This window comes from Carassius gibelio, chromosome B5 (genome assembly GCF_023724105.1).
Source record: "Carassius gibelio isolate Cgi1373 ecotype wild population from Czech Republic chromosome B5, carGib1.2-hapl.c, whole genome shotgun sequence".
NCBI lineage: Eukaryota > Metazoa > Chordata > Actinopteri > Cypriniformes > Cyprinidae > Carassius > Carassius gibelio.
The window spans coordinates 31,531,180-31,636,659 of record NC_068400.1 but is presented as its reverse complement, the minus strand read 5'-3'; the positions used below and the strand labels follow the sequence as shown (position 1 = coordinate 31,636,659).

The following is a 105,480-nucleotide window of genomic DNA, read 5'->3' as shown; positions in this document are numbered from 1 at the left end:
ATCAACAAAAGAGCAATGATATACAAGTGCTATTACAAGTCTCAGTTAGCTTAACGCAGTACTCATAGCAAGTTTATTTTTATTTTTTTTATTATATTATAAAAAAAAACCAGAATAGAAAACGAATACAGCAAGCTAGTGTTGAGGCCTTTTTTGCTTTTGTTAATTGCATAATAAAAAATAAAAAAATAAAACGAAATACTTTTTTTTAAGAAAACAATCAGTAAATTAATAAAGTGTAATCTGAAATTGACTTTTTTAAAAGAATAGAATTAGATTAGAGAGTGCTAGAGTTAGAGGGTCAAAAAAGATGGAAGAGATGTGTTTTTAGCCGATTCTAGAAGGTGGTTGAGGATTTAGCTGCTCGGACTGAGTTGGGCGGGTCATTCCATCAGGAGGGAACATTTAATTTAAAGTCTGTGAAAGTGATTTTGTGCCTCTTTTGGGATGGCACAATAAAGTGACATTCACTTGCAGAATGCAAGCTTCTAAGAGGGCACATAAGTATGAAGTAATGCATTTAGGTAAAGGAGTGCAGAGCCAGTGCTGGTTTTGTAGGCAAACATTAATTAATGGAATGAGAGGTAGAGTTGAGTGTCATCAGCACAGCAGGGATATGAAAAGCCATGTTTCTGAATGACAGAATCTAGTGATGCCATGTAGACAGAGAAGAGAAGTGGTCCAAGAACTGAGCCCTGAGGCACCCCAGTAGTTAGATTTTGCGACTTGGACACCTTATATATCTCCAAGATTCCTTGAAGGACCTGTCTGAGAGGTAAGACTCAAACCACTGGAGTGTGGTTCCTGAGATGCCCTTTGCCAATAGGGTTGACAGGAGGATCTAGTGGTTAACCATGTCAAAAGCAGCATACAGGTCCAGCAAGATAAGTATTGAAGATTTGGAATGGTCTAAGTGCTTCAACAACTTCAACAACAGCAAGGCAGTCTTGGTTGAATTTCCACTTCTGAAAACAGACTGATTGCTGTCGAGGAGGTTGTTCTGTGTGAGAAAGGCAGAGATTTGGTTGAAAACAGCTCGTTCAAGTGTTTTTGCAATGAATGGCAAAACCGGTCTGTAGTTCTCTAAAAGAGATGGGTTAAGGGTAGGTTTCTTAAGTAATGGGGTTATACGATGCTGTCTAAATGCTTAGGGGAAAACACCAGTGTGAAGGGATGAGTTAATGATGTGAGTGAAGGTACAACTGCAGGAGAAATGGCTTGAAGGAGATGAGATGGAATAGGATCAAGCAGACAAGTAGTAGGATGATTTTGAATGGATGAGTTTGGAGACTTCTGCCTTAGAGAGTGAAGAGAAGGATAAGAACCGGTGTATTGTACTTGTTCAAATAATATAGAAATACTCGCTACTAATAATAATAATCCTCGTCAAGGGTCAGTGGAGAGTTGATACCCTTCCTAATTGAAGCTTAAAACCCATCGCTGGATGCCAAAATAAAATGTTGGGTGTCTTAAAAAGTATGCACACTAGGAAGCTATAAATAATAGGTATTTTATATATATATCAGTTGGTTAACAATAAATACTGAGCTACTGTTCAAACTGAGTATTTCTAGTTGTGTTTATGTTTTAGAGTATTGTATGAATGGAAAAACTCTAATGAACTTTTTAATAAAACATAAAACTGAAGAAAAGCCATTGTTTTTTTTAACCCTCAGGCCTCAAGCATCCTTCGCAGCTCTTTGTTTCTCATTCGAGGTCAAATTTGTGCGTGATGGTCTCAGTTTTGATCCTTTGTTTTTGTTTTGTTTTTAATAAATGTCATATCAGTCTTCGATAAAGTAAAAACTATTTCACTATTTTATTAATTTATGTAGTTTTTTTGTGATTTTTGGTGTTTTTTATTTATTTTTGTGTGCATGAGAGAGAGAGAGAGAGAGAGTTTTATGTGTGTTTGATCTGCATTGTGCTGGATTTATTGGACAAATAAAAAAATTTAAAAAGCTTTGTATGTTAGTATTTCCCATTTATTTCCTATGGGAGAAATTAAGGAGTTAAAAAAAGATCAACCACTTAACTTTGTTTGTCCTCTGTTTTATACATTTTAAATATAGTGTGTTCAGGTGGCAAACTTAAGGAAAAATTAAGGAAACAATAAAAAAAGAAAGAGTTTGTCCAAATTTGTCCAGAAGGATTTTTATGTAGCCTAAAATATGCTTTGTTTTATGTTATATTTAAAATTCATTTTACTTCAGTAAAAATATAATTGCAATAAGTTCAGACAGCCAAAACCTAAAAATATGGTGACTTTGGTGCCATCTGGTGCCATCTGATGGAATAAAAATATAAAAATGTCAAACATTTTAATGTCATAGTAGTACTCAATGGCTTTTTTGTGGGTTTGTGTGGGGGGTTGTTTTACACATTCAGAATGTTGTATAGGCTCAAACCTTTATTTATGTGTGTTTGATCTGCATTGGACAAACAATAATAATAATAATTCTTTCAAGTATTCACCATTCATTTTTTATGACAAATTAAGGAGGTTTTTTTTTTTTCAACCACTTAACTTTGTTGAATCGAGTCCTCTTTTTGTGTGTGTACAGGTTGCAAACTTACAAAACTTACGTAAAGAACCGCTCAGGAAACCATTTGAAAAAAAAAAAAAAAGATTTTGCCCAAATTTGTCCCGAATGATGATTGAGGGTTAAATTGGAACATTTGTGGTGAGAAATGAAATTTTTAATAACTGTAGTAACTGAAGAATAAAACATGTTTTGTGATTATGATAAACAGAATAAATGAGGGAGGAACAGTGAAGAATTGAATTCCTGCCGCTGGCTATGTTTGTAATGACCAGCCTACAGGATCAGACACACACACAGCGCTATTTTGGGGCTCTTGTCACATTGGTTTGGTCTTCAGATTCCTAGCGCTGCTGGGCTCGGTCACGCTGCTAGGACTCACCACTCACTTTATCGACACAAATGAACACCAAGAAGGAGCCTTGAAACCGAGTCAATTAAAAAAAGTTTCATAGTTCGTCTCGTCATTAGCGTTTCTGCTTTGACATACCTTTGGAAGTTATCGAGTGTAAATACTTGGGTGTTTTCGAGACACGACGCTTCTGAAACTCTGCGTGCGTAAAGACGTTGGAAGACGAAATGGGGGAGAATGATATTCAAATGGAGAGTACAGAGCAAATGCAGGAGCCTCACGCTTCAAGCTCGGACAAAATCGACTTGTCATTAGGTTAGTAATTGCGAGGGGAGACATCAACTTAAAGTCATTGAGATTTGGATGAGTTGGCAGGAACTGTCGGTTTCGCTTCTGTGTTGACGTGTAGAGAAACAGCGGTCAGCTGTCACATACATCCAACAGCTGTCGACCGACCTGCTCGTGCACACACACCATTTACCTTGAGTTTAGCATTATAATAAATGACTGAAATAATATATGACTGTGAATGGGGGAAAAAAATGAAGCAACAGTTAAAGTATAATAAAACCTTCATCCATCTGTACTGTAGCCACATTGTGACTAGCAGCAGTCATCCAGCCACATTAATAACACAGACCTTCATTGTTAAGTCAACAAATGTAAAAAAAAAAAAAAAAAAAGGTTGATACTTTTCATGTATTTTTGTTGTTGTTGTTGTGGTTGTTTTGTCAGTTTGTCATGCATATCTGGTATATTGAGGGGGGTTCTGAACAGAAAACCCACCCACCCATCAGATAAACAAAATACATTTATGGCATAAGGAGCCTTAATATGCTGCAAATGACTATTGAAGCCTTTCCCTATTTAGCCTTTCCCTTTCCCTATTTACTCGAACAAGTATATCCAAATATTATCTAATATATCAATCATATCATTAATCGTTAAAATGAATGATTGCTCTTTTATTGGCCATTTTAAAATAAACCAGAGGTATAAAACTTTGTTCCTTATGTTTTCACAGACGACATTATAAAGCTGAATAAGAAGGAACAGAAGGCAAACAGAGCTGCCAACAGAGCTAAAACTAAACGTGCTGTTAACAGGAACAACGTCTTGAAGAAACTCGACCAGGTTCCACCGCAGCAGAGAGGACTCCGACGAGGAGCGCAGCAGTACCAAGGCAAGCATTTGATACTTAACCCTCTCTTATCTCCTGCATTTATACAGCTGATACATTTGGACTTTTTGGCTTATGACTTCTTCCTGATCTGTTTTAAAAGGTAAAAATGCTTCATAAAGACTTGAGTTCCTCATAGAGGTTTGTCTCACAGGGCCTGGCAGGGTGAGAGGTTTAAGAAGACAAAGAGGATCCGAAAGGGGCATGATGTCGAGAAGGGATTCACTAAATGCCGCTTCCACGGTATCAATCATTGTTTTGTTTCTGGTTCTGAAATAAGGTTAAGTAATTGAAGCACAGATTACTTTTTAATTTCATTCTTAATTTAACACTTTGCATAATGAGATTTTTATTTTTCAACAATGTTTCTACTGTTCATCATAGACTAGTGAACAGTCTGATCAGACCACATTCACATCGAGGGGCACATTCAGAGGACGTGGAAGAGGTAGAGGAAGAGGAGGCGGACTGAGCAGGTTCTACCGTCTTTTTTAAAATATGCTATAATACTAGTAATAATCAACAGAAGTAGTGAAGTTGGACACAGGGACTCATGAGAACTGGTTTTCAAGGGAAATAGTCTTCCAATTTATAGCCCAGTCTCTTTGTAGAGATTCTATTTGTAGCCATAATATCTGCATAAATATAAAACTGAAAGTCACAGATGCAGAAGATAGAAGTAATAGAAAACATTTCCATGCAGCTGCAGCTATATTAAAATAGAAAACTGATATTTTCAATAGTAATTGCAGTAATATTATTATTTTAGATAATAATATTTGACAATATTAAATTTTTTCTGTATTTTTGATCAATTGAATACAGCCTTGGTGAGGATAAGAGACTGGATGATTTCAAAATCATAAAAAAATGAATATATAAAATACAACAGAATGATAAATGGGGAAAAAAGATGTGTTGGGTGACGTCTCTGTTGCTCATTTTTGTCAGACTACAGAAAATAGGTTCCTGTTGACCCATTACATTATGGGTTGTGAAATAAAATAAAAAAATCTTCTTATAAATAACATTAAACCTTTTAGAAATAGAGCCATAATCCCTTCATAGCACAGTCTGCAGTTCAAAATAATAGTTTGTTTGCTGTTGTTGTAGGGGTGCATTTTCAGCAAGAGGACAAAGGGGTGGAAGACCATTTGTATCAGACAGAGGGGTAAGAAGGACAATCTTTATTAATAAATATAAAACACATTCACATTATACAAAACATATACACAGATTGGCCTTCCTGTTAATATATTTCAGACCTTCACTTCTGTGTCCTTTGTTTGTTACTATAGTTTTCCGCTACAAAAAGGGCTGAGAAACTACAAAAGTATCAGACAATAAGAAAGTGAGTTTTAGTTACATAAGAAGATGACTCTTTATTCCAAAACATAATCTTGAGGTGTGTAAAATAATAGTCTTTGCTCGTGTTCTCTCTCTGTGTTTGACACAAATACACACACACACACACACATACACACACACTGAAGTCGAAGAACAGCACCATCTGGCTCTACGCTCACAGTTTCCCTGCCAAATGCAAAATCTGCACCTGTCGCTGTGTGAGTAAATGAACCTTCTCACTTCCCTCTCATCCACTGGTTATACATTTCTCTTCGTTTATCTTTTCTTTGTCTCTCTCTCGCTCTTTTCAATCCATCAGGAAGACATCTAATCAGACTAGGAGGGGTGGGGCAGTGTTAAGAGGCAGATCATCTAGAGCCAGTGCTTCTTCACTTCAGGGGATTCCTCTGCAATTTAACTACAAAGCAACTACTAACCAGGTGAGGTGGGGGAATCAATTATGGGGGGGGGGGGGGTTATTGCATTTTATTAGCCTTCAGTGTGACATCAAAATTGTATTTTTTTTTTTGTAATCTTGGATGATTAAACATAACTCTACAGCTTTTAGAGGCTCTGTTTTTATTTTGTTCTGTAGACTGCCGTATACCTTAATGACCGTTTCACTGACCTGAGGTTAAGAGGGCAAGGACGAGGCCAGGGAAGAGGTGGTGGAAGAGGAAGAGGAGCTGTTGGAGGAGGTGGAAGAGGTGGAGGAAGAGGAAACATTGTTGGGGGTGGACGAAGTAGAGGACAAGGAAACATAGGAGGTGAAAGAGGAAGAGGAAGAGGAAACTTTATGGAGGGTGGCAGAGGAAGAGGAAACATGGGGGGTGGCAGAGGAAGAGGAAGAGGAAACATTATGGGGGGTGGCAGAGGAAGAGGAAGAGGAAACATTATGGGGGGTGGCAGAGGAAGAGGAAACATTATGGAGGGTGGCAGAGGAAGAGAAAATATTATGGGGGGTGGCAGAGGCAGAGGAAGAGGTGGGGTTGGTGTGGCAAGAGGAGGAAGAGGCTTGAGAAGAGGGAGGGGAGGATCAAGAGGAGCCGATCGAACAGTAACTCTTCAGTAATTAGAATTACAACCATACAGTTTTATGAAGTAATAGTGTTTACTGGAAAATGCATAATTTTTGGCACAATTTTTCCATTTTGTTTCATCACTGTTAACTGTAATGTTGTCATTCAACTAAATATTTGTAACATTTCTGGCTGTGGGATAAGGGGGTTTTATTGCAGTGTATGCACACAAAAAAAATTCCTTTTTAAAAGAAAATGTAAATTATTGATTGTTATATGATTTTAATAATTTTTAGGGAAAAAATGTAAAAGTACCTCATACAGTGTAAATACTGTACTGACATTAGAAGGTAAACTCAGTGATAACAACGGAATCCTATACTTTAAACAAAATGTAAAAAAAAAAAAATATATATATATATATATATATATATATATATATATATATATATATATATATATATATATATATTTATCAGAAGTTGTTTACATTTGATATCATCATATCAATAAACACCAAAGATTTAATTTTTTTGAAGAATTATCTTGTGATGTCTGTCTGGTCTGTTTATTTGGACATGCTGCTTAAAGAGATAGTTTACTCTAAAATTCATAAAATCTATGCTTTTACACAAAAATTGGAGTCTTTGGCTACTTTAGTGGATATTGAGACATTGTTATGCCATGTCTAAGTGCTATTCACCAATTTCCAATATAAAAACTGGCTATTTATTAACACATTTACATGTATGCATTTAGCAGATGCTTCTATCCAAAGTGACTTACAGTGCATTCAGGCTATACTGTTTTCTTTTTTTAATCAGTATCTAATTTAACACATAAAGTGTATTCCAGATGTTTCATTATTCCTGATGTTTCTTTTTAAGATGTTTCCTTTTTATCTAATTAAAAAAGATCAACAAATTTTTAATGAAAAATGATAACTGTTCTCATGTTGTTAGTCACTTTGATCAATTTAGTGAGAAAATAAGAGCACAAACATGATCAAGTGTTAACAATGGATGTATTCTATGATGTTATGTCATAGCAGTTGTTTTGTCCTATGATGTTATCAAAATTAACATCAGGTTGAAGGCCTCATATAAGCTAACAGTAAATTCTTCACTTTGCTATGACTAACCTTGAAGACTATTCATTTTGTTGCCATAGTTACTATAGTTAAACAATGGTAACCACAAATTAACCATGTTTTTGCTACACTAACCATAGTTTAACCATGGTATTTGTAGTAAAACTGGTAATCAGTATGCAAAAAAAAAAAACTTTTGCTTCAATAACACCATGGTTTATTTTCGTAAGGGTCATTAAACGGTTGCTCCACCCCAAAATGAAAATTTTGTCATTAATCAGCTTACAAAAAGTGTTCCCGTTGCTTCATATAACCCAGATTGCACATCTGATGGCAGATGGAGTATTCTGACCGACTTTTCTTACCTTTTATGGACCTTGACAATGTTATTTAATTGGCAGTCTATGGGACAGTCTCAGCTTCCAGGTTTTCAAAGACGAACAGAGCTTTTACGTGTTTAGAACGAAATGGGGGTAAGTGATTAATGACAAAATTTTCATTTAAGGGTGGAGTATCCCTTTAATACAAGCTCCAGTTAAATCATCCCAACACTCCTCCAGACCAAACTAACCCATCTCTCTGTTCCCAGCTCTATCTGCTCTCTGACAGATAGACAACAGCTAGTGAGAAATGGTGAATGCACTTCCAATACCTGCACCATCAGCACTGGCGCTCCTCAGGGGTGTGTGCTCTCCCCACTGCTCTTCTCCCTGAACACCAACAACTGCACCTTTAAAGACCCCTAAGTCAAACTGCTGAACTTTGCGGATGACACAACAGTCAAGTCAAGTCAAGTCACCTTTATTTATATAGCGCTTTAAACAAAAAAGATTGCGTCAAAGCAACTGAACAACATTAATTAGGAAAACAGTGTGTCAATAATGCAAAATGACAGTTAAAGGCAGTTGATCAATGAATTCAGTGATGTCATCATCTCAGTTCAGTTTAAATAGTATTTGTGCAATCATTTGCAATCAAGACAACGATATCGCTGTAAATTAAGTGTCCCCAACTAAACAAGCCCAAGGCGACAGCGGCATGGAACCAAAACTCCATCGGTGACAGAATGGAGAAAAAACTGGATCCGGGTGACTGCAGTGACCCTCTGATCTGGATACAGACTGGATCTGGTGCCTACGGTGAATTTGGAATAAGAGAGAAACAGACTAATATTAGCGTAGATGCCATTCCTTCTAATGATGTAGCAAGTACATCGAGTGTTATGGGCAGTGTTCCCGGTTCCGGTTTACCTAATTAACGCAGCATAAAAATCCTTTAACTGATTTGGATATTAGAAGCATATTAGTGTGTTATGTGTAAGCCAGGTTAAAGAGATGGGTCTTTAATCTAAATTTAAATTGCAAGAATGTATCTACCTCCCAAACAATGTTAGGTAGATTTTTCCAGAGTTTAGGCACTAAATAGGAGCTGCTGAAACAGTCCGCCACTGAATCCATCCTCTGCACTTCTATAACTGTCTGGTTCAGCTCAGCTACCAAATTTGACCATAATAGATTGCACAGTATAGTCCGGACTGCTGAGCAAATCACTGGTACAAATCCCTACTTGAACTGCACTATTCCAGATTAAGTAAAAGAGATGGTAAAATCATTCTGGACCCCTCAGATCCAGCACACTCTGTTGCTGTCTGGTCAATGCTACAGAGCATTGAGCACCAAAACATCCATCCAGTTTCTTCCCTCAGGCAATCCATGTCATGAACAGTTAAAAGTTCTCCCCAATGTGCAATACCCAACTATCTATACTAATATGTATTACATGTATGTTAGTGACTTAATATATCTTACAATCTACCCACATTTCCTTGCATAATGTGTCTAAAAGCACTGTACATACAGTTTAATGTATTTTGTCTATTGTTTTTTTTTTTTACATATTTTTTTTTTTTTACTAATTTTTATTTATGTTATCTGTATCTTGTCACTTGTCAACCTGTCTGGAAGCTTCTGTCACCAAGAAAAATACCTTGTGTGTAAGCAAACTCGGCAGTAAAGCCCTTTCTGATTCTGGTCTTTTATATCAATGCTTTATTAATTTAGCCAGGCAAACATACAACTATTGGACAAGTGACTGGAGTGGAGACTCTCCTCTCAAGCATCGAGGAATCCGCAGCAGTCGCAGAATGAGCCGTTTTGAGCTCTGATTGGTGTTTATCACGCGACGTCACTTTTCCGCTATTTCCATTTCTAGTATTTTCAAAATGGCGGATTAACAACATACGAACGGTTTCGTTTTTGCAACGCAAGAGCTGTGTAAGTCGCTATATAGATTGTTTACAGATGTGCAACTGGTTGCACCATCAGATATGTCTTCATTGCGTCCTCCAGCGGCGTTAACACAGTTGACAGCAAAAGGCTGTCTGAGGTTTGAACGAGGTCAGGAGGACCAGAGACGTTAGCCCCGCACGCTAACCTAACGCAACGTACACACACAGGCGGTCTGTTTCAGCATGAGCTGCACACATAGACACAGCCCTTTCGGGGGTCTGTCGGCGCCCCTGATGCTCACGAATGCAGTCTAGGCAGTTAACTAGGTTTGGAGACAGTCGTAGACATAGTTCTGGAGACATTACCACCAGCAGGTCTATGAGTATTAAAATATATCGTTATAACTTTATACAGTAGTGGCCAAAAGTTTTGGCAGTGACATACATTTTGTGTTTTTTGCAAAGTTTGCTGCTTAAGCTGTTGTGGTGTCCATTCACATTGTTTCTAGATTATTGTGTAGAGTGATCAGATGCATTTTAAATAATTGTTAAAAGCTTAATTTACCAAAAAAAAATTTTTTGTTGTTGGTCCTGACAGAAAGTGACCAGTATACATTAATTGACTAATCATATCAGCAGTACATGTGAAAGTGTGAATGAGTACTAGTCAGGTGAAATCACTATCATACTAAATAGATTGTAAGAGCAGACTGATGGTGGGAAGAAGACTTTCCAATCATTGTGTTCTTGTTAGAAATGGTTTCCTCCAAAGAAACCGGTGCAGCCATCAGGGCTTTGCATCAGAATGGCCTCATATGCGAGGACATTGTTACAAAGAATATTGTCTGTATCATCAAGAATTCAAGGAGAGAGGTTTTCAGGACATCCCAGAGTGTCCAGCAATCTCCAGCAGTGAAGAGCTTGCTCAGGAATGGCAGCAGGTTGGTGTGAGAGCATCTGCACGCACAACGAGGCCAAGACATTTGGACAACGAAAATCGATTGTTCAGAGAAGAAGAGGTGAACTTTACCATGAGTTCTGTGTTGTGCCAACAGTAAAGCATCCTGATACCATCCATGTGTAGGGTTGCTTTTCAACCAAGGGAGTGGGCTCTCATAATTCTGCCCAAAAACACTGCCATGAATAAAGAATGATAAAGAATCAAAACATCCTGCAAGATTGACTTCTTCCAGCGATCCATGAGCAATCTGGTGATGATCCGTGCATCTTCCAGCGTGATGGAGCACCATTTCACAAAGCAAGAGTGAAAAAGAAGTGGCTCAAAGATCATTATTTTGAAAGTTTGTATCTGTGGCCAGGCAACTCCCTGGATTTCAATCCTAGAGAGAACCTGTGGTCATTCCTCTAAAGACGAGTGGACAAGCAGAAGACCACAAATGTGATCAACTCTGAGAACTAATAAGAAGCTAATATCCAGCATGCCAGAGTGAATTGCATGGCTTATGAAGAACAAGGGTCAACACTGTAAATATTGACTCAATATATTTTTGTGCCAATAAAAGCCTTTATAACTTATGATACGCTTATAATTGTTTTTTTTTTCTTCAGTATACCATAGAAACGTAGAAAAATAATCTACAAATCCTGAAGCAGTATACTTTGCAAAACCCCAAATGTATGTCACTGTCAAAACATTTGGCCATGATTGTACAGCCAGTACATGTAGTCGTGCTGTGAATTTGATACAAACAAGGTGTTTACAGGATATGTGGACCACTGTCTTATTGTGCAGTCAGATGTGGACATAACAGGGCTGATGTTGTAAATACAGTATCTTTCAAAGCTGCTTTGCATCTTCAAAGTCCTGCATCCTGCTGTCCTCAGTCTTGGTCTAGATCAAGACATGCAAAAAGGGCTTTTTACGAGTGTTAGATTGTTCTTATTCTCAGAGCTCTTGTCATTAAGTGAAGTACTTTGTGATATGTGTCAGGTATGCATGGTCCTGTCCCACAGACTAGATGTTTTTGAGTAGCTGCTTCTTAAATGTATTATATGTAGTCCCCCAATCATGAAAATATGATTACATGATCGTATAAACCACACTGCTGCAGTGATCTAAGGGCAGTACATTTCTGCTGTGTTTTAGAAAGTTGACATGGCAGACAAAAAAGGGAAATCTGTGGGGGTGAAGAAGACGCTGACAAAAAGAGAGCAAGAGGAAATGAAGAGAAAGGTAAGCACTTTGAGATGCCCAAGATTATTTTGTGTTCTTGTCTTATACAACATTTCTCTGTCTCACCGTTTCCAGGAGGAAGAGAAAGCTGCTGAAGTCTTTGAGGAATTTATAGCTGCTTTTGACACTAATGACAAAAGTGTAGTGAAGACATTTGTACGAGGAGGCATTGTAAATGCAACTAAAGGTAAGTTTTTGTGCTTTTCTTATAGTATATATTCATATTTTTAATTAGCCTTTATTATATTCAGTTTTATATTGGCTTTGCACTTTTTATCTAGTATTAATATTTTATTTCAGCTCTTTTTCAACTAGTTTTAGTTACAGTAACAAAACTGATCTGGTCTTTGTGTGGTGTTTAAGCACTTGTGTTTCCAGATCTCTGTAGTTTGACACAATAAACCAGTCTGGTTACTGATTTGCTGTAGCACTAAAGCTGACTTTATTGAAAAGTGCAATGCTTATGTTGCTTGCAGGAAACAGTTTAGAATTTGAATTGTGGGCTGCTATACTGTAAACTATAAATATAAGCTGTTAGATGATAAATAGAGGAAGGAGCGAGTTATGATTGCATTTTTTTTGTTGTTGTTCATCTCTCAGAGGAAGAAGCTGCAGAGGTGAAGAAGAGCAAACTCTACAGACCCGCCTCTAAATTCACTTCTCCACCTCAGAATACCTCACCTGTTCAACCTGCAGAAGGCAAAAAAACTGTAAGTGACCTTCCTTCTTCTGTAGTCAGATGAGCTTAATATCTTTTGAAGAGGTTAGACTGGGTTAGAAAGAACATGATGAGAAGACCGGCATAGATGAATCCCAAAATACATTAATTAGTCTTAACTCTTTTCTTGTTTTTTCATTCTAGACTGTTAAAAAGAAAGTGGAGGAGAAGAGGAAGAAGAGTAATCTGGAGCTCTTTAAAGAGGAATTAAAACAGTCAGTGTTTCCCTCAAAATTCACTTCATTTGTTTTCTGAATGCATGTTATTGATTTTATTGTGACGGAATCATCCTTGTATATTTTCAGCAATCAAAAACTGATGGATAGAGTTTCGGCAAATATATATATATAATAATAATTTTTCTGTTTCACTCAGACATATGTAACAATACGGAAAAAAAAAGAACTGCCCTCCATTTCACAGTGAGAAAATGTGTTCGAAAAAAAGTGTTCTGTCTTTGTTCAATCTGTCATTCAGAATACAGGAGGAAAGAGAGGAGCGATATAAAAAGAAGAAAGGTGACTCTGGAGGAGTGTACCCAGATCTGGATTTACCTCTGACTCGACGATCAAGTAAGTCTGACAAACTCACACCGAACATTTCACTTTGGAAACCCAGTGGAAGCCTAAAAAATCTTTTTACATATTGTGTTTGTAGTATTTGATGATGATCCTGTAGTACCAAACACAACAAACCTGTACATCGGCTGCATCAACCCCAAGGTGAGAAGAGGCCACAGTGTTATGACCTGCTGATTGCTGTATAATCCATGGAAAAATCTGGCCAACAGACTGCTTAACATTGACTATATGGCACTCTTGTAATTACAGTATGTTTAGACTCTGATCTATTAAAGTTTGATTGTCTCAATAGATGACAGAGGAGATGCTCTGTAAGGAGTTTGGGAAATACGGTCCTCTGGCCAGTGTGAAGATCATGTGGCCTCGCACTGAAGAAGAGAGAACAAGAGTCACCAACCGAGGTTTTGTTGCTTTTATGACACGGAAAGATGCAGAGCGTGCTTTGGCCGCACTGGATGGTGAGGCGTCCTCAATCCGCAAACCAGTGTAAATGAAATATTTCACTGCCGTCTGTTCAAAGACACACTTAGTTGGACTCTATTGACATTTGAGCTCTGGTGTTTTGCAGGTAAAACAGTAATGGGTTTTGAAATGAAGCTAGGTTGGGGGAAGGCAGTACGTATTCCTCCACAGCCTCTGTACACCCCCATCGGGGTGCTGAAGACCACTGCCCCCCCTCCACCATCTGGACTGCCGTTCAACGCCCAACCCAGAGACCGCTTTAGAAATGACTTCACCAAACCACACAGCCGCTCGCAGGAAGACTTCTACAAGGTAACCACATGCACTGCCTCCTGGTGTAGTAGAGTATGGTTTGTCAAGGTATTTATAAAAGGAACATTTTCTGCTGGCAAGGTATTTGGAGAACATGAAGCACTACAAACGTTCACTTTAGCAAATAAAAATAGAAGGAAAATGAAAGGAATGATTACTGATCACTAATTTTAGGTTGAAATAAAAAAAAAGAGAATTAAAATTTAATAAAGACACAAATTTTGGAATCTGAATCAAATGTTTTGTTGATTTTCTCTACGCATCAGAAGTTTGGGGATGGCTTTTTAATGTTTTTAAATGTTTTTAGGCTGCATTCCTTTGATCGAAAACACACTATAACAGTAATATTGTGAAATATTATTACTATTAAAAACATTTTCTATTTGTAATTGATGCTTAATATATTTGCAGAAACTTGATAATTTTTTTCAGTCAGGATTCTTCAATAAATAGAAAGTTCAAAAAGTCAATTTATTTAAAATAGAAATCTTCTTAATTGTAATATTATCTAATGCATCCTTACTGAACTTAATTAGTTTGTCTTTAAAAAAAATGTACTGACCCCAAACTTTTGAATAATAGTGTATATTCAATTTATAGAAATGTGATTGAGTCAACCTTTAGCTGACTCTGAGAAATTTGGTTGTTTCATTGTTTGATGAATGTTTAAAGGTCAAGTCGTGGAAACACTTTAAAATAATTTGAGTAGGTTGATTTGATGCGAGATGGGAGTCAAAAGCAGGTGAAACCACAAAACTGTACAGAAACACAATGGGATAATTGGTCAGTTTGAAGTTGTGTAATGTTCATTAGCCTGGGTGGGGGCATCCTGTGTAACGAGACATTTCATTCCTACCAACCTCTTTGTTTATTTAACACTTTCAGATTCTGTTAAGATTAATTGGCTGGTCTCTCCATATCACTTTTTGATTAGTATGTCAGAAGTGAATGCCCAAACATGTCAAATCCAATCCCTCCAAGTCTTAAAGCTATAGCAATAATTCAATACAATATTTAATTCAAATAAGATTATTTGGATTTAATACAAAATTGTTACCCAAATATTAAATTACATAGTACTTTCACATCACAGATAATTTGGGAATTGTATCTTTATAAGGACTTTTATTTTAGATTTATTTATTTATCTGGTTTAGATTTATAAGCTTTAAGCTGGAATAAAATATGAAGCCAGAGAGTTTAGAGCAAGAAAAGTTTCTATATACACAGAATGTCCCTCAGACAGAGCAAGAAGCCGCGGTGAGATGAACTCGTCTGTTTGCGGAGCATGTTTCCAGAGGTGTAACTGCTGCTGCTGATATTAATCATGAATATTCTGCAGTTTGTTTAAATATAAACTCACTGTATTTTTGTATCTTCATCATTTGGTTTGACGTCATGAACAGACTCTGTCCGAGGCCGTAGTGACAGTGGTAATCCCCACAGAAAGGTACACATTCTCTGTCCATTTATTAAAACACCATTGCTACTGAAACACACACACATACACACCCACCTGTAGTCTGACACCTAATCACAACTGTTAATTCATAATATTGGTCCTGGGGACCCCCCCTTCCCCAGACTATGCACATTTTCAATGTCTTTGTTATCTGACACACTCGGTTCAGTTCATGAAACCTGCTCCTAAGGAGCCGATGATCTGATTCAGGTGTGTTAAATGAAGGAGACATGTAAAATGTGAAGAGCGGGGGATCTCCAGGACCAGGATTAAGGACCCCACTGGGTTAGTTCATCAGAAAGATACTGTAAGACATCATTGATCTTAGATCGTACCCAAGGAACCAGATACATATAATATACATAGCTTGAGGTTACCCACCTTTAGCAACATCAGCAAGTTCTATAGTCTGTTAATACAGTTGCGGTAAATAATTTTATACGCAGTGATTGCTACTGTGAAAACACGTAGAACACCACACAGTAGCCTTTTTCTAACAATAGGAGCTAACATTGTACTAAAACACACTCCCTTAACGGTCTCATAGGGCCATGGTAACATCAGAAAAGCAATCTTATTTGGAGTGGACAGAAAATACAGAGCAAAATACAAGTTTCAATCTGCCAGACAGTGAAAATGAAAGAAGAAAAAGATAGAAATGACATGGTAAGGCTTTAGGGATTATTATGGAGTTGTGGAGAAAAGAAAAGAGTGCCCTTGTTCATTCTCTCATCCATCTCTTTTGTGGCTGATAGGAACCTGCTGGGCTTGATACACAGAATGATTGAGTTTGTGGTAAGAGAGGGACCCATGTTTGAGGCCATCATCATGAGCAGAGAAAAGAACAACCCTGACTTCAGGTATGTGAACTGTATTCTGCTCGTGACAGAATATTGGAACCATTAAAATTCATAGCTTGCTCAACATGAAATAGAAATGTTGTTGGTAACATTGTAAATAATTCATGTCAGACCTCAACCTTCAGTTTTACAGAATTTTCACACAGTACTGTACATCACAATATGGAAGATTTATTGCTACTTGTTACATTGTGATTTCTGGTAGAAAATAAATATGAGAAAATAAACATTCCCAAATTAATCATTTGCAATATGATAAAGGGTGGATTTTAATTTCACACCTCCACACCTTAAAATTACATTTCTGTAATTTACTCGCCTGCTTCTCCTTAACCAGAAAAACTTTATTTTTACTTCATAAAAAGAGACATTATGTGGTATGTTCGCATTTCTATTTGTTTCATACAACGTGAATGTAACCTGCATAACACCTAAGTCTAAGCCAAATTTTATTAAGGCTCAGACATGTTTTCTCTCAATTGTACAATTTAAATATTATGAACATATTTAACTTTTAAGAGAACCAATTACATTTGTGGTGTAGTCCCCCACCATTCACTTTTGCGGCATGGGAAAGAGCAAAGTCACCATTCTGTTAAAAGTCTCTTTTGTCAATTATCCAGGTTTAGAATATGAGGGTGAGCAAATATGTAGTAAAATATTTTAAGACTTTTGAATGTCATATGTAACTGTCCGGCTATTGTTGCAGGTTTTTATTTGATAATAAGAGTCAGGAGCATGTGTACTACAGATGGAAACTCTACTCCATTCTACAGGTAAACGATCCACAGCCTTTCATGGCTAGACACAGTCTTATTCTCAAAAAGAAATGTAATTTTCACATCTATATGAAACCTGTTAAACATTTCTCTGTGTCTCTTCTCTCAGGGAGAGAACCCAAATAAATGGAGAACGTCATCTTTCAGAATGTTCCGGGGCGGCTCTCTGTGGAAGCCACCTCTGCTTAACCCGTATCTCCATGGTGATGAGGAACCAGAAGAGAGCTCCTTCCCTTCTCAAGAGGAAGAGCCAAAGAAAGGGCACCTGAAGGCAGAGTAAACATGTGTTCCTCTCCGACAGAAATAGATGTTGTAGGACGTTGATGAAATGCACATAGACCTGTGATGTTTGGGTGCCCACATATGTTTGGTTCTGTGATGTATGCACATATTGACTGTGTTTGTTGTGTCTCAGGCACAGAGAGAGGTTGGAGGCCTTGCTAAGAGGGCTGACTCCTCGCAGGGATGAGATCGCTGATGCCATGCTATTCTGCCTGGAGAGAGCGGAGGCTGCTGAGGAGGTCGTCTCCTGCATCACTGAAGCTCTGTCTATAGAACACACACCACTGCAGAAGAAGGTACATGTACCATTACAGTTACAGTAGAAAGTAGGAGTTCACAAATCACAACTAGAGTTTGTTGCATAGCTCTTCTTTTGTCTCCTGTATATTGCAGATTGCCAGACTCTACCTAATATCTGACATCCTCTACAACTCATGTGCCAAAGTTGCAAATGCGTCATACTACCGCAAATTGTGAGTGGGTTGTGCAACATTTTTATTTGATGTTTTTCTTGATTGTATTTGTACTTTTATTTGTGTCTTTGAAATTGTTTTCCATTAATTTTTTTTAAACCTGCAGCAATGACATGATCGTCACGTGAATTGTATATATACATATATATATATATATATATATATATATATATATATATATATATAGTAAAAAATTATTTTCTAAATGCGTTTTATTGATCTTATCATGAATTCATCCATACATGTTCAATTTAAAAAATGTTTTTGGACTTTGAATAATCTGGTAAATCTGGTGAAATGACTCCCAATTCTCCAATCTCATGATCTTTTATAAGATCTACTGCAATCTCATGTTCAGATCTGTCTCTATTCAATCAATAAAAACTAAATTTAGTCCCCACCCTACAATTTTTCTTTTTGATAGCCTGTGCCACAATACAGAAAAAGATCTGTCGCCACTGCAGAAAAATTGAAAACCTTCGATGTTGCCTCTGATGAACTCTCTTTCTGTTTTGTCCTGCTGTGTAATAGTTTTGAGACAAAGCTGCCACAGATATTTGGAGACATCAGTGAAGCGTATCGGAACATCCAGGCCCGGCTCCAGGCAGAGCAGTTTAAGGTGGGCACAGTCTGTTCTAGCATGTCATCTGTCTTGAGCTCCTCCCCTGCAGAGATCTTTGATCACACTCCCCGTCTAAATTTCTCTCTTTCAATTCTCTCTATCTGCAGCAAAGAGTCATGGGATGTTTTCGTGCGTGGGAAGACTGGGCAGTTTATCCAGACTCTTTCCTGATCCAACTGCAGAATATATTCCTGGGGCTTATTAAACCTGGAGAGGAAGTCATTGACAGAGCAGAGGTGAGCTGTGGCAAAGAGATAAAAAAAAAACTATAAATTATATATGCTCTGTAAAGTAGTACTAAATTAATTTACCTACCTGTTCTCTAGCCCAAATCTCCTGATTTAGATGGGGTGCCATTGGATGGTATTCCTCTAGAGAGAGGGGAAATTGATGGTGCACCCCTTGATGACCTCGATGGATCACCTTTGACCTGGGATCCATCCTCTATAGATGGCGTCCCGGTTGACGATATAGACGGTGTTCCCCTAGGAAACCAAATAGATGATATTGATGGTGTGCCATGTAGGTAGAAGGGCATTGAGGTTGTAGGGAGTTTCTTGTTTTTATTATAACGTTAATGCTATTTGTAGTCTTTTTCCTAAACTGAACACAGTGGAAGTGTTAAAAAACACATTCAATATGGATTTTGTTATATTGGTTTTATTGATTACACATATTTCCTCTTTGTGCTTGTTTTTGTCTGATCCAGTTGATGATGGCTCAGATAAGACTTTACCTACTGTTGCACTGTCTAAATGGGAGAAGGTGGAAGATTCCGAATCCTCAGGTACAATCACAACATGAGTAGTAATACATGACTCTTTTGTAGAGATGAGTTGAGCAACAGTCCAGGGCATTTAAGAGAGAGAGAGAGATTTAAGGAGTTAAACAGGACAGATTGTCAAGAAGGAAATATCTAGTACTAGAATACTCTATTTCTGCAATCCTTCATTTAAACAAAATTGGCTAATTTACTTCTTTTACAGATATCAATGACATCTATTTCTCTGTTTTTAAGTATAGGTTGAATACATTTCATTTTTGCCATCTTTCCGTGAGTTGTATTAGTGATCGTTGTGAAAATACATCTTTTGTATGTATTCAGAGGGACACTGTGTATATTCCTTTCAACTGCTGCGTCCTGCCGTAAACTTTAAACTGTTCTTATCATCCTTTCAGCCAAGAATGACTCGGACACAGAGGTGAACTCAAGGTAAGACTGCTGGATGTTGTTGATTTTATTCATTGTTCTCTGTGATGAGCTGGTGATTTAGTTTTATCACATGATACATGACTGGAGCATTTCAACAGCCTCATCAAATCACATGCTTTCTTTTACTATTTTATTTATAAGGACTATCACCTAAAAATAATATTTACGTGGACATGTGTACGTTGGCTAAGTTTTTTTTTTTTTTGGTGAATCCAAGCTATAAACATGAATTGTAAACAGGAAATATTAAAAAATAGAAAATTCTTTCCTCAATGTTTCCCTTTGGCATGCAGTGGCCCGAAGGAAAACAATGGTAACTCAGATCAGAGCAGCGATGAGGCTGACAGCCCCAGCAGGTATGAAGGGGTGGAGTTTAAGAGTTCTCTGAAAAACTTTGAACTGTCTGAAAGCAAAAGGACACGCCTCCGAGAACTTGAGGTTAGTCATCACTCTTGCTCTCTCTCCCACACACTTACAGACAGACATGGCACTAAAACTAACTGTGTTGCCTGGTAATATAAAAGTGCGGTTATGCATATTGCAGGTGAAGGTGATGAATTTCCAGGATGAGTTGGAGTCGGGTAAGAGACAGAGGAAGTCCAGTATGACTCTCCAACAGCAAGTTCAACACTACAGAAACAGACTGCTACAGAAGGTACTATACACAGCAACTCAACAAAGAATTACACAATATGCAGATTGTGGCTGATTGGTCAGTATGCATTCCAGTTGTGCTAAATGATACAAAACAACTGGTCACCACCAAGACATGCTTTTGGCTGGTAAATATTCTAAATTGACCTGTATATCAGCAAAAGTGTATGTGTGTTATTTATGCCTGCTGTCTCATAAGCACAGAATTCTGGTAGAAAATGTTTCACTTCTGGTAAACGGTAAACTCACTTATTTATGTCTTTTGTTTTTCTTTTGGTCACTGTTTCCTTAGGAGTTTGACAAGGACGACCAGGAAAAGACAGACAAATATTCACAAAAAACGAAAGACCGGTCCAAAAAAGACGAGAGGAGAGATAAAGGGGAGGAGAGGAGTAAAGCAAGGGATAAAGAAAAAAGTAGAAAGAGTGAGGACAGAGAAAGGAGTAGAGGACGGAGTCGAGACAAAGAAGAGAGGAGAGAGAGGTATGCACTCATGTCACACACACACACACACACACACACACACAGTTTATTACATCCCATTATCATTCAAAAACAGTTATTCCCAATACCTTGACCAAGCACAATGCATCAAGTTTTCAGCGACAAGTCATTTGTCTTTTCACTAAAATCCCACAACACTTAGCAGCCAATCAGAACAGAGAATACAGTTCAAATGTTTGGGGTTTGTAAGATTTGTATTTGTATTTTTTCTTAAAATCCCACATCCTCTCTTCAGGTCATTTTGACCTGAAACTGACTTTCAATTGAAAAAAGAAAAATCAAGTGTTATGGTATTATAGTATATTTAAATGTTGCTGTCACGTGATCCTTCAGAAATAATTATAATATGCTTATTAGACTGATAATTTTGCTCAGCAAAATGTATTAATGTTGAAAACAGTTGTGCTGCTTGATATTTTTGTGGAAACCGTGGTTTTTCAGAATTCTTTGATGAATAGAAAGTTAAAAACAACATTTTGTTAAAATCAAACATTAGTAATGTCTTTTCCATCATTTTTGTTCAATTTAATGAAACCTTGCTGAATAAAAGTATAGCTCTCTTTAAAACCTTCCTGCCTTCAGACTTTTGAACGGTGTTATGATTGACATACAATATAGACCATATGTAGCTCCCCCTTTTCAGCGTACATGAATGTACTGTATAGTTTCCCAGTCTACTGACATTTGACATCTGCTTTGAGCATTAAATTCAACAGCTGTGCTAGAGTTCGAGGACCAACTTCGAAGTGTGAACTGACATAAAGCCACGTATGGTGACTCATACTCCAAATTCGTGCTCTGCATTTGTCCCGTCCAAACACACACACCATGAACACAAATCTGGAGCAGTGGGCAGCCATTTATGCTGCAGCACCCGGGGAGCAGTTGGGGGTTTGGTGCCTTGTTCAAGGGGCACCTCAGTCATGGGATTGCCGGCCTGAGACTCGAACCCACAACCTTAGGGCTAGGAGTCAGACTCTCTAACCATTAGGCCATGACTTCCTCATGGCTGCATACTTGTCTCTCTAGCACATAAGGTCTATACAAGCGGTTACCCAGCACAGCGCTACAGAAAGAGAAGCCAGCTGACTCTAGAAATATCCTGATGCTTGTGGTCACAGCTACTTGAATTATGACTGACTTGCTTGTCACTTTGTGTTGTTCTTGGTCATGTTGCCATAATAAGGGTAGCTGTGTGTAGATTTTACCACTCAGTTTATCCTCTGTCACTCTTTGTCTTCCATGAAGAACAAGATCCCGATCCCCACGCAAGTCAAAACGCTCTCGATCACCATCACCACAGCACAAATCTTGGAGGTCATCGTCCCGATCACCACATCACTCGCACAAAAAGAGCAAGAAGAGCAAACACTGAACTCTGACCCTTCAAACCCTGTGACCTCTGCAGTCATCTCGTAACAGCCTGATAGAGCCTACGGATGGACTGCTTTCGTCATGCACATCGACATGTTTTTATTCCACAGGTCTGGCTGATTTACAGCTGTTCAGTTGTTTCCAGAACGGTCCTCAGTTTGGCTGCTGCGATCACAACCCTGGGCTTGGCTGAGTTTTTCTAAGAAGTGTGAACTTGTACAGATCTTCTTTTTGTTTTGTAAACCGTTTTATTTGTGTTTTACTCTTGGTTTAAATCCGGTGTTTAAAGAAAAATGCTGCAAGATTGCCCCCTCCACCTCCAGACTTTCCAATAAAAACTGTTGTGGAAGGAAAAATGTGTCTTTTGAATATAATCGAAGGAGTTAAAAGTTTTCACAAAGCAGCTGTTAAACACTGATGAATATTTAAATGCTTTACAGTAACTTCTAATTATTTTGTTCATAGGAGGCTCAGAATAAAACTGCTAAAACTAGTTAATTTGTAAGATCTTTTTCAAATTATTGCTCTGCCGTGAGGTTCTCACTTGGAAGAAAATGGGTTTTAAAAGACTTTTATTTTCTCTATAACCACCCATTGATAATGCTGAGAATGCAACTCCTACCTTACAAACATCTCACAAGGAAAGAACAATTATTGGATTTGCTTTAAATAATTATGTAAGAATCTCAGGTGTCTTGTTGATTATAAAGCATTGGGATTTAACTAGCAATTCTAATATGACAAAAGAGGTGATACCATATGAAAACGTTTTTTTATGAATTACATTTTTTTGAGATTGTTCCCCTGTCGTCAGTGCTGCAGGACGAAGGCATGTTCACACAGGTGAGCAGGAACCCTGGACATCTTTCTTCTGATCAGTAGAAACGGCCTTATAATGTTAAAGTGTTATTTGTAACAGTTTACAAAAATGTGATTGTCTATCACATGTAAAGTGTTCTCTGATCTAAAGTAATCTTTAAATATAGTATTCTGAAGAAGGGACTTTTTTAATTCAATTGCCATTGCTCTAAAAGAAAAACATTTAATATTACATGAAAAATATTTCCTTTGCTCAGACATAGCAGTGAAAATACATGCAAAAAAAAAAAAAACATAGATGGAAAATCTTAATATATATATTTTTTATTTATTTCTGGAATCATACACCTAAAAAAAATCATGTTCAATTATTTTTACAACATAAAATAACACTGACAAAGATTCTTAAATTGAAATTAGTTGAGTTCGTGCTCATGTTGGAAATGTGAGATTTTGTGTTTTCCAGAAACATTGACTTTGGGGTTAGAGTGTGTGGGAGGGAATTCAAGTCTGTGTGTGTGTGTTTAAAGGGCTCCCATATCCATTCTGTCTCCATACAGGCTTGCCGTTTCACTCATTCTTTAAAATGGCATCATTGCTCTGCAAATAAAAGCCCTTTTTGAACATACAGTAAAAATACAACAAAACCTCTTCAGATGATATCAAATTAAAAAGAAAGGAAGGTAAAGACGGAGGCGTATAGCTGTAATGACGTTTGTCCCTGCTTCTCAACCGTCCCCACCTTCCAACTTCCTGGGTCTCTATTCTCTGCATATAAGGCGGGGCTTATAATCTCCACCTCCCAGAACACTCTCCAGCAGCTGATTGGTCAATGAATGGGGGCTCAGTTAGGAGTAAAGTGTCACTGATTTTTTTTTTTTTTTTTTTAGCTCTGTCCAAAAGCTCAGAGGAGCTTTTAAAATCAATTCTATATACTTCCTGTGTGTCATATTCAGCACAAGCACTCAGTATTTCTTAACATTGACAAAAACTTTAATGGCTCCAGTGAAATCCGCAGACAGCAAAACTTCAGAGTGGTCTGTTTTTAGGGCCCCTGAGGAAAAGATGAAGAAGAATGGGTTACTTTTGTACATTATAGTTGTGTGATCTCACAATGCTATTTCCAGTCAGTACCTGATGGGATGGTCTCAGAGTCATCTGTGCTGTCACTCTTACAGTCCGAGTCTGGTTTCTCTGTCCCAGCCTCCTGAGGCACGATGAGATCCGGATGTGGAGCAAAAATAGCTGAAGTAACCACAGCATTATGAGCTGCAAAGCAGAAAGCACAGTCATTTAAGACCCTATAAGTACATGTAGTCATTTTTGTTAGAACCTCACTACTGGGGAAAACATTTAATTTTGATAATTTTTTTTTAAAGAAAACACCAACACTCTCACTCCAGGTTTGATGTGCTTGTTTGAAGGGCCAACAAATTGATCAATATGACTAAAATAATAATAATACAAATAATACTAATAATAATTAAATCAAATGAAAGCAATTTCAAATTAACAAATAAATCAATATTAATGTCCTTAAGTTTTAAATTATTGTATCGTTGAATATTAAAAATAAATAAACTCGTACAGGTTTGGCATGACCCAAGGGTGAGTAAAACTTTCATTTTCGGGTGAACTATCCCTTCAAAGCTTGTTTTTTTGTTGACAACTGCTGGTTTTTAGGTGTGTATCATTTCAAGTTTATGAAGATGATTGGTATGCGATGCGTTGCCAGATGCAAAGATGAATAAAGGTCGAACAGCATTTGCTCCAAACCATGTTTCACAGAGATGGAAAGCAACAGATCATGAGTTGCTCATTTGTAAAAGATGTGCTTTGCCCTGCACGTATATTTAAATAAATTGCAGTCTTTTGATTTGTCAATCTCACTTAGCCACATCACATTTACCTTTTGTTTTGGACTAATCATGCAGTCCTAATGATCACGAGCACGTTTTGAACATGGTGGCTGTACGACCTTCAGTCAGTCAAACACTCCAGAAGTCTACTATTTGACAGACTGCCAAAACAAATACTAACTGGAATATTTGTATCTGTTTAACTGCCGCTGCTCTCAGTGTATGATTCATTTTTGTTCCATCATTACCTTTGATCCCTTCCCAGAAGTCATTGCGGTCTCTCCGTACAGAGGTGAATTTGCTCAGGTCGTGGTATGTGCTCCAGATGTACACATACTTGTCCTCCGAGCCGCTCACAATGAAAGAGTAATCGTGACTGCAAGAACAAGATGAGATCCTTGAGATTCACTCATATTTTCCAGCGTTCAGAAGAAGTGTGAGATCAGAGATGGACATATCTGGGCTGTGAGTCTTTCAGACTTGTTCTTCTCACCTGAAGCTGGCTTTGATCTGACTGCTGCTGTTCACATAGCCTTTGTACTTCATAGACAGAGACAAATCTCTGAGGTCATACAGGCGAATGCGAGAGTCGTTTGACGTCACCAAGATCTGCAGAGAAAACGGAAGTTGGCATTAACTGAGACTAAAAGATGGTGTCAAGTTTGATCACCTTGACTTGAGTAAAAACATCATTCAAGTTATATTTCAGTAAATAAATAGGGGTTTAAGTCTATCTGCAGTCGTTTTCTGTTTCCTCTTACCTTGTTCTCTCCTGGCAGCGGCTCAATACCGGTGATTTTGCGGCCCACACGATTCCTGCCTCTCGTGGAGCGGACATGGATTTGGGTGTGATATTTAAGGCGCTAAGCAGAGCATGATGAAAGGAGGAGTAAGTGATTATAATCGACTATTTAGGGTTGGATTGGAAGCAGAAATGCTCACCTCTGTGTCATAGAAAATGCAGCGTCCATCGTAGGTGCCAATAACTGCATATTTTCCATTCTGGCAGAAGTTAGCTGCTGTTATCAGACGCGTCTGTCCGTCCACCTCATTCCACAGTGCCACTTTCTTATCTGGAATATTCCATAACCGCAACTTTCCGTCCAAAGAACCACTCAAAAAATACCTGTCATCCTGCGGGTTTTTAGAAAAAGCACAAACTTTCAAATCATAGTGGACACATACACTACCATTCCAATGAACGGGGAAGAAATCAATTGTTTATTTAGCAAGAACAAATTAAACTGATTATAACTGACAGTAAAATACATTTATAATTTGATTTTAAAATAAAAGGTATTTATTTGAACTGTCTATTTATCAAAGGATTCTGAAGAAATTCCTCATGTTTCCACATAAATATTAAGCAGCACAACATTCTTCAACATTGCTAAGAAATGTTTCTTAAGGCATAAAATCGGCATATTAGAATGATCTTTGGAGGATCATTTGACACTGAAGACTGGTTAGCTGCTGAAAATTCAGCTTTGCCATCAAAGGAATAAATTAAATTTTAAAAACCTTTTATAATAATATTGCACTAGGGGACAGATTTAATAAAAAGGGCAAATTGGCATTAGAGTGTTATTCCATTAAAGCGCTGATGGGAGGGGAAAATTCTGCGGCTGATTTACTGATAATGTGCACATAAAAGAACCCAGATGCAGCCAGAGCATTTCCAGAATGACCAGCGCAATCTATCAAAAGCAGAGCAAATTACCGCCTAATTTAAGACATGCTTATATAATGGCAAAAAAAAACAGTTTTCACTAGCGCAAACATTAGTACCGTATTTTTTGGATTATAAGTCGCACCTGAGTATAAGTCGCATCAGTGCAAAAATACGTCATGACGAAGAAAAAAAAACATAAGTTGCACCGGACTATAAGTCGCATTTATTTAGACCCAAGAACCAAGAGAAAAGATTACCGTCTATAGCCGCGAGAGGGCGCTCTATGCTGCTTAGTGTAGACTACAGAAGCAGTGAGCAGCATAGAGTGCCCTCTCGCGGCTGGAGACGGTAATGTTTTCTTTTAGTTCATTTCTCTTGGTTCATGTCAAATTCATTTTGATAAATAAGTCGCACCTGACTATAAGTCGCAGGACCAGCCAAACTATGAAAAAAAAGTGTGACTTATAGTCCGGAAAATATGGTAAATCGCACTGCTTGGTCCAGTTTAATACTCTCCTCCCATAAATTTTGCGTCTGAAAGGGAAACTCCTACAAATGTATATTCAATGAGTTCATGTGCAAAAATAACTGTGCTCATGCCTTTTCAGAGCTAATTCTTCACTGCGCAGCTTCAGTAAATACTGGCAGTACTATTTTAACGTCAAAAGACATTTTGCACTAGCACAAGCTGTTAGTAAATCTGGACTTATATCTGCTTTTTCCAACCCCGAAAAGTAGTGTATACCAGAGTACACGAGAAGCACACTTACCCTGGGATGAAATGCAATGGCTGTCACAAAGTCTATGTGCTGAAAACAGCAGAGACACTCCCTCCTAGAGATGTGCCACAAACGAACCGTCTTATCCATTGAGGATGACAGCAAGAAGTAGTTCTAATCAGAAAAGAAGCGATATAATTATGTCCGGTTCCTCTATCTTATGCTGTGAACTTCAAATGTTTTCCAAACTCAAGTGGTCCAGTAGAGCACTGATGACCGTAAGCACTCACCTTGGACCAGGACAGATCCAGCAGGTCAGCTGTGTGACCCTTGTACTTGCAGAACGGAACTTGCCGGAATGGCACATTTCTGTCCTCAGTGTCTGCATCTTCCACTGCAGCAACAAACTGAGCGAGAGAAAGCAGGAGAGACCAATATCATACAGCTTTAAATCATCACTTATAAGCATGAAATACAAAATAAAGAACAACTTCAGAATAAGCAAATTTCAGAAATTTTCCTTACCCCTCCTTCAGTATCTGATTTTGAGGAACAAAGACTCTCCTGTGAGGGAGATGGTGACACACGTCCTATGAGATATAGGAGACACCAAAGAGATTATTTTTTTTTCTTTTTTAAAAGGAAACCAAGCTCAAAAAAGTAGATCTAGCTAGGTTTTAAAGCAGAGCTGGTTGATTTGCACACGTTCAACATCGGCAGCAAAACAACAGCGCTGTGCTTTGAAAGTCATTCGCTTTTATTGATTTTCAGTGTTTGTTTCCTAGACAAAGATCAAGCTTAACCTTGGGCTAAACTACACAGTAAGTGGCGATTCATCTTTTAAATGTAAATCTAGCTCTAGTAATTCATTTCATTATGAACAGGTCCATTCAACACATCTGACAACCACAGACTGTTCAAATACTTTTTGCGGCCACAGTTTAAGAACTTTGTGAAAGCTACAGGATGTTAGGAATAGACAGAAGTCTCTATATACACAAGAGTGTGTTTGTGTTACCTTCTGTGTTATATTTTATTCTCATATTGTTGAAGTAGTCAAAGGCATTTTTTAGGACCCAGATCCGAACCACATTATCCTGCCCTGCTGTAGCCAACAGCCGCCCACAATGAGAGAATTTCATTGTCCAGACAGCACCCTGAGAGAGACAGAGGGGAAGGAGAAGTGGTCAAATCACGGAAGACAGAACTAACTACATCACAGATCACAAAACATGCTAAAGTTCACATTAAAGGTCACACGCGCTCTCCTCACCATGTGTTCTCCACTCAGGTCCTGCACTACTTTGATTTGGTCAAAGTCAAAGGGCCCTTTGAAGCTGTGAGCAGCTTTAAACTTGACCGGTCGGGTGTACGGCATCCCCTCATCATCACTGGAGGATGGGTCATCCTGGTCTGTGTGGAACACTTCATCCCGAACGCTTTTGACTTTATTTACGGCTTTCTCTCCATATTCCTCCGCCAAGTGCTTCGCCCTCTTCACAGACTTGCCCAGAAACTTTTTCAGCTGTGTACTGAGTGAATAGAGAAGAACAGACTATGTCTTAAAAAATAACCCTCAGAGGTCCTTCAAGATATATGCTTTTTATTCGGTCAGTTACACTACCATTCAAAAGTAATATTTTTAAAGAAATCAAAGCATCTGTAACGGCATATTATAATGATTTCTGAAGGATCGTGTGTCAAAATACAAGTTTGCCATTAGAGGAATAAATTGCATTTTAAAATAGAAAAAAATTGTTATTTTAAATTCTAAAAATAATTTCACAATATTACTGTTTTACTGAATTTTTTATCAAATACATGTAGCCTTGGTGAGCATAAGAGACTTCTTTAAAAGAACACAAAAATGTAACTTTTGAACAGTTAAGTACAATTTATTTTCTATGAATACTGTTATAAATAAACATCCATCTCTTACGTTTTCTGTTTCAGTTTCCCTCCATCTGTGTCTATGAGTGCAGGCTGAGACTTTTCATCATCATCAGACTGCGCCGCATCATTTCTGCCAAGAAAAAAAAGAACGTGTGAGATCCCACCCTAAAGCGTTCAGAGCTGCTGGCTTTCGAAATTAGGTTGCATTTAATCCTGATGTAAAACGAGAAATGAGAAACACTGTTCCAGGACCTGATCCAGCTACCCAAATGTTTCAGATTAACCACACGAACAGAAACTACAAAACTGTTATCAGCTCAGCATTATGAAGCACTTCTTGCCAAAATGTTCCACTTGTGTTCAAGTGGTTTCAAATCAGAAGAGAGCGGAAAAGGAGAAGGGATTACATGCCTTCGCCCTTCTAAAGAGAAAAACAGTCTGTAGGTTTCATTCTGGCTGATAAAATGAGGGCAGATGAGAGTGTAGCGAATCGGATTACTGAAAGGATTCGAATCTGCTGCCTGAGGGCACCACCACATCAGCACAAGCAGAGTGTCAGAAAAGAAAAATGATCCTTGATATTACACATGAAAGATAAAATCAGTTTAGAAAAGCTCCAAAACTCTATGATGGATTGTGGATTATAGGATACAGTAGTACATCTTAGCTGTTATGACATCTTGAAAATTTGTCCATGTTTTCATGGAGCCAACTTGTGTATCTACATCTTCGATTCAAGTGAACAGTTGGTGGTTCTTACGAGATATACTCCTTGGTTCTCCTCATGATGTGCAGTGTGAGCGGGTTGATTCCAGTCGGGAGCTTCTCTTCTGCCTGGATCAAAGGGATCTCCTCACCAGTGTCCAGATTCTTGATCATCACCATTGCAAGAATCTCCTGCATAACAAAACACAAAGATTACTGCCTTGAGTAATAATCAATGTAGGAGATTCATTATATCACAAAGACATAAAACTGCAGAAGGCCATGTAAAATACAACCAAGCAAATGAATGAATGAATGAAGGAACAGTCGCCCTCCTAATATGGTTATTACCCACATACCTGCTTTTCAGCTAATCTGTTACAACTATTAGGAAACCTAACCATATTAATATAGTCTTGCTAAAGTTTAGATTGTGTCCCTCCAACTTTTTAGTTCACAGAGTGCGGCAGGAATGCATCCTAAAACCCAGAAGCAAGTAAAGTTCCATCATCCCATGAAATGCCAAGTTTTATTCTAAAACATAAAATATATCAGACAGTAACAATCCCACTTGTGAGTCTTTATAAACGTATGCATTTTATTTTTACTTTAACTGCATGTTGTCTGTGATGTTAAATGTCCTTAAGCCAAACTGTCCAACTTTTAGATTTCTAATAAAGACTGAAAGGGTTTTTGGAAGCTTAGTGGTGGTGTTGTTGACAGTCGAGTAGTTCATTTATAAGAGTCTTAAACCCACATCTTTTTTCGGCAATAATCCTAAAGCTAATAGAAAAGTCCTTTTTATTGAGGGAAAGAGTGTGAACTTCTAGGTTGGCCTACAAAGCTACATAATTCCTGCAGCACTCTATTCTTATGATCATCTTGCAAAATTCACGTGAATGCAAGTATGTGCACACAAACATTACCTCATCTGTAAGCTCTCTTCCCGAGTTAGACCTTGGTCTTTGCGGTCCAGCAGTCTCACTTCCAGTAGGACTTGATGTTTGCTCATCATTTTCCTGCTTATACAAAAGAACAGACATCAATGTACGATGGCAAATATTCATGTGGAATCTAAATATTTAGATTATTTGAAATGGCTGTAATTAAATGTGAACCTGTGCAGTGACCACTTTATCACCACTTGTGGCGCTAGCGAGGTCCAGTGAGTGCTGGAGTTCTTTAGCGATACATCGTAATGTGGCGTTTGGGCTGACCAAACCACACAGCTCGTCCGCTGGCTCTATGGAGACTGACCAATCATAGAGAATGTTATCGCTTTAGTCATTACTAAGTTAATATTTCACATTTCATTTTATACCAGTCAGAAGTGTTAACTGCCAGAAGTGTTAACTGCCATAGTCAGAGTGGCATTTTTACATTTTTAATAAACCAACAATATTTAAAAACTCTTACTTTCTAGCCCTGCTGGTCGCATCACTTCCTGGGATTTTTTAGCTGAAAAGCTGGGCCGTGAGGGGGGAGGCGGCCTTGGAGGTGGAGCCCCAGTGGGCGGAGGTGGCCTTGAGGGCGGCGGCTTCTTGGTGCTAGCTACAATATCTGGCTCCACTGTAAACTGTCTGGGAGGTTTGGAAGGGCCAGGGCCATCTGCATCACTCATAGGGACCTGCTCAAGAATATCAGCCGTTTCTGCAGAAGGCAGGGAGGTGGGTTGCGATGGTTGACCCAAAGCGCTTGTAATGTCAGGAGGAGGTGGCATAGCCTGGTCATGACCAGCCACATCCGGTGCTCTGTCCTGAATGTCTTCTGACCTCACTTCCTTCGGCCTTACATCAGGCAACTGCTCAATGCAACCCGACTCATGCGGTGTTACATCAGGATCCTCTGGAAGCACCAAGGCGCCCTCAGGAACCAGGTTTTCTTTAACACTGCAACCTTCTGTTCCTGCCCTCTCCCCTTCAGATGTGGCAGCACAGGCCTCCTCTCCTCTCAACAGCTGATCTTCCACTCCACTTTTCTTACTCTCTTCAATAATACTGTCAATGATCTGGAAACAACAATCAGAAAGAGGGACAGTAAGAAAATTGTGCTTTAGCATTCACGTAGAATGCAACAAACAAAAGCTTTGTTTACACTAGGCATCTAAACTTACAGTGTTTCTTAACCACATCAATGATTTATGTCTCGAGAGCTCAGGGTTCACATTTATTGATCAAGAAAACTTTGGCATCCAGACAACTTGCAATATGCACGAATTATCAGGAGAGTTTCAAACACATATAATCATTGATTTTTGTTTACTGGCACAAAATACTGAGTATGCTTTGATGCAAGGTTTTCCCGTTTCTTTACAAATTTTATTTAACAAGCTACTTCTTTTTCTACCTTAATAAAGCATGATTAGACAGCAAGTTGAGATTTAATATTTGCATTAAGCTTTTGTTTTGCTGGGTTGCAACTAACCCGTTGACACAGACCACTTGAGAGAAATGACCTATTTTTTGGGCAGACATCCAAAAGCAAACATACACTAGAGAGCATAGAATGCTTCTGTTATGATTACTTTTAAGTGAAACAAAGAGAAAATGAAAAGAGAGAAACTAGATATAAGGAATAAAAAAGCGGCAAGTAAGAGCTGCACAGCTTTATCATGGCCAAACCTGAAGAGAATCGTCATGGCGGGATTCAGGCTGAGCCAATCCAGCGGCGACTTCTTCTACCACATTCTCTGCAGGACCCTACAGGCAATCAAAAGCAACAGTTGAAAACATCCAATTCTTAAATACAAACCGCCCTGTCTGTTTGTTTTTTTTTTTACAACAAAAATAAAGTATTTTTTACAGAGTCAAATACAGTTCCAGAATTCTCAAAAAGTTCTTTAAACAGCAGTTGAGCCCTGGTTTGTTTGGCAGGATCGGTTTTATTTAAATGATTAAACAGAACTACAGCAAAGCCTCAAATTCTACTATCAACCTCTGATCATCTTTCCATTCTGCACTCATGTGCCTAAAGAACTTCTCTAAAAGGTTAGATCCATCATCCAACAAAGGCATATGCCTCAAGCAAACCCAAACACTGGCCAACACAAAATCTGACTGGATGAACACCCTCCCCATTTGCATGTTCATTTAAATGATAGGAACGGTCATTTGCTCACATTATTTTTTCAGCTACCAATAAGGTTTTAGTGCAACTAATTTCACTTAAAGGGGTCATCGGATACCCATTTTCCACAAGTTGATATGATTCTTAAGGGTCTTAATGAAAAGTCTATAACATGCTTTGGTAAAAATTTATCAATGGTAATGTAATAAAACACTTTTTTACCCTGTCAAAATCAGCTCTGTTTTCAGCAAGCCATTTTAGTTCATGTTCCTTTAAATGCTAATGAGCTCTGCTCATCCTGCCCCCTCTTCTGTGGGTAATGAGCAGTACTGTTTAATCTAGCTGTATTTAGCTACGAAACTTGCTAACTAGCACATTATTGGGAAAGGCTATTTGCATAGATACATAAGAAAAACCTTTTACTCACTTCTTCTGTTTGTGAAGCTAAATCATGAATGATTTGTGTGAACATAGAAGCATTTAGGCAGATCAGGGGTGCATTCCCTTCCAAAACGAAATTTTCATCAGATGACCCCTTTAACACAATTTACCAATGCAATCAAATCAGCAGATTCTGTCTGGAACCACCCATGGGCAAATGCTGCTAAATTACTTTCTATTTGCTAAGTAAATTCTCGCTATTTTTTTTTATCACATTTTCACTTTGTAGTGCACAGGTAGAAACATTTATGTAAATAACTGGAAACTCTTACCCCAGGCAGAGGAAGTTCAAACTTTGCCGGTGACCTATAAGGGGAAAAAGAACAAATAATTAATTAATAACACAGGTCACCAGGGCACACACAGCTACATTTTGACACATAGGCCTATGCTCACATATTTGATTAAAAAAACATGTGGATTTTGAGTCTTCATTTGCTTCAGCAGTGTTACATTTAGTCATTTTGCAGACACTTTTATCCAAAGCGACTTACAATTGGGGGATAGATAAAGCAATTCTTCTTAAAGAGGCAAACAGACACAGTAAGTGCTTGAAATACCAAGTTTTAGACATCGTTTACATAAGTACGAGCTAGAAAAAGGAGGAGTAAATAAAGAGGACATTTTTTTTATGGTGAAGCGAAGTAGTTTAGAAAGAGATGAGTTTTCAACTGTCACTTGAAAATTGTCAGGGATTCAGCATTCCAGATAGGGATGGGAAGATCATTCCACCGGCCAGGAATGGTGAACGAGAATGTTCTGGAAAGTGAGCCTCTCTGTGATGGTACCATGAGGCATTGCTCACTAGCGGATCTCAGACTTCTGGAGGGGATGTAGATGCATAATAGTGAGTGGAAGTAGGCGGGTGCTGAGTCTGTGGCTGTTCTATGTGCAAGCATCATTAGCCGCATTTCCACTGTCGGGCCAGTGCGAGCCAGGGCTTAAAGCGGGCCGGGCGGGGCTCATAGCCCCGGGCCAGTAGCACGAGGCCAGAATAGCGCAGGGTTTCCACAGTGGAGCTTGAAGCACCGCTGCACGTCACTAAAACACGCCCTTTACACGCCTCTCAGAACAACGTCATGCAACCTCATTATTTCACCAACAAAGAGAAGTTATCAGAAAACTAAGAAATAAGTCCCTGGAACATGCGCGATCACAAAACGAACATGATAAAAGCGGCAGTTTGTTTGCATGCTTTGTTATATATTCAAATTCAAAATCATCAATGTTTTAACTATAGAATAAGTGATACATTGATCATATTGTTTTAATTTATTAGGACTCAAAATTATTCACACATAAATACACTTATTTCTATTCTATTTATTTATTTTTAACGCTCATGAAAATAGCCTGCTTATTCAGTCGAGTCTGTTTCTGTTTATTAGCCACAGTAACCGTCACATTTAGAATTAATGATAATATCTCTATTTTTGTAAGCTCCCGAACAAAAAACATTATTAGGCTATATTCTTTTATGATAGGCAACGTGAGCTAAACTCTCGGAGCTGACGTCTGATTTCTTCAAGCGTCATATTTTACCATGTTTACTATGGTAACAAGTTTAGCGTGCATATCTTTTTCATCGCTAATAAATATTTCTGCCTTATTTAGTGATTATAATCCACATCAGATGAAGTTATTTCAAACACTCGCTGCTGACTGAAAGAGAGTTTTGAGCTTGACTTATTTAAAAAAAAAAAGTGTTTAATGCTGGTGTTAAAGCTGTTATCTTTCTGAAAAGATCCTCAGCGCAGACTCTCTATTTTTATAAAAGCTCCCAAACAAAAATAATTATTATATTTTGATGATATGCAACGTGGAGCTAAACTCACGAAACGAGACGACAGATAAAATGTTACTTAATAAATACACAATTATAATAGAGAATAAGAAGCTGATGTCTGATTTATCCAAGCGGTCATATTTAGCATGTTTACTATAGTAACGTTAATGTTTAGCGTGCATAGTCTTTTACATCACTTATAAATATTTCTGCCTTGTTTAATGATTATAATCCACATCGGATCAAGTTATTTCAAACACTTGCTGCTAACTAAGAGTGAGTTTTGAGCTCAACTTATTTTAAAACGTCTTTAATGCTGGTGTTAAAGCTGTTATCTTTCTGAAATGATCCGCGCTGACGCTCTCCAGACGCTGAGAAACTCCGCCTTTGTTCATAACCCCTCCTCTAGCCCCAACTGGCCCGCTTTGGCCCAAGGATTTCGTCGGGCCGAAAAAACCTGGCCGTTGGCCCCGAGGAAGCCCCGACGAGGCACGATCAAGCCCCGGAAGTGACAGTGGAAACGCGACTGGCCCTAGCACGCACTAGCACGCCCGGTCCTAGCTCGATAGTGGAAACACGGCTAATGTCTTGAACTTTATGTGAGCCACAACCGGTAGCCAGTGCAAGGAGATATAGAGAGGTATAACATGGGCTCTGGAGGAGAGGACAAATATCATCTAGACAAGAGGTTAAATTAGAGCATAAAGTGTAATCTGCTACATTCACATCCACAGATGAGCTATGGGTAGGTGAGGGAAGAGAGGAGGATACTACGGAGGAAAGATGGGAGGGGGAATGAAAGCCAATGTTTCATCTAAAAGTAACCAGTATGGGGGGTTGGGGCACACAGGTAGCAAAATGTAGTTTAAATGTAATGAAGAAATGGTCAGAGATATGTAGGGGCTTTACCAGAATATTGTCCGCAATACAATTGCGTGTGTAAATTAAGTCAAGATGGCTGTCTGATTTGCACGGGCTTGTAGTGGTAAATCGTCTGAGATCAAATGAAGCAAGGAGTGAATGGAAGTCTGTAGCAGAAGTCATCCAGATGAATGATAAAGTCGTCAAAGACTAAATGTGGACAGCCGTCCTCAGGAAATGAGGACAGCAGGCCATCCAGCTCCTTTAGGAAGGTGCCTAGAATTTGTTAGTGTTCACACTGTTAAAAGTCAAGAGAAGTCTAATTAGTCAACCTTAATAAAGCTGTGTGTGTACATAAACAGTCAGTGGGTGTGAGGGCTCCTCCCAGCACTGAGCTTACATGAAGTCTGCGCCTAATTAAAACTAAACAGCATTCATGAACAGACAAGCCCTTCAATCTCACACCCATTATCCAGCAACTCTAAGCAATAGCCCAGCAACCAAACACAAACTTTTAAATTAGCCTTCAACATTCACAGATGACACTGTCATAACCTTCCTCCGACACTGTCACAGCTCTTCTCACACACACCTTTGACCCCAGTCATGCTGGGATAACAAGAACAGGTGGATTTTTCTATACTTAACAAGTAGACTCGTTCTTCATAAAAGAGCAATTATTTTTCTGAAGCTTCAAGTCTTCATGTCTTCGTTCACACTGAGAATCTGAGTCATCCAGGCTCTTTTTCTGAAAATAGCGGTCATGTTTGTGACTAAAACACTGCCTGTCAAATATATCTCGGTCTAAATACATGATTTACAAACTGTTAGACAGTAATTTTATTGGTAGAGAATTAGTAGAGAATAATACTTGAATACAGTGGGGAAATTGCATAACAACTTGAGCTGGAAATGGCTGAGATTCACTAGGGGCACATATTTAAAATGTTTAAACCACAGACTCAGAAAATCCCACAAAACCATATTGATGTAGGACATTTGCATAGTGTTTGGAGGCTATTTCATGGACACAAGAAGTACTCTTTTGAAGTGGACTCCATCCCCCACATTTCCAAACCTGATATGCTTAGATTATTCCAAACATCAACCTTAATGACTTTCTTTTCACAAAATAACATACTAAGAAAGTTCTTTTTTAGGATTTTAAAGGCTTTAAACCCATCTAGTTCAATTGACAATACCAAAACAACATAACAGCAACATCATATGAACGTGACGTGTCAAGGCGAGACTGTGGCTATGTTTCAAAACCCCTCAGCTGACTCGAATAGCCAAAAAAGACTGTCTAGGTAGAGAGCTCACTAATGCAAAAGTCATATGACTTAATGTATGCACATAGTAAACGGTATATGGCTGTACAGAAGCAGTAAATTTATAAACCAGGAATGGAGCAACTGTTGACAGCTGTGACAGGCGCAGGTTCATTCTCCATTCACATGACGGACATCTGACATCAACCTGATGCATTTAGAATAATATGCATTTTGTTATATTGAAATGAGACTCACGCATGAGGTGAGGGAGTGAAGTTAACATCCTCCGCCGCATCGTAAAACTCCTCCGTATCGCTGGTGTCCGACGCCATTGAGCCCGGTCTGCATACAGAGGCCGCCGCCACTGCTGCTGTTTCAGCAAACGAGGAAAAAGTCCCAGAGCTTGTGAACCAGAAAACGGCAAAATTAACGTCTGACAAGTATCTGGATTTGCTCCTGGCGCGCGTCTATGACATAAGTGCTGGGAGCGGCCGCTCCGCTCACCTGAAAGTACGATGACGCCTGAAGACACACGGCCTAAATTACACGATCTCAGTGGGATTACGTTTTATTTTTTTTAAGCAAATTCAGCAGGTTATGTAGTTCTAATCTGTCGGTAATGCAATGTGAAGGTCCGCCCGATGCGTTTAGTGTGGACTGTCAGTGATCCTAACATATCGGGAAGATCCCCTACCGGGATTTATGATCGAAAACAAACCAAGAGGAGGAACAGAAACGGGGACAGGTCTTCTCGCGTCCACCGAAGTCTCGCACTATCTCGCGGTGTTTGGAAAGCATGAGCCATGGACAGCTGATCTGTAGTTCCGATGAATCGTTAGATAGATAGATAGATAGATAGATAGATAGATAGATAGATAGATAGATAGATAGATAGATAGATAGATAGATAGATACATAGATAGATAGATAGATAGATAGATAGATAGATAGATAGATAGATAGATAGATAGATAGATAGATGCCCTTACGAAAATTAACCATGTTTTTATTACAAATAACAAAAACCAATGGTTACTATAGTTAAACAATGGTTGGTAACCATAAATTAACAATGGTTTTGCCACACTAACCATAGTTTATCCATGTTATTTGCAGTAAAACTGTGTTTATACAAATGGTAATCCATACACACACACACACACACACACAAAGAAAAACATGGTTACTAAACTTTTACTACAATAAAACCCATGGCGTTTAGAAGAAAATAAGAAGACAGATAGACAGATAGACAGATAGACAGACAGATAGATAGATAGATAGATAGATAGATAGATAGATAGATAGATAGATAGATAGATAGATAGATAGATAGATAGATAGATAGATAGATAGATATTGTGATTCCTAATTTCATCCACTGGAGAGTGCAGTAGGCTAGGGTCTGTGTAATTCTGTATCATAGCAACTTTAGCAAAGTCTCTAGATTATCGATGCTAGTTGTTAGTTTTAAATTAAACATGTGATAGTTTTGTAACTCTTTTTAAATATATAGTGCATTAATTTCACAACATTCTCAATTATCTCAATATATTAGTTATGACATTATCTCATCTTGAATTGCTTATGCCAGGTGTTATAATAATGCTTTTATAAATCCCAAAGTTAAGCTGTAGCACAATCTACTAATCAAAGTAAACAATACAGTGATGTCATGCCGAACAGTGCTTCACATACATTGGTATTTATACAGTACCGTCCAATAACATCCCGACTGTGGAAGAATCAACCAATCACTGCGTGTATCCCTGCGCCATATACTTATTTTAGTAACGGAAGTTTTTAGTGTCAAGAATTGATTTACACAAACGTAAACCTATCAGCAAGTCGTACGTCACATATTCCATTGAGCCACAGCCAATGAAAAATAAGAGAGGAGGGGCTTTGTGAGGTCCATGAGTAGAGTGGATTTGGGGGTCTAAGAAGAAAACAAGGGTAAATTCCTGAGGTTGTGGTAAGTCGAAACGGCTTTTAAAAGTTTATTTGTTTAGTATTATATCTGGCAAACTGGCATATCGGTGGCATATACGTAAAATATATACATCATTCAATAAGAAAAGTAGCTTGTTGACAGCTGAAGCTAACGTTAAATGTAGCCACAGCAGCAGAAGCGAAGCTGCGAATGGGGATCAGTGCTTCAGGTTTGGTCCTTTATTCATAAGAGTTGAGCTGAGCTGAGCCAAAAAACGGACTAAACCAGAAGCAGGGCTACAGTCACAGCTCCAGTTCTGCCGCTAGACTTGGTTCCGCGCGGGCGTAAGGCGGGTTCTGTGTGTGCTTCGTGTGTTCGTTCCTACATAAACACGAGCAGACATGTCGCCAAGAGTCGCTTCCACAACCCCGAACTCTGTGTCTGAACTAACGACGAGTACTACAAACTCATCGCCCTGACAAAACGAAGTGCTGCTAACAAATGTGTGCATTGTTTTTGTTCATTTAAGGCTTCTATGATTATCTACTAGTTGTTTCGGATGGACTCCTGCTGTTCTGATGGTGACCAGAGCTGTTTTCCTGTTGTTTGTGTTTAGCATCACTTTCTAACACGCATTTCTTTGGTGCTGTTGTTGTAAATTAATTTGGTAAAATAAAAATGTTTTATTAAAATAAAACCTGTTCGATTCAGTATGTTAAAAGTTATCAGATATCAGCCAAACTGAGTAATTAAGGACAATCTAACCAAATAACTCTTGCTAAGTTGTTAACCCTGTTATCAAACAGCTTTTGAGGACTTCTAAATTAATTTTCTTAGCTACCAGATACTTGCTCCGGCTGTCAGAGTGTGACAAAAGTTGAGCTCAATTATCAAGAGCGTGATTCAGAGCAGCTGGGGACTGTAAGGGCCATCATGTGCTCATATGCCATGACAACAGTAACATAACACTAATAGCTAAAAACAAGCTCTTCTACCCAAGGACCTCTGGCTGAAACCTTAATTTAGCATATGTTCTGCATATTGTCCTGGCCGTGTCATTTGTTGCTTTTAATTCTTAAGGAATTCTTAAGTTTGACGTGACTTTTAAGGCACTTATGATTTATATATATATATATATATATATATATATATATATATATATATATATAATATAGTTTTAAACTAAAGCCATTCAATGGAGTACATTGTTTATATTTGCCTCAGACGTGAACATATAGCTAGTAACAGAACTATGAATACTCGTTTATGGGTCCTGTGACTACAGTTCCACTCTGCTAGACGGGGAGAGGCACGGTTGTTAAGATAGAGTTACACTACAAATTCCCTGATGTAATTTCTACTTTGATTTATTTTACATCTTATTTTGAATCCTGCTGTGTTTTTATTACTGAAATAATGATGTCTGTTTTTATCGTACACTAAAAATTTTATAATTAAGCCTTTTTTTATAATTTGTACATTACATATTCAAATTCATCTTCTCTTTCTGGCTTCTCTTATTAGGATCCTAAAAAAAAAAAAGAGGAGAAAAATTGTAATGGTTGTGAAAAGATTATCTTTTTTTTTGAAGTGGGTAGTCCAACCTGAAACTTCTGAAGATGAGGGTGATATGTGGTGGGCTGTGGTAGTGGGCTGTGGTTTAGCACACAGTGTAGTAATGTGTCAGAAACCCACAGATGCAGGCTTTTTACGAGATGATTCAACACTTTTATCCTATTTTAATAGTTGTATGACCTCTTCAAGTTGTATGTTCCATTTATGGAGACAGTTTACTAGTCATGTCAAACTTTGTCAATGGCTAAAATGACAGCTTTGTATGCTCTGGTATAGATTTTACATATTGCATTTGACAGGGGTTATAAGGGCTCTGATGCCGTCATTGCCGTGTTTAATCCAGCATTGATTTCCAGCCTCACATTCAGTTCTGAGTGATGGCATGAACAATGCAGTATCACATTACAGACAAAGAATAGCTTCTAATTTAGAGAAGGGAAGTTGGTCTAGGTGGCCATAATAAAATGCACAGCAAGGTTGTTATACATCCCTTTTACACAGGGTATTGATTCTGGAAAATTGCCAATGTGCCTTCTGTGTGAATGCAAACACAACCCAGGATTAATCCCGGGAACGATCCCGGGTCGGGGATTTAGTAACATAGCCAGGATCCGTCCCAGAATGAGCACTGTGTGAACAATAGCCAGGACCAATGCCTTGAAGGGTGTTTCTTAGTGATGACGCACGTTATCATGTGACTCTTTTACCAGAAGGCAGATAAACGATCACGATGAAAAAATTGCTGTGTGAAAGAGGCACTAGTTAACCAAAATAAAAACTAAAACCATTAAAATTACTTGAAATAAAAATAAATGTTAAGTTCTTTGCATGCTGAATCAGAAATTTTTTTACGTAAAAAAATAAATAAGATCTTAGATTGTGTTAATCGCGTTTACACACTGCCTCCAAAACTTTCGACTGTCATTAAAAAAAAGAAAAAATGTATAAGGTTGATTTATTTCATTTTCGCATCCATAGCAAGCATTTTGATAGGAAAGGATGACTAATACGACTAAAAACAACGTTACCTCTTTAACTGCCGAACATTTGTCCCATATTGTCATTAAAATACATACTGACTTCAACTTGGACCACTAAATAAATAGACTGCTCTTGTTATGTCAGTAAGAGGGATAGATTATTTAGTTCATAGGTCATTTCAAGAGTGATAAAAAATATTTATTTTCATCTCCTGTGTGCATTATTATTTGTAAGATAAGGTCTTTATGGAGTGTGTATACATGGTTATAAGTATAACAGTTTATATTTCATTCATTTAGGGAAGTGAACAAGTGTCTCAGTCCTCAAGGGACTATTTGGTCAACCAGCTTAATCCTGCTTAAAAAGCAAAATGTTATTAATAGTGTAAAAAACATCAACTTTGAAGCACATGCTGATTGATGGACTCAACATTACTTACTACTTTGCAGCAACACTACATTCAGTGAAGGTAAAATAGTAAAAAAAAACTAATAAGAATTCACATAAATGGAACCAGAATTGGAGCTGAAAAATTTCTAACGAAACCCAACCCTACTTATTAAGATCCAAATACTGTAATATATGTTTTTTGACATTTCCAACCTTTTAAATTAAGTTGACAGTAAGTAATGAACAGTATTGAGCATTGAGTAGTTTAATATTGGGCATTTTTCCTTGCCCCTATTTTTTAAATAGTTGTTTAATGATTTTAATGGAACCGGAACTGGAAATTTCTAACGATTTCCAACCCTAAATATCTCAGACTTCGTGTGCAAAGACCTTCAACTGAAATTAAATGTAAAAATCGTATTTATTTATTTTTTATTAGAAATTTTATTTTCACTCCTTTCCAGGGCAATATTTTTCATTTTACTTTAGTTTAACTTTAAATACTAAATAACTAAAACGAAAGATAAAAAAAACTTTATAAAAAATTACTATAAATACAAATTAAATAAAAATAAATATCAGATATTAACAAAATTATAATGCCACCTATTTTGACAGGCCTGCAGAATGTTTCAGAGATTACCTGCAGACTTTTAGCACATTTTTGGAAAAGGTTGATTAAATAAATACAACAGAGAGTGACTGTGGACTTAACTGACAGTGAAGGTTCTTTTTTTTGTCTAGCTCTGATGCAACTGACTGTTTTAAAAGCACATTAAAGTGTGTGTGCCAGAGTGAAACTATTAGTTCTTTGAAAGTCTATAAGGAGACATCTCAGTGAGGTTTGGGGTGTTTAGCACAGCTTATCTTTGACCTCTGTCTGTTGCTAAGACACCGTGGTTGCCATGGCAATGAGGAAGAATTGTACAAGCCGTTGAAGTGCAGAAATTCTTTCCATGGTAGGATGCATTCAAAAGTGCTCATCCTTACAGCCTGGACAGAGACTTTAGAGCCAGCTTTAGTGTGATATAGGGGAAATATTTCTTCACCAAATGATGAGCTGTTGTTTAGATTTCTAGGTAGGCTACAGCTTGTTGTATTTTTTAAAGGTGTTGTATGTTCAGAAAGTGTATTTAATTGGTTTCAACTTCTCAACTATAGTTGTTCATTCTCTGTGACTGACATGAAGAAACACAGTAAGGATGAGCCCATGTAAAATGCTCTTCTACAGCCTTTAGTCTGATCACACTTTATTCTTGCAGCGGTTGGCTTGTTGATCTATGAGCTGCACCCTCTTGTAGAATGAAGCTGTTAAACACTCCAGCTGGTCACTGAGATGGTCACAGCTGTCACGAGTGTGTCTGCACAGAGGTGGCGTGGCATTCAGTGTCTGCTCTTCAGCTTTGTTTCCATATCTGTGAGAGAGAACTGTGTATGGTGGCTGATGATGAGGGGGTCAATATCACTGTAGGGTGCCTTTTGGTGTCCTGTACATTTTTTTGTCACTTCAGTAGGGCTGGCTTGATAGAACTTTTTCAGAACCAATACCAAAAAATCTAAGTATCTGTCAATACCGATATCAATCTGATACCAGAGCAGTTGTTTTCAATCAATGTTGAATTTATATACCCGAATGCAAAAGAACGGTGTTTCACAAAACCATAGGGTCTGGCAGTGGTGGCGGACAATTTAGAATGTTAAAATGATCTTAAAACAGTAATAGATAGAAAATAATTATATATAAAATACAGTGCAATCAGAGATTTACGATATTTAAGATTAAGATATTTTACAGATATAGGAATGCACAAATAGGTGTTGTGGTACTGTCATGAACACGGGTTGAATATTGAAAGTGAAGAGAAGAAATTGTTGAATAAAGTCATCTTTTTTTTTTCTTTGCACACAAATTGTATTCTCATACCTTCATAAAATTAAAGCTAAACTACTGAAGTCACATGGACTGTTTTATTTTTAATGATGTCCTTACTACTTTTCTGGGCCTTGGACTTTTCAGTTGCATTGCTGTCTGTGCAGGGTCAGAAAGTCTCGGATTTCATCCAAAATATTTTAATTTGTGTTCCAAAGATGATTGAAGGTCTTATGGGTTTGGAATGACATGAGAGTGAACAATTAATGACTCAAATGAATTGTAATTTCTGGGTGAACTATCCCTTTAAGTGAGCATAAGATGATGCCCAAAGTATCCTATCCATGAAAAGAGAGGAAATTAGCAAAAACAATTAAATACTCATAAAACTGTAATATCATCTGATATATTGTGCATCTTTAAGAAAAAGTTTGGGTGTGTTATATGGAAGGGTTTGTGCCATAGAAAAATAGCAAATAGGCATTAATTGCATTACAGCCATGAACATGACTCGATGCTTACTTTCTGGCTGTTTGCAGTGGAAGGATATTTCTCATTTTGAGTGGACAGAAATCTGTGTAATGCATGATGACTCATCAATATTTTTGTTCCAACTATAAATATTAAATCCTTATAGCAACTATATAAGTGAATTTTGTTAGCAGTATACTTTTAACGAATACAGTACATTTTAAAAGTGGGGGTCATTAAGATTTTAAGGTTTAATTAAATATGTGACAGGAAAGATATTGTCATTATCTAACTTTCTATTTATAAAAGAATACTAATAAAACTGCTTTTAACTGTGATAAGAAATGTTTTTGGACAACAAATCATGACGAAAGATCATGTGACACTGAAGACTGGTGTAATGGATGATGAACATTCAGCTTTGCCATCACTGGAATAAGTTGCATTTGAAATAAAATGTTTTTTTTTAAATGTATTAATTTTTCACAAAATTATTGTTATTACAGCATTTTTGGTCAAATAAATGCAGCCATGTTGAGTATAAAGGTTAATTCACACTGCACCATAAGACACCAACGGAGACAGTCAACCTGATTACAGTATGTCACTTATCAGACATTTCAAGACCAATTCAACATGTTTAAACATGGTCAAAGATGGCTCGAGTGTGTTAACCCACAGAAAATAAGTCTATTAAATTAGATCTCACCCCTATCGTGATTATTGCCAAAACTCATGATGTTCTCATCTTTCTGCTGATGTTTAAAGGTGTTCTGGGGTTTTGTGCCTGGGCATGGACCACCCTGTGCATAGAGGAGACACCATGTCCATGGGACTACACGACAGGTACTGTGCAATGTATGTCATTTTATTCTTCTACACACACATACTCATACTTCATGTTATCTATTCATTGTCCCCGTACAGAGACACATGTGTTCTCAATACCCTCTCTTTTGTCTGGACTCCTTCCTCTTGGTTTGCTTTGTTAATCAGTTTCTGTCATGAACACATTACACACACATGATTTGAAGTTTCTCCACTGGCCTCATGTGAGCTGTCATCAGGAAGGAAATCACTAAAACTGTGACATTTGTCCTGCTGTGTGTGTGTGTATTATGCAGTCATCTCAGGTGGTTTAAACAAAAATGTTGTTTTTTCTTTTAGATTCTACAATATATAGACTGGGTTCTCTGTTGGCAATGTGATGTAACGCTACTAAACATGCTACCCTATTTATCAATTATATATTACTACTATACTTATTGTAATTATATTAATAGTACAATTTTTATTCTGAGACAGAAACGGGGGGTGTTTCTGTCTCAAGGCGGGAAACTAGGGATGTGAATGATAAATCGACGTTCGATAAGAGATGTAATCTATTAAAGCTATTGATGGTCGTTTAAAGTTTAATCCAAACTTTAAAAGTGCATTAAAATAGAAACGATACATATTCCTTCAACATGGAAAGCAATAGAAATTTAGTAACTAAGTCATGTGTAATTACAATTTTCCAAGATAATTGTTTCATACCACGCACAATATGAACGGTGCAACTCCAAATGCATGGTCGCGATGTAACATTTTCACGATTTTGTTTAAAATACAACAACGAGCACCATGAAAAACTTTAAAAATCAAATTCAGCAGACTCCGTGGCAGAAAATGAAACTGCCAACAAAGTAAAATGATCCCAAACTACGGCGTGGTCTCTTCATTTTATTAAATGACCATAATCACATCTATTCATTTAACAGTCCTGTTACTAGCCTTTTATTGAGACTAAAAATCCCTTTCATTCGGGTGAGGAAACTAGCGTTTTGAGTAGCATTTGCACTTCCTGTCGTGCCGGTGACTATATGCCACTGCAATAGTGTGATGGTGACATTGATTCTTACACGTTAAAATGCGTAAGTAACAGAATACTTATGAACTGAGGAATCAAAATTCCTTTGATCTTTTGATATATAAGAGGTCTTTGTGCTAGAAAAACATTTAGTAAGTTTAGCACTCAAAACTTTCTCGTTAGTCGTAAAACAGCTTATATTGAAGCCAGTCTGCCAAAACAACAGGTTGTGGAATGAATGTGCCACTTTATGACGTAATGGTGTCTTTATTTGTTGAACTTTATTTTTTCACTTCATTGTACAACGGAATTGCTCACAAACAAGGCACAATTTGATGCAGGATTTTCAGAAAGATTGAAACGAAATGACAATGCTGTGTCGACTATATTGGATCAGATGTTGCACCACACAAGTGTGAGTAACTATTTTTATCATGTTATCACTATTGCTATCAGAACGCCATATGCCTTAGCAAATGCACTCTCTTGTTTTTAGATGTATCATTGAAGTTGTTGTTTTTTTGTTATTAATGTTATTGTGACAAACATATCAAATGGTTTTGTCACAGACTAGTGCTGTGACTAGTGAGGCTGAGAGAGGGCATATGTGCTCAAACTGCTGCTTTCAGTGCACACTTTTCTATGACATGAAGACTGTACTGTGTCTTTGCTGTTTAATCCATTGTTATACTCATTTGCAATCTACTTTTCTCTGTGGCTAACAGTTATACAGATCATTTCCATAAATGCTCTTGAAAATGGACATCTCAGAGCACAAGATAAACCCTGGTACAAATATGTATTGAAATGTGGGTGTGGTGGATCTTTTTTTCTCCACCCCAAACCTACACTTTTTACACTCTTTTACTAACTGCATGCTGTCATACTATCCCGCTGACTAGTTCTTGCTCACACAGATGATATAAGCGTGTGTCATGACCGGCATATGACTGAGATTTGTGTTCTCTGCACTCTACAGTCATGCCTGATTGTTTGCTGTCTGTGATGTGTAAATCACAACAGAATTACAGCTTGAGCTCAGAGTGCTATAAACACTAAACACTCAATTAAACAGTACAGCTCCTGAAGTGAGAGCAGCATGTTGGCTGATGGATTCTTCTATATTGTTTAACAGAAAAACAAAGGCAACTGTGAATTCCATCGATCTGAGCCGACCTGCTGCCTGCTGAAATGTTACACGCACTACTCTCATTTTGTGTCTTCACATGCCAAGTTGGCACTTAAGGGCTGAGCTTGTGGGCATGTGGATTTGTGATGACTCATGCTTGAGATCATCAGACCAAGACTCAGTCATCTGGTGTGTAGGACAGTATTGACAGGGCTATTTCTGTGTTTTGTTGGAGGAATGATGTACAAGACCTGCAGCCAAGTAACAGTCTCTCTAATGGCTCTTTTAAGGTATATATAGTGGCCCCAAAAGTATTTGGTCACTTAAACCACATTTCAGTACACATGTCTTTGCATTATATAACAAAATAGAAAAGTGTTAATTTTGAAGAAAAGCACACCACTGTTCAAAGGGGAGCAGTTTATATATGCATTCTATCAATCAAATGTGGCAGTGAATATATTTACGTTGTTAGAAATAAAATTCAATTTCAAATTAGTGCTGGTAATTTCAAATAGTTTATTCATCAAAGAATCCTTGAAAAAATCTATCACCATTTTAAAGCTGCGGTAGGTAACTTTTGACGCTCTAGCAGTTAATAAATAGAACTGCTTGCGTCTTGCGGAAGAAGATCGTAGCCGGAACTACTTCTCTCTGTTTATGCTTCAGTTTATGTTTATGAAGAATCACAAAGGTACTGAGTTACCTCGCTGCGGTACCCCCGAAGCAATCTAAAATAGTCTGAATATAAACACTTATTATAGGTGCACCCTAGTGATTCAGGACAAGCTAAAAACACTGTTTGGAAAATGGATTCATGGTGTAAAAAATATATATTTACAAAAGTTACCTACTGCAGCTTTAAGCAGAACAACTGTTTTCAATACTGATTATAATAAGAAATGTATCGAGCACCAAATCAGCATATCAGAATGAGTTCTGAAGAATCATGTGACACTGAAAACTGGAGTAATGGCTGCTAAAAAAATAAATCAACTTTGCCATCACAGGAAAACATTTTATTTTAGCTGAAAATAGAAACCAATTAGATAATGTACTATAAATTTTAGGGATGTCAACGATTAATCGATAATCTATTAATTGTCGATAAGAAATGCAATCGATTTAAAGCTAATGATGGTCGGTTAACTGATTTAATGTTGGGCTGTGTGTGGCTCATGCGCAAAACACATGTGAGCAGCTGTGAGGGACAGTGACCATATATAAATGCTTCATCATTCAATTATAATGTCCAAATTAGGCTTTTAATGTGATTTAAACTTTAAAAGTACATTAAAATAGAAAGAACACAAAGTTATTCAACATGGAATGCAATAGAAATGTAGTAACTAAGTCATTTTACCAGAAAATTATTTCATACTTTGTGTGCTTTGCAGGGCTGCAAGGCTGCGATACACAGGACAGATAGTCTATTCCAGGGATGCCCAACCCTGCTCCTGGCGATCAACTGTCCTGCAAAGTTTAGCTCCAATCCTAATCAAACACACCTGAAGCAACTAATTAAGGTCTTCAGACTCACTTAAAAATTAAAAGCAGGTGTGTTTGATTAGGGTTAGAGCCAAACTTTACAGGACAGTTGATCGCCAGGAGCAGGGTTGGGCACCCCTGGTCTATTCATTCCTGCAACTTGTTAATTCATTCTTAAGACTTATTCATTTGTGGTACTGTTCATGTTTCATAAATTTTGTTCCTTTAAGCCATGATTTAACTCCATTGAGGGAACAAATTAATAAATCTTAATTCTTAATTCATGAAAGAATTGATGTAAAAATGGGTTGCTTTAAGGAAAATTCATAGCCTATGTAAGAATTAGGCCTAAAATTAAAATAAATGTAATAATAAAAAAAAAAGCGAAATATATCTGACTTAAATAATTAGGATAATGGATTTAAAACAGAAGTGTGGCGACACTCCATAAACAAGTTCACGGAAAAGAAAAAGATGACAACATGCATGTTTGCACAAATAAAAGTAAACACTTTTGCACACACATTCTAGAAATTCAAACTTGGATCGCAGTCTGTTAATTATCAAAATAAAATGGTCAACCAAACATATAAAAGCTTTCACTGGTCAGTTTAAATAGTTAGTATACTGATCCACTCTGCTGTTATGCCAAGGACATTTTCATGATGTTCATCATGTGAAGAGGATGTTTTCTGTCTATTTGCGAATGCGAAGTACAAGCCTAGTAGTTTACATCATAAATAATAGTTTATCATTCAAGTATATTGCGAATATGGAAACATTTGGATTTGTGTCAAATGAGACGTGAGCAATAACCTCCAAATCTAGCCAAACCCACCCTGGCTCCATCCTCATATGCAAGCACGCACACGATCTAATGCACTTTAAATGCAAAAATAAAAACAAATAGGCCTAACGGAACGCAAATCTGATATTTTCCAGAACAGGATCCAGCAGGATCAAATTAAGTACTGGTCATAATACTCAGATAAAAAAATGTCATGTGAGCAACAGTTTGTTTTGCAGCAGCACCGATGGAAACATTGCAATTGCAAATAGACACATTAAGGTTAATGATTCATTGATCGTTAATTCAAACGACGATTGACCATGGAAATGATCGAAAATTGACATCCCTAATTAATATTGTTACTTTTAATAAGATTTATTACTATTGAGTATTACTATTTTTGCTGTATTTTTTATTTTTATTTTATGTAGACTTGGTAAATATAAGAAACATTTAAAAAAGCATAACAGCCCTAGTATTTTAGTTGTAACTTAAGTATCCAAGTACGTTTTGTGCTTGTGTGATTATCATATAGTGGTAGAAAGGACGTAGTGTGTGATAATGTGCTTATGTGTTCTGTACTACACTGTTAATTTCTGTCACTCTTGTAAATCTCTCTCTAACACACTAGTGTGGCTGTGATCTTGCCTTTAAGCTGTTTAGGACCCTCGACCATCTGTTAGTACTTGTTGAGGTTGCCATAGCAACAGCTTCCTGTAGGAAAGTCTGAGCTGTTGAAGCTGATTTTAATTAACTTGATGGCTGTGCTCAGTATTTGATTGTTGCTAGATTTACCCATTTTTCCCTTACACTATTTAAATTGACAGATCCTTTTTACCATATATGGTTTTATGAAAAACCTCTAAAAGGGTCATCGGATGCCCATTCTCCACAGGTTGATATGTTTCTTTAGGGTCTAAAGCCCCGGGACACACCAAGCCGACAATTGTTTGTTCGCCATCGCTGGGCCGACGGCGAGCGACAGTCGGGCTAGTTTGTTTGGTGTGTTCCACTCGTTGGGCAGTTTGCCCAATTCAACATGTTGAATCTGCATCGTGGCCGTCGGCGAGAGCAAGAGCTCTGATTGGATGTTCACTTTAGCGAATGAGTCAGTGCCGAGAATTAAAGCAAAAGCATGTGAATGAAGGCCGTACAGACAGAAGGCTGTTTAAATGTTATGTGATCTTTCCCAATCATTCTAATAAGTGATTGTTTTTATAACAAAATGAGCTGCTTAAAATGATAAAAGTTATCAACATTACTGATATTCAAAATGAAAAGCAAGCGCTGTTTGTTTACATTTCGTGTATCTGCGTTTTTCTCGTATATCTTTGTTTCGGATTCTCCTTTTTAATGACTAATATATACTATTAATAGCTGCTTATATGAACAGCTCGTTCCTCTCACACATGCGCAGGATGCACGTGTTAGTTTGCCGTCGGCTTTAGTCTGTGCGGTGTGTTCCAGCGCAGATTTTCACTGCCGACACCAGTGACTGTCGGCTTTAGTTGCCGTTAGTTCTTTTACGTCGGCTTGGTATGTCCGGGCCTTTAATGAAAAGTCAGTAACATGTTTGGTTAAAATTTCTGTTCATTATTACATCCAACAACACTTCTCATCCACTCACTTATTTCCCCCATTCCACATTATTTCCTGCCACTTTTATCTATACTTGTCCCTTCCTGCCTTCTCAGCCATTTTTTTTCTGCCCTTCCTTAGGTGTTTAATCAAGTGAGTCTCTTTGCAGTGTTGAGCATTGTACCAAATCACAGACATATTTGTTGGATGCATGAAGGCAATAGCCAATTCAAAGTCCGCTCTATCTGCCAGTTTGTGTGTGTGTGTGTGTGTGAGAGAGAGCTACTACTCCTAAAATGCTTTGAAAATGACAAATGCGGATTACTTGTGGATTTTCTTTAAGCTTTGCCAAAAATACTTTGCTAGATCATACAGCTACCAAAAGCTCTCAGATCAAAACATTCATGACGTGCTGATCATTTGGAAGCTTTTATTCCATCTCCTCTCCCTTCATCCCTTTTTAAAAAGCTTGTTTCAGATGTAAGCCTTGTTGTATGAAGTTTTGCATAATTTCTGCATAATAATTAGGGATGCACGATATTGGATTTTGGCCGATATTCGATATGCCGATATTTTCAAAATAATTTTGGCCGATGCCGATATCGATATATATACAAATATATACTGATATATTTAAACTTTAATTTTACTGAAGAGAAATCCATGTATCTCTTCTGTACTGATTCTACCATAAATTTATTATTTTACAAATGTAGACAGACATTCACATCTGAAAAACAGGTCAATTATTTCACTTGGAGAATATCGGTTTGGCTCATCGGCAGAAATATTCATATCGGCCGATACCGATAATGGTCATTTTAAGCTTTTATCGGCCGATACCGATATTGTGCCGATATTATCGTGCATCCCTAATAATAATGACAATGCATGCCGGCAGCCATGTCATCCTGTAGCCCGAGACTGTTCACCAACTGAAGCTAAGCAGGACTGAGCCTGGCCAGTACCTGGATGGGAGACCTCCTGAGAAAACTAGGTTGCTGCTGGAAGAGGTGCTAGTGAGGCCAGCAGGGGGTGTTCACCCTGAGGTCTGTGTGGGTCCCAGTGCCCCTGTGTAGTGATGGGGACACTATACTGTCAACAAGCACCGTCCTTCAGATGAGACGTTAAACGAGGTCCTGACTCTCTGTGGTCATTAAAAAATCCCAGGATGTCTTTCGAAAAGAGTAGGGGTGTGACCTCAACATCCTGGCCAAATTCACGCATTGGCCTCTGACCATCATGGCCTCCTAACAATCCCCATATCCGCTGATTGGTTTCATCACTCTGTCTCCTCTCCACCTTTCCACCAAGCTGGTGTGTGGTGGGCATTCTGGCACACTATGGCTGCCGTCCACATTGGTGGTGGATGAGGAGCTACCCCCTGACAATGTAAAATGCTTTGAGTGCTTAGAAAAGCGCTATATTAAGGAATTATTATATGTAGAAAGTCTGTAAGGCTGAACAAAATGGCTTGTCAGACATATTTTAAAGATTCATATATTCAGCCTCTTGTTCTCTGCTTGAGCCCACACAGTTATTAAAACTCACTCTTTGAGTGTGAAGCACAGATCTGTTCACAGTGACCAGTGTGATTTGTGATTTAACATTTAAAAGCATTTTCATGGCAATTACCTTTGCTGTGCCATTAATATTTCTGTTTTATGGTAATGGAAGCCCTGCTCTTTTTCCTGGAAAATGTTTTTATAATAATAATTAGGCCTATATATTTTAATATATTATGATAATATAGTGTCCTTCTTCAGATAGTATCGAAGTAAACATGCAGCCTTTTTCATAGATCATGAACTGATTCTGTGAAAGTAGAGCAAAGGTTGGTTTGACTTTCCAAGTTCAAGTTGATTGGTATGAATCATTTGAATTATTCATCTTCATTCATGAGTATGTGACACATTACACAGCTGCTCGCTGTATTGACTGAGGTACTAGCAAAAATGGGTTGTAATGTTTTGCTTCAGGCTGTGCAGGTGAACTGTGAGAGCTGTGGAACAGGAACCGCTTTAGACGACATGCATTAGTGCCACGTTTACCACTATACAATGCTGTCAACATGATTGCAAAGACAGCAAGGTTTATAATAGCATCACTCTCGGTCTCTTAAATACACACACCCTTCTGTCCTCACCCACTTCATTTAGTGCTAAATGCATGGTGAGGGTGAGCTGTGGCTATTCATAGAAATGTATTAATAGAGTGATTAAGGGGGTAAGGAGGGCAGCGAGTGTGTAGGAAGTAATAGGATGAAGAACATTTGCTCTTTCACGTGAGAAAAGGATGAGTAAAGCAGGAGAGAAAGCAGAAATGAAGGTAGTGTGAGATGTGTGACTATAACAGTATGTCAAAGCTGATGGTTCAGGTCATCAAGGACCATATGTGTACAGTGAAGGTTAATACTGGGGTGTGTGTGTATGTTTTACTACTCTGTGAACCTCTTTTTCTTCAACTGCACATCCGTTTCACACTCTCATACACAGGGCTGCTTATATGGATATTTCACCCAAAAATTAGATTTTGTTGTCTAATTACTAACCCTCAGGCCATCCAAGATTTGACTTGTTTTTTTCTCTCTTTTCTTTTTCTTTTTTCTTCAGTAAAACAGTTAAGATTTTTAACAGATTTTTTTTGTTAGCGGATTTCCCCATTTGCTTGAGGCTATAGACTGCAGTTAATAATGTAAAAAAAGCACAGTTTCTTGCAGATGCCAATTGTTTCGCTTCATAAAGCCTAGGGCTGGGCGGTATATGGAGTTTGTATGATATATCAATATTTTACAGTAGTTACTGACAGAGACACTAGACTACTCGCACTGTTTAATGTGTTTGAGATGTGCTGTCTTCCTGAATGCATAACTTACATTTCCCAGGTATATTCTCCATCTGTAAATGTTAGAAAGCCATGGAAATATTTCCATTTCTCTGGTAGAAGTGCATGAGCCTTCTGCTTTGTGGATTCTCTGCTAAACTTCACAGACCTCGCAGTGATCTAGCACTGCCACGCGCATGCGCGCCAAACAGAGCTCAATTAAATAGGAGCACAGTAATTCTGACTAAAATTTACTTTTCGCTGAAATATTTATAGTTGGACAATAAATTTGAAATGTAGAATTTTAAACCTACAAGTAATTAAATTTTTATGATGGCACTGACTGTAAAGTGACTGCAATAGGATAATCAAAATAGCTTAACACAATTCTGTGCTTTTGTTCTCATTTATTTTCACTTTTAGTTTAGTGAGTTTAAAGGGGTCATGATGCGATTTTAAATTTTTTCCTTTCTCTTTGGAGTGTTACAAGCTCTTGGCGCATAAAGAAGATATTGTGAAGTTGCAAAGACTGAAGTGTAGTCTCAAATCCAAAGAGATATTCTTTATAATATTTAAGTCAACCACATCCCCCTAAAATGGCTCGTTCTAACACACCCCCACATCGTTATGTCACTATGTGGGAAGATTTGCATAACGCTGCCCAGATGTTCATGCCAAGAAAGAAGGCATAACTTTTATTCTCGTTGTAGTATTGTTGTTGCCTCCGCTGCCGCCATGTCGTATAGACGCTGTGTGTTTGGTTGTGAAAGCGAAGCTACTTTGTTTGGCCTTCCAAAAGAGGACTATATCCACTTCGTCATGCCTAGAGCGGATCCGTGCTGGTCGCTGAGGAAATTCATCAACTTCGCTCCTTCATAAAACCCAATATGTTAAGGGGCATAACATTTCAGTCACACACTTGAAGTATGCAGCCAATCACAACGCCCTGAATAGCTGGCCAAACAGAGCACACCTCACTTTTCAGACCGATGAGCCTTGTAAAAATATGTGAGGTTTGAATATTTGCCTATAAAACCTCCTATATATCATCAAGAGGAGCATTAATTTTGTTTTGCCTGAATGTTTTTTGTTTGTTTGTTTTTTTCATTGTGAGTAAGCCACTGACTTGTAGTTTTTGAATCACCAAGGACCACAGTTTAAGCTAAAAATACTATTCTGCTTTGATGGCTTGAGGGTGTAAATTACCAGCAAATTTGATGTTTGGGTGAACCATCCATTTAAGCACATGGCAGAGAAATAGGCCTGTAGCATGCTTTACTACTGGAGTGAATCACATTGTCTTGCTTGTTTCTTGCTGTTGGCTGGTATAGTCTCAAAAAGGGTTTGTTCATTTTTTTTTACATATATTTGTGTGTGTGTTGTGAATATTTTAACACATTTTGCAGTATATGAGCCATCATTCTTTTCACAAGCTAGTTTCCTCGCACTTCACCGTTTCATCATCAATGGAAATCTTCCATGTGTAGAGGTAAGACATTTTTTATATTTGGCATTATAAGCTTTTAAAATAGGGTATCTTTTGTAATCATTTGTAGATGATCAAGGGACATTTTACACGCATACGAATGGCACGGTGAGCAGGATTTCAGTGGTGGGAACCTACTTTAGAAAGCTTTATGGTTTATGTTGTTAGATTTATTGTGAGTTGCTATTGCTTGTAATTAATCATTGACATGTAGCATTTCACATGAGGAAATGCATGCCATTCACTGCATCGCTGAACAGATCTCACTGTGCCATGTATTGTGTAAAATGCCCCAGACATTAACATCATCTCTGAGGCTTTCTAGCTAACATTTGCTTGCTATACTTTTTATGTGTATAAATAATATGTGCTTTTATTTGCACTCTTGCAGCTTTGAATGGAAGATGCCCCTGAAATGCTTGTGACGTTTATTGATGTGACCGACAGATAATCACAAATTTCATTACACCAAACCTCCCCTTCACCTGCATGCTGATAGAAAATACATAAATAAAAATTAATAATGTGTAATGGCGAATATAATTTTTTACAATTCAAAATATGTACTTGATATTAACTCTTCAGGAGATTTCACTCAAGCAACATTAATTAAATTATCACTTTTTTTTATTGTTTACTATTTTGCATTTTGAGTTATGTAAATGTTGCAGGTTTAATAAATTCTGTATAGACTAGTTGTTTGTTGTGTTTTTACTGCATACAAATTTGTTTCCATTTGTTCAAATGGATAAAAAAAATAACACTTACTTGACACAAATTGTGTAACTATAACACATTGGTGTGGAAAAATGGTAACACTTTGTGTGTTAGCAGGATTAACACATTGGTTGAGTTAAAATTGACATGTTGTCCTTATCTAGACTCAGTGGTGTGTTAAGAAACAACACCGGTTGCGTTGTTTTCAACACATCCTTTTTAAGAGTAATGCAATTAGCTAGGATTTAAAAATATATTTTATGTTTCACAGTAAAAAGAAGGCCATGCAGTTTTGGAACTGCATGAGGGTAAGTAATTAACAATTTTTTTCTTTGATAAATCTTTCCTCATTTAAACGATGCTTATAATGAGACTAGAGGTCTCTAGATCTTTAACTCTAGTAGCCCCATCCATAGAAAAAAAAAAGTAAGTGTTGACCAATTTATGAGCAAAAGTTCATCCTTTTACCGAATTGGGCTTTATAAATAAAATAATATAAAATTAATCTGAATCAAGCTGAGCACTTGATAATCAGAATTAAATTTGTGGATGTTTATAAATACCCAGCCTTAGAATTTAAATTTTGTAAACCATTCAGTTTTTGGGTGTTCACTGACTAACTTGCATACCTGCAAACTCCAGACCGATGGAAAAAAAGGTGACCGGAATCACATGACTGGAATTTAAAGTAAAAGTGAGTGAGTTTACATAATTTGCGCAAATTGTGTAACTGGCCTATATCAATGTCAGAAAGGCAAATTTTGCTGAGATGATGGCTTCACAGGTATGATTTCGTTCTCCTCTGACCATCATCTTGTTTTAGGCAATTCAACTAAAGATGTTCACTGAATTTGTCTGTGCATCTTTTGTTTTCTTAGATGTACCTGAGCTTCATGCTTGACTAAAATTAAATTTGACAATGTCTTGGATCACGTCTTCTTCGCTGAGCTCACAAGAACCTGCTTTTAAAGTGGCCACGGCCAGACCCTTGCACTCTCATCTACAATGCACATTCAGTCCGTGGGTTCAGTAAAGCCCTCTCTTCCCTGTCCCACCTGTCTACTCCAAACACTCATCTCAGCAAGATTAGAAACATGAAAAATTGCAGTGTCATGTCTTGAAATGCAATTTAGCTTTCTTTCATGTCAGCTTCATTTGGATGCGAGTGGCTTTTGATAAGGTCACAACCCAGATTCCAGATTTTCATCAGAATTTGAATCAGAAAAGCAGAAAGACAAGCAATGAGTGATGCATCTGTTCTGTGCTGCAGGCTTATATGGAAGCATATGTGTAGCAAAATTTAGAATTTTAATTTTGCATCAAATGTTGCACAGATGTATGGGAAAATCTCAATTTAAATACAGAAATGCATTGCCATTTTACATATTGCATTGCCATTTTGCATTTGATCATTGTGGTATGATTACTCCGGTTGAACGCATCTCATCTGTTGTCTGGTACACACATGTAAACAAAAGATTGCCTTAGTGTTGTTAACTGACTTGTGCTATTGAGACACAAGTAGAATTTACTTGCAGATTGCCTCTGATCTCTCTAATTCTAAGCTCAGTGTATATTTTGATGGATAAAAAATTCAAAATTATTTGAAAATATTTTCAACAATTTACTGTCACTTTAGATTAATTTAATGCATTCTTGCTGAATAAAAGGAATAACTTCCATATTTTTAACTATTATAACATTTGGTTGTTTGTAGATAGCGTCTTATTTAAATGCAAAATGAATTTACATTGGACCCAATGTGAGGTGCACTTGGTCACATTTTTAAACACTGTAGCACATCTAGAAAGTGATTGAATAAGTTAAAGGACATCAACTATGACTTTTTGTCAGCACTTTAAATGAAGATGGACATAATCGCAGAAACGAATGTGGTAGCTCTTTCTTTCCCTCTGTCTCCTCTTTGACATGTGCTGTCACGGCAGTGGGTGAAGAGCCCCACGGTGGAGTTTGTGCCCTGCTTGCGCCGCCTAGCTGGAGAGATGTTTTGAAAAGACCTGTCTCTCATAATGGACATCAGAGGTGAATTCTTCACCATTATACAACACTGAGGAACAGAAGTGATGTTCTTGAATGTTCAATAGAATCATACTTGGGTTTTATATTTCTTGTGCCTGCAGTCGTGTGTTGTATTTTATGCCAGGTCATTAAACTCTTATCTGAGCTCTGAGACTCTCCCTCACTTACTAGTGCTATGCAGTTGGCTATGGCAAGCCAGTTTAACAGTTTTTTTTAACTTATTCTTTTCTTATTTATATTAACTAAGTTATTTTCAATTTTCACTTGTTATTATAAATCTGATAATAGTAATTATTCTGATAGTGACTATAAATTATTCACTTGTAAATATTATTACTAGATATTTGTAAATATTGATAACACACTAGATCTTATTAGTTTGTTAACACTTATTGTCCTAATATTGACTTAAATAAAAGTGACTAGGGACTTGGGGCTGGTACTCGGTGTGTTTCCACTACAGGAACCAGGAACTAAATAAAGTTCCGGATAAAAAAAAATACCACTCATAAAGTCCCCGCTGGCATAGTAGTACTTTTTTAAAGTTCCAAAACTTTTGGGGGCGGGACTTGGGCGCTAAACATGCTGATTGGTTGAGTTCACGCAGCATTGTGATTTCAACCACCTTTTATTCATATAATTTTCAAAATATTACTGTTATTGTGTCATGAAATGTAATTAAAAAAATTATTTCAGGCGAGAATGTAGTTCATTAAAACTCATCTGCGTTTATTTATAAATACAGTGCCTATTTAAAAATGTAAAAATGTTTTGCCGATCTCGGAGACTGTGAGCTCCATGCGATCAGCGGGAGCTCAATCCTCATGTAACCGCTTAGAGCAGCCTCACATCGGCTAGTCCTTCTGATATGTGCCGCTGGCTCTGATATCTCTTTAGTGGTTAAACATAAAATATAATTCGTTTTGGGTAAATCTAACAGGTAATCTTTGACCTGTATTCAATTTATCTATATGTTAGAATGAAAATAAAAGAAGCAATTGATATAATATTTTGTTTCATTGTAATGGCTGTATATATAAACACATTTTCCTGAACTAAGTACATTTCTGCTGCTATTATTATGTTTGAATGAAAAAGAAAGGAGGCAGGTATTTGATATCCTATTTTGTTTTATTGTAAATGTACAGAGAGGAAAATTGCAGTAGCCAAGGCGAGCTGACTGATGTTATCAAGCAACAGGTCTCGGGGCAAAATAGTTCCTGGGGAAAAAAGTTCCTGGTACAATTGTTCCGGGTAATTTCGGTGGAAACGCGGCATTAGTTAGCAGTAACAATTCCAATAGTTTTTCCATAGATACTAGTATCTCTACATGATAGATGTTTATATGTCCTAGTTTATATTTTACTATAATTCGTTTTTAGACATTATCATATCTAATGTCTAGTCAAAATGGCTATTTCATGGTTTAATAAAAAAAATCCTACTAGTATAATTTATAATGTTTAAAAATGAAATTTGTGTAAAACTACTGTTGCTACTAAGAAAAGCGCAATAGATATAGTAACTGTTTGAATAATTAATCATGACTTATCAGTGAGTACTAGTAGGCTACTAATGACATGCTTCCAGTAAAACTAAAGCAGCAACCAATAAACATATTAAATCTGTGACGATACATTGATGTGTAAAGACACATTGCAATGCAACTGTTAGAACTCTCCTGAGCGCATTCACAGCAGCAGGCGCATGAGGCATCTTCTTGCTTTACGGTGGATCGCAGACTTATAAGTGCATTACCGCCACCTGTCTCTCAAGAGAGAGATATTTGGTGGTAATGCACTTAAAAGGTAAAAAAAAAGAACTATATAAATACTGTTAAGTTTCTTGCACATGCCAATTGGTTTGTGTTTTTACACATCAGTGCATCGTCACGAGCCACAGAGTTTAATTTGGTTTTATGTATGCTTTTTAAAAAGCATTAAGTTTTTTTTAAAATTAAGTGCTATAAACCTACAACAGATAGTAAATAAGTGAATAAATGTTAATATGGCTTGCCATACTCAGCCTGCATTAAAACAAGGTGGCACTATAGCTGAACATCCAGTGCACCGACCGCGCATGCCTCTTCCTTGCACTGACCGGACGCGATGGTGATTTTTTTTCACCCCCTCCATCATAATCATCATCATCCCTCTCTCTTTCTCAGGAGATGATGCTCAGCTCAGGCACACCTGCTTTCCACCTCTCGGCTTAAGTGTTATTCCTCTCGATTTTCCGTTAACCTTCTCTGCGGTATTCAAACAGAGCTGCCTCAGAGAAGCACTGCCTCAGACAGAGCTGCCTGTGTCGGCGGTCGATTTTCCTCTTTATTTTCCTCTCCCTCCTCCCTGCTCTCGGTGAGGGCTGCCGGGGATGGAAGCCCGCGCTAGTCGCCTCTTCATGGACTTGCTCTTGACGGCTATTCTCATTCGCGCTGTATCTCAGAGGTGCTGACTGGAAAAACATGCCGTTGAAATGGAAAAGCGGTTCGCCCGTCAGCTGGAAATTTCCCGTGCCCGTCCTTAAAACGTCCAGGTCCTCTCCACTCTCGCCAGCATACATGTAAGTAGCTGTAATATTAACGCGTCGAAGTGCGTGCTTGTGTATTTTAAAATGTGATCGTCAGAACTGAGGGCGCGTGAGTGTTTATATTCAGTCTTTATTACTATTTCATTAAGGATGCTGCTGCTGTGCTTGTTTCGGGGTCAGTGTCGCCTCCCTTCATTTCTCTGTAACCCAATTGTGAGCGTTTAGAGAGGTCTTGAGACCCATTTCATAACGTTTAGCATGCTACCGCGCACCGCCTAGTTTTCTGAATCTACATAGGGCGTTCTCTACTTTCTCAGAGTCCTTCTCACGGCTCTGTTTATGAGCTCTATATTTATCTAGTATGCACCGGGCCGCGATAACAGCAGGCGAAGCAGTCTTTTGTCCTGGCGTGTCGTGCGCTCTGGTTTGGAGCGCTAGTGTTGTGGTGGTGGGTGGGGGCCCGGTGGGCAGCTGGAGGATGCAGCACTGATGCTGGATGAAACACGGAACATGACCGCTAGCGCTTCCGCTCGGCACCGTTTTACACCAGTGCACGACTAACTTCAAACGTTGAAATGAACCCATTAAGAAAACATTTTATTACTTTAAACACAATCTTCAAATCCCGTTGTATTATTGTAAATGTTTTCTTAACTTGTTGGGCTTTTTCCTGGTGACTTCCAACCAGTGTATCGTCAAGCCACTGAATTTAATGAGAAAAAGTCCACTTACTAATATAAAATGGGTTTTGAACCTTTTTTTAAGTCAACAGCCACGTAAATAAAAATTAAATGTTTTTGTACATCATCACATTTATTATTCTCATATTTTCTATTATAAATTAATTTACACATTTAGTATCATTCATTTAAATGTACAAGTCCTTTCCACATATTGTTTCAAAGCTGCTATAGGAAATGCAGGTTTCAAATGTTACTATTAAAAAGCCAGATGTGACTGATTTAAGAGATGAAATTTTGCACTAATGAAGGGGAGCCCATCATCTGGCAGCAAAGTAGTGAACATGAGGCAAAAATATATAGCTCTAAAATAATACAAGTCACGTGGTTTAGATAAAATCATGTATTCAGACAAAATGATGCTCTCCTTCTACAAGTTGAGGCAAAGATTACAGCTTGTGATCATAACGATTAAAATATATGGATAATATTTGGCAGTTTTGAAAGTCTATTTATTTTATATATTATCTGATAAGAACCGTAGTGCAAGATAATCTTAATTTTCCTCAGGCGCAAAGTTGAAACTGTGACCAGCTGGTTGCGGGAACGATTTAAGAGTTAACTGAAGCGAGAGTTTAAAATGCTGGTCTGTCTTGCTAATCATAGGCTATATCTGTAACCGTTTGAAAGTGGTTTTGCTAGTTCAGTTCAATTCAAGTTAAAGGCTAGATTTGAGAAAATCCTTTGGTTGTCTCTCTTGTTTTGATAATAATTTCTTACTCCTGTCTGTCTGTAGTCATGTCTTTAGTCTTTCCAGCCATAGCTCTATTCTGCATATACAGTCCTCCTAAATTTCTCAGTGAGAATCAATAAACTATACTTATGTATGTGTCTATCTTCTCAGATTTAAGGTTTGGGGTTGGGGATTACAGTGTTGAGTTCCTGACCCTGCTGTTGCCCCTCCCAGTCAAACCTTGCCCAGTAAAAACAAAGTCTATTTTTACTGCTTTGGCTGTATTGTGTGTGATTACAGGGTGAGCTGTGGTCTCTGTATTTCTTAATGGGAGGAGAGATGCCTCTTGGACAAATGAATCATTCCCTTTTTGTGTGAGTGTGTGTTGAGACAGAAAATATTGAACAACAGGATGTTTTTGCTAGCTGCTAAAAAAAAAATAGCACTTGTGAGAGTTCACACATTCACGGCGAGGAAGAACTGTGAAGTTTCAAAATGTTTTGAAATCTAAGAAAATACATAAGTCCACACTATAACTATAATGACACAGATGAACAATATCAATACTGCTTTGATATCCAGTCAGAATCCACACAAACTTAATGAGCCTGAGCATTTAAATCGGCGGATGCCATAACTGCAGTGCACACTTTTAATATACAGAACATTATCATAAACTGGTGTGGGCGCGAATCACGGCTGCAAGATTAATCAAAATATGGCTTTGTGTGTTCTATCAAATTGCAAAGGCTGCGGTTTTAATTAGATAAATATGTGCTGTGTCTAAGATTTTCAGACAATGTCTGCAGCATGTCAAAGCAGCTCGATTTGCAGTAAATGCTCCTTCATACAAACTCATCCCCCACCCAAATTATGTAGCCGTAACATATATATTTTTTATTGTTATAACTACTATTGTAGATGAGAATGGACTTTGAGGTTTGTGTTTTTTGTTTTTTCCAAAAAAAAAAAAAGTCATTTGTTTCTTTCCATAGGACTGCATTGAAGTTAAAGTGCATGTGGTGTTAGGAAGGTGAGGATTCATTCAGTTAAGCGAGTGTACTCCTGAAGTGTTACCTCACTTCTAAATATACCCGCTGCCTGTAGTGAGGATTTCACGCTCGGTAGGGCAAGGGACCGGTGTCCATATGCAATAAAATAAATTGCAAATGATTTTTTAAGTGGACAGTGTATGAACGAGCATGCATTTCCACAAAACCCAAACACACAGTCCTGAGGGCACATAAAAAAAACTCCTATATTTGTGAATTCATGGGCTTCAGCTTAAAAGAGTGATGAGGAGTGACAGCTGGAGAGCTTCTGCCGCAGGGGGGAAGAGAATGACGCACACATGGGTGTGTGTTTGTGTTGTCACAGGTGAAGATGGCAGACAGTCATGACAGATCTTAAGTCCTGCTCATCTGCTGCTCAAAAGGAACTTTTGCCTTGACCTTGGTACACATATATGATGGTGAAAGTTTAACCTGAAATGTTCGGTGTCGGGGTCGTCCAGGAAATTCAGGGTATGTTTGTTTTGCCAGCACTTGTCTCGTGTGCTTTAGTCTCCTGTGAAGACCGTGTCAAACCCATAGAAATGTTGACAGGAACAGACAGCAATTCGTCCTTTTCACATTCACATTTCACGTTGAATTCTGTCTGTGTTTCAGCTTTTCATTTTTACCTTGTGATCTCAGATGAAAGGGTGGGGTCTATCAGACTCCTTGCTGCTGCTGGTTGAGAGAAAGGTGCTTTATTAATTGTTTTTTTTTTATTATTATTTTATTTTTGTACACTAACTTTGTCAAAATTCATTTTTGGAGGAGGCCACCAGCTGTTTTCTCTAGCATGTTTTGGGTTTTTAAACCGATTTAGTTTTTTTGTGTGTGTGTGTGTTGTTTTTTATCTTTTCAAGACAAAAGGCGCTTCAAATATAATTAAATATGACATTGAAGATCAGTTTCTTCCATAGAGAATTGCAAGTAGGGATGGAGTCCTGTATGCTAAGTGTGTTTAGTGCGCATAGTTTCGTAGTACAATACAATTAATTTGTTTTATATCATTTCAGCAAATAATATTTTCATAGGTTATTGCTCGCAAGTTCCATGTTTCATATCAAATGAATATATATATGTATTTCTTACAGTTTACAGATTGAATGTTAAACGGCATCACAAAGTATCAATACTATTCTTATTTTTGCTTTTCAATTCCATGTTGTGATTTAAATAATTTTCAGGACATTCAAACACTTGGGTATAGTTCTATATTTTTTTCCAAAATGTGTGCATGTTTTATAAAAAAAACAAAACCTTCTTTATCTATAAATGAAAGTTTGTTTTCTGATGGATGTTAGGGTCTGTTTTGAGTGATAATACAGTGGTATGGATTACAGTTCTAGAGTATATTTATTAGAAACAACCTTTGGCTAGCTGTTTTGATCATGTGACCTCCTCACCAGCTCCCCCTGTGCAACACAGTATGACATGTGAGTAGGGTCCAAAATTAACTTTCTGCCACACCTGTCAGTGGTGGTTGAATTGAGAAAATGTACTGGTCATAAATATTCCAACTAGGCATGAAACTCTATTAGGTATTATTTTATTGGAGTAACAGTAGTAACAGTGTTATTATTATATACCTCAATTCAAGTTTGAGGTCAGTTTGAGGTACTTTTGTTGAACAAGGATGCATTCAATTAATAAAAAGTGATTGTGCCATTTGTCTCATATGTAAAAAAAAAATTATAATAAAATTGAATGTTTCATGACACACAAGAAAAATGACAAAACTAATGCAACATACTGTACGGTTTCATAACTATTAGGTAATGTTTATGGCACACAATCTCCCTGCTATTGGCCGGTGAGTTAAAGTTCATTTTGGACCCTGCAGTTCAGATTAAAGCTACCAGCCAGCTGGTGAGTAACTCCCAATCCCAAAGCCAATTTTTACTTTTATTTGGCACTTGGTAAGTGTTCATTTTGGGCGCCGCGTGTGATTTGTATTAGATTATATTGAATTAGTCATTTCTGCAGCAGTGTGTTGTTTGGTAAATCTCACTCATGTTCTTGCCAATCAGGAGATGTAAAGTTCCTTTCCTTATGACTTCTTAAAGTAGTTTTACTCCCACACCTTCACTGCTGCCTCTGAAAAAAAATGTGACATGCACACCATACATAATTTCAAAACCATAATCCACAAGTAATGAGTCTACACTTCCTCTGACATGAACCTGGCGGAAGAGGGAAGGCAGCTGATTTGTAACCCTTTCTGACCCACTATCACTCTTTTTGTATGTAACCATCTTTATTCACAATGGTTTAATCATGATGCATCAGAGAGGAAATGCAGGAATCCAATTTTCACCTCAGATGAGGGAGGAGGATGGAGAAGAGGGTTAGAGAGAGGAAGAAATGGGATAGAAAAAAAGAGATGAGGAGAGAATGAAAGATGAAAAGAATGAGATCGGATAAGGAAAGAGGAATTACGTAGTGATGTGAAGGTTGATGATGTTTGGTCAGAAGAAAATGTGAAGGTGAAGTGGAGGAATGGAAATGGAAGAAATCTAGTGCAAAATATGGAAAAAGCCTGGAATTCTCAATACTTTCTCATACTGTGTGATCAACTCCGACTCAGGAGCTTTTTTTGAAGTTCAATGACAGTGTATTTTTGAGTAGTTTTTAGATGTTCTGTGTAAATGCGATAATGCTGATATATCTGCCCAGTCTGTTTATTTCATGAGGTTGTAATATTTACAAATCCATAATTTATAACCTTGAGTCACTCACTCCTTCACAAAAACTGAATAGATGATCATTTCTGATTCTGATTGTAAAACCGAAGCAGAACCTCTGCAGCAGATGGCTTATGTTCATCTCCCTGCATGTGTGATAAAAAATAATGCAGAACTCCTTTGAACCTAGTTTAAGGTTGGAACAATTCATAATCGCAGCAGCTGCAATTATGGGCGTCCCTGAGTGTTCACGTGATGAGATAAAAATTTGAGTCAGGCCTCATGTTTACCAAACCCATGCTGCAAATGTGGAGTATATATTCACAAATAATAAGCATATCGATAAAAAAAAATGATTGAAGTGTTACAGATGCAGATTTAAGTCCCATTGATGAAGAAATGGTGAGCAGCCCTTGGTCAAGTCCAGAGCGGATACTCTGAAGTTCCACTGTAATTGGCATCATATAATCGTGTGTTTGAATCAAATATTTGCCGCCACAGTTGGATAACCGACCTTTTGATTTCACACTAAATTCAAAAAGATGCAAAGGGATGGATGTTACTGGTTTCTCTCAAAAACTAATGGAAACAGCATAACACATTATTTGACTACAGGAAGGTCTGTGCAACATCATGGGAGTCAGTGGAAACACAAGCACAAACAAATGCACTGGGTACGCTTCAGCACACACTCATCCATAAGGGGCCTTTATGCACAATGTAAAATGGCAGATGTGAGATGCTTGTTTATAGTTTGGGAAATTAAGTGAAAAATGTTGAGCCGCAGGGATCTCAGTTTTTCCCCACTTGGATATGTTGTTAGGTTGTTTGTGTTTATTGCGTGACATTTGTGCTGTATGGTACGATTTAGTAACCGTGACTTCAGCTGTGTTTACACTGATCTGAATTCAACCTTACAGTTCTGTCGTCAGTCATTCATGGGTGTCGGAAAGTTTCCATAAAAGGGTAATAATGAGCCGATTTCGATTTAATAATGTATGTTTTAGATAATGCATTTCTTCCTCTAATGATATAAATCTTTCATATGGGGAAAAAAAGCAATATTACAGTACTTCTATTTATTTACATATATTCCTCAATTCAGATTGAAAAATATCTATGAAATTCAATCACTGCATTTTCTTTCTTTTTTTTTTGTGATGTAACATCTATTGTTAGGCCTTGAATAGAATGTTAGGAAAATACATCAGATATATTTGGTATTGTCACATTATTCTGTACTATTAGATAATTAGGGGTCACTTATTTGGGAAAGTAAAAATTGTACTATTTTGGAGAACAATTTATGAATATGACTACAAAAATTAGAGCATGGTTATTGGAAACGTATTACTTTTGAACTGTTTTTTTTCTGTAGCACCATCCTCTTCGTGTGTGTCATTTGTGTCACTGCCTCCCCAGTTATGAACAGAATTGTCTGTCTTGCATGATGTGCTCGTTTGATCTCATTGTTTCATGCTTAATCTGTCAGTATCTGAGCTCTTCATCAGAGTCAGCTGTCTCTGTATCCTCACCCTTTCAATCAACACTTCAATCTCCTCATTATACGGGGGATAAATCTGTTTGTGTGTGTCACAGAGTGAATCTGAGTCGCCATGTGAGTCACGCACACCCTGGCATGAAATCGGGAGGATTTCAATATGAATTAAAACGTAAAAAATTAACCCCACATTTCTGCCTACAAATTACTCAGTCATTAGTTGCACTTTCACTCCAGTAGTGTGAAGCCACACACACGCTCCTACACTGGATAATGAAATAAAGACATCGACAAAACATTATTCATCGACAAAATGACGTCAATAATGTGTAATCAGATGTTCACTCTCGCCACAAAGGAACAATTCCGCAATGACGCATTACACTGATCAAAAGTGACAGTATACACATTTACATTGTTACAAAAATTCTATTCAAATAAATGCTGTTCTTTGATCTTTGTCCATCAAAAAATGCTAGAAAAACAAAAAAAATGGCTAAATATTTAGCTGTTTTTAACTTTGAGCACCAAGACTTCAGTAGATTCAGCTTTGCGTCACAGTAATAAGTTACATTTTAAATATATTTTAAATAGAAAGATGTTTAGATTAATTTTTTGCAAGCAAATGCATCCTTTGCTGAGCATTAAAGACTTGCGTTTCCTGTTTTCATAACCTGAGGGGGAGAGCTGACATGATATCCTGAGGTAAACATGACATGAAAACAGATGAAAGAAAGTTCCTGTAACCCTTTCCTTTAATCAACAAAATCGAAACCTTGATCTTGCATTGCTCCAGTTTGAACATAAAACGTAAAGTCTTGAAACTGCGGTTCGTCTAACAGCAGGTATACGTTCCCTCCCTCAAGTCTTTGTCCTAGATATAAAGTCGTCCTTCATTACACCTTTTTAGGAAGAATAGTCTAGAAAGGGCACAACAGAATGCCAGTTATATTTAGCTGCAAAAACACTTTTTATAATATCAAACCCATCATATCTTTCCCTGCCTTTCTCTCTTTTCACCCATTTGTTAATGTTTGATGTGTCATTATCAGACAGACCTCAGGTGGGTTTCTAATTCTCCTCTCAAAGGAGTAAATGCCCAGGGTGACTGAACTCATTTGCCGAGATATGATCTGAATCAGGAGAAAAAGAGAGCAGGTGTGTGTGTGTGTTTGTGTGCGCGTGATCAAATCCTAATTAACAGGAAGGGATCTGGTCCAGGAGAGTTGAAAAGGATGTTGGTTAATCAAAGCAGAATATGTCGAGGTCCGTCTGTGTCTGTGTGTGTGAGAGAGCGAGAGAGAGAGAGAGAGAGAGAGAGAAACAGGCCAGCTGTTCTCCTATCATTCAGCTCTGTTCTTCCTGTTCTCCATAATACAGAATTATTAAAGAATGCTGTTAAGCTAATGCTCTTTTGCTTGCCCCGTTCTCCCTGTTTCTCTCTCTCTTTCTCTTTCACTCTTTCTGTATAACTGCCTTTAATCTCATCCTCTCCCCTCTTCACTAAACATCTGTCATTGTCTTTCTCCATCACATGATTGTTAGATCATTAGACCCGTCTTTCTTTATTGGATAAAGGTTTGTGCGTGTCTTTGTCGCATCTCATCTTGATCCCATCAGCAGTCAGGTCAAATTGTCTTCAAGCTCATTTGCTTCACTACAATCATCATTTAATTTGTTAGTAATTTAGAGGCTCAGGTCAATCTAAACTGCTTAATTGAATGAATACCCTTGTGATTTCTCTCTCTCTCTGTCCTGTTCTTAAGTTTGTCGATTGACACTTGTCATTAGTGTGTCTGTGCAGCATACGCTTCGCTCTGTGTGTGTTTGCATGTTTTCTGGGAATGCGTGTGTATTTAGTGATGCTATATCTCTCGTTGTTTTTGGCAGCCACCGGCACTCGTTTGTGGTGTGGACCACCCACTCTCTGCTTGCTGCATCTCCAACCTATCACCTGACAGGGTAATGCACCAATCAGCTGCCTGTGATCTGTGTCGTGACTGTGCCTGCCAATTCCGGCATCTCTTTCTCTTTTTTATTTCCCTTTCAATTGACCAATTTTTTGTTGTCTAGTAATGACTCCCTGACCTGCTTGACCCTTTTCTAGAGCTCAGTTGAACTGGGAATCATCTATGTTCCTTCATCACTGTTCTATGTTGATACTTGGGTCATGATACAGTACATAATATCATTTTTGGTTGCAAAAGAGTGCAACAGTGCCTGTCTACTTTTTCAGTGGGTTTGGTGCTAGACTGTATGATCTTAGGGGTTGGGCGCTAAAAATTATTAATATTATTATTGAAATATCTGATTAGTGGAAATTTCTTCACAGAATTATGGGTAATGTAGTGTTCAATAGCCAATGCTTTGTAATGGAAAATAATTGCTACCGGTCTATTGTTGCTGTATCGTGACATTAGTATCACAATACTGTTTTTCTTTCATCTTGTTAACCCATACCTCCAGAGTTTGTGCTGCAGCATGATTGATCCCAAAACCCCTGACCCACATTCCTTTTATCCAAGACAGTGTAAATCCGGATAAAAGGGCGATACATCCTGGTTGGATATCCTGGTTGGATATCCTTGTTAAAACCATGAAGCTTAAAGCTGTGAAGGGAAGAAATAGGTGTTATAGTGCTGGGTTGATCATTAAAGTCCTGTCCCGGGCCTCATTCATAAAACTTTTGAAGCTTTAGAGGCCATCTTTGCTTAGCTACTGTTAGAGTAAGAGTAATTGCTTATTATGAGGCCTTTTTAATTATTCATAATTTTATATGCTTACAGGGTCCAGAATTAACACTCTCCAAGCACCAGTTGCGAAAACAAATTAGCTTCAGTAAGTAAATAAAACTCAGCCAGTTGGCTGGCTACTTTATTAGGAACTGTAGCACTGGAAGGTTTAAATTAAATAGCAAGAACAATAGTATGACTATGACCCAATGCAAATGAAATTGATATTAGATTGTTGTGAACTGAAATGACTTTGTCTTTGATTTTGTCAAAGACAGCCGTCTCTTAACAGCTTTACTGTAAGTGACAACTTGCCATCAGACTTTTGAATTTGTCTTCTCCAGAACCTAAAATATGGTGAATTATATAGTATCTGTAAAAATGTATTCACCCCCCCCCCCCCCCCCCCACCATTGGAAATTGTGTGTTTTAAGACATTCCTGTTTATCTTTATTTAGCTTTATTTTGAGGTTATTGTTTTCCTGGAGGATAAATCCTCCATCACAAGTATCACAAGTTCTCCTTCACGATTACTCTGTATATTACTGTATTCCTTTTACCCTCTCAAGCCTTCTAGGTGTACACGGAGTTGTCTCTTAAGTATGATGCCGCAACCACAGTCAGTTTAAAGGCTTGTGCCAAACATTAGTATCTATTTTGCTCTCATCAGACCACAGAACCTTCTTCCAGCTGTCCTCAGTGTCTCCCACATCCTGGCAAACTGTAGCAGAGACGTCATGTGACATTTCTGAAAAGTGGCTTTTCTATTTGCCACTCTCTGCTTAAGCACCTGGTCAAACACTGAAGCCTGTAACTCCTTCAGAGCTGTCATTGATCTCAGCGGTCTCTTTCTTACACTCATTTCAGTCATACTCCAATAGATATTCACTGGCTGGAAATATTCTTGTGTCCATCCCTTGACTTGTGCTTTTCAGTTTACAGAGCTGCTTGGAGTGTTTCAGGGGTGTCTCTATCGCTCTGATTTGGCACAGTATTGACTCACCAGAGGTTGGACTGTCCAGACACTTGTGTATTAATTTATAAGATCGATTATTTACCAGTCGGTTGCACCAGAGATTATTTATGTGTATTGCATTAAAGGAGGTGAATATTTATTAAGTCTACTATCCAAAAACTATCGTTTGAAAGTTCTCGGTCAGTATTATTTTTTTTTCAGTGAAGTCAAAAATACCAAAGTTAAATTTATTTGATTAAATGTACAGTAAAAACAGTAATACTGAGAAATATTATTGCAACTGTTTTCTATTCATTTTCAAATGTAATGCATTGTTGTGATGAGTCCTTTGTTTTAGAGCACTGTTAATAGTTCAGTGTTATAAAATGCATGTGAAACTTTTCTCTCGTGACACAAATTTGAGGAACAAAATCACAATTTTCTTACATTTTTTGTGACCAGTGCCACTTTCCTGAGAGATTAAAACTGGCATCTCGTATGTGATGCTACCAGTGACACAATGTCATGTGCTGTTTGTCACAGATACATTAAACATACACTTCAGTTATATCAGAAGAGAAAAGTGTCTCTCTGGTTTTGCTCCTCTGTTATCTAGAGCAGTGGTTGATCTGTTCTGACTGTTGCTTTTTCACCAGTAGGCTTAGAAAAGGCCAAGCAAGCTGACCACGTCTGAAGGAACACAAACCAGTTTATTTGGTTTTGTGATGCTTTTCTTTATACATCGGCCCAGGTTAACATGCCTAAACAGAAAACAAATCTTGTCTTATTACTCAATCGGCAAAACAAGATGATCGTTTCTGAGATCTTGACTGTGTAATAGTGGGGAAACAGCCATTCTGTATGTGTTTTGTGTTGTGAATGCTCAGTTGTGTATATATGTGTCTGTGTGACGTGTTTATCATTTGAGGAGGGTTTCTGCACTGTACTCGTGTTGAAGAATCAGGAGGCACCACATCTGTTTCAAATCTAATGAATCAATATTGTGTTTGCAGTCAAAACCGGTTTGGTCTCTTCACACAGTGCTGCCTGTACCCTCTCAACCTTGTTATTTCCACATATTAACCTTTCTTCTCTCTTTTTCAGATCACTGGTGGAAGATGATGATGCTCAGATGATGAAGGTGTCCCTGGGATGCAGTGAAATGGGGCTTTCCTCCCACTTGCAGGCCTCAAAACCAGGAAACACACGCTTCTTTACCAGCAACACACACAGCTCTGTGGTTTTACAGGCAAGTGTGTGATTACATATGTCTCTTACTAAATGTCAGGGCGGCCATGTGTGGTGTCACCATCTGCCATTCCCACGTCATCTCACACGTGATAGTTTGTGTGTGTGTTTTAAAGAGACTGTGAAGGTCATCTCTGCTGTTTCTGGCAGACAGGCTTTAGTTCACACATAAAGATGATAATATTATGATCATCATCCTCATTGGTGGTGGGCTCAGTCCTGCCTAAAGTCCAAGAGAACATTCATTAGCACCTACCTGCGGGTCACCTGACAAGTGTCCGCATGTGCTTGTGTGGGAACAAAGGTGAGAATTTAATTGGAATTTGCCAGTGAGTCATTGCAGACAGATCAATAAGTAAAGGTCACCTGATTACCTTTGTTTGTGTGCATCTGTTCATATTTATTTAACCCTCTCTGATGCATGATGTCCACTTCAGTGGACTATTTTTATTTGATAACATGTCAGTTTAAAACGAAGCGAGCCATTGTAATAATGGCCATATTTCTATTATGAATTAAAATTCTGAATGAAATACAGTGTACAAACAGTGGCACTCTTTGTTTGTTCAGACAGAAACATTTTTGATAAATCACACACTTCTCTTCACATGCTTAGACTGGTCTCTGGTGAAAAAGTTTTTTTTTTTTTTTTTAATAAAATTTTTTTTTGCTGTATTATTTATCAAATAAATACAGCTGACTTTTAAAAACATAGAAAAATCTTATCTGCCCCAAATTTTTGAACAGTAGTGTAGGTTCACGGTTTACATGAGATAAGAGTGTATATATGTGTGTACGCACAGACAAATTCATGTATTGTGTGATTTCTTGATGTCATTAGCACTGACAATTTGTATTGATGTGATGAGGTCACTCTATTGATTCCTCTTATCACAATATCAGTGAGCGCTGTCATCCAACACTTGATCGACATTCAGCCTGAAATCAGCAACTGCTGTTAGAGGAGGTGAATAGTGTTTATATGAACTTCAAATTGCAGTTTATTAAGATCAAAACAGTTTGTTAAATCAGAATACCACAGAAAAACAATATGTGACCACAAAACCAGTCTTAAGTGTAATTTTTTTGAAATTGAGATTTATACATTATATGAAAGCAGAATAAATAGGCTTATCATTGATGTATGGGTTATTAGGATCAAACAATATTTGGCTGAGATACAACTATTTGAAAATCTGGATTCTGAGGGTGCAAAAAAATCCAAATGCTGAGAAAGTCACCTTTAAATTTGTCCAAATGAATTCTTAGCCAAGCATATTACTAATCAGATATTTAGTTTTGATATATTTATGCTAGGAAATGTACAAAATATCATGGAACATGATCCTTACTTAACATCCTAATGATTTTTGACATAAAAGAAAAATCGATCATTTTGACACACAAAATGGATTTTTGGCTATTGCTAAAAATATAAAAATATACCCCAGTGACTTAAGACTGGTTTTGTGGTCCAGAGCCACATATTTGAAAGAAGCTGAAGTTGAAGACAGCCGCTCTGAGATGATGACTTAATTTCAATTTTAATTTATCACATGGCACATGTGTCCTAAAGCACAGCAGCCCTCACCACCCTACAATATCACTAACCGCTGGGAAATGATTTGATTCATTCCAGTGATTTGTTGGGAAACAGTCAGTTCATTTGATTGGATGTTCATCCCCAGGCTCTGTGTGTCCTCACATACCGAATATACACAGAAGGAGAGTTTTAAGCCAAGGAACCAGGTTTAGTGTGTTTTAGCATATGTCTTTTTGTACATCCATTTATTTCGTCAAAAAAAAAAAAAAGCTGCAAATTTGTGCTGACAAAATATCTCAATTAATTATTTATAAATTATTCATTATTCCATAGTGACACAACAAACATATAGCCCACACAAACCTGCACACACACAGTGTTTAATGTAGACGCCTCAACAAAAAATGTGTTTACTGTCTTATTAGATGCAGCGTTGTCATCTTCTACATTTTGCATTTAGACATTTAGCAGACGCGTTTATCCAAAGCGACTTCAGAGAAAAGCACAGATTTTATCAGACGCTGATGTTATGAGGCCCTAAAGACAGCCTGTTGGCTTTTTCACGTTTATCGAGGCATGTCTGTTTAACTCCAGCACAGATTGTGTAGTACAGTGTTTGGCACTTAAAAAGTTTGTGTGTAATTTCGGTAAGTGCAGCACTGATTGGATTGTGCCTTATTTCATGTTTGCTTTTGCACATGCTGCTGTATTGAGCCTGACACAGCAGCTCGGAGAGTGTGCGTGCGAGTGGACGATGGCTCTGTCCTGTTAATTACGGCTCGTCTGTGCCGTGGGAGCCCAGCTCTGCTGCAGTCCCCTCATGCATCTGACCTCCTGTTCATTAATTAACCCCACAATCTTTTATTCAGAAATGATGCTCATGGGACACATAGTAATGATACAGCTCCTTAACATTCACATTCTGTTTTTATGGGTGATAAAAACAGATGCTGTAGTGTTTTTTCTTTTTCCTCCTCCTCTGTGAATTCATTAAGTGCATTACTGAAATGCTCGTCAGTCCTCTCACTTCCTCCGTTTTATTTTCTTCCCTCTGTCTTTCAGGGTTTTGACCAGTTGAGGATAGAGGGCCTGCTGTGTGATGTCACGTTGGTGGCAGGAGATGGGGATGAGGCGTTTCCTGTTCACCGAGCCATGATGGCCTCCTCCAGCGACTACTTTAAAGCCATGTTTACAGGTGAGTGAGAGAACAAGACATGGGATAAAAAAAGGATTGGGTGAGGTAAAGCCAAGTTTCCAGGTGAGGAAGGGATGAAGGAAGGAAGACGATAAAAACAAGGTGTTTTGGGACCGAGAATTCAACGTTTGTTTGACAGAAGAGAAAGTGAAGAGAGACTCCAGTTAAGTTATTAATGGACAGACAATGTTGATGCACTATTCTGTACTAATCAGATATACAGGATTGTTTTTGTTTTTGTTTAGTACTGTCACTTTTAATCTTCTTTTGCTTTTTCCCCCTTTTTTTAGTTCATTAATCATGTAAATATCAGTAACATGTCAATCTCATTTAGTCACACTAGAGACTTCCCTCAGAGCTCAGAATGTTCCTGATTTTCCCTCAGTTCACCCCCTCCCTCACTCGCCCTCTCTCTCTCTCTCTCTCTCTCTCTCTGTCTCTCAGAAGCGCACTCTGTTTCTTGGGAAGAAAGAACAAAGCAAGAGAGGTGGAATAAAGATAAGAAAGCAAGGGATTTGCTCTGGGTTATTTGGGAAAGCATGTTCAGAGATAATATATTTGATGGAAAGGACTTCATTTTATTATTTGAATTGAGTTCAGCTATTCCCTAAATAGTTATACCATTTAATACTGCATATTACCAAATCCTGAATGAATTTTTAACACAAAACTATTATGAGAGAGTACTAAAACAATTATAAAGAATCAGTGTGCCCAGGCAATCTCCTTTCTGCAGCCTTACTCCATTTCCAAACTAGAGCTATGGAAAAATCAGTATGTCAATGCATCATGATTCTGGATCAGTCCAAAAAAATGAACTGAATTGATTCAAAGCTTAATTTCTAAACCATGCTAATATGAGCACTTCATTTTATATTCACTACACACTGCCGTTCATACGTTTAGATCAGTAAGACTGAATATGCTTATTATAAATGTTTATTTGTTTTATTTAATAAGGGACCATACACATTAATAATAAATAACATTTAAAATGTGTCTGATTTAGCCAAATTGACTCATTTACATCAGTAGTCCCATGGCAGATTGATGTTAAAGGGGATGAAAACAGCAGGCAAAATATTATTTTAACATACAAATAATTAAGAAATTCCAAAATCTCTACAAATGGTCACAATTTTGATACAATCGTAAACACATTTTCAGCTTTCTAGAGAAACCACAAGTACCTGTAATATATAACTCCTTTAAATCTGGTGGAAGTCTATTCCAGTCATGTGTTCCTCCAAAAGCAAATAATAACTGGCCAAAAGGCAAAGTAAAAATATTTATAATGTTACAGAAATTTTAAAAATAGAAACACACAAATATTAATTAGCACTGCTGTTTTCCACATTGATAATAACAAATGTTCTTGAACACCAATCAGAATAATTTCTCAATCTTAAAATGACTGCTGATAATTCCGCTTTGCCATAACAATTCCTTGTTTTTTTGTTTTTGTTTTTTTTGTCCTAACTAGTCAGGACATTGTGTTGTTTGCCATGTTTTCCATTTCTACAATATCGAGGCAGGTAGCCTTGCACTCCAAATCAAACTGATCCAAAATTCAGTTCCTGATAATGTTGCAGTGATCATTAATTATCTTTTAAATAGCTGTGCTAAATTGTCAGGATGTGCATTTTGCATTCTGCACAAACACACAAATCTTCTTTTGGTTGTGTATGGAATGTGTATATAGTAGGGATGTAACTGAGGGTGATGCAGTAAGTATCCCGATGCATAGCCATCGATACAATACATTAAAGTTACATATGAAGCAGCTAACGATGTGATATGATTCACCCCATTACGATGCAGTGCGATCTGATTTTGATTCGATTTAACACTAAGTGATTCAATGCAATACAATGCAATGGAAAAAATATGATGCTATGCAATTCAATATGGTACAGATAGTTCACAAATCATGTTCAGACTGACAGCAAGTCATTAATTAACTCAAGTGCCTTCTGACGCCTCGGTGTCTGTACTGTTGTGATATGTCATATTCACGTAGCAGCAGTGGTGACGAGAGAACAGGCTTGAGAAACTGCTTACAGAGGAGAAATCAATCTACATATAAAATATTGGTCACAAACTATTGGTCACTTTCTAAATAATGAAACTATAGCACATCTAAATATTTTTTTTTTTACTAATGCAGATATATTAGAAATTCTGCATTGCGATACAAATGCCAACTTGTATCCAATGCATACTTTTTTAAATCAGTGCATCGCATCGTTAACATTTATGCTGATGTGAATCTATGAATCTTACCAGTAGCTGAGAAATGTGCTGTCTCTGTTATCTTATAAAAGGTCAGTAGTATTTATAAGCCCATCAAAGTCCTGCTCATACATGTGTGCCATGAGCATTTAAGCACTGCAAGACTTCCATAATTGCTGTCTGTATTACTTTCTTTCATTCTCCCATTGTGTTCTGCTTATCCCTTTTGCTCTTGTTCTCTCTTTCTTTCTCCATCTCGGCATAGTTGAGAAATCGCATCTGAACTAATGAAAGTGGTTTGATTCATTTCAAACGTGGCTCTTGAATAAGTGGCTCATTATCATGGTAAAGAGAATTGGTGACAGCTTGCAGTGAGACTCCCTTATCTTCTCTCTTATTTCCTCTTTCTTTCGTTCTCCATATTGTTTCTGTCACTCTCCCCTCTCTGCCTTTGATCCGCTCTTTTGCAACGTTTTTTGCCAATCCCTCCCCCATTCTTTTCTTCCTCATTCTCTTCATCTGCTTTTCCCCTTTTTATATCTGTTTTGCGTGAATATTTATTTGCACTGATTTTCTCTTGCTTTCATCTCTTCCCTCTGTCATCTTTTTCTCTCTTTCCCTTTTTTTCCCCAGGTGGAATGAAAGAGCAGGATTTGATGTGTATAAAGCTGCATGGCGTGAATCGAATAGGGCTAAAGAAGATTATAGACTTCATTTACACCGCCAAACTCTCCCTCAACATGGAGAACCTACAGGACACCCTAGAGGCTGCTAGCTTTCTCCAGATACTGCCTGTCCTTGACTTCTGCAAAGTCTTTCTCATTTCTGGGGTAGGACACTGTTCAAACCATTTCAAATGAGGATGCTCTTGTGTACCTTGTAGTATTAATGCACAGTTCTTACCTCCTCTTAGGTGTCGCTGGACAACTGCGTGGAGGTGGGGCGCATCGCCAACACCTACAACCTCACAGAGGTGGACAAATACGTCAACAACTTTATCCTGAAGAATTTCCCCTCGCTACTCGGCACCGGCGAGTTTGTCAAACTTCCATTCGAACGTCTAGCGTTTGTGCTTTCCTCCAACAGTCTAAAACACTGCAGTGAGCTGGACCTGTTCAAATCTGCGTGCCGCTGGCTACGCTACGAAGAAGGACGCATGGAATATGCCGCCAAGCTAATGCGCAATATCCGATTCCCCCTCATGAGTCCAACAGAACTCATAAACCACGTACAGACTGTTGACTTCATGCGTACGGACAATACCTGTGTTAATCTTTTATTAGAAGCCAGCAACTACCAGATGATGCCATACATGCAGCCGGTGATGCAGTCGGAACGAACCATGATCCGTTCAGACAATACCCATTTAGTAACACTAGGGGGCGTGCTACGGCAACAGCTAGTTGTAAGTAAAGAGTTGCGACTTTTTGACGAGAAAGCACATGAATGGAAAGCACTGGCACCCATGGACGCCCCGCGCTACCAGCATGGGATCGCAGTGATCGGGAATTTTTTGTATGTGGTCGGGGGACAAAGTAACTATGACACTAAAGGAAAAACCGCTGTGGATACCGTGTTTCGATATGACCCGAGATATAACAAGTGGATTCAGGTGGCATGTCTGAATGAGAAGAGGACCTTCTTTCATCTGAGCGCTCTCAAAGGACATCTATATGCAGTGGGCGGGAGAAACGCTGCAGGAGAGCTGGGTGAGTCAGGAAGGGATTTTAGTGGCACAGCAGGGAACCGATTTCTAAGGGACATGCTGTGCTTCAGTTGTTGACATGTTTTGTAAATATTACATTAATAGGAGTGTCTTGAAGTTTGCTAATTATGTGTGGATGTAAAAAAAAAAAAAAAAAAAAAAAATTCTAAATGCTAAAAGATCTTGGTATTTTCGGTTGGTCCTAATTATAGAATGTTTGACTTGATCCTGAAGATTTAATTTGTCAGAAATTCTGCCCCCTAGGGGTGTTGCTAATCATCTCAACTGGTGGGTCGTGACTCAAAAAACTTCACTTACGTCACTTCTGTAGAAGCTAGCAGAATTAGGCAGATACAAACATGGGCTTGACTCCCCCTCCACCTTCACAACCATGGACTAGCTAAAACAAGATAAAAATTACAACCAAGACTACATTAAATGCTCATTTGCGTGCAGTTAGGATCAACGCGTTTTGTGCTAACACCACTGTGTTTTGTAATGTGAATTTTGGAATGCTGAGAGCATGACACTAACACAACGTAAAATTGCAGTGTAACTGAAGTAGCAGCAGATAATTTCTTAAAAGCAGAGTGCAGAAATAGCTCTATCCATTAGAGATGCACAATAATTTTATGCAACAGTCATGCGCATCTTGTCAGTAAAGCCAGTTCTGTGATTAGTATTAAATCTGCAGCACATGCTTTCAGATGGAGCAGCATTTACTTCACAGAGCCGTAGTTCACTGACAAGCCGTGCGTTCATTATTGCAGACAATTTTATTTGCGAAATAATGAAATCGAAGATATCATTCTGTGATTAATGACAGCTAGTTGGGTAGCTTCTCCGTGAACTACAGCTCTATGTAGTAAATTCTGCTCCATCTGAAAGCATGTGAAAATACTACATTTAATAACATGTTTTTACGCCAAACTCACTTTACAATGAGTGTTTGAAATAGATCTTTCTGTGAGATGATGTGGCTTCTTAAACAGAACAAGGCACACATGTTTTATAGTATTCTGAACAGTGATTAAGGCTATGTCGTTTAGCATTGAAATTATTAAAATGATTAAAATAAGTACTCCAATAAATCATATATTGTCGTAGTCCTGTGTTTATTAGTCCCGTTGAATCAATGAAAGCAGTTCAGTTACCAGTTTCTTCTAAAGCTGATTTCTGGCCTTCAGATGGAGATTTACTACTGATCACAGAATTGCAATTTCCTTTCGGTTTCTCGTGCTGCCCTACTATCCATCAGTTGTTCATTGCGTTAACGCAGATCTGAATGTGAGCTTGCAGTGCATCAGTTGGTAAAGTCCATCATACATCACCAGAGACAAGGCTGTCAGATCACCGGATGATAAAACTGACATTTTGATGAAGAATTAAAAAAAATAAACAAAGAAATAAATGTATGCATGCCTTGCAGGGGTGAATTGTTTACAAGAAGATCAGAAAGTTGCATTTAGAAAATGAATGGGGTGATAGTCCATTTTCATATTGAGTCTATGTCATGATAATTACTTTTCTGCATATTGCTGAGCATATGTAGTTAGCTGTAATATTTGTTTTAAGGATATTGTTGTTTACTGTGTACTGCAAGCAACTCTGGTACTTTTTGGGTCACAACTCTATGTCAAGTGTAAAATCCTAAAGCAAAACCAGTTGAGCCACCCACACATTTCTCTCATTCATTTGAAGGAGGTCAAATTCATCCTTTTATTGTAGAATTTAGTTATGCCAGGATTTGAAAAAGCGCTGTAAAAAAAAAAATCTTATTTAGTGTGGTATAATAATGTTATTTAGTGCTTATTAACTGCAGTGCATCATTTAGTTATTTGATAATTATTTGTTGATTATACTTATAGTATTTATTATGCCTTCTAATATGTATTCAAGACAGATAGCATTTAGATCACCATAGGCAACAGAAGTTTGCATGCCCCAGAAATGACAGAAAGTGAGGAATCATTGGTGATGCACATGGATAGAGCACCAGTGAAACTCAAAAACTAATTAGCATCGGGGTAAAAAGAGCTTTCAGCAAAAATATTAATAGTATACAGGTTTTATGTCAGAACAGTGTGCTTTATAGTCATTATTCCAGCGGCTATGGTTGTATGACTGCATCAGGCAAAGGTGGAGCTTAACCAGAGATGATCGTTCTCACAGGGTGAATGCCTCCGTGCAACCTGGGTAATTAAAATGCAGGGGCAACACAATATAGCAGGACACCAGAGCATTGGGCAAACACATTAATATCCACACAAACAAAAATGAACCTTGAATAATCTACAGCAATGATCCCCATAACTATGCACACAAACACACTCACACCAGATATGTACAGCACCTCAAAAAGGACAGGAAAGAGACAAAAACACACATGGATGTCACACTACAGAGGTTTGATAATGGACTCTGACACGCTCACTTCCACAGCATGACTGAGAAAAAGCAACAAAAAAAATTTACTTCCAGCTTTCTTCATGCAATTCACTTTGACACACACATACACACACACGCACACACACACTGACGATGTTCAAGCCCCTAGCACTCAGTCGCCCATGTTTCTATAGTGACCCCCGTCATGGCGGTCAAGTGGAATTTATTGCTTTGAGTTGAATTTAATCTTTTTCTGCCTGCAGTCTAATATTACTGCCCAGTGTGTTTGATTTGTCACGCTCAGTACAGGATTTGCAGGAATTTTCCATTACTGCAGTTAAATATGAATGACAAGTGATCGATTTTAAAAGCTAAAAGCACGTTTTTTTTTTCTTCCTATTTAACTTGTTTTAAAAATGTGGAGTGAAAGATCCTGATAAATGAGGACTGAGTGAATGAATGTTGTGAGTGATATTTAAGATCACAGTTGGTGCTGTCTCGCTCATTCATTTACAGATATAAAGCGTATGAGGTTGTATTTTTGGTTCTGAATCAGAACAGACACAGACTCTCCTGTTGTTGATCATACTGTAGAAACTTTCTGTACACCGTAAACTTGTTGTGAAGTATATATGATGAACAAATTGTCTATCATCTTAAAAACCCAGGGAGGGAGCCATAAACCTTCATTGCTCATTTTCGGACCACTCATTTTCTACCTGCTGCTGTTTAGGAAATGAAATACAGTTGGTTTATTAAACTGTTAATAAGTACTTGGAGAAGCTACATTTTATGTTGCTACAGTTTCTTATCCTTTTATCTTTTAGCCAAAGGCAGCATTAAGAGCTAGTTCTGTGATTGGTTTTATATTCTCTTATTTAAGAGTGACATATTCTGAATAAACATCTATTCCAGAATCAGACAAGTCCCCAAAAATGCTATTTTTCCCATCTCTGATTTACCCTGGATAAAGAGAACTAGAAATTAATATATCATCTGTCTGCATCAGATCATCTCTTTATCATCTGATCTGGGTGGACAGATACATTTATAAACCAATGAAAAGCATTGCTTCTGATTCAGAGAGATTAGATAAGAGCAGCGTGTTTTTGTGAATATTAAGCAGATGAAGTAGTGGTTTCTGTGGATACAGTGGTCTTTGTACCATTATTGGGTTCATATTGTATGCCTCCTTCAATAATGGTTAATAACAGATCATCATCTCTGTGGGAAAATGTCACTAAATCTATATTAATGGTCATCAGAATCTAAATTGCATCTGTTCTGTGTGCTGTGAAAGTACACTAGTTTGGTTGTGTATAATTGAGCACTAAAGTGTCCCTATTCTCTCTGTTTGTGAGAGCATGACTAATGTACAAGAACTCATTTTTTGTCCCCTTTAGACCTCTTCCTGGATCCACATTAACTCAGCTGTTAGTCTAGTCATCTTTCTTGGCATTCAAGACCTTGTTTTCATCTCTAATTCTCACTGTCTCTTGTCTTTCTCTAGCAACTGTGGAGTGTTATAACCCCAGAACAAATGAATGGTCTTATGTGGCTAAAATGAACGAGCCGCATTACGGACACGCAGGCACTGTTTACGGAGGATACATGTACATTTCAGGTACCTGTCACACATCTGTATGTTTGTTAGTTATGTATGTACACTACTACAGGAAGATTTTTAGATGTTTTTGTATCGTCTCATGTTCAACAAGGCTGCATTTATACGGTAAAAATGTTATTACAATTTATAAAACAACGGTTTTCTATGTTAATTTAATATAAAATGTAATTTATTCTTTTGATGACAAAGCGTAATTTTCAGCAGCCATTACTAATGTCTTCAGTATCACATGATTCCTCAGAAATTATTCTGATTTCATGCTTGTGTAACATTTTCTATTATTATCAATATGCAAGACATTTGTGTTGCTTAATATTTTTGTGTCAGATATGATACATTTTTTGGGAATTTTGTTATAGGAGTCAGCCTCAAACCAATTCATTCCAGTTGTATTTCGATTTGATTCTGATCATTTTAATATATTAGTTTTAATGAAAACCACAAACTTCACCTTTAATATACGAATAAGTTAGAGAGAGAAAAAAAGTAGAGTTTAATCACAAATCCGCATCCTCATTCTCAAACACATTTTCACAGATCAGGTAGCTGGTAAGGTGTCGCTGACAGGAAGAGGAATATCTGGAGGGTGCGAATGAGATGTTCTCACCACACACACAAACTGATCCTCCATAGATCAGTGTGTGTGTCTGTGTGTGTTCCCCCTATCAGATGGCAAGAAACTAACTTCTCTAAACAGAGGAACACGGAGACACACTCGCAGGGTGTTAAACTGCCCCGTGCAGGATCGTTCCCATCACATGCTCACTTTACAAGATTGCAGCTCAGATCCTGCTTTATGTAGATGAGTCCTACTTTCACTGAAAATGATAAACAGAAAGAGAGAGATGGTTGGTTGGTTGTTTGGTTGGATAGGGTGGGGAGAGGAGAAGTAGTGATGACATGAATCAGAGAAGTGTGTTTCTGTGTGATAATGAACATGGTGATATGTAGGAGGAGTGTGATCTCTTTCTCACACACACACACGCGCACACACACACACACACACACACATTCAAAGAGCTGTGATAATGCTGTTCAAGGCTTTCTGTGTTCTCCCCTCACACACATTTACCACTCCATACATTAACTTTCAAAACTCTTACACGAGCACAAGACCGATGACTCTCATTCAACCCTCCAGTAACCTCTAAATAACATTCTGAACTCCTCAACATAATATGAGAGCGCTGTATATGAAGCAGTGTCACTGTAGTAGGGTCCTATTATTTTTGCGATACGGAAAATGAAAAATCCATTTATAAAAACGGAATCTACAGTGTAACGTGGAGTGTCACCGAATTAGTCAAATTTTAGATGGGTAACTCTAAATTAGGTCAGTATATGTCAAGCCAAAATGTGATATTTTTCAAGGAATATTTTGCAAATTAAAAAAATGTAGCAGAATTTATTTAGCAGAACATTTTAAACACATTTTCCATAATAAAACAATAAATAAATTTTGTATGAAAATAGTTAGAGATGCTTTGATTTAAAATTTCATGAAACCATTCAAATGTAATCCCCAAAAAATATGGAAAACAGTAATTGGTTTTTTTATGTATACACATTTTATTTTTATGTTTTTACCATTTTTTTAAATACTATTTATTTCTCGGCCTCTAAAAAAAAAGACATTTTATGGACATACCCAAGACAATGTGGATAGGGAAAATAAATGTTAATCATAATATAATATCTCATTTAGAAACCAGTCAAATCCAAATGGATAAAATCATGTTCCTCTACCTATTTTCTGTGCTAAATATTGATTCACTCAGAAATGTCACATTATAAAGGTTAAATGCTTTCAGAATGCTAATGAAGAATTTGGAAAAACAAAACACTGATTTTGATCAATGTGACATTTCTAGAAGAGTTAATAACCGTTCTAAAAAAAACAATTCTTTTCAAAACTTGTAATTTTACTAAATATAAAACCTCCCTCCATGTTACAGTCTAACTCTATTCTGCCTCGAGCGTTGTGTATTTATGCATGCATAAGTATTTGTCAGGTGATCTACATTATGCATTTACACTGATTCTCACATTTCTTTCCTCCTTCATCTCCTCCACCCACATTGTTTCTCTCAAGTATTTTTGGAAGTGCTGATCCCTTTGTTTTTACTCTGGAGTCTGTGTCCTTACTCCTGCATGCATCTCTCTCTCTCTCTCTCTCTCTCTCTCTCTCAGTCAGTTATATAGGTCATGAAGCAGTGGAGTATTAAGCTCTGCACTCACATGAGCATTAGTGTGCATGCATGAAACATGTGCTGCCTCATTCTTTGTTCTCCGTTATCATCTCTCTAGTCTCTCGTCTCTTGCCTCTTTCTGCTTTATTTGTGTTTTGATTCACATAAATGCACTGGAAGTGGAGAATGAGAAAGTGTGTGTGTTTGAGTCAATCATTCCCTTCTCTTAGTAAAAGAAAGATTGGATGGATGGATGGATGGATGGATGAAGAGTTAGAGGGCAAAAATAGGAGGGATGGAGAGAGAAAGAGAAGAGAGGGTCTGGTTGGCTGATGCCCAGGTGCATGATGGGATGGTTCTCTTTATTTTCAGCCCTCCCTGTAGACATGTCCTGTTTTCTTTTTCCTCTTGTCTTTTTTTTTCCTCCGCTTCCCTCTCTAGTTCATTTCGTGGAGTGTGCGGACCTGCTTGTGTGTTTGGGTGTGTGCATTTTCCAGATGCATTATTCAATCTTAACTCTTTCCTCAGCAGACCCCGAGAGAGTTCATGCATTATTCACTTCTTGTTTTGCATATCTAATGCTCCCCAAGAACGTTCACGCACAAGGTGTCTATTACAGCAGAGAAAGTGACGTGAATTCTGTGTTTGGTTTGTTGTGCAGGTGGAATAACTCATGACACCTTCCAGAAAGAGCTCATGTGCTTCGACCCGGATGCAGATAAGTGGACTCAGAAGGCTCCAATGACGACGGTCCGTGGCCTGCACTGCATGTGCACAGTGGGCGACCGCCTCTACGTCATCGGCGGAAACCACTTCCGGGGCACAAGCGACTATGACGACGTGCTGAGCTGTGAGTACTACAGTCCCGCCTTGGACCTGTGGACGCCGATCGCCGCCATGCTCCGCGGACAGAGCGACGTGGGCGTGGCCGTGTTTGAGAACAAGATCTACGTGGTGGGCGGCTACTCATGGAACAATCGCTGCATGGTGGAGATCGTCCAGAAATACGACCCCGAGAAGGACGAATGGCACAAAGTGTTCGACTTGCCTGAGTCCCTGGGTGGCATCAGAGCCTGCACTCTGACCGTGTTTCCGCCCGAGGACCTCTCACTCAGCGGCTCACCGAACCGCGAGTCTCCTCTGTCAGCTCCTTGAGAATGGGCGGAGGGAGAGTGAGAGAGAAAGGAATAAACCGGACAGATCAGTTGGCAGACATATACAAATGAATGAGTAGATGCAATTTCTCTCGCTCTCTCTCTCTCTTTGTCCCCACAGGAAAAAGACAATGTTTGCACTCCCCACTGATATACGTTTCAATGGTGTCTGTGGTGAAACCCCGTCCCTTCCCTCAAATGATTCCACTTCTCTTCCTCATCCCTCCGCAAATGTTGAAAAGTCCTTCCACCCCCTCTCGATGAGAAAGAAAAATGGAAGCACTCCCAGGGTTGGGTGTACCAACATGTTGACATTGCATTTGGGGGTTTTGTTTCATCTCTTTTGGCAGGAATAACCTAGACTTGAACAACAAATGACTTTGCAATTCAACTTTTCTACCTGAGTCTCCAGAGTTTTGCTATGAAGACTATGAAGTTTCCCTGATCCCACCTACTCTGAGGTCGCCTACCCCCTCACTGTTCACTCTCTCTTTCCATTATGCCTGCTCATTTTTCCCGTTTCTGTCCGCCCTCACCTCCTTTTTTACCCTCATTCTCTTGTCTCTCTCAGGGGGTTAGTTGACCTTTGACCACAGGATGAGGAAACGGTTTTAAACTCAGGGGTTGGCCTGCCCCCATCCCTCCCTGCCTAACTGATATTTCATTTCTCTACTCCTGCTGTTGTTATGAACCATTAACAGAATTGTGTTTTCTAAATTTATTAAACAAGATTTTGAGGAAAAAATTGAAATGTGGTGTTCTGATTTTCTTAAAAGGCATCTGCTGTACACTCATATATTGAGAATACTGTAGACACAGCTAAAGGACTGTTGCTAAACCGTGTGCAGTGGAGCACCTGCAATGCCTTTAGCCATGACAGTTTGAAAAATACAGTAAGGGCTTGAGTGCCATATCTTTTATTAAAAGATTACTACACAAACGTATATATGAGAAGTCAGCATCCAGGTTCAGAACAATCCATTTTATAATCAAGAATCCACTTCAGCAGCTGTTTTACAAGTCTGGCTTATATGGACTTGAGTGGATCAGCATGGACAGAGACACTAAGGTTTTCTGAAGAGTTCGATACAGTCCACATCACCGATGTCTGCAAAAGTAAATGTGGACATGCAAAATAGCATGTGACCATTAGACAAAACAAAGCTTATGTGTAGTAGCGTTTAAAAGCTGTTCGTAATTTTCTGGCGCATTTGTATGATCTGTGGTTAATTTCAACTGAAAGTCATAGGTTAGTCTGTTTAGGGGCCCAAGCACAAGCTCAAGATATTTTAATTTATAACCTTTTATTTTCATATTTTAACCTTCCAAGTTGACATGAAATAACTCTTTAAAGATATTTATTGGATATTAATCTTACAAAAACCCATGGATTCGCTACAGAGAGCCTTTATTCACCCCTCAGAGCCGCGTGAGGGACGTTTTATTACTGATGTGCACACTTTATTTCTCGTCTTCTAAACTGTTAACAACAAACACCCTCTTACCCCCCTTGAAAGGCTTGAAAGAACAAGGACAATTTTTATATATAACTTCGATTGGATTCTGAAAGAAGAAAGTCCCATACACCTAAGATGCTTCGAGGGTGAGTAGAAGATTTTCAGTCTCAGGTGAACTAACCCTTTAATGCTATACTCAATGTTATTTTTTAAATTAGCAATTAATTTGATGATAGTGCCACCTGTTGGCCAATAGGAATTATAAGTAATTCCAAATATTGCTTTATAGATGATTTTCCTAAAATCAACACTTGGGGATGTTTTGTCCAATAAAATCGCCTTTTTATGCCATTGTTGTGCATGCTTCCCTCTGTCTCAGGCAGATGTTCAGCTCAGCCCTTTGTGCTGGTGGTGCCCAGGTGAACTGCCATCTGTGTGAGTGTGTGTGGCCTCCCGATGAGACATATGGTCACTAATATTTTACAATTTAAATGAGGTACAGGGCTCAGCCCACACTCGCTCTGTGGGGCACAATCAAATACACATTTTACATTAGTTAATAAATCTGTAAAGCAACCTACCATTGAGCTCTAGTTAGTTAAATATAACTGACTCTTCTGATTAGTCAGTGTGTGTCACAGCAATTAGTTTGTAAATTAAATCGCAGCTAGTCCAGTGAGTGTATATGTGCCTGGCATGTGCAGGGACTTTCTGGCCCGGTTGCTGTTTTGGCTGCATCAGTTGTTCTAAATTGCATTAAAGCATCATGGAAAAACATTACAAGTGCAGGGACAAGGGCGGCCACAGATGAGAGCCTCAGGAAATTGTGAGGACAATAATGCTGATACTATTAGAATAAGGGCAGTTCTCTGACTTGAGGGCTTGAGTGCACCCATAATCCCAGCTGCCCTCCATAAAAGCAGGATTAGTAGAAAATAAGGACATCATATTTTGTTTTTTGTTCCCCAACTCCGTTTAAAGGGCCACTCATCCCAACAAATAAAAATTCATGCCATCTCACTTGTATTTGACTTATCTTCTTTGGGTGAACACAAAGAAAGATTTTTAACCATTGCCAATGGCCATTATACAGGTTAATGAGAGCTTTGTGAAATGCAGCATCAGTGTTGTGAAGCATGACGTAAGTGTGCAAGAAGTGATGGGGATGCGTATGAAAGCTGAAAATTGCTGCCTGAAAATTGATATATATATATACACACAGATCTAACAGTACAACGTTCCTGGATCAACATCCTTGTTAATCAGCTATAATTTCACACTGATTCTAGGAATAAATTGTGGGTAGGGTTAGGTTTAGGGGTAGGGATTGGGCTAAGTCTATATTTTTGGACAGTAATGTTGATCCAGGGTCATCAAAAGATGTTGATCCAGGAACATGTCTTACTTGGCAAAATCACGGCGACCATTCAATTGCTTGGTAACACAAATTGCTAATCAGCCAATCAAATGGGATGGGATGGTTGTTGGTGCCAGAAGGGCTGGTCTGAGTATTTCAAAAACTGCTGATCTCCTTGGATTTTCACACACAACCATCTCTAGTATTTACAGAGAACGGTCCGAAAAAGAGAAAATATCCAGTGAGCATTAGTTGCGTGGACAAAAATGCTTTGTTGATATCAGAGGTCAGAGGAGAATGGACAAATTGGTTAGAGATGATAGAAAGGCAACAGTAACTCAAATAACCACTCGTTACAACCAAGGTATGCCGAATACCACCTCTAAATGCACAATACATCGAACCCTGAAGCAAATGGGCTACAGCAGCAGAAGACCACACCAGTTGCTGCTCCTGTCAGCTAAGAACTGGAAACGGAGGCTACAATTTGCAGAAACTCAAAAAAAATTGGACATTAGAAGATTGGAAAAGTGTTGCCTGGTCTGATGGTAGGGTCAGAATTTGGCGTAAAGAACATGAAAGCATGGATCCATCCTGCCTTGTCTCAACAGTTCAGGCTGGTGGTGATGATGTAATGGTGTGGGGAATATTTTCTTGGCACACTTTGGGCACCTTAGTATCAACTGACCACAGTCTACCTGATTGTTGCTGACCATGTCCATCCCTTTATGACTACCCATCTTCTGATAGATACTTCCAATAGGATAATGCACCATGTCACAAAGCTCAACTCATCTCAGACTGGTTTCTTGAACATGACAATGAGTTCACTTTACTCAAATGGCCTCCACAGTTACCAGATCTCAATCTAATAGAACAGTTTTGATATTTGGTGGAATGGGAGATTCACATCATGGATGTGCAACCGACAAATCTGCAGCAATTGCGTGATGCTATCATGACAATATGGACCAAAATCTCTGAGGAATGTTTCCAACACCTCGTTGAATCTATGTCATGAAGAATTAAGGCAGTTCTGAAGGCAGAAGGTGGTTAAAGCAAGGCATAAAGTGGCCAGTGTGTGCGTATATATATATATATACAGTCTTGTTCAAAATAATAGCAGTACAATGTGACTAACCAGAATAATCAAGGTTTTTAGTATATTTTTTATTGCTACGTGGCAAACAAGTTACCAGTAGGTTCAGTAGATTGTCAGAAAATAAACAAGACCCAGCATTCATGATATGCACGCTCTTAAGGCGGTGCAATTGGGCAATTAGTTGAAAGGGGTGTGTTCAAAAAAATAGCAGTGTCTACCTTTGACTGTACAAACTCAAAACTATTTTGTACAAACATTTTTTTTTTTTCTGGGATTTAGCAATCCTGTGAATCACTAAACTAATATTTAGTTGTATGACCACAGTTTTTTAAAACTGCTTGACATCTGTGTGGCATGGAGTCAACCAACTTGTGGCACCTCTCATGATTCTTTAACAACATTCCACAATTCATTCACATTTCTTGGTTTTGCTTCAGAAACAGCATTTTTGATATCACCCCACAAGTTCTCAATTGGATTAAGGTCTGGAGATTGGGCTGGCCACTCCATAACATTAATTTTGTTGGTTTGGAACCAAGACTTTGCCCGTTTACTAGTGTGTTTTGGGTCATTGTCTTGTTGAAACAACCATTTCAAGGGCATGTCCTCTTCAGCATAGGGCAACATGACCTCTTCAAGTATTTTAACATATGCAAACTGATCCATGATACCTGGTATGCGATAAATAGGCCCAACACCATAGTAGGAGAAACATGCCCATATCATGATGCTTGCACCTCCATGCTTCACTGTCTTCACTGTGTACTGTGGCTTGAATTCAGAGTTTGGGGGTCGTCTCACAAACTGCCTGTGGCCCTTGGACCCAAAAAGAACAATTTTACTCTCATCAGTCCACAAAATGTTCCTCCATTTCTCTTTAGGCCAGTTGATGTGTTCTTTGGCAAATTGTAACCTCTTCTGCACATGCCTTTTTTTTAACAGAGGGACTTTGCGGGGGATTCTTGAAAATAGATTAGCTTCACACAGACGTCTTCTAACTGTCACAGTACTTACAGGTAACTCCAGACTGTCTTTGATCATCCTGGAGGTGATCATTGGCTGAGCCTTTGCCATTCTGGTTATTCTTCTATCCATTTTGATGGTTGTCTTCCGTTTTCTTCCACGTCTCTCTGGTTTTGCTCTCCATTTTAAGGCATTGGAGATCATTTTAGCTGAACAGCCTATCATTTTTTGCACCTCTTTATAGGTTTTCCCCTCTCTAATCAACTTTTTAATCAAAGTACGCTGTTCTTCTGAACAATGTCTTGAACGACCCATTTTCCTCAGCTTTCAAATGCATGTTCAACAAGTGTTGGCTTCATCCTTAAATAGGGGCCACCTGATTCACACCTGTTTCTTCACAAAATTGATGACCTCAGTGATTGAATGCCACACTGCTATTTTTTTGAACACACCCCTTTCAACTAATTCAACTAATTGCCCAATTGCACAGCCTTAAGAGCGTGCATATCATGAATGCTGGGTCTCATTTGTTTTCTGAGAATCTACTGAACCTACTGGTAACTTGTTTGCCACGTAGCAATAAAAAAATATACGAAAAACCTTGATTATTCTGGTTAGTCACATTGTACTGCTATTATTTTGAACAAGACTGTATATATATATATATATATATATATATATATATATATATATATATATATATATATACATATATATATATATACACATACATATATATATACACACACATATATATATAAATATATATATATATATATATATATATATATATATATATACACACATACATATATACACACATATATATATATATATATATATATATATATATATATATATATATATATATATATATATATATATATATATATATATATATATATACATATACATCTGGGATGACTTGAGGGTGAATAAATGATGAATTTTCTAATTTCCCTTAAATCAGCTTACAACAGATAAATGAAATGCAGTGAAGAGTGTATTTTTACTGTCCACCTTGGAACATGATGCAGAACTGTCTGGCCTCTGCAATGACGCCTTTAAGACAGCGTCTGCTATAGAGGCCAGTTTTCAACTTGCGTCATGTTTCTGGGTCTTGTCCCTCTCAAACGGCAGCGTTCTAGAATCAGCCGAGTTCAGTCTGGCGGCATGTATACTCCTTTGTCTGGATTTAAATAGACACTTCTTTGGGCAATAGCATATAAAGAACATCACTTTCAGATATTTAACATAACAAAGACCATCAACTCACCATCAGGTTCTTAATTGTTCTCTATTTCAAACATGTTTCAGCTGGGATGAGAATCATGTTAGGGATATATTTTTAGCACTGCATGTCAACTGTATGTTGTTTTTGTTGTTAACTTAAAAAATATCAGTTTGAAAATCATTCTGCAGATACTTGTAGAATAGTTCTGAGAGTATGTAAATTTGGTGAGTGGGTTTGACTCTCCAAGAGGGTCTGGCTGCAGACTTGCACTTGCACTCTCTGATTTGCATTCTCAGACTTGCACTCTCAGACACTTGCACTTCCGCTAGTGATGTCACTTGCGGTCTTTATTTTTTATTTTATTGTTTTTTTGTTTTTTTTTACGTTCTGTTTGAATTTCCCAAAATTTTATAACAGTAGCCAGGTGGGAAGACAAGAAAAAAATTAACTAAATTACAATGTCACTTGCAATCGCTAATTGCACTCTCTGCTACCTGCGACACTTGCAATCGACACAAATCTTGCTTGTTGCCAATGGAGACAAGAAGCTGTGGTGGTGAATAAACGCAACGCGCAAAGTTTCGCGTTAAGCATTTTTCCATATAGAATAAACTGTCTACAACTCGTTTATATCACTGTCTTTGTCCATTAAGCTACATTGTGTGTTTTATTTAGAATTATTTTCTATAGGAGGAAAACGTTTAATGTAGAGATTCAAACAAAAACGTATAAATAAATAGAACAAAAAAAAATTATAATAATAAAGACTGCAAGTGACATCGCTAGCGGAAGCACAAGTGTCTGAGAGTGCAAGTCTGAGAATGCAAGTGCAAGTCTGCAGCCAGACCCTTCTCTGACATTCTGCGAAAAGGGTGGATTACTTGATGACAAATGCACCTGCACGTGTACATCCACCGTACTTACAACAGTGAAGTATTAACAACAGTTAGTTCCAACTATAGGGGCTATGAAGTCGCACAAATACACAAAGCGACATAGAATTGCTTTGCGTTTTGGCTTGTTTCTAAAAAAATAAAGTTTTGGTATAGCGAAATTCTCATCCAAAATTTTTGCACATTAAAAAAAATTGTCACTTTGTGTCTATTACGTTAATAAACTGCTTCCGAAACTTTCGTCTGTCATAAAAATTAAAATTAAAATTCAGACTTTTGATTTTCTGTGTTTTCGCATCCGTAGCAAGCATTTTGATAGGATGACAAATATGAGAAAGAGAAAGAAAAGAAAAGAAAAGAAAAACGCATAAAAAAATTTCAGACTGTCCAGTTCACAAATCATGAAATGCATCTTTAAAGCAGTTACAAACAATGTGCACAATGATCGACCTACAGAGCAGAAGACACTGTGTAATCATTAAAAATGAAAGATCTGATAAATAATTGATTTAATCATTTAAAATGGATGGTGTGTTTGTTGATGTCAGACCAAGGACCTGAAATCATGGGTTTGCAATGCACTGTTATGCATGGATGCTGTAAATCATAATGATATAATATCTGAAGGATCAAACCGATTACAGTGTTGAACCTTTTATTACAATCTGAATAAAGTTCAGCTGCCATGAACTCAAACTCATGCCATGCAAATCAGCCAAGGTCATGGGAAGGAAAGATAAATGGCACTTTATTATTCCTAGATGTAAGACGTGCCATCATTCCTCATGAATGAATATCATGGTAATGTGGCATCTGTCTGGATGGAGCTCATGTTTGTAGTCTGTGCTGATGGTGTGGCGTCTAAGTATGCTAGTATGCTAATATTGGATTGTGTTTTGTTTTATTCATTGGGGTGGGGGAGATTGATTTCTACATATTTATAGTTTAATGTTTTCTTGATTGCCTCTTGCTTGAAGCTGTTAAACATTTAACACTCCTGCTGTCATGATAAACCGGCAATTAGAATGCATTCAATGCTTTATTAGTAAAATAAACTCTGAATATGCAAATATATGTGACTTTATTTAAATGCTTCTGAATATAACAATTATGGGTAAGAGGGTACTGATATATTTTACATCAGCATAAACATGCCTTAATATATTTAACAACCAAGCTCTTGTTATGCTCTTTTTCTCACTTTCTGATATATTATTGTGCCCTAGGAATGCTAAATCTGTTTTATGACTTGTGTGAATTTAGAAATTAATATTTTTCTTCAGCAAGGCTGCATTACAAGGCTGCATTAAATTGATAAAAAATAAACAAAAATGACAGTAGTGACGTTTATAATTATTGATTATAATGTATCTTTGATCAAATAAATGCAACTTTGTGAACAAAAACATTAAAAATATCTTAGCAACCCAAAAAACTTTCAACGTCAGTGTATATATCATTGTTATACTTTCTTATGCATTCTTTAAGCATGCTTATTTCTTGACTGATATCATATCTTCATGTTCTCTATCTGAAAACTTTTCTTGCTCAGACACAGAGCAATGCCTTGAAGCCTTTTGTAAGAACTGTGCATGAATTTATGTCATTGTAAGTTAATGAATTCACTGAATTAGACTGAATTAGACATTGTGATGTCTTCTATTTGCAGAATGAACAATGTGACTGTCTCAGAATTTCTGCCGAAAGAGCAAAAAAAGCCAGACAGCCACTCTTGGCAACCAATTTGTGTGTTTCTGTTTTTAATGAGTTGCTTTGTGTTCAAAAAGACAATCCACAAAAAGGCTGAAACAAGTTTTCAAGACATATGAACCAGTTTATGACATTATACAGTCTCAATCTGTCTTTCTTCTTCTCTTTCAATTATTCTAATGCAACTGTATCACCAAGTGATTTACTGTGATTGTCAACAGAAACATCACATTATTTTGGATGTCTCAGAACTGCGACTTCTGTTTTCTCCTAGAGGCCTCCAAATCAACCAGTGACCCATATATGTGTGCATGTGCTGCTCTGCTGTGTCTGCAAGGCTATTAATTAGCATTAAATCAGCAAAAATCATATTTTTGAACTCATCTTTCTTATGTGTCTGAAGCACAGCTGGACTGGAGAGATTCACAGCGAGCCTCTGCTCTTGTGTTATGGTATTGTGTTGAATGTGTAGGAGCTCTTTGGAGTGAAGCAGAAAGAGTATCTCTAGCTGTGTGTTTAAACTAAGAACATCATTCACAGAGCAACTCTGTTTCTACTGACAGACTGCTGACATCTGTGGGAGAGGGAATGAACAAAAGCCTTGAAGCCAATGCAGATGGTTAGTTTGGTCTATTTTTATTTTATTTATTTATTTATTTAAAAAGTAAAAGTGTAATTTTAATGTTTATTTTGAAATGTTACCATTTCAGATATTCTTTTGAACTAAATATTCTTTAAAGAATCCTGAAAAGATGCGTCATGGTTTACACACAAGTTTTAAACAACACTATTTTCAACATATAATACAACAAATTAATCAGTAATGTTTCATAATCAACATATTACAATTATTTCAGAAGGATCATGTGACACTGAAAACTAGAGTAATGATTCTGAAAATTCAGCTTTGCATCACAGGAACAAATTACTTTTTAAAAGGGTCATCAACGGAAATACTTTTGATATATAAGAGGTCATTATGCACTTAAATTTTCTATAAGTTTCAGAACTCAAAACTTTCTTGTTTGTCTAAAAACAGCTTATTTTTCGATTAGTCGAGAGATAACAGGATCTCAGACAGGGTCTCTCATGCAGGAGATAACAATCTATTGTGAAATGTTATTTTAATAAATGATTTGCATTTACTTCTGCATCCAGGAGAAATAGTTAGATACATAGTTAGATACCTTTAAGGGTACATAACAGACACAGTTTCACCTAATCTCATGTTAATCTTGAGTACCTATAGAGTAGTACTGCCTCCTTCATATATCCAAGAAGTCTTTAGTTTTATTATATTTATAAAAGAAAAATGCAGCTTTATTATTCTTTCAGGAAAAAGCCGAGCTCGGAGGCGTGCCTTGAGCGGAGCTATAATACTGATGCTTCGTGTTGTTTCCATTAACATACATTCATTTATGTGCTGATTTCCAACAAAATACAGAAATCTGATGCAATTGCACTTACATGAATTAAGTATTTTATCACAGAGACGGCTCCATGTTTTCATAGCAAACTATGTGCAAATCCAGCGTTGGTTCTTGGGGAAGCTGAACAAGGTAAACTTTCCCTCACATCTAAAAATGCACTTATTTGGAGGCATTCTTGAACAAATCCTGTGCAGCGCTGCCGACGATTTTGAAGCGCTTTGACGTGCGCGTTCTAGCTCTCCTCTGGTTAATGTGGTATTGTGTTTGTGCGGGCACTTTTCAAATGCTCATATAAGGACTTCCGTTCTCGTGTACGTCATTAGATCCACGATCTTAAAAAAAAACGCAGAAACTTGTACCAACCCGGAAGTACGATTTTAAGAAATTCTCAGTCAAACTTTGACCATGTTTAGCATGAGAATCCATCTCTTTAACACTGTGAACAACTCTGAATACATGAAACACCATTGTACCCCCCCACCCCCTTTAAATGGACACATTTGTTGAATATCTTTTATGATTGGATGAAATAGAAGTATCCTGACTTGATTAGGGTATAAATGCTGAGTCAACAAATTTTCTGCTCCTTGCAATCTGTAGCCATGACTATAATGACTGTCACCTTTTCTTGCAAGAAAATAAATCTTCAAAAGACTTTTGTCCTATATCTTCACAGAAATGGAAAATTGCCAGGACAACAAACGAGGCACAATTTGACACTGAATTTTCAGAAAGACTAAAACTAAAAGACAATGCTGTGCTGACTATATTGGATCCAGTGTCGCACCACACAAGTTTGAGTAACTCTTTTATTACTTGGTGACTATATCGCTTTGTCTGTTATTACAGTTCATTTGATATGTGCTGATTATTTATGGGAAACAAGACATCTGCACTGTGCTCATTTGTTATATTCATGTTTTTAATCTTTGAGCCTTCAGACACCAAAGGAAATCTTAGATTAAAAACTTGTCTGCAGTCATTTATAGCATCATTCATTGACATGAAACAGTCTTTGCAACACAGTTTCCACCCTCCTGAACTCTTTCCGTTCTCTCTGTTATTTTCTCGCTCTCCATTTCCATCTTTGCGTGACCTGTGTGTAATGATTTGGATGCCCCTGCGGTGACAGTGGACTGGTGTGCTCCGCTGAGCTTCCCATGGTAATGCATCCCAAAGCCTCTGGGCAGAGACAGACAGCACTCAGGGTCACGCTCTCTGCTGATCTACACATGCTCACATGATGTGATGGAGCCACTCAGGAGGGACAGGAATATCTCAAACCAGAGCAAAACTGCATTCTGTTTCAGATAATCTAGTTACTCTCATAGAAACAAACAGCACTGATCATGACATTCTCATGGGCAAGTGATAGAAATTAGGAAAACAAGTACAAAGCTGTCATTGGGGTTGTAGTTCCAAAGCTAAAAGGTATATTTTTGTTTTGGCCAAAAAATATTTGGTACAGCGATACAAACCATTTGACTTTCCATTCAATCTGGTCCTACTGTGGACTACTTTCTAATTTAAAGTGTCATTAAACCCTGAAACACTTTTTTTTTTTTAGATGTAAACATATATGAACAGGTTGCACATCAGTGAAACAACATCACTCATTATGTCTATTATAAAGGTAAAAGGACCAATTTCGAATTTGGAGCAATTTTGTTCTTCAGGTTCAAAAGGAAAAGTTAAACCTACTTCGCGAAAAGTGACGTATATGCTTTAATCTGGAGTGGTGATTGGCTGCCGTGCTGGAGCGTACACGTCTACGTCACGAGTTTTCCAAGCTTTTCTCATCAATATTCATGAGAATGAAATCGTATAATCCAATCACTGCGTTGTATTATGCATGAGGTCGTCTGTGGTTATTCCAATCTGAAGAACGAGCTTCCACGCTGTCAGCTCATTTCTGTAAATATGACCATAATAATATTTGATATGTAACAAGTGGCGCGCGCATGAGAGAGCGGTTTATGCGCAGAACGTCGCGATGGGTTTGACAAATTGAACTAACGTTATATCACTGACTAAAGAATAAATTAATATGTTTTATAGACAGACACATTAAAACAATAAATATTCCTATACATATTCCGTAATATATATATATATATTGTAAAATATATTAATTAGTTATTAAATGTATTATTAAAATCAAATAATATTTATTATGAATTTTAATAGCATTTTTTTATTTATTTTTAAGTGTCCTAATACTTTTTGTAACTTTGTTTATATCTTATTTATTGTTTTTTCTTCTTCCTTTCCCCCAAAATAATGTTTGATAGATTTTTGACAGAGAAAGGGAAAATCAGCACAGGAAGAAAAAGGGTGAGAGAAGGAAAAGTAGAAAAGTTCTCAGTTCATCAGGAGCGTAAGAGAATGAAAGAGATGAGAGCATGTTTTTGTTGTTATGAATGCCTGTAATTTCATGCTTCTTGTCATCTGCTGTCACTGAAGAAGCAAAGCGAACTGAAGTGAAAATAGAAAACCTGCCTCGGGTGTGTTGACTACACCAATGTGATACAAACATGTTATGACATATGACATGATGGTTTATATCAGCTGTCACCATGATAAAATCTGACATACAAATATTGATTGGAGCTGAAGTTGATGTATTTTTTTTTCCCCTGAATGTTGTCTGAGACACGTCACAGGTTCTTGCATATTCTAACTTTATTTATTCACTTTTAACAGATACACTGACAAGGCCTTCAGATCTTGTTTGTCTTCCCATGAAGCCAGATTCTTACTGTAATAAATGATATGCTAACTGTATAAGTTATGTCCTGAAATACACACGTCTGACATTCAACTGTGTGTGATGTACAGAAGAGTAGCAGCTGCACTCACCTCAGGCCTGGACTGAACTCCAGATTGATGTGAAATCAAATAGAGGCAGAGTTCAGCCAAGTTCAGTGTCTGGCCAAATGCAAACCACTTCATAAGTGCTTAAGAAAGCAGCCTAAAGAGCTCCAACTAATTGCTAAATTAATTTTAAATGGCTTCAAATTTGTGATTTAATAGTTGAAAACTAAATGTCTCCAAAGCAATAAAGCCTTGTATAATAGTAAAAATTCAGAAATTCAGTAAGTGGGAAAATGAATTATTATTTACTTAAGCACCTGGCACTTTTGATGAAAATCCATGAAAATTATCAGGTTTAAATTGTGCAGTTAACCTAGTGTTGCTCTATCATAAACTATGACAGGACTAACAAAATTCACATATTTATTGTACAATCACACTACTCCAGTTTTGTGTAGGCTTGTCAACACTGGAGCCCCCTATAGTTAATATATTACCAGAGCTGGGTAGATTACCTATGAATTGTAATCAGTTACTGATTACAGATTACATGACAAAGTTTGTAGTCAGTAATATAATCTCTTAGATTACACATTTTTGGTAACGTAATCTGATTACTTTTGGATTACATTTAGATTACATTTGTGTTAACCCTTATTTGATAGCACATAAATTGAATTAACCTAATCTTGTACTATTTTGACGTAAACATAGAAAAAATTCACCAACAAGAGCCACAATTTTTTTTTCAAGTGCTATGTATGGACAGTTAATACTTACAAAATAATAACCCAAATGTGCCTTGCTGTTAGTGTTTGCAAGTAACACTGAATAAAACGTATAATTAATTACTTATAATTAAGTAAATTTAGAAAACAGCTACACTACAAAAAACTATATTGAAAAACATGAATTTCACAGCAATACCACTACCAGGTTAAATATTTAATCTAATAAAACACTAGAAGTCCATATGAATGTATCGATGAAAAACAAAAACAAAAATAGCTAACTGCAAACATGAATTTTGAAAAAGACTAAAAAAGGAAGAGAAAAAAAGGGAATTTAGGAGAATCAATGAATTGTGAACAACTTATTACAATTGTGTAAATAAAATTTAATCATGTAATCCATAAAAAAGTAACTGTAGTCTGATTACGAGTATTTTAAAAAGTAGTTCACTCTAATTACAAGTACTTGAGTTTTGGAATCTGATTACATAATCCAGATTACATGTAATCTGTTACTACCCAGCTCTGTATATTACTATCGTAATTATGATGGATAGCTGTATACATGCATGCTTCTGTAAAGCAATCCTTAATTTAAATGGAATTTAAAATTCCCTATGCACTCACTAACTTACATTCTCCCAGAACAGTTTGGAGTGAGTCAGTGCACCATCAGGATGATTTGAAACTGCTATTTCAAGGTTCAAAAATGGTATATTAGTTAGTCGCTTTAAAAAAAAAAACAATCCTACAGAGACCATTTATGTGTAGCAATTTAACATTTTAGGCTCTGAAACAGCTTTAAGTGCAATTGAGTTTAAACTGCAGTTGTGATGACTCAACAACATTAATGGACGTATCTGTTTTTGTGTGGCATCATTGTTGCAGTTTTTTCTTTTGTTTATTCTCCTTCCTCTTCCTCTTCTTTTACCCTTGTCCAACCATAGTTTGGGAATTGTTGATCTGGGGCAGCTCTGTTTCTGTCTCTGATTGGCTGAAGGGGCTGTTGTCATGGTGCTGGCTGCTCAAACCACCCTGGCCTAACTGAGCTGGCAGCCATCCTGTCCCTGACAAAACGATTTTAAATTATTCATAGACTAACTGGGCATGGATTGAGGTAATGTTTGTGACAAGGCCATGCCAGCCTTCAGAGAACTAGACAGGGGTACATTTCCCAAAAGCAACTATGATCACAAGTTCCGTCGTTACCAACACAGTTCAACAATTCAGTGGTTAGAAGCTTGTTAGTAAGACATTATGCTCTTGGGCACAATAAACAAGCTAACAGGCAGTACAGTCTACATCTTCCATTCTATATAGATTTTAATCTATATATTTTTGCATATGTCAAGCGTTTTTGAAGAGTGTGAATGTACATGAAACTCACCCTAGGTCGATACGTTACAACTACAGATGACAGTATTAAAATATAATCCATTATTACCCAAGGACTTGTTTGAAGGACATGTACACTGTAATGAATTGCTGTAAAAATTACAGCATTATTTTACAGCCGCGGACTGTTTTTTAATAATACAGCATATTGCTGTAAACTGCAATGCATTCTGGGGTAACGTGTAGGTCTGACTCAAATTTACAGAATTTTGCTGTAAATTTCAAATCTTCAGAGCCGCATCAACGGTCGAGGAGGTTAACGTTAAAGGCAAGAGGAGTGATTCACAACTGTGGTAAGTGACTTCAGTTTTTTATATTTATTGTTTGGTAGTTTATAGTATATGAATGCTTCTACATTCGCGGATTATATTGGTAACCCCAGATTCAAGCATCATCCGTCCGCGGGGCGCGAGGCAGAATTGCGCGGGGTTTCAGTAGCGCGGTCGCGGTAGGATTTCATACATCCCCCGGCGGCCATGGGCAGAAAATCTCTGGAATCCTTCGTTATGAATGACATGTTTCAGTGCTTATAGTTTATATTCACGATAACTTCGTGTTTATCAGCACACTTCGTCGTGATTATTTTATGAAGTAAAACAACTTTGCACAGGCAGTCATCTGTTAACACGGGCGCCGAAATAAAACGCGTTTCTAAAGCCTCGCGGTCAGTCAGGGCCGCTCACGGTGTGTCATATAAATGCTCAGTGGTGCTTTTCCAAGAGGTTAACGTGAGATGTAGATTTTTTTTGAGCCTTTGCTAACTTCAGGTAACGTTAATGTGAAAACTTTAACAAATCTGTTTGATATAAAGTCTGCTTTGTATAGTTAGCCTAATTTATTACCTTAGGGCGACCAAATACTTTTTCCTTGAAATTATTAAATATGCTATTTATAGATATGTGTCAATATTTATGTCGGCACGCAAATCTTGTGTGTATTTTGGCACAGGGTGCACAAAGGCACCTTATCAGTGCGGTGACACTTGAACAAATGAACTGATCATGCGCGACACTGACCAATAAACAAACGAGTTGTTTTATTGCGTCTATGACTTGAATCTTATGTAGTGATGGGAAGTTCGGATCATTTTACAGAATCGGACTTTTGAGTCTCGTTCAGCAAAATGAACGAATCTTTTTTCGAGTCATTTCAAATGAACGAACAACCAGAAGGTTCAGGAAGAAAAAAACAGTGCTTGCAGTCTGTTTCACATTAGGAGGCATTTTGCTGCATAATCGATCCACCACAAACCATATACAACTATGGAAGCTCAACTTCCATTAAATGGACTGAAAACGCTCAAGTAACGTTATAGGTCTCAAAACGCTTGCTCTGCGCCAGTGGATACACACCATAGACAGTAAAAGAAATATGTGCATGTCACAGACTCTCTGGGCATGCACTTCCGCGTTTCAGAGATCCGCCTTTTACTTTCCGTCAACATTACATTAATTAACGTTTAGAAAATAGATTTTTGACATTTGTGAATCAATTAAGAATCGTCTGCTTATACATTGCGATACATTTAAGAATCTAATTTTTATCCCACCCCTACTAAATATAGTATATAATGTAAATGTAAAAATCTGAAATACAAAATAATAATAATAATAATAATAAATAAAATGGTATAGGTATTAATTACTATTGTGATATTGATTGTTATAGGAGACACTTTGAAAGTGGGCACTGGATGCTGAGTATTGAAGGCGAGGTGGTGTGTGAGGGCACTCAGCCCAGTTTCCTGTCCGGCCTTGCCACTCTGTTTGCTGCTTATTACTAGTTTAATCTTGAGTATCAGGAGGAAGCAGTGTGTACCTTGGAGTTCATTCAAAGGTAATGGTTGAATTCTAACAACTTCAGAAACAGCATTTTATAGATAAGTTATATCAGAACATTCCTTTTAATAATGTTATGTAATAAGTGTTATTTCTGTTGAGGCCTTTAAAACAATGTGTCTTAACTCGAGAAGAGAATATATTTGTCTCCCTATTTAACACCAGCAAGCTATTGAGTTAAACATGTTTTTTTTTTTTTTTTTATTAGTGGACATCTCCATCTTTCTTGGAGGTCCTAAAACCGATCTTAATTACATATTGTCTGTTTCATGACCCTTTAGGTGCTTTGTGGGCATAAATCCAAAGAGAGGATCCAAAGCCAAGGGAAAAGTGCCATCGAAATAAAAACAGGACAAGTGATACAGAAGAAAATGTGTGGCAGTCAACCCACATGTTGCCACTCTTCTGTGAAAATTCCAATGGAATTTCTGAAATGTAAGGATACACACACACCAAGATTGCGTCTTCCTTTTATTGTTCTCTATCTGCCTTTGACTGTACCTCTCATCCCTGTATCTGTCACTAACTGTATCTGTCCTCCCCCTATTTGTTTCTGAAAGTATTATTATGTTTTGTAATATAACTAATGTATTGTCCTCTTTGCTCTTTTCAATATTTCTAGTCACACTTTGAATCCTGGGATGGAACTTCATCTGGAGCATAATTGTTATTTGGTTGATTTTTATCTGTTTGATGGAAAGTTTGTATGACTTCTGCAAGTGCGCGGCTCCTTCCGGTCAGTCATGCATCACTTTTTTTTGTATGACTTGTTTGGCAATATTGGTCTATTCTTTCTATCTGAAAATGTCTTTGTGGTTTTTAAAGGATTAGTTCACCCAAAAATGAAAATTAAGTCAATAATTACTTATGTCGTTCCACACCCGTAAGATCTTCGTTCATCCTCACAACACACATTAAGATGTGGCTCAGTGAAGCCTGCATTTCTTGCAAGATCATTTTTTTTTTCAATGCCCAGAAAGCCTCTAAAACATTTAAATTCATGTGACTACAGTTGTTCAACCTAAATATTATAAAGCGACGAGAATACTTTTTTTGCCAACCCCCCAAAACAACGATTTTATTCAACCATATCTAGTGATGGACGGTCTCAAAACAGTGCTTCATGAAGCTTAGAAGCTTTACGAATCTTTTGTTTCAAATCATTTGCTCAGAACGTGTATCAAACTGCAAAAGTCACATGAACCATTGAAATTTCAAAACACTTATGACATAACGAAGCCTCATTTACTGAAATCATGTGAGTTTGGCAGTTTGATATGCTCTGATTTGAACTGAAATATTAATAAAGCTTCGAAGCTTCATGAAGCAGTGTCATCCATCACGAGATGTTGAATAGTCATTATTTTGTTTTTTGGCACACAAAAAGTATTTTCATTGCTTCATTACACTAAGGTTGAACCACTGTAGTCACAAACTATTTTAAATATGTTTTTAGTACCTTTCTGGGCATTGGAAAAGGAAATAATCTTGCTAGCAATGTAGGCATCACTGGGCCATCAGGTTTTATAAAAAATATCTTAATGTGTGTTGTGAAGATGAACAAAGGTCTTAAGGGTGTGGAATGACATGAGGGTGAGAAATGACAGAATTTTCACTTTTGGGTGAACTGCTTTAATATGACCATGTTGGTCATGTTTCGGTTATAACGCAGTTTGAATATTTCTTTGTGTCTAGGTCCATGATGGCCAATATGTTCCAAGTAATAAAAAAGAAATCATGCCAAAATTTCAAATCCATTTAAAAAAATGAAATAATTTTAAAATAAATAAAAATGTTCAAAATAATATTTTTTTTATGTCATTTTTTATGTTAATTTGAAAGTGATATATAACATTTTGACCTGTTTTTTTTTAGATTTTAAAAATGTTATTTTTTGTATTTTTTGGTGAAGTTATGCATTATATAACACTTTATGCAGTTAAAGTCAG

At 37.6% G+C, this 105,480-nt stretch overlaps 4 protein-coding genes across 13 annotated transcripts; 3 read left to right on the top strand and 1 right to left on the bottom strand.

Annotated features, from left to right (window-relative positions):
• The first annotated feature begins 2,810 nt into the window (after positions 1-2,810).
• On the top strand, positions 2,811-6,853 carry LOC127957139 (spidroin-1). The gene is made up of 9 exons (XM_052555533.1): positions 2,811-3,210; positions 3,920-4,078; positions 4,230-4,318; positions 4,460-4,551; positions 5,189-5,246; positions 5,374-5,426; positions 5,569-5,640; positions 5,742-5,862; positions 6,018-6,853. Exons 1-9 carry the CDS (start codon positions 3,123-3,125, stop codon positions 6,492-6,494), a joined length of 1,209 nt encoding a protein of 402 aa, XP_052411493.1. The 5' UTR covers positions 2,811-3,122; the 3' UTR covers positions 6,495-6,853.
• A 2,847-nt stretch (positions 6,854-9,700) lies between these two features.
• LOC127957436 (U2 snRNP-associated SURP motif-containing protein) lies at positions 9,701-22,604 on the top strand. Of its 2 annotated transcripts, none has more exons than XM_052555971.1 (24): positions 9,701-9,804; positions 11,866-11,952; positions 12,028-12,139; positions 12,553-12,662; positions 12,815-12,885; positions 13,148-13,242; positions 13,328-13,392; positions 13,544-13,709; positions 13,820-14,025; positions 15,432-15,475; positions 16,243-16,347; positions 17,057-17,123; positions 17,236-17,402; positions 17,542-17,704; positions 17,802-17,881; positions 18,413-18,500; positions 18,611-18,739; positions 18,830-19,025; positions 19,213-19,290; positions 19,683-19,716; positions 20,010-20,154; positions 20,261-20,371; positions 20,663-20,853; positions 22,123-22,604. In XM_052555971.1, the coding sequence occupies exons 2-24, from the start codon at positions 11,875-11,877 to the stop codon at positions 22,247-22,249; spliced, it is 2,628 nt and encodes an 875-aa protein (XP_052411931.1). In that variant the 5' UTR covers positions 9,701-9,804; positions 11,866-11,874; the 3' UTR covers positions 22,250-22,604. The 2 variants fall into 2 exon arrangements, with proteins under 2 accessions (XP_052411931.1, XP_052411930.1); XM_052555970.1 differs by lacking the exon at positions 9,701-9,804 and adding an exon at positions 11,686-11,709.
• A 771-nt stretch (positions 22,605-23,375) lies between these two features.
• On the bottom strand, positions 23,376-38,127 carry LOC127957435 (WD repeat-containing protein 44). Of its 4 annotated transcripts, XM_052555967.1 has the most exons (21): positions 37,848-38,111; positions 37,599-37,745; positions 33,695-33,728; positions 33,409-33,516; positions 32,537-32,614; positions 31,332-31,923; positions 31,034-31,167; positions 30,842-30,934; positions 29,971-30,107; positions 29,257-29,340; positions 28,591-28,849; positions 28,336-28,474; positions 27,843-27,907; positions 27,608-27,724; positions 27,369-27,491; positions 25,869-26,060; positions 25,688-25,789; positions 25,420-25,535; positions 25,175-25,302; positions 24,202-24,336; positions 23,376-24,121 (listed from the first exon to the last, which is right to left on the bottom strand). In XM_052555967.1, the coding sequence occupies exons 2-21, from the start codon at positions 37,673-37,675 to the stop codon at positions 24,033-24,035; spliced, it is 2,802 nt and encodes a 933-aa protein (XP_052411927.1). In that variant the 5' UTR covers positions 37,676-37,745; positions 37,848-38,111; the 3' UTR covers positions 23,376-24,032. The 4 variants fall into 4 exon arrangements, with proteins under 4 accessions (XP_052411927.1, XP_052411929.1, XP_052411926.1 ...); XM_052555969.1 differs by lacking the exon at positions 33,409-33,516 and having other exon boundaries at positions 37,848-38,127; XM_052555966.1 differs by having other exon boundaries at positions 37,599-38,111.
• Positions 38,128-39,212: 1,085 nt separating this feature from the next.
• LOC127957943 (kelch-like protein 13) lies at positions 39,213-87,352 on the top strand. Of its 6 annotated transcripts, none has more exons than XM_052556669.1 (9): positions 39,213-39,318; positions 45,332-45,409; positions 69,530-69,601; positions 72,431-72,575; positions 75,180-75,312; positions 78,178-78,374; positions 78,458-79,253; positions 83,148-83,261; positions 86,115-87,352. In XM_052556669.1, exons 2-9 carry the CDS (start codon positions 45,357-45,359, stop codon positions 86,606-86,608), a joined length of 2,004 nt encoding a protein of 667 aa, XP_052412629.1. In that variant the 5' UTR covers positions 39,213-39,318; positions 45,332-45,356; the 3' UTR covers positions 86,609-87,352. The 6 variants fall into 6 exon arrangements, with proteins under 6 accessions (XP_052412629.1, XP_052412628.1, XP_052412632.1 ...); XM_052556668.1 differs by having other exon boundaries at positions 45,332-45,421; XM_052556672.1 differs by lacking the exon at positions 69,530-69,601 and having other exon boundaries at positions 39,215-39,318.
• The last annotated feature ends 18,128 nt before the right edge of the window (positions 87,353-105,480 follow it).

Coding starts and splice junctions, on each gene's coding strand:
- LOC127957435 (XM_052555966.1), bottom strand. CDS start 37,675: ATGGCGTCGGACACCAGCGATACGGAGGAGTTTTACGATGCGGCGGAG. Junction 28,475..28,590: donor ACCTGAGTGGAGAACACATG/GTGAGGAGAGCG, acceptor TGTCTCTCTCAG/GGTGCTGTCTGGACAATGAA. Junction 27,492..27,607: donor TGGATCTGTCCTGGTCCAAG/GTGAGTGCTTAC, acceptor TTTTCTGATTAG/AACTACTTCTTGCTGTCATC.
- LOC127957139 (XM_052555533.1), top strand. CDS start 3,123: ATGGGGGAGAATGATATTCAAATGGAGAGTACAGAGCAAATGCAGGAG. Junction 4,319..4,459: donor CACTAAATGCCGCTTCCACG/GTATCAATCATT, acceptor TGTTCATCATAG/ACTAGTGAACAGTCTGATCA. Junction 5,427..5,568: donor AAGTATCAGACAATAAGAAA/GTGAGTTTTAGT, acceptor CACACACTGAAG/TCGAAGAACAGCACCATCTG.
- LOC127957436 (XM_052555970.1), top strand. Junction 12,663..12,814: donor CTGCAGAAGGCAAAAAAACT/GTAAGTGACCTT, acceptor TTTTCATTCTAG/ACTGTTAAAAAGAAAGTGGA. Junction 20,372..20,662: donor GAAACAGACTGCTACAGAAG/GTACTATACACA, acceptor CTGTTTCCTTAG/GAGTTTGACAAGGACGACCA.
- LOC127957943 (XM_052556667.1), top strand. CDS start 60,928: ATGCCGTTGAAATGGAAAAGCGGTTCGCCCGTCAGCTGGAAATTTCCC. Junction 72,576..75,179: donor ACAGCTCTGTGGTTTTACAG/GCAAGTGTGTGA, acceptor TCTGTCTTTCAG/GGTTTTGACCAGTTGAGGAT. Junction 75,313..78,177: donor CTTTAAAGCCATGTTTACAG/GTGAGTGAGAGA, acceptor TTTTTTCCCCAG/GTGGAATGAAAGAGCAGGAT.